At 32.7% G+C, this 144,179-nt stretch overlaps 13 protein-coding genes, 1 long non-coding RNA gene and 1 pseudogene across 24 annotated transcripts in view; 6 read left to right on the plus strand and 9 right to left on the minus strand.

The window, feature by feature from the left end:
- Positions 1 to 11,482: 11,482 nt before the first annotated feature.
- On the minus strand, positions 11,483 to 13,605 carry LOC144553121 (CLIP-associated protein-like). Its single transcript, XM_078301211.1, has 6 exons — positions 13,274 to 13,605; positions 12,722 to 12,978; positions 12,410 to 12,511; positions 12,134 to 12,202; positions 11,967 to 12,035; positions 11,483 to 11,625 (listed from the first exon to the last, which is right to left on the minus strand). The coding sequence occupies exons 2-6, from the start codon at positions 12,797 to 12,799 to the stop codon at positions 11,515 to 11,517; spliced, it is 429 nt and encodes a 142-aa protein (XP_078157337.1). The 5' UTR covers positions 12,800 to 12,978; positions 13,274 to 13,605; the 3' UTR covers positions 11,483 to 11,514.
- Positions 13,606 to 15,555: 1,950 nt separating this feature from the next.
- Positions 15,556 to 16,083, minus strand: LOC144552518 (polcalcin Jun o 2-like). The gene has a single exon (XM_078300485.1). It carries the CDS (start codon positions 16,081 to 16,083, stop codon positions 15,556 to 15,558), a length of 528 nt encoding a protein of 175 aa, XP_078156611.1.
- A 430-nt stretch (positions 16,084 to 16,513) lies between these two features.
- On the minus strand, positions 16,514 to 19,553 carry SCO2 (protein disulfide isomerase). The gene is made up of 3 exons (XM_078300751.1): positions 19,028 to 19,553; positions 17,598 to 17,724; positions 16,514 to 16,690 (listed from the first exon to the last, which is right to left on the minus strand). The coding sequence occupies exons 1-3, from the start codon at positions 19,433 to 19,435 to the stop codon at positions 16,617 to 16,619; spliced, it is 609 nt and encodes a 202-aa protein (XP_078156877.1). The 5' UTR covers positions 19,436 to 19,553; the 3' UTR covers positions 16,514 to 16,616.
- A 2,352-nt stretch (positions 19,554 to 21,905) lies between these two features.
- LOC144552592 (receptor-like protein kinase At3g21340) lies at positions 21,906 to 24,911 on the minus strand. The gene is made up of 9 exons (XM_078300573.1): positions 24,667 to 24,911; positions 24,033 to 24,573; positions 23,346 to 23,809; positions 22,836 to 22,971; positions 22,663 to 22,734; positions 22,509 to 22,577; positions 22,340 to 22,411; positions 22,183 to 22,254; positions 21,906 to 22,088 (listed from the first exon to the last, which is right to left on the minus strand). Exons 1-9 carry the CDS (start codon positions 24,743 to 24,745, stop codon positions 22,070 to 22,072), a joined length of 1,524 nt encoding a protein of 507 aa, XP_078156699.1. The 5' UTR covers positions 24,746 to 24,911; the 3' UTR covers positions 21,906 to 22,069.
- Positions 24,744 to 34,094, plus strand: LOC144552520 (galactoside 2-alpha-L-fucosyltransferase pseudogene; annotated as a pseudogene).
- Positions 34,095 to 37,548: 3,454 nt separating this feature from the next.
- Positions 37,549 to 46,648, plus strand: LOC144553393 (galactoside 2-alpha-L-fucosyltransferase-like). The gene is made up of 2 exons (XM_078301534.1): positions 37,549 to 37,806; positions 45,040 to 46,648. The coding sequence occupies exons 1-2, from the start codon at positions 37,644 to 37,646 to the stop codon at positions 46,491 to 46,493; spliced, it is 1,617 nt and encodes a 538-aa protein (XP_078157660.1). The 5' UTR covers positions 37,549 to 37,643; the 3' UTR covers positions 46,494 to 46,648.
- Positions 46,649 to 47,024: 376 nt separating this feature from the next.
- On the plus strand, positions 47,025 to 49,210 carry LOC144552762 (galactoside 2-alpha-L-fucosyltransferase-like). Its single transcript, XM_078300755.1, has 2 exons — positions 47,025 to 47,403; positions 47,604 to 49,210. Exons 1-2 carry the CDS (start codon positions 47,217 to 47,219, stop codon positions 49,037 to 49,039), a joined length of 1,623 nt encoding a protein of 540 aa, XP_078156881.1. The 5' UTR covers positions 47,025 to 47,216; the 3' UTR covers positions 49,040 to 49,210.
- Positions 49,211 to 49,285: 75 nt separating this feature from the next.
- Positions 49,286 to 52,195, minus strand: LOC144552761 (protein WEAK CHLOROPLAST MOVEMENT UNDER BLUE LIGHT 1-like). Its single transcript, XM_078300754.1, has 2 exons — positions 51,842 to 52,195; positions 49,286 to 51,175 (listed from the first exon to the last, which is right to left on the minus strand). Exons 1-2 carry the CDS (start codon positions 52,193 to 52,195, stop codon positions 49,436 to 49,438), a joined length of 2,094 nt encoding a protein of 697 aa, XP_078156880.1. The 3' UTR covers positions 49,286 to 49,435.
- Positions 52,196 to 64,150: 11,955 nt separating this feature from the next.
- Positions 64,151 to 66,470, plus strand: LOC144553533 (uncharacterized). Its single transcript, XM_078301738.1, has 3 exons — positions 64,151 to 64,300; positions 64,424 to 65,726; positions 65,848 to 66,470. The coding sequence occupies exons 1-2, from the start codon at positions 64,298 to 64,300 to the stop codon at positions 65,711 to 65,713; spliced, it is 1,293 nt and encodes a 430-aa protein (XP_078157864.1). The 5' UTR covers positions 64,151 to 64,297; the 3' UTR covers positions 65,714 to 65,726; positions 65,848 to 66,470.
- A 3,090-nt stretch (positions 66,471 to 69,560) lies between these two features.
- LOC144552766 (ethylene-responsive transcription factor ERF109-like) lies at positions 69,561 to 70,667 on the minus strand. The gene has a single exon (XM_078300756.1). It carries the CDS (start codon positions 70,584 to 70,586, stop codon positions 69,897 to 69,899), a length of 690 nt encoding a protein of 229 aa, XP_078156882.1. The 5' UTR covers positions 70,587 to 70,667; the 3' UTR covers positions 69,561 to 69,896.
- Positions 70,668 to 72,720: 2,053 nt separating this feature from the next.
- LOC144552767 (ethylene-responsive transcription factor ERF109-like) lies at positions 72,721 to 73,621 on the minus strand. Its single transcript, XM_078300757.1, has one exon. It carries the CDS (start codon positions 73,505 to 73,507, stop codon positions 72,824 to 72,826), a length of 684 nt encoding a protein of 227 aa, XP_078156883.1. The 5' UTR covers positions 73,508 to 73,621; the 3' UTR covers positions 72,721 to 72,823.
- Positions 73,622 to 80,049: 6,428 nt separating this feature from the next.
- LOC144552770 (uncharacterized) lies at positions 80,050 to 83,647 on the plus strand. 11 transcript variants are annotated; one of them, XR_013511230.1, is made up of 7 exons: positions 80,050 to 80,531; positions 80,779 to 80,992; positions 81,366 to 81,415; positions 81,890 to 81,953; positions 82,180 to 82,273; positions 82,687 to 83,296; positions 83,414 to 83,647. It is a non-coding gene; the product is annotated as an uncharacterized LOC144552770 (long non-coding RNA). The 11 variants fall into 11 exon arrangements; XR_013511231.1 differs by adding an exon at positions 81,527 to 81,630 and having other exon boundaries at positions 81,890 to 83,296; XR_013511233.1 differs by having other exon boundaries at positions 81,890 to 83,109; positions 83,236 to 83,296.
- A 1,777-nt stretch (positions 83,648 to 85,424) lies between these two features.
- On the minus strand, positions 85,425 to 88,212 carry LOC144552769 (alpha-amylase isozyme 3C-like). The gene is made up of 5 exons (XM_078300760.1): positions 87,581 to 88,212; positions 87,202 to 87,334; positions 86,687 to 87,026; positions 86,119 to 86,584; positions 85,425 to 86,034 (listed from the first exon to the last, which is right to left on the minus strand). Exons 1-5 carry the CDS (start codon positions 87,671 to 87,673, stop codon positions 85,759 to 85,761), a joined length of 1,308 nt encoding a protein of 435 aa, XP_078156886.1. The 5' UTR covers positions 87,674 to 88,212; the 3' UTR covers positions 85,425 to 85,758.
- A 12,492-nt stretch (positions 88,213 to 100,704) lies between these two features.
- Positions 100,705 to 105,184, minus strand: LOC144552768 (abscisic acid 8'-hydroxylase 3-like). Its single transcript, XM_078300758.1, has 9 exons — positions 104,877 to 105,184; positions 104,447 to 104,765; positions 104,201 to 104,353; positions 103,825 to 104,076; positions 103,623 to 103,712; positions 103,160 to 103,238; positions 102,299 to 102,405; positions 101,460 to 101,578; positions 100,705 to 101,038 (listed from the first exon to the last, which is right to left on the minus strand). The coding sequence occupies exons 1-9, from the start codon at positions 105,074 to 105,076 to the stop codon at positions 100,876 to 100,878; spliced, it is 1,482 nt and encodes a 493-aa protein (XP_078156884.1). The 5' UTR covers positions 105,077 to 105,184; the 3' UTR covers positions 100,705 to 100,875.
- Positions 105,185 to 142,813: 37,629 nt separating this feature from the next.
- Positions 142,814 to 144,179, plus strand: part of LOC144552771 (alpha-amylase isozyme 3B-like) — a 2,505-nt gene continuing 1,139 nt past the window's right edge. Inside the window, exons 1-3 of the mRNA XM_078300761.1 lie at positions 142,814 to 143,204; positions 143,484 to 143,616; positions 143,828 to 144,167. Of these exons, the coding sequence (XP_078156887.1) occupies positions 142,935 to 143,204; positions 143,484 to 143,616; positions 143,828 to 144,167 (743 nt within the window). The 5' untranslated portion in view covers positions 142,814 to 142,934. The remainder of the gene's footprint in view (positions 143,205 to 143,483; positions 143,617 to 143,827; positions 144,168 to 144,179) is intronic.

Consider the following 144,179-nt stretch of genomic DNA (forward strand, 5'->3'; position numbering starts at 1 on the left):
AGCAGCCCCTGTTTTATCCTCAAAAAAGAGATAAAGAGAAGGGAGGGGAAGAGTAGTTTTGCATGATCTATCATGCATGTTATACTTCATTCTTATTATAAGTAATTGCTAAATTATATGAATGATGTTTGTGATATTTTGTTGTATATTGTTAAAAGCAGAACATATCAACAACAACAAAAATAGCTTCATCTTCCTTTTTCATAAAAAAAATTGATAAAAATGTCTTTAGTAATTGTAATTATTAGTTTTTTTTTATCTACAATGAGATCTCAGTGAAAATTAAATATCCTAAAACCCATAAAAATTAAATTACTCATTATGACATTGAGTTAATTTTTTGCTAAGTTCAAAAGACCAAATATTTGCTTAGCCAATTCTCAAATAATATGAAAAATTAGCAAAATATCTTTCAAAGATTGATAAACAACTATACATGACAAAATGGGTGATTCAAATTAAGCTTAATTGACACTCTTCTTTTAGTCCCAACAAACTCTCAAGTATATCCGATATACATGTCTAAGAAAATTAGGATAATCTTTAAATATAATTCAGCCAGTATGTCATATAAATCGATGTTTTAAGAACAGTACTTATTAGAAAGAAATACATTACTTAGTTTAAATAATTCAAATATTAATTTAGTTTATGTGGTTAAGAAATTTTATTAATTAATTTTTTTTGTTTATTAATACAAAATTATTAAATTTAGATTTAATTTTACTTATATTAGTAATATATATTTTATAATAATAAATTATTTTTATAATCTATTGTATTATATATCCATAATTTTTTAATACTAATTATAAAAATATGAAATCGTTAATAGAAAATTCTATTTGTAGTTTGTATTCAAACTTATTTATGCATTGTTTTATATTTTTGTTGCTGGTTATATTTAATGTTTTTACTGAAAACATTGAGATTCAATTCTCATGATATATTTGGTAGTACTCTGTCACAAAAATTCATCTTACGCCCAACTTTTGTTAAAAAAATAAAAATGATATATGACAAAATAGGATATTATATAAAAAAAAACATATGAATAAATAGATATAACTGTTCTTGTGTTTACTTCAAATCAGTGAATGCCACGTTATATGCTAATTATCTCTTTTCAATTATGTGTCAAAATTCAAAATTGTGTTTGAAGTTGCAAATTTCATACAGGAGGGATAACATAAATTGTCATTTATGAGGCAGGTTTAGTATATCACAACATGTTCTTGTGCCTTCAATTTTGCTTTTTGAAATCAGGAAAAATTGAATAAAAATAAAAAATAAAAATAAATCAGAGTAAGGAATAGAGAGAAGAAAAATTGGAGTGCTGAACTGTCATAAGCCCATAACTGAATAGTAGGATAAGCAGTTTGTGCAAAAGACGAATAATTTATATCATTGCAATTGCTGATGTGTCGAGCACTGAGGAAGGCATAGTCTTAATTTATTTATTTTTTATTTTTTTTGGGGGGGGGGGGGGGGGGGGGGGGGGGGGTATTTGAATAGCAATATATCTACCACTTTTACCAGCTTCTTTTGTATCGCCTGTTATTTGTATCTCTATGTGTACTCTGTTTTGAGTAAATGAATTTGAATGAAACAGATAATATAATTGATTCTATCTATTGTCTTTCAAATTAAATTGTACCCATTTCTTCAATCAGATTGATCCAAACACAATTGATATCCTAACATGCATTTTCTTCAATCAGATTGATCCAAACACAATTGATATCCTAACATGCATATGTTGATGTAGACAACACTGTCCTCTTCTAAATTCTTTGATATATACACTTAGTAATTAATAATTATATTAGACCATATAATGTATATTATAAGTATAGAAAAAGTACATTTTACAAAACGTATCATATTCAAAGTTTTTATATGAGATGGTATATATTATGTTTTTAGAACTACATAAATATACATGAATTGTGTCACACAGAGTTTTCAATTTTGCATTCATGCAATATGGTTTAACTATAATAAACCCTAGATTATTCTATTGTTCTTTCATTCATTCCTTAATAATGAGCCAAAAAAGAGAGTGGTTGCAAAACTACTACAAAGAAACAGAAGAAAAGATTAGGGGCAGCTAACAGTGATATACAAAAGTTATCATTGAACTTTCTTATATATAGATAGTGAATATGAGGGGGAGAAACATAAATTTCAAAGATGAACCCTTACTGGGGGGCTTGACTGCTTAATATGCACAGTTATTAATTAAGTCTATGTCCTCATCACTAGCTATAATTAAGTTACATTTGAGTCCATATAGTTTTATTGCTATACTAATTAAAATTATTCCACTAACCTTGGAGGAATATGAAAAGTTCCACAATCAAATTAAAGTTTCATCTACTTGAGTGGGAACTAAAGTTAAAGTTCTTGCTTTTGTGGAATTACCTTTATGCTACTGGCTCAAGACCAGAGAACTGAATTATAGTATGTTCATCTCGTATCCAAATCTGCTGAAATCTCTATCCCTATTTCAGCTGATCCCAATTCGTTCATCTCAAGTTCTCATGCCCTGCCACTAGTTACTACTGAACTAATCATCTCGAATTACTGTGTGATCATCAATGTTGATCTAATTTTTTTCTTCTGAAACCAGAGATGTATGCTTGTTCTTGGTGATATATATCGATCATTATTTTCAGAACCTAAAGCTAGGTTTGATGTGTAATTTGTACAGTAAAGCACCTGGATCTTCTTCAAATAATTATGGAAAACAACACGCTATGAAAAAAAAGAGAAGCATATTTGGCTTTCAAGGAAAAATAGGAAAAGAAAGGCACCTCATGAAAGAAATATGCTTTAAGTGTCTATTGTACTATTTTGGAAGAATATTGGACCCCAAATTAGTTAGCTAAAGATAAGAAATCCACCTGAAAAATACCATGCAATTGGAATTATTCTTGAATATATGCAGATATATTTCACTCACCACATATTGTTTGTGATTTTATTCCCTTTCTCACATTTTCATGAGATCATAAATAGTGGCTTCCTGAGTTCCTATCCATTTAAAAAAATAGGGACATTTTTTCATCCTATTTGAAGCAACTTGAATACATTTATTTTGGCAAATTTGATGACGTGTATGACATTAGTTACGGATCATGTACAAGCTGGAATTTTTCGAATTTACCAGCACGAAAACGGAGTTCAGACTTCAGAACAGAGGAAGAAGAGGAGCTGATTTGTGCAACATAATTGATATTTTTTGTTAGTAAATTCATTGCGCAAGTACTCACATAAATTAGCAGTATTAAACTTTTTAAGGTTCAGAATTTGTTGTAATTTTTGTATGTTCCAATCAAACATGTACCCAATTTTGTCAGCATCAAACTATCTAGCTTGTTGGAAACTTGGATAAGCTTCTTGTATCAGATTTATGAAATTAAGATAAGATGGAATAATGCTGCGCAGGAGGAATCAAGGTATATATAGCACACTCTAGTATTGACAAGAGGAATTATATCAGGGGCAGGATATCTGCTGCCCCATGTGCACATCCATTCGTCTCCTCCAAGTAGATTACTGCCCCAATTTTTTAAAGGCCAGCACGCCAAAGGAAAAAATCCATATCTAAATGATTAGCTTCTCCACAAAAATAAAAAATACTAATAGTTAGAATTCTGTTTGATGTACGCATAATTGTCTTCGAAGGTTTAATTTATGTGTAATATTTTAGAAAATTACATGCTCTGCTGCAGGGAAATTTTATAGGATGGTTCATACTGTTGTAATTGAATGGTTATATTAATTTTATAATTAATGTTTTACAAAATTAAGGGAACAAAGATAAAAAATATTTCTGTTATAAGTTAATACTTTCTTACTAAAAATTAACAACTAGTCTTCAATACAGAACAAACATCTTTCAAAAAAAAAAAAAATAATAATAATAATAATAGAAGTAAAATAAACATGTTGTAGCAAGTATTGTTAAAAAAATTACTATTTAAGCTAAGTTCTTGCCTGCGTTTGCCATGCACATTTAGAAATAACCAGACAGTAAGACAGAAATGGGACTTCAAGTAACTTAACTGGTGTACATTATACATAGCTCAAAATTTTACAGCCACTAATATATATACCTTATACAACAAGCTCCACCTAGCTGGTGACCTCTCCTATAAATAGCAAACTTATCATCATTTCTTCTCATACCAACCGAAACATATATCTCAACTAATCCAAGCTCTTGTAAAATACCAACTAGAGTTTACCATGTTGTTACTGTCAGGACACTACCCTCGGGATATCAATACTAACCAAGGAAACAATCGTTTCAAGAAGATGACAAGAGAGCAATTTGAGAAGTGGCTCGACTCTGTTGATTCAAACCATGACGGTTACATAACCCGAAACGAGCTCTATGCTGCACTGGCCTCACTAGGATTGCATTTTAAAACTTGGAAGACGTGGCGAGCCATGAAAAGGTGCGACAGGAACCATAACCATGCCATAGACCCAGGGTTCGAGAGGAAGAAGCTGATCGATTATGCACAGAAATGCTGGGGTATTATAGTCACAAATTAATTACCAAGTTAGCTGGTGCGAGAGTTATATTAGATGTTTAATATACATATACAAGTAAACCTATGCATGTTTAGTTTTGTGTGGTTTTATGTTAGTGTCACTTCTATGTTATCTGGCCTGTAAATAGTAGCAAGAAGCAAATATTTATGAGCTTCTTGTTTGCATATGTGGACATGTTTTTGTAAGGGTCACTTAACAAATTAATATAATAAGAAGCGTGCATTAATTTAGTTATTAAAAATCTTGCCTTACAGTCTTCAGTTTTCTATTTAAAAATTTATTTTTTATTTTCTGCTAATTACTATGAGTTAGTAATTTAGTGTATAGTCATGTAAATTTGTTAGTTCTCCTATGCTTATCCAGCTACTGAACTGAGTTCTCCAATAAAAGTTTCTGTCTCAATCTTCTAAAGCCAGACAGATGGGCTGCTGAATTATATATGGAATCTGATACTATTTCAAAGTTCCCAAGTAATTATAATTGAGATTCTGACTTTACGTGAGGTTGAAGCAGGAGCTGAGCAAGAATATATGATAGCATAGATATTTTTTTAATAAAATGTAAATTTATAATTATTTGAAAAATAATTATTTTTTTTTTTTCTGCAAAATATAATAACATTTTTTTTAACTCAATTGATTGTCAAGAACTAGCCTCTGATTTTGTGCATGGTAGAGTGCAATAATAATATGAAGAACCAGATCAACCATAAAATATTTCCCTCACATTTATACCATAATCTCAATTATCTTGCATAATCTTCTCTTTTATGATATAGTATCTATTCTAAAAGAATAATTATATGAATCTCTCCACTCTCATCCCTCCATCATCCCCCATCTTTTAAATCTCCATTTATGTGGAATTTTGCGAATGTCGTTCACATTTTTCATGATCTATGTAAAATTTTGCGAATCTAAAATCACGAACATATTCTACGAAATTTTATCTTTCAAATGAGATCCATGATGACATACTTTCGGGCTCATCATCACACAAGTATTTATACCTCATCGTGCAAGTATTTATACATATACTTGTAAGTATTTATCCCCAATCGTGTTTAACTTTTATAAACTAACTTAACTAACTAGTTTAATTAAATTTATTCAAAACACTGTGGTCTTGGAAGATAATAAATTAATACTTGCAAACTAAGATATTAATACTTGCATGTCTAACTTGATATGACTATATGGGAGGACCACTCAAACTACATGAGAAGAATAATCATACACGTTTTTAGTTTTTTTTTTTTTCAATGTCGTCCACATTTCTCACGATCTATGATAAATTTTGCGAATCTAAAACCACGAACGTATTCTACGCAATTTTATCTTTCAAATAAGATTCATGATGATATACTTTCGGGCTCATCGTCACACAAGTATTTATACCTCATCTTGCAAGTATTTATACCTATACTTGTAAGTATTTATCCCCAATCGTGGACCCCGCATCTCCGCATCAACCTTTCCCAATCGTCCATACGTCAACTTTTCTCTAACAAAAATAATTGACCACATAGGTATAAAAATACTTCAGTGCATAAGTATAAATACTTGTAATATTTGATATTAATACTTTTAAATGTCAGCAGTGTCATATGTGTAAAATACTAGGTATAAATACTTAAATGACGAGGTATAAATACTTGCGTGATAACGAGCTCGAAAGTATGTCATCATGGATCTCATTTAAAAGATAAAATTGCGTAGAAGACGTTCGTGGTTTTAGATTCGCAAAATTCCTTATAGATCATGAGAAATGTGAATGAGATTGAACAAATAAAATTGGGAGAATAATGGGAGATAAGAGTGGAAGGACAATTATCATGCCCGATTCTAAAAACAAGAGAAAAAGTGAAAAAAAAAGTAATATTTTGCCTTTACTTAAATAAGTAATTAATTTATTAAAAAAGGTTTCTTCTGAAAGCCAAAGCATCGTCAACTAAATTGAAGACAAATATAACTTACAATTCATATAAGAAGACAATAAAAATTTGCAAAAGATGCTCAAAAATTAAAGTAGAAAAGAAAAAGGAAATATATTCAATTATGAGTTATATATTGGGATTATTATTGGTATATTTATTGAAATATTCTAAATTACTTAACTCCACATCAAAACACTTAAATCTCTTATTTCCTCATTTTAAATTAATTACAATATATAGTTCCATATTTTTTTCATCAAAACACTCAAATCTCTTATTTTTTTTCACTTGAAATTAAAATATTTTCCTATTTAGTTTTACCAATTGCCATACAAATATTGTGATCAGCACCACAACCATCATCATTCATCCACATGAATTGTATGGACCACTCTATATATGTCTATGATGAGCTCCAAGTTACTCTTTGCTGCCTATTCAGTGCAGAATCTTCTCTATATATATGTATAAAGGGCTTGCAGTATTGTACTAAACTAGTGAGGCGTATGCCTTGGACTTCGTCAACACATGCATTTGGGCTTCGTAAAAATGGTTTTGATCGATAAACAACAATTCGTACACGACCAACACCTACATTACAAAAGCTACAGCACACACTACGTACCTACCCGATGAGGCAATAGTCATTCACTTAATTCCTCTTTTTTGATAGTTTGCTATGATTAGATTTTATTCTAACTGCTGGTTGTTCCAGCATCTTGATTTACTGGACAAATTTAGGAGTTTATCTGCCTTTTTTTATGTTTTTGTCAGGTTTTTTTTTTTTAAGAAAATTAAGGATCTAGTCCTCATTTTATTGATTGAAGCTAAGTTACATAAGATTTGTTACAAGGTCTAACCCTAGAAAATAAAGAAAAAGCTCAAGATGAGGAGCTTACAAAAATATGAAACAGGGTAGATTAAACCTAGTGAAGTGACCTCAAAGTCAAGTCCAAGAAAGGAAAATAGAAATAATATATAGAAAATGTGAAAAGATGGAAAAATGGTAACAGGCTGTAAACCCCTGTGAGGCTTGTGGTTATATATACTAGTAGCTAGTTAATTCAAATAGCCACATAAATAATTTTAATTCGGCTGGGAGCTATTCTGTCCCTGCGATACCGCATGGATACTTGCCCCGTACATAGATTGATTTTTATGTAGCAGATTTTTAACAACTTTTAGGCTGCATGTTCCTGTAATTTTTGTTTCGTGGGCCACGTCAATGGCGTGCTTTCGAGCAATTTAATCAGAATCCGATTTAATCCGACTCAGATTATAATTAATGGGATCTTTAATGTTTGTGTGGATTTTGATCGGACAATTAATCCGGGTTCAAATTCAAACTTTGAGTTATCTAAGAGAGCTTTAAGTCAATTTTGTTATAATTAATGATATTATTGATTATACGGTGTAATCTTCTACACAAGGTCTTCATAATTACGACTGATAATTAATTGTCAGCTTGACTAATTAAAGACTTGTAGGTGAGTTCCAACTTCCAACTCGACAAGACGATGTTTAATTATCTTCTAACTTGTAAAGAATTTTTTTTTTTTTGTTAATAAAATTTCTAGTAGGAAAAATATCAACCCTTTAAAAAGTAAAAAAAAATTATGAAAGCAGAGGTGTACAAGGATAGATACTTACGTATTCACTTTAGTATCAATCACAAAAAATGGGCCAAAATTAAATAAAGAGAAATTTTCTAGTACCCCAAGCCATCATATCCCATTCAGTTCTCAAACTAGTTCAACTGAAATTTTTCTAATTTTGAATAAATAATAACTGCCGATAATTTTCAGTTTTGATTGATGAATAACAGTTTAACTAGTTTCCTATTATAGTTAAAAGTGTCAAAAGTGTCAGCTATAAAAAATAAAAAAAATTAACTTATATTTGAGGTTTAAATTTTTCAATGTAGTAGATTAAATGGTACAAATCATAGGTTTAAATGCTTAAGAATTGAAAGTGTTCATGGGTATTACTTTAAAAAAAGCGACGACTTAAAAATAACTCAAAAATATTTCTTCATGGATCTCATTTGAAAGAAAAAATTTAGTATAAAACATTCGTATTTTTATATTTGCAAAATTCATCACAAATTGTTGGTAAAATTGACGAGAATGATCAGACGAAAGAAAAAATAAGAGTGGGTAAAAGAAAGTTTTCTTTTTGACTTGAAGACAAAAGTAGTTGGGAGTTAAAAATTATCCCGATTTAGAATTTAAATACTTGTAGATAGAGTTTTAAAAGCTTGCGAGTAGCATTGTGAATGCTTATAGACAGAGCTTTAAATACTTGAATATGAACATTGAAAATAAAAATTAGACATTAAGTAGTTGGAAGACTCGTTTAGAGATTTTGTTTGGGATATAATTATCATTCTCCTAAAATAAATATTATAGTGGTCACAGATTTCACTTAGGCTTCAATTTTCGAAAGGGGCATACAAAAAATTACCATGCTTACATACCATAGTTATTTCTAAAATCTCAAAATGCTTTTTAGGCATTTTTATTTTGCATACCATAGTTACAACTCCATATAATTCATTATCTAATGTAATCAAATGAGGTCATGACCTTTATTTTTCCTCAAAAAAAAAAATTAACAAATGTAAATCTGTTGATTTCATCTTAATTACATGTATTATCATTTTGATAGTCATCCGTGAGGGAAATAAATTATCAAAATTTAATCCGTCGATTTTATTAGCCCTTGATAAATATAGAAATAAATTTAATATGATATAATTCACGATATATATGATATATTAATTAATTTTTTTAATTTATAATATAAATATAAAAATTGTTATTTGAGATTGAATTATTTTTATACCAATTTAGCACTAAGACCATGAGCATCAAATCCCCCCTCAATAAAAAAAATTTGAAGTACATCAACCATAGATAATTAACAAGAAAATTTTGTAACAATATGCCATTCTCAGGCCAAAACACATAAAGCAACACTAACATACAACCACGCAAACTGAGAACCAACTCTTGATCTAGTGATTAAAGATAATGTCCTTGGAACACATGTTAAAAATCCAGATAGAGGTCCCCTGTAGTTGATAGTATGCACGAATCTTTATCTCAAAGATAAAGACTCAACCTCCAACTATTACTAGAAAACATACAACCACATAATCTAAACATACATAGGTTTACTTGTACATATATAACATCTAATATAGCTCCACCAGCTACCTTGCTAACTAATATGTGACTATAATACCCCAGCGTTTCTGAGCATAATCAATCAGCTTCTTCCTCTCCATCCCTGGGTCTATGACGTGGTTATGGTTCCGGTCGCACTTTTTGATGGCTCTCCATGACTTCCATGTTTTGAAATGCAATCCTAGTGTGGCCAGTGCAGCATAGAGCTCGTTCCGGCTTATGTAGCCATCACGGTTTGAATCTACAGTGTCTAACCACTGCTCCAATTGCTCTCTCGTCATCTTTTTTAAACGATTGTTTCCCGGGATATGTTTAGTATTGTTATACCTAGCTAATGTTGGAGGGTAGTAGTGTCCCGGGTCATTTACTGATATGACCATTGTAAACTCTAGTTGGCACTTGTCAGAGCTTGGAAGAGTTTAGATATTTCTGACTGTTACAGAGAGAAACAGTGATATAATTTATAGAATAGGTCACTAGCTAGTTAGGCACTGCTAATGGTATAATTAATGTACAGTAGTGGTAGTGATAATGAGTTTGATTGCTTTATGCAAGTTAGTTGAAGTCCCATTACTATCTTGTTATATTTTAGTGTGACCAATCATTAGTACCAATATTATTAGTAAACTTTATTTATATCTATAAGTTGATGTGTGTATTATACGATAATAATCACTTACATCCTTCCTTTTCCTTTTTTATGGGAGAATCTAATCAATCAGATACATATTTTATCCTCAGCAAAACAGCTGGTAAGGTTCGGCGGTTGGGCCGGTGTGGGGGCTGGAATCTGTCATCTGATAATTAATTCCTTGTGCCTAATGCTCAGGCTGTTCTATTCTTTCTACCCATGGATTCCAGCTTCTGGACAGCAATATTCCATCCTATCTTAGTTACCAAAATCTGACACAGGATGAAATTATGGCTGATATAAAAACTTTCATGGCTTGGTTGCATGGTACACCTATGTTGGTATACTTATGTACTTAAAGCATGAAATAGCCTGATATCCTCAAATGCCTCAAACAGGAATTACTAATATTGCATGTTCAATTGCCAGGCACTTGACAGCCATCTTTGTCTCCAGCTCAACAAAAGTTTCTCCAAACAAAAATCCCAATTCTTGTTCTACAATTAATTATTGTATGTCCTTGGAATACAGCATAGAAGGAAAAACCGGCCGTTCCGGACCGGAATCGGACTGTACCGATTCGATTTCAGATCGAGTTATACGGTTAGTGATTTTTTCGTCCAATTCACTACAGCAGAAATACTCTTCTGCGACCGGCCAAATGGGTCGCAGAAGGGTGAAGCGCCGGTCCCAGATGACCAAAATGGGTTGCAGATGACCCGGTCGCAGTTGCTCCGTCACTGATGATAGCACTGCTGACGTCACCGGTCTCTGAAGGGTATGGCGCCGGTCGCAAATGACCCCTTCAGCGACCGACTAGATCAGTGACGGATGTGACATGCTGACGTGGCTAAAGACCTATCAGAGACCGACTAGACGGTCACAGAAGGGTTCCAAATGGGTCGCAAAAGGTTTTTTTCTTTTTTCTTTTTCCCAATTGATACAAAATGTACCAAACAAATTTAATATTAAACCCATTCTGTTCATATATTTTTCTCCAGCCTCAATTGATACGAAACGTAATTCACAAGCATTTAACATCAAATAACAATTCCCATATAACATTCGACATTTATAGTCACTAGAATAAATGAAACTAAAACCAACACATCAAATTTCAATTTATTTTATTATGATTATTCCAACAAATGACATTAAATAGCACTGGAATAAATATATTTTGACCCATAACATTATATTATACAAACACAAATAAAATAAGGTGCCCAAAAATTTTTGTGAAGGGAAGGTACGAAGGATAGTAATTGAGTCATCAAGTCCTCTTGGGAAAATCGACATATAATCTGAAAAATCATATAAAAATATTTAATGAACAATGATGGTAGAGCATAGAAGTAAGAGCACTAACAATAACAGCTACTAGTTTGCCAGCAATTTGATCAAGCTGTTATATTGTATTTTTGTTGGCCCTTATTTTGTTCATATTTTCCCTTTATTTCATTTCATGACCAATTGAAGTAAGGTAAGCTAATTTAAGTTAAAAACAACATGTCACAACATAAGAGAAATAAATACATCCAAGACATTAACAGCTTCTAAAATTGCTGTGGTTTATACAATATTGCATGAAATATCATAGAATGAAATAGAAGTTTCTTATTTATACAATATTGCTGTGGTTTACCTTAGCCAAGCTATTTGTGCAGACAATAAGAAGCTTCTCATCCTCACATACCAATAATGGCCTTATAGCCTACAATAATATAAAAGAAAATATAAAAAAAATATTAGAGATATTGAAAGATCTAAAAAACTAGAAAATAAAATAAAAAACCTGTCAAATTTTCATACCGCAAGGCATCTCAATGGTTCGTATTGTGATATCACCACGTTTAAGCATCTCTGAGCCTGATTTACAATCTACACACACAAAAAAAAAGATATGCATAAGAAATGGAATTAGATCAACAAAAAAAATGTATCAGAAATACCCGAACCATCTACTGATATAGAGCTGATTAATTTATTATCTTTAATTATTAACTTTTTCTTGGTTTTTCGAATACCAAAATATATATGGTACTATAATAGTCAGTTAAGTACTTAGTAATCCTAAATTAAACTAACCTTAAACCACACCGAGTTCCCTTTGTGTTTTGAAATTTCAACGAGTTGATGGATTGCTTCTAGCTTGGTCAAATTTGAGTTCCTACTATTCCCAGTGCACACCTGCAGCACAAATTATAAAGAATTTTAATTAAAGATTTTCTTGTTGAAGTGTCTTGCAACAAGCAAAATATTAACATAACATTCCAACAATAACTGGATTTTTTCTCTGTCCCTTACCCAATAACTGGGGTGTATACTGGTACAAATGATCAGGCTCTGCTGCCATGGTACAGAGATACTATTATTCAATAGATAATATACTTAACATACCTGGTTAAGGATTTGATTAATACTCGTTTCTTCATCTGACTGGTAACAATTCGCTGCATATATATCCTGATTTCTCATGCATGGGACTTGAGAGTTGAGACACTTGCAAATTTCTGAAACTTCCCTTTAAGCCAGTCATAATTTTCTGGCATGTGAGAACTCGATCTAGACCCAAAATCCACTGATCTGAACTTAAGTTTAGGATGCAAATTGAATGCCGGCTCGATCACACCATAACGGTCCATGGAAGAACACCTCTAAAACAAAATTAGACACCAACAAAAGGTCAGAGAGAATCGGAATCCAGAGAAAATCAATTAGAGACAAACAAGTAGAAAAAGCAATGAAATGCTATTGGGTGAAAAGGGGACCCTGTAAAGAAGCAAAGTCAATTTTCAAATGCATATCATTATCATTAATAACACCATTTTATTTCTATTTCAGTTTATTCGCGTGAATAAATATCCTCAAATCTACCTCAAACATCACACCAAAGTCTCATCTCTCAAGTAAAGAAGTACGATAAAAATGGTAAATAAAGAAGACACATACACAAATAAGCAACACGAGGCTTCTCTGATTCGATCTCAGCTGCCACACGAAGGATCGGTGCAATACTACTCAACGTCGGAGGTACAACCTTGTTATCAAAGACCTCCATGGAGAAGGTCGCCATGGCTGCGCACTTCTAGAAGGCCGCCTCGTCAGCGCCTATGGGCACGACAGTGGACCAGGCGTCGGAGCTGCTGACGAGGACGCATTATCAGCTCCTCTCGTTCGACCAATGCTCTCTCGTCGGAGGAGAGAAGTTTAAGCGAGAGAGAAACGGGAGAAGTGAAACAAGGGCGCAGTTTTTTTTTTGGCTAACCCTAGAGGCGGAGGCGACACGGGAGTAGACAGAGATTTCAAGGGGTAACCTTCTGCGACCGGGTCAAATGGGTCCCAGAAGGTTAAGGCGCCGGTCCCAGAAGGGTTCGTCTCCGATGCTTTCATTTATTTATTTTTTTTGGTTTTTTTAGAGGTTTTCTGGGACCGGCGACTGGATCAGTCCCAAAAAGCGGTCACAGATAGGGGTGAGTAAATCGCTCATAACTCGTGAGCCGCTCATAACTCGCTCATTAAAAGCTCGCCTAAACTCGCTCATTTATCCGCTCATTTAAACTCGCTCATTAACAACTCGCTCATTTACTTAATGAGCGAGTATGAGCATGACCCAACTCGCTCATAACTCGCTCATTAAAAATTTGCCACATCTAATCCCTGTCACATTTAATCCTATGTAATTATGTGTAACATCAACCTTGCCTCGTTAAGATTGATAGATAGTGAACATAGTTTCATATTTAATCATGTGTAATATAATGAGCACAATGTAACATTTAATCCTGTGTAATATACTAATATTCATAGTTTCATATTCTTTTTTTTTTGTAAATCGGCAGAACCAAAACCTCCGCCTAAAGCCCAAAACAAATAATAGTCATAACAATTCATTTAAATGAATTATGACAATTGGTTGGATTTTGTTATGATGACTTTTAACAAATTTTGTTATGCGTGGGCATACTATATAATTTTGTTTTGAGTCATAAGTCATAACTCGTGAGCCGCTCATAACTCGCTCATTAAAAGTTCGCTCATTTACAACTCGCTCATTTATCCGCTCATTTAAACTCGCTCATTAACAACTCGCTCATTTACTTAATGAGCGAGCATGAGCATACCCTAACTCGCTCATGCTCGCTCATTAATCACCCCTAGTCACAGATAACTAGTTTTGCTGTAGTGATTTAGGCCGGAACGGTCTAATTCCAGTCTAATTTCGGCCGGAACGGTCTATTCCAGTCAGATTTCGGCTGAAATGATCTAATACCACTGAAACGGTCGAAACACACATTTAACACACTCCAAAAAAAATTCCTTTGGCGTGAATCAAACCTGTTATCTCTTGATTAAGATGCTCATACAAATACCACCATATTCACTGTTCTTTCTAAAAACCTAACTACATGTATATATAACTGTTATAACTACAATCAAACATTTGTTTACAGCAAACTGTACTACAGACAAACCATATTCACTTTTTTATTATAGTTATAATTGTAGTACATGTTTGATTGTAACCATTTTCATACACTGTGAACTGATTCTAACTACATATGTTTATATAATTGTTATAATTGTTTGATTGTAACCATATTCACTTTTATTAGTGAATGATTTGATTGTAATCATATGTTTAAATAGAAATTACTGACAAATTATTTTTCATCAATTTTTTCTATTTTTTTAGTATAAAACAAACTTCTGCCAAAATAGTCTGAGTTTCCAATCCGATTCTGATCCGATTCTGACCGATTCCGATTCCACAGTCAAAAGAATTATCCTGATTCCGATTCCGATATTTCCTTCTATGGAATACAGAATTTCGTAAGAAATATTTCAATATATATATTATTTCCTTTGTCATAAGATTTTAAACATACTTCAATTTTTAAGCTCTGTTTTTTAATTTAACTTATAAAGATGATTTTGATTTTCCAAAATAATGTGTTTGTGTATTTTCATTTTCATTTTCATTAGGTAGACATAATGTATGGGAGCAAGAGAAATGGACTTATTATGACATCTTGCACATGATCTGAGATTTCACCAATTTAGTGTAATTAATGCATGCATACCATGGTCACTAAAGATCAGCATTTAATATTCCGACACTCATATTTCTCTTATTGCTTAAAATGCAAATTACAGAACTGACCATCAGATAAACACATTTACCAGGCAAATTTATAAAGCCCCTTCCCATTCACTGAACACATTCACAACTTTCACTTCTTTGCTGGCCGGGTCATCATCCCTATAAAATCATCCATATCGACGTGTTGTTTCTGATTCCTGTCGACTTCCTTCAACATCTTCTCACAGTCCATCAGATCAATCGACTCACCGAGCATACTAAAGGTACGCTTCATATCACGAGCGCTTATTTTCCCGTCTTTGTCCTTGTCAAACACCGAAAATGCATGCCTTATCTCACGGATCATCACCCCGTCCTTGTGCACGTCTAAGAAGCATTCGAGATCAATGGATTCATCTTTCTTCGAACCTACATGCTTGATCATATGTACTGCCTCTTCTGCTGCGTTTGCCACACCTAGCTTCGTCAGCAGTTCTTTGAGTTGCGTCACCTTTATCTTGTTATCTGGTCCTGCAATTTTGGAGAACACCCACTCCATCTCCTTGCGGTCAGGTTCATAGAGTGGCTCACCGATCAAGTCTGAGAGTTGCCGTTCTCTACTGGGTCTCAGCTTTGACGTTAGATTGTGCTTGAAACTTAGAATGCTCAATTGAGACATCTTTACGTTGTTATTTTTTTCCTTTTCAGCTCTTAGAGGATGTGTTTTTATGATACTAGCTTACAATTTCAGCATAGAACAACATATAAAGCGACACAAGTGCTTTACTTTTTGGATTATGATTTCAAGATAGATTCTTAATGGAGAGAACAGGAATACTCCGAAGAATCTCAAATTGCTTTAATTGAATACAACACAAAAAGTACCAAGAAGAAAAAAAGGGAAAGATAATGGGGGTAACATTCATAAAGAAGCAAAGGAATCTCTAGTGTGGTTCACAAGTTTGAAAAAACTTTCCTTGAACCTCTCTGTTTCCATCATTTTTTATATCAAAGTATATATTAGAAGACAAAAAGAATTAATACAAATGATATAAAAGAAAATTGCTCAGAAAGTATAATTCTTTATAAATGACGAATAAGTTATCAAGCTATCGGAAGTAGCAGCCTTGTCTTGGTCAAAAAAAGGATTTGTGGAATTGTTTTTTCTCTTGTGAGGTTAATAAAACCTATGCAACAAAGTTGATTGACATATTAAGGTGGCTTCTCATCATCTATATCTTGCATTAAATTTATATCCTTGCGCACCGTGATTTTATTGACATAGCCTAAACATGGACAAGTAAAAAGGAAGGTCAAGGAAATAATTATAGTTTTGCAGAAACATAAAGAAGAAAATGTCAAAGTCCAAATAGCATTTAAAAGAGAACAGTTCTATTCTCTCCATACACAGGAGGTGTGGTTCAAATGTACCAAGTTAAAATAATAAACGCACAAGTGTATTTGCTTAACCATCAGATATTAATCATTTTCAACAAGCACAATTAATCCTAAGAAGCATATTTCACTTGAAGCCCCAAAAGGAAACCTCGTGTCCTTATAATGTACCAACAAATACAAGGACTACTTTTATCACAATCTCCATTAAATAACAACAAATACAAGGACTACTTTTATTACACCACCAGATCTCCATTAAATTTGTAACCGGACTGAATATTGCTTCAGTACCTTAACATAATCCAGACTATAAATATCCCAAGACCTTGCAATTTTAACATCACCATTCATTTCTAAAATGGTCTTTTGGTACCTCAATTTAATGCAGTTTTATAAAATGTACTTGGCAAGAAAATTTTATATTTTTTGGATTTTTTTACTTTTTTTTTAGGTAGGTACAAAATCACTGTTCTTCAGAACATTCTGGATCATCCAAAAAACACTGATTTTGTACCTATATAAAAAAAAAGTAAAACAATTTCCAAAATATAAAATTTGGTCTCAAAGCACATATTAATATGGATATCATGTAGAGTGGTTCAGATCAACTGTTGGACTTTAAAAATGGAGATAATGATGGCAGGCATGATTGGGGCATTTTAACCCTGTGCAATTAAAAAAATAAAGCTTCACAGGTAGGTAACTAATAAGCTATCCAGTACAATAACATCTTAGAAGATTAAAAGAAGGGAACACAACAAACAGAAAGGGGAGAGAGAGAGAGAGAGAACACACCTATACCCATACAAGGTATGCACTTGCAAATGGTCTCTTTACCCTTTTTTCTATAGTAACTAACCAGACCTGTCCCTTGGCAACTCCTACATTTCCCTGTCCATTCATATGCTACCTCTCTGCAATCCTTCAAAAACAAAAAAAAAGTACACAAGTTAAAATAGATCTAATGGAGAAACAGAGCGTCACTACAAAAGCAGATTGATATTTGTTCACTTCTGATATTTTAGGCATGAGATAATTGAGTAGGATTGAGAAGAAAAAAAAAATAATAAGATATTTGTTCACTTCTGACATTTGAGGCATACAATATTTGAAACTTATTGAGTAGGATTGTAGATGTAAGGTACAAATACCATCCATTTTTTATAATAATAATTAAATAATAATAATTTATGAGTGAGGCTATGGTCTATGCATAGCGTGGATTGGTCCATACTATGGATCAATATCTTCGTTTTCAAAGTCCAAACAGTCGATCTAAACCGTTCAACATGAGCTCCATATGAAAATGTGCATGCAGACTAAATTTTATATTTTTCAGAATATTTTTTTTTTACTATTATTTTAGATAGGTAAAAAACCACTACTTTTGATTGGTCTAAAATCTTTAGATCAAGTGATTTTCAACATATCTAAAATAACAGTAAAAAATCTACAAAATGCAAATTTTTATCTACAACTATATTTTCATATGGAGATCATGTTGAACGGTTCGGATCGACTATTTGAACTTTAAAATGAACACATTGATCCATAGTACAGACCAATATGCGCTACGCATAATACCGTAGCCTCACTCATAATTTATTATGTTTTCCAACCTCAATAGAGAAGCCTACTATCGATATAACCTTCCTTTATGGCAAAATTGGGTGTATTTACAAATTAGCCATCCTGGGGCAATTCTGAGAAATAAATCTACCACCTTCTTTTTTATCAAACCCCTCTAAAATAGACTCCAAAGCTCACTCTCAGATAAATTTGAGAAAAGCCCATAATTAATTCCAGTATTTGGACAGCACGAATAATTATGGGACTAAACAGTACCAGAGGAATTGATTTACAGCTTGAGTTTTCCACTTCTGCCAAGCAAATTCTGAATTCAGATATATCATTACAACAGTAAAATTGGTATTTGAATCAAAATCCTGATGCTAAACCATGGAGGATATTTTGGAAAGATTTAGAGTGCTATATCATTTAACATTTAGCAAAGGCGTGCTGCATTGTAATTTTTGCTCCAACTGACATATTCAAATCAAAGAAAACTTATCTTTTGTTCCAAGATTTGGACGCATTTGAAGCTCTAACTGAATTCCATTTCTTCAGTGAAGTCACAATTGATTGATAACATTATTAATACATCAATACCTAAATTCAGTAAAGCACGAGCTACAATTTACTAGAAAGCTCATAGACACACATACCTCGATCTCAGGGTCACACCTGAGCCGCCGATCAATCTCCTCAGGCGTGCAAGGTGTCGAATCAGGGATCGTCATGGGGAGGGGAAGCGGTTCTGAGTCATCCACGAGATAGCTCTCCTTATCCTTCGACCACCACCACCACTTATTCCGCGTATTCCTCTTCTTATTCTTCCCTTCTTCCTTATCCTCCTCCTTGGCGTTCACGCGCACCCCGGGATCCCTGGCGGAGATCCGACCGTCGGCTTCGGGGCCCGGACGGAACCACCCCGGTGATGACGCGGCGTCGGAGGCCTCTGCGGCGGCGCGGAGGCGATGGAGGGGAAAACGCGATGGAAGGGGAAGGAAGGACGGAGGTAGTGTTGGTTTAGGGACGATGGAAAGGAGAGAAGGAAGGGGTGATGGATTCATTGCAGGGGAAGAATTGTAGAGGAGGAGGTCATGGCCTCTGTCCGACTCGACTGGTCGGAGAAGAGAGAACCCGCAGAAATGGGAAGGGCCGAGAGCTGAAACGAGATAACGCAGTCATAGACGGTAAACTGGAAGTGTCCAGTGAAACAAAAGATCCTCTATTTTGAATCTCTGTGACATCTATATTGATTTCTCATGCAGTGAGTGGCTATCAACTTCTATAAATGCATTGCTACAGGAAAGGTTTTCAAGAAAAGGCCACAGAGATACTAGACTCATGTGAAAGGATTCCTTGGCTAGGCGAGTGGGACTTGGTCACTTGGACGCCTGGGACATGTTTTTAGTTTTTTTACATAATCACGCCTTTCCGGATTCATTGCGGCCATCTGTCAGATGATCTATATGCGGTTTTCTCATGTTTAGGCCTGTTCTACGTGTTACTGTTTACGTAGGGAAAAAAAAAATCAGTCTTTTCAGTTCCTATTTCTATTCCTATTTTCAACCAGGGGCGGAACTCAACTTTAAGTATAGGAGGGTTAACGGACTAAACATCATATACTCAAAAAATATTACAATAAAAATCAAAATCTATAAAATACAAAATAATATGATTCTTCACTATTTGATTTTATAAAACTTACAATAATTAACAAACAACAGTAAATGACATGTTTAACAAAATAAAAAAAATAGTATATTCAAACATCATATTTTTTATACTAATTTAATTTAGACCTATGCTTTTCTAAAAGATTAAATTCGGCAATAATATCATCTAAGCTATTATTATTAACTATTTCTTTCTCGATATAAACAAACATGTAATCTGTAAAAAAAATTCTAACTTCAAAAATTAATTTACTACTTTCGAAATATATAGAATAATTATTGATGGAACACTAATTTTATCTTTCTTATTTTGAATTTTTTTCTAACATGAAAGCTAATTTGTTGCTTTCTTAATTCTCTTGTCATTGCTTTCTATTTTTACAACTTGTTTTTTAGCTCATCTAAATTTACAATACTTTTTTTTCGGTAACCGTGTATATGTTGTCTTTTCTCTATTCTAGTTTGTACCTTTTTATACTATAATATTAAACAACTCTTAAAAGTTTTCAAATGAGTCTAATTGGTCACGGATCACATGAAACTATACCAAAATAGTTTATGTTACTTTTACACATGAACCCTTGAAATTTTCTGTATCATCATAGAGAAGGCTGAGGCATACAAAATATAAATTTTAGTAAATTTTCTAAGTACTTGTTAAAAAAATTTAAAATATTGGAGTTTACTCAGCCACCTTACTACTTTCCACCCCTGTTCCCAACAGGAACGTCGAACAGGCCCTTACATTTTCTCTCATAGTCACAAAGACCAGCCAAACGATGAATTTCAATTTTTTACAAGGTTTCAAGTAGCAATTATCACCACATTGCTTTTAATGTCGGAAAAAACTATACCACAGCTATTGTGAAGCTATAGCTAATTATTTAGATCTCTAATAAAAGGAGAACAATTGATAGCAGTATAACGTTTAAGATCCAAAAAACCTATAACACAGCTATGTTGCACTTATAGATATCTATTTAGAACTCTAATTACTTTTTTACACTTTAATAGCAACGAGAGTACGTATTTTGTTTCATTATGTTAATTTTGAAGAATAAAATAAATTAAAAATGTGAACTAACTCAATCCAATATTATGTGGTGATTTTTTTGACCAAGTGGCACAATTGGAAAAAAAAAACTTTTAATATAAAATGAGCAATCCAATTCTTTATTTGGCCCAAAATAAATCATAAATATATTTATATATATATTTTTAAATAAATTATAAAAATATATTTTGAGGTTCAAAATTGTAAAATTATGTCTTCTTTTAAAATATTTCTTCCATCTCACTATATTTTATGATTTAGTTTCTAAGTGAACTCAAGAACATATCCGAGAGATTTTTTTTCTTTTATTGTTTTTTTTCTTCTACATATTGTCAATTTCATGTTGTTTTTACAGGAGCAGAGCTAATAATTAAGATGATATGGGGCCCATGGAGGTCAATTGGCTCTCCTTTTTTTATATGTAATTGTTTATATAATTTATAATAATGTTTTAAATATTATAAAAATTGACTCTCAATTGTAGCATAAATTTTTTATATTATTAATTTTATTTATATTTGACTCTCATAATTTAAAGTTATTGCTCTGCCTTGTTGTTTCACCATTAAGTCCTTGTAGTTCTTACAATAGTTATAAACACCTCATGATAGTAATTAAGCAATTTTGTAATTTCCTCTGTATATAAATCAATCCCTAAGGCTACGTGCTTTCAACCAAAAATAAGATCCCTTCTTTTAAACACTCGGATTCTTAGTCCAAAATGAATTAAAGAATATTAGCATGCATGTCACGCTGGCAGACAAACTATTCTCCAATTCTCACGTCTCAAAAAGCAAAAAAAAAAAACAAAAAAAACAAAAAAAAACAAAAAACAAAAAACAAAAACACCTACAAACATTGACATATACATAGGTATAAAATTAACAGGCGTATAAGATCTGGACATCCATAAAGCATTTGGAAGGGTACTACCGTACTTTTCTTCTCAGCTCATTTAGTAGATATTTTAATTAATTTTGCGGTGATGCTCTGCAAAAGAAACCAGTATGTATTGTTACAACTTACAACTGAGTTGATATGCTTTCAATAAGTCATGCAAAATAATAAAAAATAAAAGACTCACTGAAGTAGAAGACCGGTTTTGTTTTTGAGATTGTCTGGTATGGTGCTTTCAAGATTGTTGTTTTGAAGGTATCTGACAAAAGCAAATTTTGAAAGTTAGAAATTATAAGATTGAATAAATACATTATTGAAGACAATTTATGAAAATCTCTACTTACATTTCTTGTAATTTTGGGAGGGTTCCAAGCGATTGCGGTATCGATCCAGTGAGGTTGTTGTTCTCCAAGTGCCTCCAATTTAAATTGACAAAACCAAATGTTATTATTAATTGTCAATATATAGTTTTATATGAAATATTTAAGCAAAAAAAATTCAATTTTAGCTTACAAGAAAACCAACTGTCTGAGAGTTCCCATTTCTGGAATTGTACCAGTAATGTGATTCCCACCAAGCCAACTACACAAATCAATTAATTTTTATAATTTTTAGTTTACCATGTGCATAATTTGCAACAATATGAGCAATGGTTAGAGAAGCATACATGTTCTTAATTCCGGTCAAATTGCCGATGTTCTCTGAAAGTGATCCTCCTAAGCCGAAGTTCGTCAAGTTCCTAGTGAATACAAGAATATTTCTTAGCATTTAGATGAATAACTTGCATTAATTTTCCATTTCCTAACAAACATTATTTTCTTCATGCTATGAGCAGCTTACAGTGAGATGACACGTGCAAGTTGACTTCCGGAGCAGGTGAGCCCGGTCCATGAATTCCCTGCTGGTAGACATGGATCCCCAGTCCAATCCGAAGGTGTTTTATCGAATGCTTTAGCCAATGTCGTCATGCCAATCACTGCAATAAAACAATTTCACAGCAGTTATATAACTGAGAGATTAATTTGCCAGAAGAAACTTATACTTCAATTCTCAGTCTCAGAAAAAATTTGTAACCAAGTTTTATATATTTACCCTTTGTCTGTCTTGTTCTGGAAAATAAGCACAAAACTTAGTTTCAGTTACTTGATTTTTGTTCAATGTCATATAATTGAGGTGCAACAGGGAATAATAGAATAGCACCAAAAAACAGGGCACTACAGAATTTTTTTTTTTTTTAAGTTGCTCCAATCCTATTTTATACTTTTCTTAAACCAAACAACAAGCTGGTTTTGAAATCCATGATAATCAGTATTATTTAAATTTTTCTTACTATACCAATCTCTAGCTTACCATCTCTTGGATGTGTTCTTTGACCAAATGGTAAAACCATGAGCAACTCGGCAGCATTTATAATCGGTCCGATAGGAGAATTAACATCCGGCACCAGTGTAATCGTTGTCAGACCTGACAGCGGCCAGCTCGCACTATACACCATTGTCCCTCCAGCGGAGACTTTCAGTCCCTTATAAAACATCTCTCCATTTATCAGAACATCAAAAACTCTCCAGCTGAAGAGCGACGGGGTGCGGTCATCTTGAAAGTAAAGCGCCATGTAGTAGTTAGCCGGTGGAAGAGGCATTGATGGCCACTGGATGGTCAAGTTCTCTACCCGACTGGTGGTGAGGCCGGTTGAGAAGATTGCATCCGGTGGAAGGTTCCAGAACTCGGCAGAGGTCGTGTTGGATTTGCTTGTGGCTAGCGAATTCTTGTCCTGGTACGCCTCCCAGTACCGGTTGAACTTGTCATCTGGATAACTAGTTATATAAATCACATATTATTTTTTTCTCATGATGCACTAGTATTTTTGTACTTATTTATGATTAGGTTTCGTTTCCCAATTAAAAACACCACCAATATTTGGTCACAAGAAAGCAATTATATGTAAATTGAGAAATTCTGTCTTTGCAAGGGGTTTAATCAATGCTCAGATACAAGCAACTATATAATTCAACAAATTTAAGTTTCATGAAATATTACCCGACCATTGGACCTTCATAACCAAACCGATGCCGGGCAATCGTACTGAGAGCGTTCGTCGATAAATCGGTTGCATTGTACACTGAGTCCTCCAGTTGCACCAATTCAAGAGCCGATATAAATGGACTTGATGTCGTGTTCTCATTCCTTGCCAAGCACACACTTAAGGTCCTACCTGTGGCCCCCACTATGACCTCGTAGTACGATGCCATGTCCTTCGCATAATCGTCTTTTGTGTCGACCAAGGTCCATTTCATACCCTCCACTATTTGATCAAACACCGGCGGCACATCCCCACCGTCAAATCCTCCATAGTAATATGTTGTCCTTATCAGGTAATTGGCACCTTTGGTGACAGGAACCATGTAGCAATATTTTCTTGATGACATGTCGGGAAAATACCGAAGTGTAGCTAGCATCGGCATGAGATCAGGAAATTTTATTGTCGATGCATTGCCGACATTTATGAAGTCTCCGTCTGGTATCCATGTTACATCGTTGTAAGTCTTGTCTTCGGTTGAACCACAGTTTATCAGATAGCCTATATCAAAATTCAAGGTGAGAAAGATGATAACATTGTAAAATTGGAAGAAATTAAATTATGTTTATGTCATTTATTTTTGCTCGATTTTACCTTGTGGAGGGGAAAGGGAGGCATGGATATGCAAAGGGAAACCCAAAACAAAAATTATGAGAACAGATAAAGGCACCATGATGCTAAATGAATGGAGAAATGGGGTCAAAGAAGGTACATTTGGGGCAAAATACAGAGAAGCTAAAGGAAACAGAGAAGAGGAGAGGGAAACTGATATAACGAGTTTAGAACAGTATATGGCCGGCTTAGCACTTTTCTTAGTATAAAAAAATGGATTTTTTTTATTTTATAGTTAAATGTTTTATGATTGTTTAAGAGAGAGAAGTTGGGCTGCCTGTTTGGATCAGATACCTTTCTTTCAGCTCCCTTGACTACAAGTATTTTTTTATGACATTAGTTATGTAGCTATCAATGTAGCGGGTCATTCTGTTGTACATTAAAATATCTGGACTAGCTTTGACAGAAGTTAAATAAAAGATACAAATAAATAATATTCTAAAATAACATTCATATAGATCTTGATACCAATGTGTTTTTAATAATATACAAATGATAAAACATGTTGGTGTTAAGAAATGATAAATATTATGCAACAAATAATTTTTAATTTTCCTTTTATTCCTCTGTTTATAATCATTCTCTAATACTTTGAACAACAAAATCACAATTAAATTTTGAGCATTGTTCTTGTGTACCTGGTAACAGTTAATTATTAAGGCAACATAGATATAGAGAACGAAATGAAAAATAAATTGATACTCTACTAAATTGATTTAAATGTATAATATATAAAGATTTGCATCTATTCAAAAAAAATTATAACCACTATTTTATATTATTATCAATTGCGTGCTCCGTCTGTCTCCGGGTTACGTATTATATAATTAAATGGAAATGACACGTAGATTTGAATTTGATCCAGCATGACCCGCTACATATTTTGTAATTACCCTGTCACCACAGAGGATAAGCATCTCCCTGACGTGTTGACCATTTATTCTTTTCTTGCATACCTCTTTAACTTTTGTAGTCACCATTTTTCATATTAAAATATCTTCACAATAATTTCTTTTTTATTTTTCCTTTTGAACGTGCTTGGATGAAACCATCCAGCTCAGAAGCTCAATTACAGAAGAACAAATATATTATGTTAGGAGTACAAAATCAAATGTATCATTTGGTAGGTTGAGCTGAGTTATCCAAAAAAAAAAAAAATTATGTTTGGTAGGTAAAATTGGATTTCTTAGTATAATTTTTGTTGTGAATTTGGGGGACCAATTGTGGATTTGGTTCAATTATGTAAAATTCAAAGGCGATTAATGTTATCAGCTGAAATTTCTTCTTTTAGAATTTTGGATGCAATAATTTTATTTTTAAGATTTAAGAGTTCCTCTTCTTTTCTTTTATTTTTTAAATAACTACTATATGTTATGGGAATCACTTTCATTGATTTTTCCAAAATTAATTAGGCTATATTGTTGTCAGAATTATTTAACTAGCCCAATTTGTTGTCTTGAAATTCATAAGCTCTCTTCCTTTTACAGGCTTTGGTTACCTAAAAACTATTGATTTTTTTTAGATATAATTGGGCCCAATAATATTGGGCCAACTTGGGACGAAGTTTATATTGTAAATTTCAATGGGCCTAATTCCAGATTGATCAGCTCTGTTTTTCTCTGTTTCATTGTTTTTTTCTTTTCTTGTTTTGCTTGCGTAGCTTAATGTCATGAATGGTTCAATTCATCTTCATTTTTTTTTAAATTGTATTTATATTTGATCATTATTTTATTATGAAAATTTTATATGATTGACTTTTTAATGTGTGTTTGACCCCACAGTTCCAAAGTATAGTTCCATCTCCGCATGTCTCATAATACTAAGTACAGGAATAGCAAATAAATCCAGAAGTTCACAAACATATTTAGAAAAAAATAATAATAATAAAAATAATAAATAATAAATATATATATATATATATATATATATATATATAGAGGTGGGCTACGGTGAGTTGCGAAGTAAAACACATTTCTACTTCACGCCGTATTTTTATTTTGAAAGTCCAAACGACCGATCCGAACCGTTAGATGTTTAATCCATATTGAAATGTGCTTGGAGACCAAATTTTATATTTTTTGGAATTTTTTTACTATTTATTAAGCATTTTTGAAAATTGCTGTTTTGCTGTGAACAGTAAAAAACAGTAAAATTTTCTGGACCATCAGATCAGCGACTTTCAAAATTGCTTAATAAATAGTAAAAAAATTCCAAAAAATGTAAAATTTGGTCTCCAAGCACATTTCAATATGGAGAACAAGTTGAACGGTTCGGATCGACGTTTTGAACTTAAAAATCATAAAATATGAGCGTGAAGTACAATAGTCGCTTTACTTCGCAACTCACCGTAGCCCATCTCATATATATATATATATAGAGAGAGAGAGAGAGAGATAGATGGGCTACGGTGAGTTGCAAAGTAAAACGCGTTTCTATTTCACGCCGTATTTTTATTTTGAAAGTCCAAATGACCGATCCGAACCATTAGATGTTTAATCCATATTGAAATGTGCTTGGAGACCAAATTTTACATTTTTTGGAATTTTTGAAAATTGATGTTTTGCTGTGAACAGTCAAAACAGTAAAATTTTCTGGACCATCAGATCAGCGACATTCAAAATTGCTTAATAAATAGTAAACAAATTCCAAAAAATGTAAAATTTGGTCTCCAAACACATTTCAATATGGAGAACAAGATGAACGGTTCGGATCGGTTGTTTGGAATTTAAAATCGCAAAATACGAGCGTGAAGTAAAATAGTCGCTTTACTTCGCAACTCACCGTAGCCCATCTCTCTCTCTCTCTCTCTCTCTCTCTCTCTCTATCTCTATATAGTATGGCTAAATTGCTACCGGTAGCACTTCGACCTAAGTGCTTACGGGGTCATATCTTCGTATTTGATGTTTAAACAATAAATTCAAACCGTTAGATGTTCAATCTATATTAAAATGTGCTTGGAGACCAAATTTTACATTTTTTGAAATTTTTTTACTATTTATTAAGATGGTTTGAAACTGCTGTTTTTTAATGGTGCTAAATTTTAATAAAAACAGCAATTTTCAAACCATTTTAATAAATAGTAAAAACAATCCAAAAAATGTAAAATTTGGTCTCCAAGCACATTTTAATATAGATTGAACATCTAACGGTTTGGATTTGTTGTTTGAACATCAAATACTAAGATATAACCCTTTAAGCACTTAGGTCGAAGTGCTACCGGTAGCAATTTAGCATTCTCTATATGTATAGAGAGAGAGAGAGATGGGCTACGGTGAGTTGCAAAGTAAAGCGACTATTTTACTTCACACTCATATTTTGTTATTTGAAAATCCAAATGACCGATCCGAACCGCTCAACATGATCTCCATATTGAAATGTGCTTGGATACCAAATTTTATATTTTTTGGAACTTTTTTTACTATTTATTAAGCAATTTTAAAAATCGCTGATCCGATAGTCCAGAAATTTTTACTGTTTTTACTGTTCATAGAAAAACAGCAATTTCAAAATTGCTTAATAAATAGTAAAAAAATTCCAAAAAATGTAAAATTTGGTCTCCAAGAACATTTCAATATGGAGATCGTGTTGAGCAGTTCGAATCGGTTGTTTGGACTTTCAAATCGCAAAATATAAGCGTGAAACATGTACATTTGGTCTCCAAGCACATTTTTTGAAATTTTTTTACTATTTATTAAGCTAGTTTGAAAACCGTTGTTTTCAGTAAATTTCTGCAGCATTGAAATCAGCAGTTTTCAAACCAGCTTAATTAATAGTAAAAAAATTCTAAAAAATGTAAAATTTGGTCTCCAATTATATTATAATATAGATTAAACATCTAACTGTTTGGATTTGTTGTTTGAACATCACAAAATAAAAAAAAGGGGCAGCAGCACCTTGGGCAAAAATGCTGCCGGCAGCAAATTAGCCCCTATATATATATATATATAGGGTCCAGCTACGGTGATTGCAAAGTAAAGCGACTATTTTACTTCACGCTCATATTTTGTAATTTTTAAGTTTAAAACGTCGATCCGAACCGCTCAACATGATCTCTATATTGAAATGTGCTTGGAGACCAAATTTTACATTTTTGAAATTTTTTTACTATTTATTAAGTCACTTTGAAAATCGCCGATCAAGCGGTCCAGAAATTTTTACTGTTTTTACTGTTCACCCATATTTTCATATTTTCAAAGTTGCTTAATAAATAGTAAAAAAAATTTCAAAAAATGTAAAATTTAGTTTCCAAGCATATTTTATTATAGATTAAACATCTAATGATTTGGATCAGCTATTTGAACTTTGAAAATGAAGATATTGAGTGAAATAAAAACGTGTTTTACTTCGCAACTCACCATAGCCTTACTCTCTCTCTCTCTCTCTATATATATATATATATATATATATATATATATATATATATATATATATACACACACAATAGCTTAATTTACGTCTCATATACGGATCATGTTCAAACAAAAGAAAAAATTCCCTTTTTAAAAGTGTTAAATATTCGTGTTGACTACGATAACAAAAATAAAATAAAAAATACATATAATAGCAATTTCTTACAAAAAGGATTTTTTTTTTTTTTTTTTTTTTAAGAGCTTGGCAGCTTTCAAGGTGGTTTGTTATTCAAACAGCTTCTCCGGAAATTTTAGTCAGATTAATTTAAAATGGTGTTTTCACTTTTGCATTACGTCTTGTGCATGCATGTGAATTCATGTGCTCTTGCACAAAATTCAAAGTCAACGAAATTATTACCGGAAGGTGAATTTGATTTCCAAATTCAGGCTTCCAGCCAGATTGAATTCTTGTTTTATTTAGCGTTAATATTATTGTCTCAAAAAAAATTGGTGAAGCAAATACTTATTTATATTGAATTAATTTGATAATTTTGACAATCGTCAAATATTAAATTTAAATTTAAAATCTAGCAATTAAAATATAATTTATAATGTGCCTATATGTATTAATTAATCCTTAGAATCCATGACAAAATTTATTAAAGCTCATATTTAACGATTTAATATAGAATATAAAATAATATTCAAATTGCATGGAATTTGAGACAACTAATTTATATATGGTGTTAGCTATACGATTTTTTTCATAAAAAAAATTGGGTTGATAGGAAAATAATAAAATACTATAAATTGATAAATGAGGAGAGATTCCTCAACAATACTTATTTTTGACAATATTGACAATTTATTGCTGAAATAAAATTCGAATAAATTTAAACTCAAAATGTCAATTTGTAGGTATGTTATTGGAGATATAGATAATCTAATAATAAAATTTCATACAAAGAAGTATTGTTTGATGTTGCATAAGGACTGTCAATTTCATATCGTGGAAATTTCATATCTCAAATTAGGGCTGGGCAAAAGAGCTTGAACTCGTAACTCGCTCATTTGCAACTCGCTTTAACTCACTCATTTACAACTCGAGTTGGTCAACTCGTTTAATAAATAAACTGAGTTCAAGTTGGCCCCAACTCGCTCATTTATAACTCGAGTTATATAAAGTTACATAGTATTGGTCACAATAAATATCAAAATAATCAAACCCGAATCTCTAGACTGTTATTTGTGCTTTGAGATTTGTGCAAAATATGTTTGAACTTGTGTTGTAATACTATCACTGGTTAAACGAGTTGTGAACCAACTCGAGTTGATAACGAGCTGAGTTCGAGTTAGCTCTACAACTCGTTATTATCATCTCAACCCGAGTTGGCTCACTCGTTTATTAAACGAGCCGAGTTCGAGTTGGGAGTAACTCGCTCAAACTCAGCTCATTTACAGCCCTATCTTAGATTAAAGCATATTACTTTCAATTAATTTTACTATCAAACTAAAAAAAATTAATTTGATTTTGTATCCATTTTATTATGTTATGTTGATTTTTTTAGTACCTTTTTAAAGGAAGACCTTTTCTTTTACATTTTAGAATAAGAGAAGATCATGTCTTAGTCGTAAACTTGCTAACAAGCATAAGTAGCAATCCAGCAAGCGGCAGTTTGATTTTGATTTTCTTTATTTATTTTATTCAATGAAACACCAATTCTATTTTAACCTGGAGACAATTTCCTTCTAAATATTTTCTATAAACTATGACCTAAAACTGATATTTATATATCAACCCATTTAATAAAAAAAGAATGCAAATTGCTTCATAGTCAAACTCTTTAGTCTTTATACATTTAAACAAACGAGCTACTTGCTTAATTGTGGGTCTACTTGCGCAATTTTTCACTTTTGAAGCAAAGGTGAAGATAAGAGATGGCACAAGTCAATTCCTCCTAATTGAGTTGCCAATTTTAATTTTAAGATCAATCTCTTGAATCATTAGGCACAATTGTGCTTCTATTATGAAGCGCCAAAAGAAGTTTAGTAATTATATTGCCTCAAGGCCTCTGCAATTTCTTCTGGGTCTGTTCATAACTTTGTTTCTAGTTTGGGTATCTTTGAAAAATCGACCTACTTCGTCGAATGCTTGGATTCCAAGAGTTCCTGTTCGAAGAGGTAAACGCACTCAAGCAGCTGGTACTTGTTTCATTAATTTTCTTACTTTGTTTTAGCTGATGTACTTTTTTATACATGAAAAAAAAACACAGTTTGAAAATGTATATAGTAAGAAAAATTATACGAAAATATTAATTCCATGCAGCTTTTATACTAAACAGACTTGTTTAATTGGGAGGTTTCTTTTTCTTTTTTCTTTTTTTTAATGGGGGGTAATGGAATTCGTATCCTCTGAGATATCTCATATTTTGCGTGACTTTTTGGAAAATCTCAACCGTTCAAATAAGTTCTGCACGAATCTCAAAGTTCAAATAATATTGGCCCCTGGGCTATCCCCGAATAGGCACCCGACATGTCGGTCGCACAAAATATATATGAGATATCTCAGAGGATACACACCCGGGGGGGCGGGTCGACATTTGATGCCGGATAGGACCGTTCGATCTTCGTTAAAATTCGTATGGTAGGGTTTAGGTCCGCATGAATCTAAGTCCCCCTACATATAAACCAATCCACAAACGTGAATTTCAATACGAATCAGACGGTTCAGATCGGTTATCGCACCGAATTTGGTCCGATGCCCATCTCCCCTTATTTTGAAGAGGTTCATCGATCCCTACTTGATACATGATACTTAAATTCTAATCTAACGGTCCTTGTTTAACCATACTCAGGTTTGCGCCTTGTTGGTAATTTGTAGTACCAATCAAAACCGTTAATTGAGAAGTTAATATAAGTGTCAGTAGTTGATTAACTTTTGAACTACACTGCAAAATCTTAATAAGCAAACTTCAGTTTGGCAAAATCTTTACAATTATCCATCTAAGTCTTGCTAATTCCTCTCCATAGTAGGGGTGTCAATGGCACCCTTCACAATTATTAGTCCCGATCCGTACTGTATCCGATAAGATTGGTACGGGTAAGATTTTTTTTTTCATAAATTTATTGGGTACATAAAGATTATTTTTGTTATTTAAGCGAGTAAGGGTACGGGTAAAGCATATTTTGTACCTATTGCCCAATTGGATAATTATAAAAGAAAATTATATATATTAATAAGTATTGAAAAACGTACTTTAATTGGTTTACTTGTGCTTACCATGATCAGAATTTTTTTCAATAAAGTACGATACATGTGTGAAATGAATGTATATGTTTTAATGTTTAATGTAATAAATAATAAAAGTAATTATTATATTAGTATTACCCGCCATTACCGTTTCGTTATCCAACAATCATAACGAGTAAAGGTAAGATACATGTAAGATAATTTGTAGTGGATAAAGGTAAGGTATGGATAAAAACAATTTGTAACGGATACTGGTATGCATGAAAATGTTTTCATCCGACCCTTACCGTAACTGTTGGCACCCCTACTCCATAGCATCTCATCTCCATTTTTTTCTTTTCTTTTGGCAATCTATTGTAGGCTCAGCAGAACGTTCAACAACAGCAACTGTATCCAATGACCGACTTCTGGGCGGATTACTGTTGCCTGATTTCGATGAACAATCCTGCTTGAGTCGGTACCAATCCATGCTATACCGCAAAGCCTCACCATACATACCATCCTCTTACTTGATCTCGAAATTACGAGCATACGAAGAACTTCACAAAAAATGTGGCCCAAATACCCCACATTTCCAGAAATCGCTACAACAACTAAAATCAAACCATAGCACCGATCAGCTTGAGTGCAACTATGTGCTTTGGAGTCCAATTGCTGGAATTGGCAACCGAATGATTACGCTCGTCTCCACATTTCTCTATGCTCTGTTAACCAACCGAGTCATGTTGATCAACCAAGCATCTGATATAAGCGATCTATTTTGCGAGCCGTTTCCTGGTTCAACTTGGAATATACCTCCTGATTTTCCAATAAAAAAGTTGGATGGATATAATATACATTCTCAGAATAGTTACGGTTACATGGTCTCACATAATTTGATCAGTGATGACCCTAATTCTCCTCCGTCGGCTCTACCTCCATTCGTGTATGTGCACTTGCAGTATAATTACGCTGAAAAGGATTTGCACACACGTTTCTTTTGCGAAAGTGATCAAGAAGTGATTAACAAGATCAATTGGGTTTTGTTGAAATCTGACAATTATTTTGTCCCTGGACTGTTCATGATACCAAAATATGAGCAAGAATTGCAGCGGATGTTTCCTTTAAAGGAGACGGTATTTCATCACCTCGGGCGGTACCTCCTCCACCCGAGCAACTCAGTTTGGGGCATGGTTATGAGGTACCACAACTCTTACTTGGCCAAAACAAAGGAGAGAATTGGCATACAAGCAAGAATCTTTCATTGGGCCCCAATTTCAATTGATGAGTTATATAAACAAATTCTTGCATGCACACAACAAGAGTTGATACTACCAGAAATAAATCCTAAACAATCTTTGGTACCAAATGAAGCAACAACAAGCGCAGTTCTCGTGGCCTCTTTACATGGGGATTTTTACGAGAGATTAAAAGACATGTATTATACACACACAACAACCACTGGCGAGATCATCAGTGTATACCAACCAAGCCATGAAGAGAAGCAACAATTTGAACAGCAGTTGCACAGTCAAAAGGCATTAGCCGAAATTTGGCTGCTGAGTTTCTCAGATGTGTTGGTGACAAGCGCAGGATCGACATTCGGTTATGTTAGTTACAGTCTGGCTGGCATCAAGCCCTGGTTTCTGGTGAGCTCGAAGGACCAGAAGGCTCCGGATCCTCCGTGCCACCGAGCTGTTACAATCGATCTATGTTTCCACTCGCCGCCTAATTTAAATTGCAAAACTAGGAGCAAAGCTGATACAGGAAAGCTAGTGCGGCATGTGAAGCATTGTGAAGACTATCAAAACGGTGTTAAGTTGTTTGATTAAAGTATCTTTTGAAACCATTTTCTCTCTCTCTCTCTTCATTTGTTTTATCCTTTAATTTAGCAATCCCATGCGAGAAATGGGTTGTCCGAATATTTAGCATGTAATGATCTTAATATAGACGGTGTTGAATTGAGGAAGTTTCACGTGCATAGAATGAATGATGAACTTTGGATGTTGTAAATTTATTTTTTCTGTTTATCTCAGCTGGTAGCTTCCATCATGATTTTCTAAAAAAATGATCTTAATTTAGTTTCAATTTCCCTTTCATTTTTAGAGAAGTACTTAATTCCTTATTAAGTAAAATGTTAGAGTACTTATGTTGGGTCATATATCCAACGTTGAGCTAATATAATTATGAATTGTATATTGTTATGTATCATGATTATCTAACTAAAGTGATCTAATATGGATTAAGGATATTTGATAATATATGTATTCATTAGGGTGTAGTCGATAAATGTGTAGAAAATTCAGATAAAATTCACATTCATTGATGGATTGATCGTGAAATTTGCAATTATGTCTAAATTTAGAGGATTCTCCAAGGCACAAGATGCAACAACATACACAACTCAGTTTTCTAAACAGCAACTATTTTAGACAGAATTTGAATATCTTCTCTTCTTCTTCTACCATCAAAGATTAGAGAGGAGAAATTTATTAGAAAACTTGGAAGGGATTTCTCAAAGGCATGTCTTGCTTTCTTGGAATACTTCATCCACGACCATACGACATAAAGACGAGAAGGGTTTTTTGCAATTGAAGACTTATCTCGTGCTCACGGAGACGGTTGTTGCTCTAGCAAGGTTTTGGATATTTCATGACAAACGGAATAAAATAAGATATTATGTTCCGCACTTATAATTTATGTTTTGAATCTCTTTGATATAGGACGGTCCTTAGATTAAGGTGAGAAATTGTTTCTCATTCTCCGGAATGTAAGTATTTAATTCTAGATGAGATGTAATTGTTTGATCTCTAAATGAGACATAATTGTTTGACCTTTATTATATAATTCTTCAACAACTTAACCTTTGGCGCTCTACCAGATTAGGTTTCAAGTCCCAATATTAATAATAGATCTTGCACATGACATGAGCAGTTTGTTAAGTAGGTGGTATATGTTATGGTCAAAATTTGCAAAAAAAGAATTGTGTACAATATCATACAAGGCCCAAGGCGCACACAAACACACACCAATTATCACTGTTATTACCAGCCCATATCTGTTAGGTCCTTTCCTCTCTCCTGATGAAGCCTATTTCTTAACTAAATGAAAATGGTTCAATGTTAATTATCGGCCCATATCTGTGAATTCGGATCACCCCAGCTACCAGACTCAAGCAAATTGGAAACGGACGGTCCGGAATTATTCTTTTAACTTGGCACGAATCTTAAAGCACAAATAATAATGGTCCCTGCGCCATACCTGGAAAGATTCAGATTCCATATCCGTTAGGTCCTTTCCTCTCTACCTCGCGCCAATTTTAAATTTTTGAATAATAAAATTTTAAAAATTTATATATCAAAATAAAATTATTGTATGTGGTCAATATTTTGTATTCTATATTAAATACAAAAAAAAATTATTTTATTTTTATATAAATCATTAAGTCGTAACATCAACGTTTAGAAATTATCTATATTAATGTATTTTTGTAAACTCTTGATAACAATCAAAATAAAGTTTAAATATCATAATAATTTACACGTGATTAGAGAAAATGATAGGTCATGTCTAATCAATTTGCTTTAAAATTTTGATGACTTAATATTTTAAGAATAAAGACATAATAAAGTGATTTTTTTTTAAGTAAAGTTGAGATCAAGCCGCTCAATTAGTTTAATTTCTCCATTCAGATTTCGATCAAAACTACAATTTCTCATTCAGAAAGTATTATCTTTGCAATTATATCAAAATCATAATAATAAATTGATATTTGAATTGTCCTCAAACTAAATATAGTATTGTAACCCCCAATTTAGTTAGGCATTATGGATGGAGGAATGTTAATCCAACTACTGTTTATGACTAGAAAATTATTATGTAGCTGGTGATGGCATCTCGATAAGTTGATACTAATGAATCAAATAATCGTTGCATCGAGATCAAATTTATTATGATCGAGACATGTGGATAGCAAATTTCTTCGGATCCTTGTCTGCGGATCCAGTCCAATATATCGTCCCAATTTTTAAGTCTCTTATATATGCTTGGTTTTTGTTATCGGGTTTGAAATTGAGATCCGACCCATCTATTTTATATTTCCCAGCTACCACTAAGTAGACTTGATCCGTGATCCATCCATGCCTACATCATATAGATATTATTTTTAAAACTATATGACGTAGGTATTATTGAAAAGTCTTTATATCTACATCAATTAGTCCGAATCTTTATTTGTTAAATCATTTTTAGATACGTCTAAATTAGATATTGTGACATTTCAGTAACAACATATTTTAAAAGAGAGAGAGAGAGATTTCAATAACAACAATAAGAGACTGGTTTACCTATGAAAAAAATATTAAAAAAAATTACAAAAAATATAAAAGTTGTTCTTAATTAGTATATTTTATCATGTTGAATAATACCGATTAATAGTTTAGACTTTGAAAATAAAAATGTATATCTATAAACAGACCTATGTGAGCATGGCTAAGTACCATAACCTCAATATAATAAGAGGAGGGATCGGATGACACCCTTTTTTGGTGACATCGGATGACACCGTGCATTTTCAAAGTCCAAACAGTCGATCCAAACCGTTCAACTTGATGGATATGTTAAAATGTGCTTGCGGATCAAATTTTACATTTTTTTGAATTTTTTTACTATTTATTAAGATGGGTACAAAAATTCAACGGTCTGAATATAGCGATTTTGTTAAATACTTAATAAATAGTAAAAAAATTCTAAAAAATGTAAAATTTGATCTGCAAGCACATCTTAATATATCCATTATGTTGAACGTTTGGATCAACTGTTTAGACTTTGAAAACTTTGAAAATGCACAATGTTATCCGATGTCACCAAAAAAGTAGTACTAATAATAATAATAATAAAGCAAATTGCATTCGGATATATAGTAACAAATACGTACATAACGGTATGTAAAAAGTAGGTAAGGAAAAAAAAAGGAAGATTGAAATATAATCAATATCTCTTGTTATAATTTCCTTAACGGCGTCTCTAGTATCTTTGAAATATAACCCCCTGTTGTGTATTCAAAGACGTCTCTTTGAAATTTAACACCTTGTACATAGAATAAATTGCATTTTGAAAACTAAAGATTGACATTACACCTCATTTCAGCTGGAAAATATTACCGGTTAAACCGCGCGACAAATTTGTCTTAAGAAAACAACATAATCAAATATTTCTAGAATCACACAACACGTGGTTAATATAATAAATAAATCCGGTCATTGAATGTTAGTTATCAAATCTTAGTGCATGATAACACTATTAAGCTTTCTTCCATACAAAACCTTATTTTTAATTTTATTAAAGGGCAACAGAGAGACAACCGAAGAGGGAGGTTTGAGATGAAGAAGAGATGGAGCTTCATGGCCATGATCAGGCCTTTGTTTGTAGTTCTTCTTGTAACCGCCATGGTGTGTTTGGTTTTGCGCTTCTCGAATCCGCAATCGACTCCTCCAGCAAGAGCTTCATCTCAAACAGAAACTGATGGATATAAACATGAAGGAGGTAATTAGTTTATTGTTTATTTTGATAATATTAAAAGTGGTTTGTATAGTTTTTGTTGTTTTCTTCTTTTTATGAGTACACTTGTGATATATATGCAAGATACATAAATTGAGAGAATATATATCCATCTATATATATATTATCTCAACCGGTCCACACCCCACCCTTTCTCTCACTTCAAATATATTAGCAAATTCGTTTTGTTCCTCATTTTTAATTTTAAATAACATTTAAATATAAACTTCTTTCTTTCTCCAATTCTACAAAGCATAAATATGAACAAGAGTAAATATGAAGGGTGTAAAGGTGTGAACTTTAAGCCTAAATATGAAATTGTTAGTAAGAAGGAAGAGAAAATATGCAGAAATAGAGAGCTACATGAAGTTAGAAAGACACTATAATCCCGGCCGGTTCAAATAAATTTCAAAAATATATATCTAGTTTTATACTTTTTCATAAAAAAGAACTAAATTTAAGATTAAAAAATTAAATTATGCCTCATCTTGAAATTCACTTTTTCTGAAAATTAATGTGTTTGATCTATTTTTATTAGGGATGCAAATGGATCGGATAGTGGTAAAACCATATCTGTATCAATTTTTAAATTTCGGATACGGAAATGGACACGGATCATATATTAAACGGAAATAAATCGGATATCCATTTTTAATACTATTATTTATCACAAAAAAACTATAAATATTATTAAAAAAATACTAATGTTCATAATATTTTTTAATTATAACGATAAATAACATAAATTTTTCCATAATATATACATTAAACTATATGATATACGGATAATTTAAATTTAAAACCATGCATATATGTATTCGTATCCGCAAGATATTTGGATATTGGATATCCGTATCTAATTTTTGAATACGGATTCGGATACGGACGAATAATATATCCGATCCATTTGCACCCCTAATTTTTATGTTTGTCGGAAAAGAAAGTTATAAAAATATACTTTTTATTGAAAGTAATTATGAAATTATCCGTTTGCATTATTGTTACTCAATTAGTGGTAAGAAACAGCGTCGTTCTCCATCATTGTCATTATGCATGTTATTCTCCAACTTTTAAATTTTATTTTGAATGGTTGACTTTTAATTACTTCTTGCATATTACAATTTGCATCGGTTTGCTCCTAACCGTCCTTGGAATTTGACGGTTCAAACTAGGAATATTTTTTATAGGCATTTTGTTTTATTATTAATTAATAGGATTCACTTGTCATGCATTGAATAATGAGGAGGGTTCAAATGCCTCCATTTTTTGTGCCTTCATCATACCTCCATTTTTTAAAACTTTAATAACTCAAGATTTAAAACTTAAAAGTCAAAATAAAACCGTTAGATGTGATCTATGTTATTTTCTCTATGTGCTCATAAAAAATTATCACATTTCAATTTTGTTTTTATGTGAATCAATAAGTTCAAAAATCAACGTCTAGAAATCATCCAAATTTGTGCATTTTTTACAAGCTCTTGATGACAATCAAAATAAAATTGAAATGTCATAATTTTTTACATGTGCATAGATAAAATGATGTAGATCATATCCAACGGTTTTATTTTGATTTTTAAGTTTTAAATTTTGAATTATTAAAGTTTTAAAAAATGGAGGCATGATGGAGGCACAAAAAATGGAGGCATTTGAACCCTCTTGAATAATAGCAACATGCCATTTGCTCATTGTATATAGGTTTTTTTTATTTTGGGTCATTATTCCGGATACGCATTTGCTGTTATTGTTGTGCATGAATGATGAGTATTTTTGATATACGGAATTGTGTTTGGATTATACTTTTTTTGTCTTTAAATTTATTATCCTTAATACTCAAAGAAAGGTTTGTTGCAAGCGCACAACTAATCAATGTAGTACTTAGGATGTTGAATCACAGAGAGTATGGTAAATACTTAGCTTAAACTTTAACAATTAATTTCAGAAAATAAAACAAAGTAAAGTGCAAATAAAGTAAATTGGAGGGTTTTTGCTCTAATGATCCTCGACTTGAGTTCAATACCCGGAAGAAAGGAGTTTTAAACAATAAATGAAAGTAAAATAAAGAAAAGAAAGGTTGGGTTGTTTTCAAGTTTATGAGATCTAGGGGTATTCGGTCTACAATTCATTGATAATTCTATCTATTCGATATTTGTTTAAATTCATGTATGATTTGATGAGGTTTCTAACCTAATATATCATTAAAGGTCACCTTCATGAATTAATAACGTGCCTAAGTAATTCGGATTTCACAGTTACGTCCTTCACCCTAGCTACCTAGATCATAAGCTCTTGTTAGCCTCTCCTCTCCTCGAATATTGGTACTTCACGATTAAGTCCATCATATCAATATCCAATTCAATTTGAGATGTCCTAATTAGGGTTTGATTTCACAGTTACGTCCTTCACCAAGTCTCTAACCCTAATTTCTGTAGTTCTGGCTTAGATTATAAATTGGTTAGATCCTAATCCAAACCTACGGTATTTGCATTCATAATTTGGTATTCTCCTCTCGTCCTAACTACTATGGTTCTTTCGAATCCAAGGCGGGACTACATCGATTTCAAATACCAACTATGTAGTTAACACAAATAATAAATCACAGAAATTAACAATTAAATCCCATAAAACAATCATAATAAAAACAAATATCCGAATAAAATAGAATTAAACAAGTTCATGCATTGACCTAAACGCCTAGAGAGAGATCTACTCTCTCTTGGAGAGATTCATTACAAAAATTGATAAAAATAAGAAGAAATAGAATAAAGAAATGATTACACCCTTTATCAAATTAAAAACCTCAATCTTGCCAAAATCTTTGAAAGATCTTCTCCTTCTCCTTCCTAGAAAAGCTTATAGAACTCTAAAAATTGTTGCAGATTTATCACTGTATTTTATGGAAATAGACATGCACCAAACCGTATAATTCTGGCCTTACACATTATAACTTATTTATTAGATCAATTTCAAAACTACAAATATATTTTTACACATTATAACCTCTAGTAATGGATTTACACATTGTTTTATGCATCCTAGACCTTTTTTTTCTTAATTCTGGACTCAAATTTGAAGTGATTAAATCATCAAAACTCGCATTTATAATCCAATATAACCTAATACCTGTATAATTATTTATTATATCAATTTTGAAAATATAAATATATTTTTGCGTAGCATAACTTATAGTAAAGCATTTACAGTTTGTTGTATGCATAGTAATATAATTTGTGATTAATTTGCGTTTAATTCACGTTTAATTCATTTTTGTATATTTCCTAACCGACCACCAAATAAAACGCAAAAAAACGTATAATACGTTTTATTCGCGAATAAAACATTAATTACGAATTATTTCCAAAAAAATTTGAATTTGGTTTTTTTTTTCCACTTCCTTGTGGTACCGAATCATTCCCGAATTATACCTGAATTATTCTTGAATACAAATTTTTAACCCCATTGAACCAAACCCGAGCTATTCATTTGTCACTATGATACATCCTAGATTGTTTTTATTAAATCTAAACTCATTTTATGTGACTAAGTAATTAAAACGGACAATTCTATACCTCAAATATGTCCTAATTATTGTACAAATATTTATTAGTCTTACATTGAAAAAATTTATAGTAAATATTTGAAACCTTTTTGATAACTTGAGATCCTCTCATTAAAAGAAGAGCAGGGAAACTGTCTTGATATGTTGTAGATCAATGTCAAATTATGAGAACTAATTTCTTGAAAGCTTTACATTATGACTTGCAATTTAATTATTTAAAAATAAAAAGAAGAAGTTTGTGTTTATCTTTAGTCCTTTAAGCTTAGTATAACAATATCTTTTTTTAAATAACAAAATCAGGTTATAAATAAAGTTGGAAGGCTAAATTTTTATTTTTCTATCTAAAAGAAAAAATCAGGTTAGTGCAAAATAAAAAGTGATATTAATCATATATAACCTTTCCCGAGACCGAGATGGTGCCTATCCGAATTTGGATCCTCTGATGTAATTCAAATTTTGAGTTTGAATTCGGACTATTTGATCAGAACTCGGATCAATCTAATTCAAATTAAAATTCACTGTGTTCTTTTAATATTTGTGTGTATTCTAATCGTACGATTCAAATTCAAAGATACAATTTGACTTATAGTTCATGTTTAATTGTGGCATAAGTCATAAGTACCTTGTTCCACACTTATATTGTCAAATATGAATAAGTTTGATGGAATAGCACAAAACAAAAATTTATTTATACCATCATAAGTTAACCAATCTAGAAAGATAGATTAACTTATTCCACATTGTTGTTGTTACCATCATTATTTTATTCTTATTATTATTTGTCGATCATCATTGTCATTATTTATTAGTATTATTATTATTATTATTATTGGGTCTTCTTAAGTTCACCAAGTTCTTTGGTGAACTCAAATGACGCGTTTACGTTTGAAAATTTTAAACATTCGAATTAATTTAGTATAAAGTCAAGTGGTCAAAAAACTTGCAAAAAATGAATGCATTAAAATTAATTCATTAACCTTCTAATTTTGACCGATTGACTTTATACGAAATTAATTTGAATGTTTAAATTTTTCACATGTAGATGCAGCACTCGTAAAGGTAGAAGGGTTTCAACGGTTCGAATTTGTCATTTAAAACCGATTTGACAGAATTTAGAGTTGAGTTCAACAAAGTACCTGGTGAACTTAAGAACACCCTAATTCTACTCTTATTATTACTACTACTATTACAATTATTATTATTATTGCTGCTGCTGCTGCCGCCTAGTGTTACTGATATTGTTATATGAGATATTATTTATGAAGGTATTGTGAAAACAAAGTTGATAGAAAAATTAAAATAATCTGTAGTGTCATCTATATTGTTTCTATGTTGTGTTCTAAAATATATAATCTTATTATTTTAATTCTAAAAACAGTCACTCATAATTTTGCTGTGCCTGCACATTAGTATGTCACTTATGTTTAAAATATGAACTTAATTTTTTTTTTTCATCCAACTAGTTTCAAAAATGGGTATATAGACCAAACCAACATATATATTTTTTTAATTTTAAATTATTTTGTAATTAAATAACTTACTAATTGTTATCAAATACAAAAGAAAACAAATATGAGAATTAAAAGATTCAACTTATTTTACATAATTTTAAACCACAACTAAATAAATAATTTAACAGTTGTAACTTTAACCCGCAATCAAACAATCAAACGTGTGCATAAGAAAAATAAATTCCAACCTACAATGAATTTGCCTGGACAACCATGCTACAATATCATACTGGATTGGATTCCCTGTGACAGATTCATCAATGTCGAGTGTGTTGTCACCCAAAAAAGCTCTTCTTCGCACTTTCGCACACAAGTTCGCAAAAAGATTCGTGAATTTTATGACTTGTTGTCAAATATGAATAAGATTCGTGAATTTTACAAATTTTACGTTTTATTCGCGTAAAGTTCATAAAAATTTATTGTGCCATGATTTTGAAATCTGAAGAAATTTTAAAATTGTGAGGTATTCACATCTTTTTAGAGTAGCTGGACCATCACGTGTTATAGTGCCCCAAAACTTTTTCAACCTCCTAGAATCCTCTCAAATTTAAAAAGAATTCATTGCATGGTTAATGAAGATCTGAATGGTTGGATCTAAAATTAATGGTTTAGATCTTTCTAAATCTAAAAAATAGAAGAGGAACTTTAAGTGTAAGTATCTCTTACTAGACAGAGTTAGTGGATTTAAAGTTTAAACTCAATCTTCTCTGTCTCTTTGTGTACGGAACCAGATCACCTGCCTCTCGAGGGCAGAAAATTACTGTACCTAAAGTCACTATCGAGTGGGTCTGGAATGAGTTTTAATATTTAAATATTTGATATAGTTTTGTCTCGAGTTCACTCCGGACCCACCCAGTAGTGACTTTAGGGACAGGAATTTCTGCCCTCCAAGGGGCAGGAGATTCGGTTCCTTTGTGTACATAAAAATTTGTGTTCCAGTTGTTATCTAAGTGTCAAAATTTCTCTGATTTAGAACTTAGTTTTATGACTTTATTCTGTTGAATTATTCTCAAATTATTTCTGAATCACGATTTTTTAACTCGGTTGAACCGAATCTAGACAATTCATTTGTCAATGTGCTTTCGTAGTAGCATAAAGTCAATACACGGATGGTTTCATTATTTCTTAGCATAAAGTCAGTACACGAATGTAGTTCTCACTTGTGTTGTAAAAAGTGTCCATTTAGGCTGATTAATTGATTGATTAGTCGTTGACGGTAACCAAACTGTTATGAATTTTTCTAACTAATCAATCAATTATTCTCAATTAGAAAAATTATTCTCAATTATTTTTGATTAATTGCTTGACGACACCATGTCCCTCAGACGACCTCATACGGTGATTTACAACATTGGTTCTCACTTCTCTCAATGAACGCAGATTCCTTTTTTGGATTTTCGCTGTGGTATTATCTGTATAAAACAGTGCTGCAAAGCATACTCTAATTCATTTAGCCATCAAATGTTACTTGTTACACAAAAATTAACATAGACCAAGTGGCGACGATAAAACTATAAAAAAGTTACCTTCTGTGCATCATTAAATGTAAATCCTGTCCGAACTTGGAACATCCAACGGTTCTGAACTTGAGTTGGTTTCCTAGTGCTTCTAGTCATAATTGAACCCATTTTATGTGCATCATTAGTAGATTTCGGTCAGACCCTCTCCATTTCCAAATGTTTGCTCAAACAAGCCCAATTAAAGGCCCATCTCAGACTGGCTTTATAATTATAATTCAGTAAATTGGAGAAAAGACTGGTGTAGATTATTTACCGGTGCATTCTATTTGCTGCACACAAGGCGCTCGATGAAATGTCTGATTGACTATCCTCTCTCTTTTATCAATACCCAACACAAGATGCTCGATGAAATCATGAAATGTCTAAATGACTGCTTGGTATCGTACATTAATGCATGTATTATGTACAACAACAAAAAGTATTTTATCTGGTTACATTTGCATTCCATTGACAGTAAACCTGAAGATACCATAAAATAGGTACAGGATATTAACTAAATTTTGAAGATGTTTAGGTTCATAGACTGATCTGGGTTTGGTTAACCGGCTTACATGCCCCCAAGTTAATTTTAATGTTAATTTCTTTATGTACTTTGCTTATATATTAATCCCTTATTTTTCTATAATTGCAGTGTCAAATCAGTCTACAACATCAAGATCAGAAGACATGTTGCTTGGCGGCCTTCTTTCTCCCGATTTTGACGAGCATTCGTGCGTAAGCCGTTACCAGTCCGTGTTATACCGCAAGACCTCTCCCCACAACCCATCACCATACCTTGTCTCAAAACTAAGAAACTATGAAGTGCTCCATAAGCGATGCGGACCGAACACTCTGCTCTATAACAAATCTGTTGAGCAGCTAAGAACAAAGCATAGTACAGATCAATTAGAGTGTAATTATGTAATTTGGTCGCCGCTTGGAGGTCTAGGTAATAGAATGCTAACCCTAGCCTCCACTTTTCTCTATGCTCTCCTTACCGACAAAGTCTTGTTGGTTGATCATGTTACCGACTTTGTCGACCTATTTTGCCAACCATTTCCCGGTTCATCTTGGGTCCTACCTTCTAATTTTCCAATTGAAAGTTTAGATAGCTACGATGTTCATTCAGAATTGAGTTATGGTTATTTGATAAAAAATAATTTGATATCTGAAGACCCAAAAACTCAGTCCAAAATGCTACCGAGTTTTGTTTATGTTCATCTTGAGAGTAGTTACATTTGGGATGTGCATGACCAGTTTTTCTTTTGTGATGACAGTCATTTTGTGCTTGGTAAGATTAACTGGTTGCTAGTGAGATCTGACAACTATTTCTTGCCGGGTTTGTTCATGCTCTCTACATTTGAGAAGGAACTATCGCAAATGTTTCCTTCAAGAGAGACCGTTTTTCATCATCTAAGCCGGTATTTGTTCCACCCCGGCAACTCGGTTTGGGAACTGGCTATGAAATATTACCAATCTTATGTTGCAACGGCTAACCAAGTGGTGGGGATTCAAATTAGGGATTTCCCTTGGTCACTCATGTCAAAGGAGGACCGATTCAATCAGATCATGGATTGCACATTAAAGGAAAATATATTGCCACATGTTACGCAGCACAGCCGTAAAACTACTTATTTGAATACAGATGAAATGGGTTCAAAGGCTATTTTAGTTATTTCACTGTACAGAGACTATTATGATAGGATGAAGAGCTACTATGATAGCTCTACTCATGTCAGCCAGCATGTAACTGTATATCAACCAAGTCATGAAGAAGCACAACAACTGAAGAATGAATCACATAATGAGAAAGCTCTGGCAGAGATAGTTCTGTTGAGCTTCTCTGATGTGCTGGTAACAAGCGCATGGTCGACTTTCGGCTATGTTAGTTATAATCTTGCTGGAATCAAACCATGGATATTGCTCAGTTCAAAGGTGTCAAACAAAGTTCACCCGCCATGTCGTCGAGTAATGACAATTGATCCATGTTTTCATACGCCACCAAGCATCAATTGCAAGACAAAGAGTAGATCCAAAACAAAGCTGACTGGTGCACATATACGGCAATGCGAAGATGTCGAGGAGGGCATTAAATTAGTCGACTAGCTTGGGTTATTTTTTATCATTTTACCTCTATTATTTTCTTTTTCTTTTTTTATTATTCTTTGTTAATTTAGAGCTGTATTTAGTATCTGATGCACGAAATATTCCATAGGGCATTGTACAAATTCAATTTCTAGATGAAGATATTTTATTCTATATTTTTGTGTATTATTTTTTTTTTTTTCGGCTAGAATCCCGTAGGCAATATTTTGTAGAGTTACGTGTGCTATTTAATAACAAAAATACTGAAGAACATTTTTTTTATTATACTTTACAGTTGATAGTCAATGGCCCAAGTTTAAGAGGAAGCCCAAAAATAAGTCCACAATTTAGCTCGTTCAAGTCCAATAGAAAGCCCAATAATTTATTGGCTAAAACTATATATTGAGAAAACTTTCAATGTTACTTTAGTTCAACAAAGCACAAGAATAAAAATAATAATAATAATAATAATAGTAAAGAATGCAAAATTGTGAAAACTATAAATTATGAAGTGATCAGGTCAACGACTTAACCTAGAAGTGAGATTGATAAAGTGGTTTCTTTGGATATAATCAAAGGTAAAAAAAGTCTAACTTGGAAGTAGGCTCTGCACATGGAGAAATAACTAACTTTGCTTAACAAAGCTGTTATGTGTTGACTAAAAGTAGGCTGCCTGAGATATCACCATCAATAATTTTTCCACTAACTCAAGCTGAGAATCTAAAGAGATAATCAAGTAGTTCAATGGCCACTAACCAAATTTGTACAAAAAAAGCATCATATGACCAGCTCTCTGCTCTTGGAGAAATGAGGCCACTGTTGGTCCTTGTGATTTGTTTAATTATTCTTCCTGTCATGCTTCTTCTCTCGGGACACCGCTCGATGTCGTCGGTTGTTTGGTTACAGGGCATTAGTGTTACCATACATGAAGGTAATCATTTTTCTAATATTAGTTGAAATTTATTGCTCTTGGCAGGAAAAAAATTCAATCTGATGCTCTCTTTTTTTTTTACAATCAAGCCAAACCGTGTGTTATTTTCTAAATAAAAATAAATGGAAAATTTAGATAATTATGATATTAATATTGAATTTTGTTCTAATATAATTTTAATATGTACCTTTTTGTAACAGAGGAATCAATAACACCTGATGAACAAAGGGACAAGTTCATAGGTGGCTTGCTTTCTCCTAGATTTGACGAGGAGTCGTGCCTGAGCCGCTATCAATCTGCACTTCTCCGTAAGGCTTCACCTCACTTGCCATCATCTTATCTCATTTCAAAACTACGCAAATACGAAGAACTCCACAAAAAATGCGGCGCAAACACAGCTCTGTACCACAAGTCAATAGTCCAACTAAACTCAGGAGAGAGCATGGAACTAATGGACTGCAACTACTTGGTATGGTCTCCATTTAATGGTCTAGGTAACCGAATGTTAACAATTGCATCGGCCTTCCTTTATGCAGTACTCACAAATCGGGTTTTACTAATACACCAAACTGAAGACATGGTAGATCTATTTTGCAATCCGTTTCCAGATTCCTCCTGGATCCTGCCGGGAAATTTTCCGATTAAAAACTTGACCAAGCTCAAACAAGGCTCTGAAATTAGCTACGGTAATATGCTGAAAAATAAAAAGATAAATAGTTCAGACTCGTCGGCCTTATTGCCAGCTTATGTGTATCTCCATTTAGAGCATGATTACCAACATTTAGACAAACTTTTCTTTTGTGAAGAACACCAAGTGGTCCTTCAGAAAATAAACTGGTTGGTGCTGCAATCTGACATTTACTTTGTACCGGGATTGTTCCTGGTACCACAATTCGAAGATGAACTGCGATGGATGTTTCCTGCAAAGGAGACGGTATTCCACCACATCGGAAGGTATCTTTTCCATCCTACCAACACAGTGTGGGGTTTGATCACCAGATACCACACGGCGTACCTCGCAAGATCTGACGAGAAGATCGGAGTCCAAGTCAGGGTTTTTTCGCGGCATCCTATAACACCAGAGAACTATTTGCAACAAATCCTCATGTGCTCTCGACAGGCGAACCTGTTGCCAGAAATAAGCATGAATGGTGCATTAAATCTAACTAAAAGTAAAATGAAATCAAAGGCGGTGCTGATAACTTCTCTCTCCTCTGAGTACTCTGAGAAACTGAAATCAATGTACTACGAGCATAGCACTGTGACAGGGGAGACAGTTACCATCAACCAACCAACCCATGAATCACAACAACAAACGGAGAATCAATACCACAACCAAAAAGCACTTGCAGAGATGTTTCTGCTAAGCTATTGTGATGTGTTAATCACTAGTGGGTGGTCAACATTTGGTTACATAGGCCAAGCTCTGGCGGGTTTGAAACCGTGGATCCTGTTGACACCAAGGGATCAGAAACCCGCCGATCCGCCATGCACACGAGCTGTGTCAATGGAGCCATGCTTTCAAGTACCACCGACGTATGATTGCAAAGCAAAGAAGAATGCCGATTTGGGGACACTTGTACAGCATCTGACACATTGCGAGGATGTAGAACGAGGCATAAAGCTAGTAGGCTAGGCTCAATTATGATTTTTTTTCTGATTATATGTGATAGTAATTTGTCATTGGCCGGATCCAACTTGCATTCATGTAACCTCACAACTTTTTGAATAATTCTTTTATCCATAAAATGATTTCTAATGTTTAATTTATTTTTTTCATTAAAAAGAGGGCCTGTTGGTGCTTTTCTCGTATGAACAGAAAGGATGTAAAATAGTTATGCACTAAAGGAAGAAACAAAATTCACAACATAACTCGCAATCCTTCCAAGAAAAATTCTATACCTGATAGAAGCTTATTATTTATTTACTCTTCACTATTTAACAAATCCTGAACTGATTATCATACACAGGAAAAAAAGAGAGTTAACAATACCAAAAAAATAAAAGGTTACAAATGAGAAAGGTCTATGTTTCAGGTCCTTAGGGTTTGAACCTTCTTTCTTGCCAAGAACATGATCAAGCGTGGAAAGAACGACCTCCTCACCTTTGACTCACCAGGTGAATTTCTCGATATATAAGTCCTAGGACTCACTGGTTGGCACGTCGCACCTGAAATAACTCGGGGACTGTTAGCTTCAAGACCCACCTCCAAATTTGTAATCTCGGCCAATCCTATCGGCATTCCATCAACGGTTTTTCTTTTCTGTTCGTTCTCTTCTCTCCATGTTCTCAATTCTTGTTCAATTGCCAATTTTGCCTCTTGCGCCATCTCGGCCTTCTCTAAGGCCAGTTTTAGAGCCTTCTTCCTCTCCTCAATTTCTTTCTTTGCTCCCTCAAGCTCCTGTAAGCTACATGATTCAGACTCTTTCGCCTCCTGAATTCGATCGATTGCTATTATGACGCGTTTATTGGCCAAATCTTCTGCTTCCCTAGCCCTTTTACTTAGAGAATGGTATTCTTCGGCATGAAGTGTAACGAGATCTTCACTTTCTTCAGATTCTTTCAAAGAATCAAGAGCTGAAGCAGCAAGTTCTTGAGAAGACTTGGTCGCTTCGATTTCCTTTAACACGGCTAGTAATTTCATTTCCATGGCATTTGCTGCGGCCTTCGTTTCCTCTGTTTCCTCCTTAACCTTTTCCAGCTCTTCACGTGCCAGGCTGGCGGCTGACTTGGCATGCTCGGCTTCTTCTGATGCTTGTTGTAGCTTGGCTGTTAGGTCATGTGGCTCGTCTCTTGCCTCCTTTTCTGATATGACCTTGGATAACGCTTCATTTACCTTGTTTAACTCTTCTTCAAGGGAAGAAACAGAGAGAGATGCCAGAGATTTCTTTTTTCGGCCTTCTTCAAGTGCTTCCTTCTCTTTTTGAAGATCTATTTTCAAAGAAGCGGCTGCAACTCTCAAGCATTTCACTTCATCATTTGTCTTCTCCAAAGTGTTCTTTACCTCTTCAAGTTCTTTGGACATTTCCTCCGCACTTGCCGGCAATTCTTGGTTCAATTTTGCCTCCATATAGGTAAAAAACTCAGCTCTCAAACTCACCAACAAATCAGAAGCCGCTTCTAGCTTCGACTCAAGTTCCTTAGTTCGAGTTACCTGCTCACTGAGTTCACGCAACTGCACTTCCCCTTGTTCAATCTCTTTCACCATGGCAAGCTTCTCTTTTTCCCAATCCAGAGCCGCATTTATCCTCACTTCCTCTGCTTCTACATGAGTTGTATGAGATGAATCAAGCAATCCCCTGAGTGTAAGGAGCTCCAAGGTCAACTCCTCCACATTTCGCTCAATCTCTTTTGATTTAAAGTTTTCCTCCTCAGCTCTCTTTACCGCTACATTTCTCTCTTCAATCAATGAGATGTATTCCTTCTGAAGTGATTCCAACTCACTCTTCACTGACACTAATTCTTCGACAGCACCAGAATGCCTTCCTCGCTCGACTTCAAGCTGTGTTTTGGTCGCAGTGCTCTCCAAGTAGGCCACGCCTTCCTTCACCTCTTTCATTCGAAGTTGTGCCAGTTCTGAGTCCTGTTTTGCTTGATTCTCCTCAGTTTGCGCCTTTTCGAGGCCATGTTTGAGATCTTCTATGAGTCGTCTTTTGGCCGCAAGTTCATTTACGACTATCGTTTTGGATTCTTCGGCCACAGCTGATTTTGTTTTGTACTCGGGTATTTTTACTTGTGCCTTCTCAAGCTCAACTTTTACACGCTTGCGCCTCTGTAAAATTAATGCCGAGAAATGTCAATAGCATAATAAGAAGTACAAACTGAAAGGCTGAACCTCTATAGAGTGTTTATTTTTCTCTCTATTTTCTTTTTTTTCTGTTGCTAGTAAGATACTCGAGTATTTATCGGCATTGAAAGATTTCATTCACACAACTAATTAAGTTTTTCTGCACTAAGCCTGGATTTAGACCGGATATTAGCTAACTGCAGCACATAATATAGATTTTTTTTTTGTTCCGGAGCAATTCGAGTTACTCAAGATAGAAGCTTATTTGTACAACCTCCATAATACCTAATTTCATGCTCAAGATAGAAGCTTATTTGTACAAACAACATATTCTGAGTTACTCCAATGTGTACAGAACTGTGGTTTTATCAAGATACTAGCATATTTAAATTAACTCAGTCCAAATATCAATATTTGACTCAAATCCCCCAAAAATCATGGTTAGTAATTTTGTTTTCTTGATTTTCTTTCCTTCTGTTACTATACCAATAAAGGTAATGCAAAAGAAATATAAACCAGATAGAATCCAAAGGAAAGCATTTGCAATTCCAAATAATACAACTATGAAGCAATCAATTTTAAGCTGTCAGATATGTTAGTTGAAAAACATAACTCATGTAAAACTAAAGAAAAAGAGTTACAAATGCTTACCTCTTTCCAATCCAAAATTCCTCCAAACTTACTCACGGCATCCTTAACCGAATCGAAGGGTGCCGTAGTATCAATAACAGGCGCAATATATTTTCCCTTTTCACCTTCTTCAAAAATTTCGCCTCCATTGTTGTGCATGATTTCATCTTCTTGATTCAATGGGGCATGCGTATCAGAGATGAGATTGTCATCCTTTTGATCAGGGTTTTCATGGATATTGTCAATTGGAGAATCTGATTTTAATTCTACTGGCACTGATGAACTACTGATTGCTTCCGTATCGGTGCTCTGGTTGTCATTTGGAATTTCTGGGGACAATTTGGGTGAATTTGTCAAATCGTCGGTTCCTTCCATTCTGTTTCAATCAAAACTTCATTTCAAAAATTCTTTCAATCAAAATTTACAGAGAAAGATAATTTCTTTCCTTGAATTAATGAAAACATAAGAATAATTTGAAAGAAAACCATGAACAATAATGCAACCCATCAGAAGTTCTCAAGAATTCCAAAAAAACTTTCTCTAAAAGAGAAAAAGAAAGAGGATAACTTTTTCTCTAAATCTGTAGAGCAACGAAATTAAACAATACTTTTACATAAAGACAAAGAATAAGCATCTTCTTTCCGCTATTAGAACCAAAATCAATACAATATCTCTCTAACCATCTGTCAAGAATCTAATTTCATACTTTAAATTGAGAAATAAATAAGGCATTAAAAAACTTACTTGAGAAATTTTAATTTTTTTTCTCTCCTTTTCTTTTCCCCTTCCCGTCTAAAATTTACGGGGGAAAGGAAGAGAGTGAGACGGGAACTGGAAAAATGGAGGGAGAGAAGAGGCACGTGCTAGTCACGTGCTTGTAAAACAGGGCTCATACACTGTCACCATCAAAAAATTCCTGGTTTATCTCCTGTCCGTTCGAATTCTATCTTTGTCCCATTTTTGATGCCCTCACAAAATACAAGTTCTTTTCGTGTCTTTTTTATTGTCGCACACTTGCAAAAAAAAATTTGTTTGAATTTAATTGTGTGGTACGATGTAGAGACGCCAGGACAGTTCGATTGGTATTTGAGGTGAGAAAAGCACACGTGTCAAGTATAGGTATAGCGAATATTTTATCAGCATAGCAATGGTTCTCAAAAGAGCATCGGATGTTGTCTGGTTAGCTTTACTTTTACCCAAAATAATAAATTTGATATTTTTTTTTAGAGTGATGCTTCTATGGACATAAGGACCTATTTGTAAAATGAACATATTTTTATTTTCAGAATTCAAACAGTTGATCCAAACCGTTCATCTTGTTCTCCATATTAATATGTGCTTGGAGACCAAATTTTACATTTTTCTGAATTGTTTTACTATTTATTAAGATGGGTACAAAAATATCAAATTCAGACCATTGAATTTTGTACCCATCTTAATAAATAGTAAAAAAATTCAGAAAAATGTAAAATTTGGTCTCCAAGCACATATTAATATGGAGAACAAGATGAACGGTTCGGATCGACTGTTTGAACTTTTAAAAAAAAAATATGTTCATTTTACAAATAGGTCCTTATGTCCATAGAAGCCTTTGCCTTTTTTTAAAATTCGTCATTTAAATATATTATGAACATAATTTTAAATAATTTATTGATTTTATGATATAAAAATAACTCAAATGGTTTTTTTACAAAATAAAAGGAATTGCATAACTTCAATGATATGGAATAGATTATGTGTTAAATTTGGAAATAATTTGAAAAGGTATTAAAAAACGAGTAGGGTTCAAATTCCTCATGTTTTTATGGCTCAGCATGCCTCATATTATTTTTCTCTGATTTTAAAGTTCAAACAGTCGATACAAACTGCTTAAATATGATCTCCATATTAAAATGTACTTTGAGACAAAAGTTTATATTTTTGGGGAATTTATAACTATGTTTTGGACAAGAACACGACCACAATTTTTAAATAAAAATAGTGATTTTGTACCTATCTAAAAAGTAATAAAAGCTTTACAAAAAAAAAAAAAATATATATATATATATATATATATATATATATATATAATTTGTTAAGCATATTTAATATGGAGCATGTTCAGTGGTTCGGATCAACTATTTAAACTTTAAAAACATAAATAAAGAATGTGAGGAAAGATGAGGCATGAAAAATCTAAGTAATTGGCTCTCTTCTTAAAAAAGAATCATACAAATATCATTTAAATACAATTTTAGTGCTGCTAGAGCAACCCAAAAAATAGCACATAATCAAGTCATAGTTGCATACGGCTAGAGGAATTCATGCCATCTGAGCCTCTGAGGTAGCAGAAGTTGTCAAAACTTAAAACGGATTGAATTTAATTCACCATTTATCATTAGATGACATTTATTACAACTGGAAGGCTGCTGGGCCTATAATTAGCTTTATTGGGCCGTTGTAACTAATATGGTCAAGAAAGAATATTTGTTGAAATAGTGACATGCGATCTTTAGTTATCAGCCCTTCCTTTTATTATAATTGTTTTTTACCAGCAACCCGTTTCATAAAATGACCCACCTCTGGACAGCCTCTGTGCCCCTTTGATATGTTGTTAAACCAGTACCCCCAGTCAAATTCAAAAGAAAAAAATTATATCAAATAGTTCCTGTTGCACGGCAACTGACATATAATTTTGTATAAAATTATACAATAGATATTTTGTGCCAGTGTGAATTTTGGTAAACAACCAGTGCTCAGTTCCCACAATTGACACTACAATGTTTTAGAAAAGAAAACAACAACTGGAATAATACTCTTATAATTGCTAATTACTGATAAATGTCACATGAACTGTAAAAAATTAAAAATGCAAAGATTCCTCAGTTTTACAGGTGTACCACTGGATTATATATATTTCCAATCCCCTGTGTCACTCTAAAGCAAAGAAAAATAAATATTTAATTGTGTTCTTATTTAACTTCTACTACCCGGCTCGGAGAGTTGTTCAGCAGAGAGAGGTCCGAGACATGGAGCGCAAGCGTCAAATTCATCTTGCACGTTACTTTCTTGTACAATTGAATCACATATCAAGTACCTTAACGCTTCTAGCTGCGGTTCACACAGAAATTCACCAGCTAGCTGATTCACGACATTGTCCATGCTCGGCCTAAAACTAGGAACAAGGTGCAAACAACACAATGCAACTCTCACTAATCTCTCTTGTTGTTCGGTCTCAAACATGCCATCTAATCTTCGATCAACCATGTTCACGTAACAGTCGCTGGTGCATGTACACAAAACCCAAATTAAGAAACCAAAACATCTAAAGCATCTCTGTCATTGTTCTTTTCATTCCACACTCTCAACTGAGTCTGATTTGACGGTCTAGATCTAACAGAAATATTATTATTTTTCTTTTAAGGACCTTAAGGTGATATGAATTCATATTGGGGGGGCCGAGAGAATGAAATTAGCTGGGGTATTGTAGGAATTTATATCAACTAAGGTAACAGAATATTTCTGTTTAGCTGTGGACCGTCCGATGAGGTCCACAGAATATTGGAGGGGCCTTGCATAGTTGCATTTCTGTTTAGCTGGTTCAAATTCTGATCGAACGGTTTGGATCTAAACAGGAATATTATGTTACCTAAGAGAATAAGATTCGTCCTGCGGTCGTTGTCAAATTCATTTTTGTTTTTTTTTTAAATGGAGACCAGCGAGCGAGACGCATTCGGCAAAGAACTTCTAGAAGAAAATAATAGAAATAAAACGGATTGGGTCCATTGGGAAGGAGTCCGCATCGTCTTCATTTAACTCAAAAGTCAAAAGAGCATTTTTGAGTTAATAGATATCGGTCGTCCGATTGTAAACGGAGCCCATCCAGTCCCCACCTAAAACATAGGAGTCTTTAATATTAGTGCAGATTTAAATCACACGAATCTTAAAGTTGATCAGATGGTTCAGATGTATTAACTCAAAAGATTCTCTTTTGAGTTAATGCAGAGGATACGAATTCATTGGGAAGATGGGGACCACTTGTAAGAGAGAGAATCATCCTCACATCCTCAACTGAAATCGTTAGAGTGACAACGGTCAGTGGGACCCAGAGTGGTGATCTCCAGTACTGGATAGGAGAAAAGACCGAGTATAATAGAATTAATTAGAAGGGGAGGAAACAGAGAAGATGGAATTTAGACGACAACTAACCAAGCTGAAGATTATTTTTTCTTCGTTATTTCTTTATTAAATAGTTCTATTGTTCATTGTAACCAATTAGCAATTAATTGTCTAATTAGCGAGGGACTATAAATACTATGAAACTTGTAGAAACTGAATGTTGTTAAATAAAAGTTCCTAAATTCTTTTGCAAATTGTAAAAATTCTTTAACATTGCTTGATATATATATATTTTTTTTAAAAGGCTAATGTCCATTTCATATTACTCAAATATTGAAATTACATCATTCAATTTTGTTCAGCAGAGACTGGACTCTGTGATTGCAGTCTATCAGTACTATTAACCAACCAAAACATAGCATAAAGACATACAGAATCCAAATGTTGGTAACAGCCAGTTAATAAATGGTTGAAGCTAACTAGTTCTAAATAGCAAAAATGTTGTTGATGTGTTTTCTTCATGTGGAACTAAGGTATGTCAGCTCCGAGCTGACACTCCAGGCTCTTCAGGCAACTGGTACACTACCATCTCTAGTGGCATGAAGTGGTCCAATGGAATAGCATTTTCTATAATAGGGAGCCATCTGTCAACTGCATTTTTTATTTTCTTCCTTATATTTCTTACCCAATAGAGACAAAGATTTGATTAGTAAAATCATTGATCTAGCTGTTTTAATGGTACAATTAGTAAAGCACATTTCATTTCTATGTCTTCATATACTCCAACAAACAACACAACACTAAGTATAATAAAAAAAAATCAGAATTTTCAGTGTGTGAGAGAGTGTGTGCATAAGTGACTATATCTTCCCAAGTAGTCCAATCTTGCATCACCTGTTGACTCTTCCCTAACCAGAACCAAGCCTGCTGTGCAAATGTACATTGGAGAAAGAGATGATCAATTGTTTAAAAATCTAGACATAATTGGCAAATTTGATTACTATTCCAACCTTTAGATGCAAGATTGTCTTTAGTAAGAATTGTTTTATGTGAAACAAGTCACATGAACGCATTTATTTTTGGTGGTACTAATAAATTCCACCAGAGCACGACACTTTTTGGTTGTATTCCTATAAAGTTTAGAATTTTATAAATGGCTTGAGTTGAAAACTTCCCTGAGACTTCACGCCTCCATTCAATTTTATCATATGATATTGTAAAAGTAGTGCCGATGATGTGTAGAATTTTTGTCCATTCCATGTAATCTACTTCTATCAGTGTCACTCTAAATTTCACCCTTTGCCTTTGATAATTTACTACATCTGCTAATAAGATGTTTTTGTTGACACATTTAACAAACAACTGATAATATCTAGTAGCAAAAGTACAATTATGATACCACAAGTCTGTTCAAAATCTAACTTGAGAGTTAGACCTCTAGTTCATATGATACACAAATATTCCCTATGTTATTAAGTTTGGTCAATGCAGTCCACAAGGATGAATAAGTATTTGAGTTATGTAAGACATTTATGTATGATAAGAGTTTTTCAAGTACTAAAATATACATTTTTTTTTTTAATTTTCACCACCTAACGTTATACGGAAACGATAAATATCTCTATTATTTTATTAATATATTGGATGAGTTATGCACTACCACCGCTAACACAGAAGAGGTGTAGAATTTTTTTTGGTAATTTGTGTTTTCTAAAATAGTTTGGGAAGCGAAAAAATTGTATTTACAATAGAGTAAATTAATGAAAGTATTAAATATTATTTAGTGAGTGCAGTTTATTTAATTAGAAATTTTATGGGTCTAAGAAAATTACAGTGTAAGAGAATAATAAACTAGTGAGTAATCAACAATTTATAGTAATGCACTAATTAATAATTTTTTCTGTGTTATAGGTGGAGCCACACATGGAGTAAGGGGAGCAAAATGCCACACTACTTTTTTTTTTCACAGATATAGTTTTATTTGCATAATTTTTTGGGAGTCTGACTATAGATGATATTTCAGCACAAGTACTATATCAATTTTCAAAACATATATAATATGCTTTATGTCATAGATGATATTTCAGCACAAGTACTACCAACTTTCAAAACATATATAATATGCTTTAAATGAATAAATTCAAACTGTTTCAATCAATTTATTTCACAAGCGATATATTTACATATATATAATTTTCGATGGCATTTATTATTAAGTCAAGCAGTCAGAGAATAATGAAAAATAAATGTATCAAAATGAACTTGTAAACTATTATTTTTGATAAATAAATTTATAAATTTTGAATATAAACGTATTACTTTTGTGAATTAGATCATAGTTTGATTTCATCGTTAAAGTCTAACCGATACATTTTTAAGCGAGCTGACACTTAAATTGAAATATTATAAATTTATCCTTCATTCTAAATTTTTCTCCAAAATATCCATCTATATTTTATTTAGAAAGCATATAAAAATATAGCTTAATATGTAAATTAAGCATAAAAATCATGCTTAGTGTTAAAGTTTTGAGTCTTTTGACGCAAACTCCCACGTGTATTGGCTCCCCTAGTGTCCGAAATTTTTAAAAATACCGTTTTATTAAAATTAATAAACCAAAACACCAAATTGGACTGAAATTATTAAATTTCTCATGGCCGCTGCCAGGGGAAGCGGCCAGCTAGAACCGGGCCGCTGCGAGGGGAAGTGGGCACTTATTTGGGCCGCTTCTGGGCCCAGCGGCCACATTGATTTTGCCTTCTTTTTTTTTTCTTTTTTGGAAAAAAGAAATTTTTTTTGTATTAAAATATTAGAAATGTTGAATATATTTCTTTGAAAATAGATGAAATACAATATAATTTGATTTATTAGAAAGACTGCAACAAATAACCCGGATCAATATTTTTCAGATCGGATTTTTCGCGACTGTAAGAAAAATTAATATATTTCTTTATGTGTTATTGGAAAAAAATAAAAATAATTAGATTCTGAGTTATTGATCCCGGTTCAAAAGTCACTTCTAGGTAATCCAGAAAATATTGTGACCTTTCTAGTACATTTAATTTATAAAAAGTTGTATCTATTTTGATAATTCTTTTTGAAAAACAATAATTAAATAAATTAAAGATTTTGATTTTTTTCAAAAATAGATACAACTTTTTATAAATTAAATGTACTAGAAGGATCACAATATTTTCTGGATTACCTAGAAGTGACTTTTGAACCGGGATCAATAACTCAGAATCTAAGTATTTTTATTATTTTCCAATAACACATAAATAAATATATTAATTTTTCTTACAGCAGCGAAAAATCCGGCCTGAAAAATATTGATCCGGGTTATTTGTTGTAGTCTTTCTAATAAATCAAATTATATTGTATTTCATCTATTTTCAAAGAAATATATTCAACATTTCTAATATTTTAATACAAAAAAAAATTCTGTTTTCCAAAAAAAAAAAAAAAAAAAAAGCAAAATCAATGTGGCCGCTAGCCCCCAAAGCGGCCCAAATAAGTGTCTGCTTCCCCCCGAAGCGGCCCGGTTCCAAGTGCCCGCTTTCCCGGGAAGCGGCCATGCGAAAAATATAATTTCCAGCCGAAATTGGTGTTTTGGTTTAATAATTTTTAAAAAATGGTATTTTTAAAAATTTCGGCCCCAGTGTGCTCCAGCTCTGTCCTTATCCTCAAAAGAAATTAACAGCGAAAGATGTTGACCGTCTGACCTTCTTATTAAATTAATTTTTTACTAGTATCGTACCCGTGCGTTGCAACGGAAATATATTACAAGGTTGAATAGAATACAAAGAAATATTTTTTTTTTAAATTCACACAAAATTAAAAAAAAATATATTTAAATGAAAATAAAAGACACAAATTAAAAAAAAAACCCAAATAATAAATAACAATAAAAGAAAAAAAACAAATGAAAAAAAATATTAAATATAACATAAAAAAAAATCTTGAAGTATCATTGCGATTTAATATCTAATTTTCTCGCCTCAAATAAAACATGTCATTAAATGATTTAGAGGAGAAATGACATGTAAAGAAACAAAAATGAGAAAGATATGATTAAATAATTCAAATAAGGATTTTCTCTACATATATATTATTGATGGAAATTATTTTAACAATGAAAATTTCTCTACACAAAAGTTCTAAATATTTTTCATTTTCTCTCCAGATTGGAAATGTATTATTGTTTTCATCAGCACAAGATATGCTATTCATCTATTCACAAAGATACAATAGCTCTAAAATTTTTTTGGAAATATATGATTGTTTCCATTTTTATTGTCGAAACTATAGATGAAGATGAGAAATGAAATGGAGGAAACAGAGAAATAAGGAAATAATTTACTTGCAGGAATTGAAGATAGTTGTAAAGAGAAATAAGGAAACATATCGCTATGAATTCATTCAATTTTAATTGTGACAAATCATGTAGCAGTCTGTGTGATGAGTACATTTTAACTAAATTTAAACTTCTACACATAAAATAAATGTATTTAATCAAAAGAAGACATATTATGTGATTGGAGGGCTGATATTTAATTCGAAATTTCATATTTCAATCTCAGTCGTTGATCCGAATCAGAACAACTACGTGCATAATATAAGAATGGAGATATACCCTTACAGACTTCTCTAATTTTTTATATACCCCTCAACACTTAAATTTATCTAATATACCTCTTAACTCTTCAAATTCTTTCTTTTTTATCCAGTAAATGCAATAACTTTAGCATTAACTATAGTTAAATCTCTAGTTAAAATAATAAAAGACTAACATATCCTTTCCAATTTTTTATTTATTTTTAATGATAGAATTTGATCGGTGTCGTCCTTATTTTCTCATTCTCTTATTCGCTCTTTCTTTCATTTTGGCTCTGCCCTTTTTTTTTGTTCTGTATTAATCTTTATTTATATATATAGAGGTAGGCTATCTACTTTGTAAATTAAAGTGAGTGTTTTTAATTCTCGCTCATATATATAGTTTCAAAGTTTAAATAGTCAATCTGAACTTCTCAACATGTTCTTCATATTGAAATGTGCTTGGAGACCAAATTTTACATTTTTTTTTTGAAGATTTTTAACTCTTTTTTTTTAGAATTTTAGAAAATCAGTGTTCTTCATTAAATAAAAAATAATAAAAATTTAGAAAAACACTGATTTTTAAAACACCTACTTTAATTTGCAAAGCATGGTAGCCTACCTCCTCTCTCTCTCTATATATATAGTAACTATATGCAATGTACATGCATTTTTGTACATTGGACTATAAATTACCGGATTTAAAGTTTAAATAATCGATCCAAACTGGTCATCTTGTTCTCCATATTAATATATGTTTGGAGACCAAATTTTACATTTTTTTGAAACTTTTTACTATTTTTTTTAGATTTATTGAAAATCGTTGTTTTTCAGACAAATCTAGACCATAAAAAAACAGTGATTTTCAATAAATCTAAAAAATAGTAAAAAAAATTCAAAAAAAAATATAAAATTTGGTCTCCAAATACGTATTAATCTGAAGAATAATATGAACGGTTTGAATCGGTTATTTCAGTTCAAATAGAAAGAAGTGGGTCATTCAAAACAATCCAAGTAAAGAAAAAATACATCTTTTTTCTTGACATACTAAAACTTGTATTATACGCTGACAAGACTCATAGAATACAAGCGTTCAAAACTTGTGACAATCGGCTTCGCTTCACCTTGGAGACTCCGCTCCATCATTTCTCCACAAGATAATTAGAGATTTTAAAGCTGACGTTTTGAGAGTCGTCCGTCCGCTCTGCTTCTCCGCCTCGCCCCACCACCTCTGCCTCTCCCCTCGTCCGCCCGGTTCATTTCGACTCACTCCATTCGAGCAGATGACTCCGTCGCTATTCAATACTCCGTCTCACGTTTTGAGCAGATGCTTCCGTCCAACAGATCTAGCCACCGCTCGTCAGTCCATCTCGCCTTACTCCAACCAAGCAAGTGTTTTCATTTAACAAATCTGGTCATTGCTTTTCGATCCGCTTCGACTCTCCAGGTTCGACTGAGGGGGTTGTAAATTCGCTCCGTCCACCGTAGTATCTAATATTACTATATATGAATAAGGTACGTTTTATTCTTCCTCCTGTCCTCTCCTTTTGCCTCTTTTCACTGTTTTGGTTTCCTGTGATGTGACTGTCCTGGTCCAGTCGACTCAGCTTCTGGTCTGGCTTGATTCAATGCCTCTTCGGCTGAGTGGTGACTGTCCTGATTCAGTTCACTGTCTGGTTTGATTCAGTGCATCCTCGGTTGAAGTAGTAACTGTCCTGGTCCGGTCTGTGGAATATGATACTATCTTTGTGTAATAAAAATATTTATGCTGGAATAAATTTGTAATTTGCTCTGATGTTAAATGAAATCGTCAGGACTTACAACCAAAAAAAAAAAAACTTGTATTATAATCTCTACTCCAAACATAATTGCTTTTGTATCTTGTATTATTCAAGGAAATTCTAGATGGAAAACAACGGGAAAGTAAATCCTACAAGTGGTCCACATCAGCCAAGGCACTTAACCAAATACCCACTTTCATGCATATATATTTTTTTAACCCAACCATTTCCCAACGTTTTGGCAAGAAGCATTAATTAAAAGAGAATGAACCTTCGTTAAATAATTAAGAAACATGGGATTACATAAAAACATGTGCAATATGCTACAATAGTGAAATTTAATAGAATAGGACTAGGGTTATCTTAAGTTTGTTAAGTTTTTTTGAACTCAATTATAAAACATATTTAATTAGTTTCAAATAACAAATTTGAACCATTTAAATCCATCTACCTTATGAAATTATGTGTTTATATACAAAAAAAATAGTTTTAAATTTAATTTTATATAGAGTCTAGTGGTAATAAAAACATTCTAAAAATGAATGCATTAAAATTAATTTGTAAGTCTTCTAATTTTGACTGCTTGACTTTATACTAAATTAATTTGAAAATTTAAAATTTTCACATATAGGATACATTATTCACAAGGTAGATAAGTTTTAACAGCTCAAATTCGTCATTTAAAGTCGATCCAATAGATTTTGAGGCTGAGTTCACCAATGAACTATGAACAAGTTCCTCCCAAAACTAAAAATATAACTTCAATTCATTTGATGTTTTTTGCTTGTGTCATGCGTCAATCTCTTTTGCACTTCTGAAACAATAAGAGAGCTAGTGCCTTACAGGGTCCAAATCTCGTAAAGTAATTCAATTTTTTAGTTTAGATCCGAACCGTCTAATTCGAATCCAGATCAATCTGGTCCGAAATAGAGCGCACGTACCTCTTTAATTTAATGGTTTGGATCTGAACTAAAAAATTAGGTTACTTTAGGAATTCTGAACTCGTGTATTATTTGTAAAGTCTAAGATGAGGAATGCATCATGCATTTGCTGAAATGCATGGGATGAGGAATACTAGGTCACAATTGTCAATTTAATTTTTTATTATTATTAAATAGTATTTTTAAGTGATTAAATCAAATAACTGTGGATTTAATGCAACGATACATGTTTCGTCCCTCTGCGGAAAGGTCATTGGTTTAATTAACAATGATAGCATGTAAAAGATGCTGGGTAGATCAGGATCTTTTAATTCAAAAAAAGTGATTAAATCAATAGATGAGTATATTAATCAAATAATAAAATTTAGATGGAAAAAATAATTAATTTTTAAATTTAAATATAAATTATCTGAATCATATATTTACGATGGATATATATCTAAATGTCTCTTCTAAATATTATTCTGAATACAAAAGCGCTAATAAGTTTTCAACGAGGACGTCACTCAAATCAAAATATAATTTATATGGAAAAAATATAGATATATATATTGGAGTTGGCGAAAGGAAAGAGCCATAATGAAATAATAAATAAGTGTGTGGAGTTTTTATTCAAAGGGTTTTGGATAAAATCTCATCCAAAGTCAGTTGTAAATCGTTCGATCTGTATTGAAATTTAAATGAATGGTTTAGATTTACAGAGCCATTTTAAGTTGTTAAGTTTTAAATATGTTGGTGCAAATCTTAAAACAAGTCAAATAGTAAGGCCCGGATTTGGATGAGATTATATCAAAATCCCTTTGGACAAAATCCAATTCGTAAATAAGTTGAAGAAAAATTGAGAAACTATATTGAAAATTTGTGTAGCATAAATTTGTAATTGATACGACATTCTGGAGCTGTTCAACGTGGATTGAGGATTTAAAGTTTAGGGTTTTAGGTTTAGGATTTAAAACAAGCTATCTATTATCTTCCAAATCATACCTACTTAACAATTGAGAGATACTATTTCAACTGAGGCGAGGAATTCGGTGTGAGCGACTGAGCGATTTCTCCTTCCTACGATGGTCTGAGCTAGCTAAGCTACTTCTAATTTCTTTCAATTTCATTCGTTCCCTTAATTTATTTGATTGTGTCAGAGTATTTGATTTATTTTCTTAATTTAATGGAAACCCTTGTATGCTACGAAGACCGACCAGAAATGGTGCCAAAAGGGGAATCAGACAGAAGAGGAGCGGGACTGGGCCAACCTTCCCGAGGGAATAGTGGCGCAGATCGGCGAAATCTTCCTGGCCCACGATTTGCTCCCATACATCTCTCTGCGCGGTGTGTGTCACCGCTGGAGGCAGGCCACAAAGAATCCGGTAAACACCGATAGGCGCTTCCGTCCCTTCAACTGGATTTTGATCGATCCAGTCACCAATTTGTGCCATTCTCAATCTGTACTTGCTGAACCGTTTGTTTTTTATCAAAGCCAATGCCTCTTCCTCAATGTCGCAAGCGGCAAGCGCATCCAGGCCGACATCCCTGAGTTGCACAGCCACTGCATCCGTGCTTGCGTCGATGGCCTTCTTCTCTTAACTAAGATTGGTATCGCTGACGCCCCAACCCGGCTATTGAATCCGTTCACCGGTGCCATGACAGATTACCCAGCCTTGTCCACGCTGCACTCTGAGATTGAGTTGCCACTATCCATATGCTTTGCTTCCCCTACTGCATCAATCCTTGTGATTCTCGCCGGACGTTATGCGGCGTATGCGGTTCCCGGGTTGAAAGAGTGGGAACCCATTGCCAACCGCAACCCTCTTTGGAATTGCCACAGGGCAGCACATGCTTACTTTCAAAGTTACACTTATGTCTTTTCTTTTACAAAAACTGGTAGTCCCTTTGAACCTTGTCTGAAACGATTTAAGGTTGATGATGCAAATCCTGATCATGTTGATTTGCGGGTGGAGTGCCTAGGGATTTCCCAGAAAGATTTGGCGTGGCACTTACAGGGCATAGTATCTGTGGTGGAGTCTGATGGGGAACTGCTATTTCTTAGTCGGAGGCACATATGGGGCGTAGCATCCTTGGTAGAGTCTGATGGGGAACTGCTATTTCTTAGTCGATTGCGCGGTCGCGGGGATATGAACTTCTCTTTCTTTCAGGTATTTAGGGTTGTCATTGAGGAAGGTGTCAATGGTGAGGTAAAGGCTCACCTGGTTCCCTTAAACAACATCGGTAAGCGTGCTATATTAATCAACAAAGTGTTTGGAAGCTTCTCTGTCTCTACTGATGTATTCCCTTGCGTTAAGCCGAACTCAATATATTGCTACCGTGGTGATTCACTAAATATTTACCATCTGGGAGGTATCTGCTGCAAATCCCTGGACCCAAACATAGCTCCACCTGGTTACTGCTATTGGCCAGATGGTAATAGTCAATTCATCGGAGAAAACATTTCTGTCTTTTGCGGCCTTCCAATCTCCAAGGGGTAGCCGTCACATACTGGTATTCTTATGTTTACTAATTTTCTTCCGCTCTTGCTAAATCTCTTGCTCTTGTCTTGATTTTTCAGTTTAGTCTGTAGCCCTGTGCTCTTCTTTTCTAATTCACTCATTTGCTTTTGCAGGGGCTGGGGTTGCTAACTGACTTTTGCTCTTTCTTACATGCATGCTGGTTTATTTTCTGTGTCTGAGAAAACTGTGGCTTTGCTTTAGTTGGTCTGGCGACTTGGATATGCCAGTTATGCTTTTTGATTGTGAATTGCGTATACTTGAGGTTTTTGAAGGGGATACATGAAATTCCCCCTTATCTATTTTAGCCATTATATTTGTTATCCAACTTGAGTTACTTCTTTGGGAATTACTTTACGTGATGTCAGTTAGTAGGGAAGACTTCTAGGTATAGGCTTGATGACTGAGTTAAATCATATTAGAATTCTCTATTGTCTGGTGCTATGTATGAGCACTAGTGTTAATTTTTTTTGGAAGTACAGGTTATTAGTCTTTGTTGAAGTCTTGATGTAATTTAACATTAGTTTCTGAGTGAGTCTATGGTAATATGCATATCACGGGTTGTTACCGTGCTACGGCTCTATATTCAAGTTTTTAAATCCTAACGGTCGATCCAAACCATTCATCTTGTTCTCCATATTAATATGTGTTTGGAGACCAAATTTTACATTTTTTGAAATTTTTTTACTATTTTTTTAGATATTTAGAAAATCACTTGATCTGAAAATTCTGGACCATCCAAAAACAGTGATTTTCAATAAATCTAAAAAAATAGTAAAAAAATTTCAAAAAATGTAAAATTTGGTCTCCAAACACATATTAATATGGAAAACAAGATGAACGGTTCGGATCGACTGTTAGGATTTGAAAACTCGAATATAGAGCCGTAGCACGGTGCCAAATCGTGATATGCATATTACCATAGACTCACTCTTAGTTTCTTAATGAAACGGGCAACAACCTTTTTTCCAAAAACTAAATCTGTTGTCTATCTTATGTTTGTCTTTCTTGCATGTGTAGTGCAATCCTGCTTTCTTCGCATTTGTGCCAGTATACAGGGAATCCTTTCCATTTTTTTTGTCTGCCTCATGCCTGTGGATATGCTGAGTTATACTCTTTTGTAGCAGCCATGATACTACTGATTTATGTCTTTCTTAATTGCATATGTGTGATATGCTCTTCTTTGAATTTATTTCTTTGGTAATTTATTTCAGTAGCACAAAGAGTTGTATCAGTACAAAAGAATCTACATCCAACCCTTTATCAGCCTGTACCGGTAGGAAGTTGCTCCTGCCCAGAAAGAAAATTGTTCATCTCCCTTGTGAGTTGATACCTGATGATATTTTGTAAGATAGAAGTATTTAGTATTTTATTTTTAGTTGAATGTCTTCATTGTTTCCCTAAAAAAAAAAAGTTTATTCTAGCTAAAAAATATTGATTGATGTTTTTAGTAACAATTGTACCAAAAACTTTATTCCAAGTTTCCAATTGCAGTGGGAGTGTGGGACAGATATACCTGTGCAAATTGCAGTCGACAGTATTTCTTTTTTTGTTCAGTGAAACTTTTTTCTTAATTATAAGAAAATATTTTATAATAGTACTCCCCAAGAAGTCGTCATCCGAGAGTACATACTGGTACGTACCAGTGACAATAATAGTAACAGTAGCTGCCATTTAGTTTGGTTGGAATAGATGCTGCTGCAATTGATGAAGCATATACAACGAATAACATAAAAGAGGAGTTTGGAAATTCAAAGCAGTTCTGCACCTGAGAAAGTTTACATGCTCACTGGTACCAAAGTTTTGTGGCATATCAGACAGCATGAGGTTGGAAGCCACCTTTAATCAAATCTCTAGCACCTGATAAACCTCATGAAAAATATCGCATGTGGTTGGGATTCAATTTCAATCTATTTCGGGACTTTACCGCCTCCTGTCTCTAAGACTCGAACTGTCAGAGCAGCCCCACAAATCACAATCAATCTGAAATTAAGAAATAATGAAAAAGAGAAGAAATAATGAAACTCATGAGATCAAGTAATTACCATGTATGATTGCATTAAATTCTGTCAATTTGAACTTGGTACGTGCTGATCTAATTTAATCTAAAACTTGTCAGCCTCCCTCTGTTATATGGAGAAGAAATGTATCTTTCTAATTGTTTCTTAGAATATTGGGTGAGCCAAAAAATTGTACTCTGTACTCTGACTCAATTTGTGCGGTGACACGAGAAATACTTGAGCCAAAAATTATTGTAAAGATAACATTCATGATCTACCTTGTGGTATATATATAAATGTTGAAAATATGTACTTTATTAAGTTAAATGGTTAAGAACTGACTTACGAGTAATCAATAATTTATAATAACACGAATGATTTTCTCTATGTATCACAGGTGGAGTTACATGGAGTTCGGGGAGAAAAAAATATCACAATCAATTTTTTTTCTTACAAATAGGCTTTCATTTATATACTTTTATCATAAAAACTATTAAAATATATTAAGATTCACAAGATTAAAACCTTGCGCTTGATTATACGAATTTTTTTTTTCAAAAGATTCTTCTATTGTTATATATTTTTTTCAAATAAAGAATTTTATTTGTGTGCTATCAATAGTATAACTACGTGATACACTATCGTCTAAAAAAACGTATCAAGTTTTAAATAACGAATTTTAAATTATTAAAACTGATTTATTTCACAAGTTATGTATTTACGTATAAATTTTTTAAAATTATAAATTATTTAACATCAACTCAAATAATTAAAAAATAAAAATTATAAATAACTTTATAAATTATTGTTTCAAGTTTATATCCGATAACCAAACTTCATTATAATTAAAAATATACTTATTTAATATTATGTATAATTCCAAAGTTGTGACGCAAGCTGTTGTGTATGTTTGGTCCGCCTGTCTGAAATTTTTTTTTAGAAACCAGCAATAAAAAAAATAGATTTTATCAAACTAACTTGATTGTTTTATTTTTTTTATAAAAATTATAAGAACCAAGATATCATTTCGGTTCTCTTTTTCTTTTCTTTTTTGACTAAATTGCTATTTTAGTCTCAGCTGTTTTCGCAAAATTACATTGAAAAATTATGAAAATAATTCAAACCGAATTGTCATTTCGGCTCCCAAAAAATTTTTGGACCGAAATAGTATATCAACTCTTATGATTTTTGAAAAAAAAAAAGATAATCATCTTAGTTTCATAAAAAAAAAAAATTAATTATGGTTTAAAAAAAAAAATCGCCAGTCTTCTCCAGCTATTTACTCTTCTTGAATATTCCATCGCCGCCGCGTAAGCTCTTTTCACCTTCCAGCCTTCCAGGTGCTGTATGAGTTTTTGTTTGTCAGGTGTTGCTGCTCTAGAATATTCCACCTAGAACTCTTCAACGTATTGTCCTTTGTATCTTGTATTATTCTAGAAAATTCTAGAAGAAAACAAAGAGAAAGTAAATTCTACAAGCGGTCCCCTGTCCACATCAGCCAAGGAATCTTGCCAGATATTCCCTCGGTACCTTTTTACTTCTTTGTTAAGGATGCGTTCTGATGAATTCAGGAATAACTCGGAATAACAGTTATTTTTGAGTTCGAAGTAGTTATTAATTCAATATTTCATAGAAATAACAGAATAGCAACTAATTCAAGTTATTCCTTTGTTGAAAATAATATTTTTTTTTTTCATTCAAATGTGCTGTGTTGAGAATATCTCGTCAGGAATAGCAGTTATTTTTAAATTAACACTATTCCTATGTCATCCAAATGCACCCTAAAAGAAACTTTCATTCATATTTTTTTTCTTCTAATCGACAGAATGAATCTTCGTTAAGTAACTAATAAACATAGGACTACCCAAAAACATGTGCAATATGTTACATATATAAATAAATAAAAACCTTAACTAATCCTTTACAAGCTGCTTGCTCATGAGCACATCCAAAAATCTTCTTTCATGTAAAAGAACAAAAAAATATTCACCAATTAATTAATTGAATCCGGGGTTACACAAAAACAAATCCCCTTGTAATATAATCTGTATATGTACAAAAAATAAATGAATAATCAAAGAATAAAAAATAGCTTTCTCAATCCTAACTACAAAAAATATCTTTCTTACTTTTTCTTCTTCATTTAATTTCCAATTTTGCCCTCTTTACCAGTTGAACTCTTCTCCATCAAGTTCTAACAAATCTTGCAATCCATCCCACATCTCTGTTGTCTCCTGTTGCATTTCTTGATCCCCTGTACCAACCCATTTCTGTTGCTGCTCCTGCTGTTGCGGTCCCGCTGTCAGATACGAACCCGACTCTAACTCTATGCCGTGATTCACATTCTGCAATCCGGTATCCTGCGAAGGTTTCTCTTCTGGGAATGGAAAATTCAGCTTGGCTCGGGCCCCTCGGAACTCAATTGCTGCCGTGTCGTATGCTCTAGCAGCTTCCTCAGCAGTCTGAAATGTTCCCAGCCATTTTCTCACAGCGCGATGCGGGTCCCGGATCTCAGCGGCCCATTTCCCCCACGGCCGCTGCCTAACTCCTCTGTACTTATTCTTCTTTATCTTCTTTATCTTTTTTCCTTTCTGATTGATTGAATCAGTACTAGTTCCAGCTGCCGGTGTTGCCGATACATCTCCATCCTCATTTGATGTGAAAAATTCGCAACCGAGGCATCCGTCAATTCCACACTGATGGCAAACCGGAAACGACGGCAATTCCGGTGGAGGTGTGGTGTAATTGGAGACTACATGGAGTAGAGCAGAGATGATGATCGAGTTCTCTTTCTCCTGAGAAAGCCGGCGAGGTACCACAACTGGAGTTCTTTTCGAGTTTGGGTCAGCGATCATGGCGGGTTCTCTTTAGCTTCTCCTTAGTTTGGTTTCTGAGAGCTGACAAGTTTGAGTTCAGTGTGTGTGTTGTGTACCTGTGTGGAGTTGAATCTTGATGTGTTTGTCAAAGGAAGAGAAAGTAAGTGCGCGTATATATATGGGAGGCGCAAGTGAAAAGACACGGAGTTAACGTCGGTCGTTAGTTTTCTTAGTTAGTGTTATGGGTCCATTGGACCGACCTCATGGGATATTTTATATTTATGGTACAGATTAAAAGTGCTGGAAATATGTAACCTTAATTAAGTTGGTTAAGAATTTGACGGATATTAAGTGAAAATTTTGTATTTATTAATATCGAAAATAAATGAAAGTATTAAGTACAATTTAGTGAATATATATTTAGGAATTTTATATTTGTCTAAGAAAATTACAAGTATTTTGTTTGTGCATTGCAACGGATATTTTATGAAAGAACAAAAAAAAATTCTCATAGAAAATGATATGTTTTTACAAAATAATAAGTTAATAAAAAAATAATTATTTAACAATATATATATAAATTTTGAATTTATAAATTTAAATTTTGTAAATAAACACATTATTTGTGAAATAAATTGGTTTAAACAATTTAAACTCGTTATTTAAAATCTGTCGGATAGGTTTTGAAGCCGGCGACATTGGATATGAAATGTTATAAATATATGTCCCAAAATATTCTTCGATTTAAAAAAAAAAATGTAACTTAATATTTAAACTAATTATAAAAATTCATGCTTAATTATAAAAAAAAAATGAATTATTGCTCCGTCAGTCTGCCTGTGCTTACCCTGAAAAAAACAGCTAGAGATCGATGTTGACCGTCTGAGCTTCATATAATATCTATATTACTCGTTACTTTTGACCCAATCTCAGACTTTTTATTTTTGTGGAAATCAATCTGTGCCTCATTTCTGCTGCGCCGCGTAGTCTCAGGTCAGGTGTTATTATATGTGCTTTTGTTTGTTTGTCAAGTGTCGCTGCTCTACAATATCCCCATTAAAATTATCTTCGTCATTTATAAATTGAGGAGGGTTTAATGTTTTTATTTTTATTTTTGGTGGGTTCACTATATATTTTTTTTAAATTTTTTAATATTAAAAGTTTTGAAACTTATATTTCAAAATAAAATTTAAATGTGATCTATATTATTTTATTTACATGCACAAAATAATTTATTATTTTTCATTTTTGTTTTCTATATGAATCAATAAGTTGAATAATCAACGCTTAGATTTTATCCAAATCAAAGTATTCTTTTGCAAATTTTTAATATCGATTAAAACAAAGTCGCAATGTCTTAATCTTTTATATCTGCATAGATAAAATGATATAGATTAAATCTAATGATTTTATTTTAATATTTGAGTTTTAAATTTTAAGCTATCAACATTTAAAAAATTGAGGCACAATAGAGGCACAAAAAGTGGAGGCGAATTCTCCTGTTATTGATTTACCATTTTTGATGAATACAAAATAATTTGATACTTTAAATTAGAAATTATGGTCATAATTTGAATGAGTTCTGGATTAATTTTTTTTCTTTTATATATAGAAATAGAAAAAGTGCTCAAGTATTTTAATGGAATATATCTGTCAATAGAAATAGAAAGAAATGGGTCATTCCAGACAGTTCAGGTGAAATAAAAAAAAATACATTTTTTTTTGACAGACTAAAACATGGATTATACATTATTTTTTATATTTGAAGTATTCTAGATCATTCTAGAAGGAAAACAAAGAGAGTAAATCCAACAAGCGGTCCACTGGCCACATCAGCGAAGGAACTTAGCAGATATTCTCTCCGTACCTTTTTGCTTTTTTTTATTGAAAGAATCTTTCATGTGTTATTTTTTTTAAACCTCCCAATTCCCAACGTTTTTTTGTCAAGAATTAAGCATTAAAAAATCCTGAGAATGAATCTTTATTTAATTAATAAACACAGGATTACCCATAAAAAACATGTGTAATATGTTACATATTTAACATAACAAGTCTCAACTAAAAAGAACAAAAAGTTAACAAAAACCAAAAAATTCTGACAATTGAATCCGGGGTCACACAAAAACAAAACCCCTTGTAATATACTCTATCTAAGTAAAAAAAAATCAAGTAATAAATTAATCAAAGAATAAATAGCTTTCAGCTAATTAATTTGTCAATCCTAGCTACAAAAAATATCTTTCTTCCTCTTCATGTAATTTCCCATTTTGCCCTCTCTACCAGTTGAACTCTTCTCCATCAAGAGCTAACAAATCTTGCAATCCATCCCACATCTCTGCTGTCTCTTGTTGCATTTCTTGATCCCCTGTACCAACCCATTTCTGCTGCAACTCCTGTTGTTGCGGTCCCACTGTCAGATACAAACCCGACTCTATGCCGTGATTCACATTCATCAATCCGATATCCTGCGAAGGTTTTTCTTCTGGGAATGGAAAATTCAGCTTGGCGCGGGCCCCTCGGAACTCAATTGCTGCCGTGTCGTACGCTCTAGCAGCTTCCTCAGCAGTCTCAAATGTTCCCAGCCATTTTCTCACAGCGCGATGCGGGTCCCGGATTTCAGCGGCCCATTTCCCCCACGGCCGCTGCCTAACTCCTCTGTACTTATTCTTCTTTATTTTCTTTATCTTTTTTCCTTTCTGATTGATTGACTGAGTACCAGTTCCAGCTGCCATTGGTGCCGACAAATCTCCATCCTCACTTGATGTGAAGAAGTCGCATCCGAGGCATCCGTCAATTCGGCACTGATGGCAAACCAGAAATGGCGGCAGTTCCGGTGGTGGTGTGGTGTAATTGGAGACTACATGGATTAGAGTCGAGATGATGATCGAGTTCTCTTTCTGATGAGATAGCCGGCGAGGTACCATAGCTGGAGTTCGGTTCGAGTTCGGGTCAGCGATCATGGCGGATTCTCTTTTGCTTCTCCTTAGTTTGGTTTCTGAGAGCTGACAAGTTTGAGCTCAGTGTGAGTTGTGTGCGGTTGAATTTTGATTTGTTTGTCAAAGGAAGAGAAAGTAAGAGCGCGTCTATATATGGGAGGTGATTGTGGAAGAACACGGAGTTAACGTCGGTCGTTAGTTTTCTTAGTTTGAAGTATAATGGGCCCATTGAACCGACCTCATGGGATACTTTCATTGTTTATGAAACGAGATTGGGTTGATTTTCCGCGTGGGACACGTGCTGAATTTGGAATCCCGTTTAACTTTTAATCGACGCACGACCGATGCACGTGAGATGACGTAATTGCTTTTGTCACAGAGCTGATGCGGTGGTTTTGAATATTGGTATTGTGCCCTTTGACTGCGGCAATATATGACATGTGGAACCCACATGAATGACTGGGACCAGACATTTGGCTTAAAAAAAATGCTCCGATGTGCCCTGCTGTTTGCTTTGAGGCAAACAATTTTTGTTTTTAAAATTCTAAAGCATATTTGCTCCGAATATTTTAATTTTCAAGCCAATCTGATGTGAAATCGACAGACAATATGGTACAAGAAATAAAAAATTGAAATGTGAAACGTGAAACCCTTCACCAATTTATATTAAAACAATGCGATCCATTCCTATTTTACCTGGCATCACTAATTGGGGCGTATATAACTATAAGCAATGAGCTCATCATTGCAACGATTGTAATGATGTCATGATGATACAAAAATGTCATAAATAAAGTTTTACTCGTTAAATTTTTGGAAAAAATATTTTACAATGAAAATTAATTACGAGAATTTAACGAAAATTTATTGAAAATATGTAACTAAAATTATAAAAGTGTTTTTATATCATTTAAATAAACTAATTAATTATCACATTTTATCTAATTAAACATTCTTTTCGTAACCGGTTACATACAAAAAGAAGTGTATGTTTTTCAATCTATTACTATTTGTTTTAAAATTACAGCAAGTTTTATATATAAGCTATTCAAATCATAGAAAAAAAAATAATCTTAATTTTTAGCCAATCACATCTTACAACAAACAACCGTACAATTTATATTAAAACGATGCGATCCATTCCTATTTTTAGGTGAAATCGTCAAACTTGTTGTGTTATATAAACCAATAAAGGAGGTCATCATTGGAATATGCTAGCATGCTATGCATAGCATAGAGCCCCTCCATGCAACGCCTTGGATTTTGACTTTTCAAAATCCTAACGGTCGATCCGAACCGTTCATCTTGTTCTCCATATTAATATGTGTTTGGAAACCAAATTTTACATTTTTTGAAATTTTTTTACTATTTCTTTAGATTTATTGAAAATCGCTGTTTTTTTATGGTCCAGATTTGCTGAAAACAGCGATTTTCAATAAATCTAAAGAAATAGTAAACAAAATTCAAAAAATGTAAAATTTGGTCCTCAAACACATATTAATATGGAGAACAAGATGAACGGTTCGGATCGACCGTTAGGATTTTGAAAAGTCAAAATCCAAGGCGTTGCATGGAGGGGCTCTATGTTATGCATAGCATGCTAGCATATTCCGTCATCATTTTAATAATTGCAATGATTATAAAAAGGGAGCTGCTAATAGTACTCGCACTACAGTACCCACACTATATCCGCAGGGGGATTACCGAAAATTAAATGTGAAAATATAACTTCTTGTGAGGATCGCAAAAGCTGCACAATTCGATTTTTTTTTCTAAAGTGTTAATACCTATAAATGGAAGTATTTATACTTATGTACGGAAGTATTTATATCTATGATGTGAACAATTATTTATTGCGTGAATTCTTAAAGCACGAAGATAACAATACCCGCGCTACAATACCCGGGGACCGCAAAAACTTCACAATTTGAATTTTTTTTCTAAATTATTAATATCTATGTAATTTTATCTTTCAAATGAGATCCATGATGACGTACTTTCAAACTCATCGTCGCGCAAGTGTTTATACCTCGCCGTACAAGTATTTATATCTAAACTTGCTAGTATTATTTTTTTACATATAACACTAAAAATATTAATATCTAAATATTAAAAGTATTTATACCTATGAGGTCAACTATGTTTGTTAGAGGAAGATTGACGCAGGAATTATTGAGGAACTCAAAAAGATATTATCATAATAAGTTACGCATCAAAGTATTAATATTTTACTTTTTTTAAGTGCTAATATCTTATCTTTTAAGTATTTATATCTACAAAGATATAAATATTTAAGTATTTTTTACATATGACACTGAAAGTATTAATATCTAAGTATTGAAAGTATTTATATCTATGCACTGAAGTATTTATTTTTATGATGTCAACTATTTTTGTTAGAGAAAGGTTGACGCGGAATTAGTGCCGAGACATTGAACCATACAATTAGTGGGGACCATAGAGAAAGGGTGCTGCTTGGATTTTAGAATAATAATTAGTTGAGACTATATAATATATTTTTAGAATAATCATTATTAGACACAATATAATTAGTGGGGACCATAATACATTATTCCTTCAAGTGCAGGTACCGTACGGGTATTGTAGCGCGGGTACTGAAATAATTATTCTTATAAAAAATTGTCACAGATAAAATGTATTGTTTATTTGAAATAAAATATTGACATTACGAAAATTTACGCTAAATTTAATAGAAAATGTTAAAGTTAAATTACTGAAAGTATATTTTATCATTTAAATAAACTAATTATCACATATGATCTAACTATATTTTGCAAAACGCTTAATTACAGTGACAGGTGGGACCCGCAGAATGAAGTCCAATATTAACAGAGCATTCTAGAACAAAGCAGCATGATCTTGAAAACGATACAGAAAAGTCATCACAGTCGTAGATAATGAATGGTCATATGGATGAACTTGAATAAAATAAATATTCAAATGGACAGCTTGCTTCGTTGTGTGCGCGGAACTGCCACGGAATGGATAAGACAGAAAGACCCGCATTGAATTCCTGCTGGTTTTCACATTCTTTGATGGTTCGGTGCGGAGTCGCTTTACAGTTTGCACATGCGCCGCGGTTTACCAAGTCCGGAAGGAATCAATTCCGGATTTCGTCAGCGTTACAACGGAAAGGCGTGAAGTTTCACACAAGTGTGTGCTTTCTTTATCGGCTAAGTGTTAGCTTTAGTTGTCTGATGGCAATAGGTATTTATTATTAATAAATATTATGTACATTTTTTTGTTTGCATACTTAATTATGTCGATTTTGTAACATCGCTTACTCGTGTTAATTTTAGATTAGATAGCTCAAACCATGTTAGATTAGATATTTCTACCGATGTCGATCTCTATCCAACGGCGGATTTTGTAAGAGAGTATGGAGTCAATTGACTTCATTAATTTTTAAAATTTGTGGTTGACTTTTATTAATTTTCAAAATTTGTGTGCATATACATGATTTTATATATAATTTAGAGTAAAATACTATGAATACTGTAAAATTGACTCCCATAATTCACATAAAACTTTTATAAGATTAACCCTTATATTTTGAAAGTCTGACTCTGCCCTTGTGTCTATCGGTAAGCAAATTTGAAACAAATGAATTAAATTTGAGCGGGATTTTGAATTTTGGATTTTTTTTTTAATTTAAGAGCAGCCTAACTTGTATGTAATTTTTTTTTTCTGAGATACAAATTTTATGGATTTTTATCCGTAGCAATTAGAAAATAAATAAATTAAAACTTATGATAGCAAATTAGCAAAATCTCGAAATATAATAAATGTCGTCATTCAGCCAAAGAGAAATGATGTCATTAACAACATTTCGCCATAAAAAAACATAATATTATTGACGACATTTCACATTAAATTAAAACAAAAATATTACTGAGAAAAACTGAAGTAAAATATATTTTTTATACTAACGTAAACAATGTTATTGTCAACGTTTCATTCCTAGATAAACATTGTCAATAATATAAAATAATGTTTTTTTTAATTAAACAAACAAAGAAAAACTGTAAGTAAAATATTATTTTTGTTGAGATAATATGATGTCATTAACATATTTCCCTCTCGCTATCAACTATATAAAGAAAAGAGTGAGTCTATGGTACTATGCATATTACGATTTGGCACCGTGCTACGGCTCTATATTCGAGTTTTCAAATCCTAACAGTCGATCCAAACTGTTCATCTTGTTCTCCATATTAATATGTGTTTGGAGACCAAATTTTTTTACTTTTTTTTTAGATTTATTGAAAATCACTGTTTTTGGATGGTCCAGAATTTTCAGATCAAGTGATTTTCTAAATATCTAAAAAAATAGTAAAAAAATTTCAAAAAATGTAAAATTTGGTCTCCAAACACATATTAATATGGAGAACAAGATGAACGGTTCGGATCGACTGTTAAGATTTGAAAACTCGAATATAGAGCCTGAGCACGGTAACAACCCGTGATATGCATAGTACCATAGACTCACTCTAAAGAAAATGTATTCCTGAAGCAAACATTACTTACAAAAAAAATGAAATAAAAAGTGTTTGTGTGCTCAGATAAAAGTTTTGAATAATTATAACAATCCCCTCAACCTTGTCCCCCCATTTAACCCCGCACTCTCTCTCCAAATTAACTCCCTTAATTGCCTTTTATCCCCGCATTAATTCCTCTAAGAATTTCCATTTATCCCCACATTAATTACTGCCCTTTAATAACAATCCCCGCATTAATTAACAATCCCCACATTAATTATACTGTCCTCTAATAACAATCCACGCATTAACTATACTATCCTTTAATAACAATTCCCGCTAATAAATATTAATCTGTTTATTGATGTTCAAGAAAGTATTTATCATTGTTCTGACAAGTATTTATCCTTATGTCTGAGAAGTATTTATCATTGTCTCTGACATGATAATACTTTGATTTGATTAAAAATTACTTATTGACAAGTTCAAGAACAAAGTTCAAGAAAGTATTTATCGTTGTTCTGACAAGTATTTACGATTATATATGGGAAGTATTTATCATTGTCACAGATGTTTTACTGTAAGTTGCAATTATGTCTGAGAAGTATTTATCCGTGTAACATATAGTATTTATCCATATATCATAAAGTATTTATCCTTATGTCTGAGAAGTATTTATCATTGATATTGTACTAAAAGTTGCAATTATGTCTGATAAGTATTTATCCATGTAACATATAGTATTTATCAATGTATCATAAAGTATTTATCCTTATGTCTCAGAAGTATTTATCATTGGGTGAGGGGATTGTTTATTTAATGGTCCCCAGTTTTGCGGGGACAATCCAGAAAAAAAAGGAAAATTTGTGCGGGGATAAATGACAAGTATTTATGAGGGGATTGCTTATTTAATGGTCCTCAGTTGTGCGGGGACGATTAAAAAAAAAAGAAAATTTTGTGCGGGGACAACTCATGGGTTGATTTATTCTTTCCTAAATAGAGATCATTGCATAGGGATTAATACTTTGCGAATTCAAAATAAATACTTTGATGCTTCAAGTTAAATACTAACAATTTCTGCGGAGCATTAATGACTGGGCGGCCCCCCCATGATATTTTTGGCAGTTTGTGCGGGATTTTTTGCGGGGATAGACCTGCGGGGATTGTTATTAGGGTCCAAAAGTTTTATCATAAAACGATGTCATTGACAACGTTTCACTACTAAATATATCCTATTAGTAATATAAAACAGCTTGTGACTATAAAGGCAAATATTTTTTAGAAAATTTAAGTTAAACATAATTTCTTTGTTAAAACAAAATATTTGTCAATGACAATATTTCACTTTTTATAGAAACACTGTCATTGATCTAAACAGAAAAACGCTTTCAACGAAAATTTGCTAATTGATTGTTAGAGTTATGTTTTTTTTTTAAATAATATAAAAAAATCAGGAAAATTTAATGTTGCAAATTTAAATTTTCTTTAAACCAAGCTGGTAAAGAATTTGATTCTGACCGGAAATTTACATGGCAAGATAATAGGAAACGGATAGTTTTGAAATTCGTGAGAATTTGTAAAAAAACAAACGGTTCAGCTTCAAATTAACTCAAATTTAGTGTTGTAAAACAATTGCAACGTGATTAAAATGCTCACGAATTGATTTGTGATGGAACATAAATTAATTAAATAAACCAGAGACCTGGAATAACAGTTTAGCAAATGCAAAACAAATTAATTAAATTTTATATTTGTTACTCTTCATCTCAAATCTATGGGCTATGGCCTCATATATGGTATCAACATAACCAGATATGTTGGTATGATTCTTAGAAGCCCAAAATCATCTCTGCTTTACCTTCTTTTTACAAATTCTAACAATCCAGTTAACAACCCAAATAAATTGTTAAAAGTTAGTTAAGACGAATAACCGTTTGAGAGCTTGTCATCTTTGGAATAACATTAGTAATTATTTATTCCGTTTAGACTGCTGATACACAAGTTTAGAATTTGAATTATAAAAAGAGAAAAGGTAATGTCTCCCGTCTAACTTCACGCGTTGTGGATAAGTTTTGGATAAGGTTTTAACGGTTCGCAATTTCTCATTCTCCGATCTCTCTTCATTTAAAATTTCCTCGTCCCGACCAAATCGCTTTCATTCTCCGGCGATCGCCTCCGTCCCGATCAAATCGCGCTTCTCTCTATCACTTGTAAGCTCCTCCGACGGCCTCCCTCCTAACAGCCTCCTCTCCGACAGGTCTTCAAACCTTAGACTTGCTAGTCTCCGAACCTTTGACGAGTTTGATTCGACCACAGAAGGTGAAAATCACTGATCCTACCGAGCTCACGGATTATCGCCTGAGAAAGAGAAATGAGTATGAGGATGTGATTAAAAGGATCAGATGAATTCTCGGTTTGGGTGAAGTACGTGCAATGGGAGGAGAGCCGGAAGGATTTTGCCAAATCAAGGTCGGTATGAGAAAGAGCGCCAGAGGAGATCTGTGAATCAAACTCATATGAAAATATTTTTAAGATGACACTCACAGCAGGTAGATTTCTTCCCTGTAATTGAGAAAAATTAACTTCATTAACTGTATTATGGTAGTGGATCTAAGTGAATGTTGGAATTTTGATGATATGATATGAATTTGTATTTGAAATTGTAGACTGGTTCAATTTTAGTTTTATATAGTGTTTATTACAAAGCAAACTCCAATTTCAATTCAATTTGTACAAAATTTTAATATCATCGTAATTCTAAAATTTGATCTGTTATAGATTTGAGAATGGTTTTAGGTTGAAGCCAAAGCTTGAGGCACAAGGCATGAGTTGGAGAAGGGTTCATGCAACCGTACTGGTACTCATATTTATATTCATAGTATCAGTAAGTATATTGTTGCCACCTCCACCTTTAGCGAGTACACCGTCATTCATGTTGGCTGTGTTGCCAAGATCAACCCTGAAGCCCCGCTCGACAAAGTTTGTATTCTTAGTTGTGGCATTTTGACTAGTAAGTATCTGATTTAGCTCTAAACTATTTTGATTTCCATTATTGATGGTTTGTGGATATGCATGAAATGGATATTGGGGATACCTGGATGCCATTAATAAGCAGTAAGGTGTTATTATTATTATTTTATTATATTTTAGATTAAAATGATCTGATTTCTATTTTGTTTTCTCATATTTTTTTGTCTTGGTGCTACTCTTAATGTTGCAAAATCACTAAAGGGTTCTACTCTTTTATGATAGAAAAAGATATTGATACGAGCTGACAACAGCCAGTAAAATAATAAATATGCGCAATACTTCAATTTTACCTTCTAGTGCAGTCTATTATGCTTGATGAGAGAAAGCTAAGTAACTAATTACTTTACTGGCAGGTGATTAGAGAGTCAGGTGCTAACCAGGTAGGGAAGAGGCAACACTTCGGGTAACTTTTGTTCTTTCTTTTGTTTTTGCTTTATGTAAACTTTTTTGTTCAAGGACCTCACATGATCGTCCTTCATTGTATCCTTAATTACTGCCTTATTTGACAATGCAGAGTTGTCAAATGTACCGGGGCTGGTCATAAATAGCCATTCATTTTCTCCAATTATTTTTCTCAAACTGATTTCACCGGCACTGACAAGACTGATATGCACTAGGGTTGGTGAAATGACAATTTTATATGATAGAAGTTTCTTTTGTTTGTTTGAAAAAAAAATGAAACTTTTGTTTTTAATATTTTGCGCGGTTTACAGAATAGACCATTAGAAGTAGCATATAGTTGTTAAAGAAATGAGGGAGGGGCAGAGTAGTCATTCTGTTGAAAGAAATTGGGCAAGGAATATAACCCTTGTTAAAATACAATATCAAGCTCCTATATTTTTTATTGACACATACTGTTGTGTTTATGTTATTTCAGGAGAAGGAATTAAGTGAGATCAAAGATTGGAAATCTACTGTGTCAGAGATAATACCCTACTCAGGTGCAAATACTGCTCTCATCAGGTGCTATTGCCTCAGATTCTTTGATAATTTGACTATGACTATTTACTTTTGCAGATATAATATAGAACTTTTATAGAACTTTTGTTGTTAATTTGATTCTGAGGAATGTTAAATTTGTTTGGCCAACCTGTACATTCGACCAAACGATTGGCTGCTTGGTCGTGACTGTAATGTTTTCATTTTTTTTATTTACTTACTGAGCAGTTGGCCCCTTGCATTTTTGGGGATGTTTATCCCAGTCCCTCAAACTCCCTTGAAAGATTTGATTCACAGATGCTGACCTGAAAGAAAAAAAAAGGTACATGACCTTTATGTATGTCAGGTGAACATTAATAAAAATTATTTGATCATTTATGCTGGAGTTATCGATAAACCTAGTTTATATGAATGTTAGCTAAACAAAAATCATATAAAGAACTAAATTAAAGCAGGAAGAAAGGGTATTTGGTGGGGTTGAAGGCCTGTACAGGTTTCTTATATCAGTCCTCACCCTAGTCAGGGCTGGAGAACATATGCATTACTGTGTTTGGTACCTACTTTAGGGAGATAATGCTGCGGCAGTACTACTAACTGTTAGTTTTGTGCTTTCTGTGTTACATGTCTGCCACTGTACTGGTACAAGGGCACAGAAAATAACACTGATGGCAATATGTTTTCCTAAAAGAAATAGATGCCACTAATCAAAATTTATAAATTCAATTTTCTTATCAGCTACTGGACAATGTGATGAAGCAGGGAATTCCTATTTGGTCTAGAAAATTTGTATAATTTAAACAAGAAAGAAAGAAAGACATACTGATGATATGAAGGTTTCAAGGTACTAACCAAAGTAGTGTTATCTTAGCATAACTTTGTTTTCTGGATTTCCAATCTTTCCCTCTGCTACTGGACCTGACTCCACAATGGTAGTAATTGGTTCCCGCAAAGGTGCAATATTTCCTACATCCTATTGCATGATATTCCTAAATCTGTACAAGGCTCACCATAATCCAATTTGACAGAATTGACGCTTAATTGTTTGATTTAGTTTTCCTCCTAATTTTAATTTGACTATATTACCTTGATCTTTGTAAATCAATGCCAAACAAGTCTGGAAACCGAAATGAAGAATGCTACGGATATTTCGCCCAATTGGTATTGAACTATCATGTACTCATGAATTGCCTGCTGCATGCTGGTTCCTGCTGGTCTCTGATCTGGCAGAACAAAACTGCAATTCACATTTGTAAAACCTTTTTGTGATTTTCTTCTTGATTGCAGGCTTAGCGGGGGCCACATCTGACATTCACTGTTATGATGTCATATCTAATAAATGGACCAGGTAAATGTGACATAATTTTTTTGTTAACCTTTTCTGTTCTGTCGGTAAATTTGAATAAAATGATCAAATAAATGGTTAGACCTCAAATCAATGGTTTTTACAGAATTTATGCATTAGTTTTGCAGAATTCATGCATTATGGAAACCATTGGATTTTGTAAAATCAATGGGGCAAGAGCAAAAGTATACGGTGTTTTCGGATTGCCGGTTGTTATTCGAAGCAATGCTAAATGATAAGTAGTGTTATGTTAGACTTTTTTATGTTTGCTTTGATTTGTAATAAATGTTATGTTTGGTGGAAAATATGTATATTTTTTATTTGCAATTCATTTTGTTTATGTTGTTATGTCTACCGTATATAGAGTATCACATTATAGAATTCAATATAATTAGAAGTAGTATAGTATCTAGATGCAAGATAAAAAACATAATTGAAAAAATTAAAATTTGAAAATTTTTAACGGTCTACAGTATTTAATAAAACTGTCTACACAGTCATGTGATAAAGTTTACATAATTCAAAACAATTGAAAGTAGCATCTAGATGTAAATTTAAAAAAAAAATTTGGAACTTTTTTTTTACAGTATTAAATGAAATTGTCTACATAGTAATGTGATCAGGTTTACAGAATTCAAAACAATTGAAAATAGCATCTAGATGCAAATTTTAAAAAAATAAAATTTGAATTTTTTTTTTACAGTATTCAACGAAATTGTCTATGGGGTAATGTGATCAGGTTTACAGAATTTAAAACAATTGAAAATAGCATTTAGATACAAATTTAAAAATATAAAATAAAATTTTGAAAAAAAATTAAAATTTGAATTTTTTTTTTTACAGGTTTATAGGATTCAACAAAACTATCTCTAGAGTTATGTGATAGTGTTTATAGAATTCAACATAATTGAAAGTCGCATCTAAAAGAAGATTTGAAAAAAAGTTTGAAAAAAAATTTGTAAAAAAAATTGAAAAAAAATTCAAATTTATTTTTACATATATCTGTTTACATAATTTGAAAATTTTCAAAAAATAAAAGTTTGAAAAAAAATTAAAATTTGAAATTTGTTTACTGATTTACAGTATTCAACGATATTGTCTACAGAGTTATGTGATTAGGTTTACAGAATTCAAAACAATTGAAAGTAGCATTTAGATGCAAATTTAAAAAAATAAAATTTTGAAAAAAAATTAAAATTTGCATTTTTTTTACCGTTTACAGGATTCAACGAAACTATTTACAGAGTTATGTGATAAGGTTTACAAAATTTAAAATAATTGAAAGTAGCATCTAGAAGGATATTTGAAAAAAAAAGTTGAAAAAAAAGTTTTGAAAAAAAATTGAAAAAAAAATTGGGAAAAAAAATTGGAAAAAAAATTGGAAAAAAAAATTTGAAAAAAAAACTCGAATTTTTTTTACATATTTCTTTTTACAAAATTTTAAAGTAGTCATGGTTAGTTTTTAATTTTGAAAAACTGTTAGCGATCTTCTAGATGTGATTCTGGTCAAAGGTATAAAAGTGGTTACAGTCAAAGCAGTTAAAGTGGTTTAAGTAGTGGTTAAAGTGGAAGTTATTGGAGACCACACAGAAATGAGAATTTTATGTTGACAGAATTCGTTGAATTAGTTTACAGGATTTAGTATTGAAGTTTACAGAATTTATTATTGGAGTTTACAGGTTTAGTTGAAAATATCCGGAGATTTTTGAGAGATTGGAGTTGGAGGATTGTTAGCTGCTTTTTTTTAAAAGGTTTTATTTCAGTAATTTTGGATACTTTTTGTGCACTCAGAATTTCACTTACTTTTGAAATTTTTTTTCATAATTTTAAATTTACGAGGACAAAAATTGGAATTAACAAGCAATAATCATGTACTATATTTAATGGAAAAAATTAGAGACCAAATAATCACACATTTGCCATGGTTCGTTGAGCCTACTCCACGAAAAAGCCACAAACTGACAAACTTCATTATTAATTAGAAGAGAGAAAATTTTAAGCGTAAAAGCAATCATTCAATAAATTCTATACCTGAATTAAAAGACAAGTAAATGTATCTGTAATTAAGCTGCATGATTTGGTCACTAGAACTCTGAATCATGATTAGTGAAATTTCCTCCCCTGTTATGACTTTGTTTGTTTGTTTTTGTTTTTTTTAAGTTTATTTCCTTTTATCACTTTTTAAATTTCTTTTTTCGGTTTTTTCAATCTTCTTATTTGTATTTACTTTATCTACAATAAGGTAAAACAGACAACTTGTGTCATGATCAATGGAAATTGGAAGCTGGACTTCCATTTTTTCTTGTAAAAAAGAATGCAGTATAAAATTTCTCATACAATACATGATAATTTAGCCACTTATTCATATATAATAAAATACTGAACAATAACAATCGTTCAAATTTGCAAGCATAAATTAAGAAATGCTTGCCAAAACAATTTGTAAAAAATGCAGCACTTCCACCTTAGAGATGCCATGTATGAACTTGTGTCTTCTTCTCCCAGACACAGTAATCATTGCCATGCGCGGCAACCACGAAATCAGAAGGAATTAGGTTGCCAACATCCATTCTCGATCCGATCTTCATAATAACCTTCTCGTCTATCTCTGCTACGTAGAGATCCCCATCGGCAACAAGGATGCTTAGCGAGCTACCCGGATGGATGCCGTTTCGTGATCGGACAGCTGCCAGTTCGGATATCGGTTCCTTAAGCCCCCAGTCAAACAAATGATCATAAAACTGCAGATAAGAAAAAAACGTTCTATTAAGTTGCAAAATGTTTGTATAAATTAATATACAAATTTGTGATAAAAGTGCACTTACAATGCAAGGGATTCCAGGGTGAGTCAAGATATAAGCATAGCCTTGCATGACTTTGTCAGACGGGAAAGGCCACATGCTCTGCGTAGACCCGGTGTCATGGTTGTCAACAAACGTTACTGACTTCTCCGGCAACCAACCGAGCATGCCGGGAGGCTTACCATTTCCATCCCGCATCCGCCATAGCTCTCCTTGCACCGCCGCCTGGAGCACCCCCTTTGTAGTAAAATCAAATGCTGTTGCGGGACCACCGACAGTCTGGGCCCAGTTCACCAGCTCTTGCCTGTCCTGGTCTTGGTTGGTTGACGGTTTGCCATCACCGTTGTACGAAAGTGAACTCCATATCTCTGCTACCACAAAGCTTGGGGTGGTGTTTTCAACATAAATCTTGGCAACATTTGCTGAGTATCCCTTGGCAAAGTCTAGACGCCATCCATCGAACCCAATCTCTGTTTTTAGCCAGTTCAACCTATGACATGCCAATTGAACATTAGTTTTTAAATGGCAACAAGTTTTGCATTTGGATCAATTTCAAATAAAATGGAATCATGTGACATGTTATTTTAATTACCAATCAGAAAGCTCGTGTTGGACACGCGTGTTGAGGTGATCAATGTCAGGAGCTCCAGCAAAGTCCCCTCCGGTATCAGCATTGCCAGTGCCGTCAGAGTACTGGGTGTCATCACGGCAAATCATATGTGGGCCCCAGTCAAGGCGGTCATCAGGCGTGCCACCTTCAAAGATGCAGTAAATGCCTCGGCTGTCTTTGTAGTCGGCACATCGATGGTTGATCACGATATCTGCAACACATTGTATATTCTTGGCATGGAAGGCGCTGATTAGCTCCTTCAGCTCTGCCTCAGAGCCGTATTTTGAGGCGTCGATGTCGTATAGCCTTCCTGGCATGTAACCTATGAAGAACAGGGTCGCTCATAATTAAAATCTCAAAAGTTATTAGTTTCCTAGATATATCAAATTTTGTTCAAGACTTATTAATTTAGCTTGTTTTACTTCAGTATTAATTGTACTACTACCATTTTTTGTGCCTTTTTCTCAATCAGTCAAGATGCAGAGTTAACTACTCACCTTGCGGAGAAACGGAGTGGCTCGGTGGAGGAAGCCAGACATGGGTAACACCGGCATTGGCTATATCATCGACTTGGCCCTTGAGAGAATTGTACCAACCTCCTTGCTTCCTCCATGACTCCCAGTTAAACCCCTGCATGGCCGTCGGCCCGCCGATTTAGCCTCTCGTCAGTCACAACCAATACACAAAAATATGAAAGAAGAAACTTACAGCATGTATGCATGACAGCCAAAATTCACAGAACATATATATGTTGTTTGCATGTATATATATAGTGTAATATTGTGCATGTTGATCTTATATATACGAAGTATTTATTATGAACTGTAATATAGTGTAATATTGTATGATGCAGTAGTGCTTTTTTGTATAATATACCTGGAAAAGGATCTCAGCTTGAACTAAACTCGAAGGTAGTACTGATAGTAAGATTACCAATACAAGAGAAGGAGAGACAAAATACTTATCCATCTCTTTTCCTTTTGATATCTCTCTCAAAAAGGAAGAAAAATATAGCAAGTAAATATACACTTGTTATAACGATTTTGGTGAGATGACATGAACATGCGAAGCCAAGTATATATAGGCAAATTCATGGTTTGGAAAATCGGCCGAGTCGGAACGGAATCGGCCGGAGACGATCCGATTTTTCCCGAGTTAACTCGGCTATGTAAGTTATATACAGAAAATTGATAAAATTGAAGCGAAATCGAAAAAAATGACCGAATTTTCACTCATTCTCTTCTTTCTAGAGCAAAAATACATTGTTTCGGTGATTCAATCGGGCCAATTTTGGATTTTTTTTCAATGACAGTAGAAACGATTTGGGGAAATCGCGTCTCAGAACAAATAAGAAGAAAGGTTAAATCCTTGAAAATATTGTATAGACTTGATGTATGAATGTTGTACTGTTTTATTTTGAAAATATAATATGGTTTACAGTAGACCATGTCCGGTCAGATTATAAAAATGGAGGAGCGGAATCAGCGGATGCCGAATGTCAAAATGTCAAAATGCTATTTTATTTGTTTGCAATGGTGCATGTAAATTGTTGACAATAGTAATTTTATTTATTTATTTATTTTATAAATTAAGTTTTTATTTTATTTTATTTTGACTTAAGCAAAATAAAATATTTCTTTGAAGATAAATTAATGAATACAAAATAAATATGAAAATTTAAAAGTTAAAATCAAACATTTTATTTGTCTTTTGTGAATTTATTAAGCTTTTTTTATTATTTTATGGAAGTCTATTTAATTTTTTAAATTAGATAAATATTAATTTTATATGTAATACAATGTAAATTTGATTGTTAACCTTCCAAATTTAATTATTAGGTGTTGGAGTGGGTTATTTGATAAATTTAGTACAAAGCGTGCTTCTATCAAAAAAATTCGAGTGTCCGATCCGATTCCGACCGATTCATCCGATTCCGATTCAACAGTCAAATGAGCGATTCCAATTCCGATTCTGATTTCGAGAACCAAGAGGTGGGCTAGTTTGTGTGCTAAATAGCTCCATCCTTCCATGCAAATTAAATAATAAAGTAGGGACCCATAAACATTTAGTTGGAATGCGAGCTGATAAGGCAGAAATCCGGTTATATCCAACTGAATTAAAGAGGTCAAGATAGATAAGCAATAGCAGCGCTCCAATTGTACACACTACACAGTTTTGGTGCTGTCACCATCAAAGCTTGAAAAGTGTAAAGTCATTTCTTTTTCCCGTCTTTCGCTACTTTCTCCTGCCTCAAGCAAAACTATTTCTTTTATTCGTTTATTTGTAACGGATTCTGTCAATTTATAATTTAACAGTGAAATACATAAGACGCATGCTCGATTTAAGTATTTCTATGGAAAGAGTTAGGCTGGGTTGCTATGGATAGCATAGTGGCCTTTATGCTACGGCTCAATATTCGAGTTTTCAAAATTCAAACGGTCGATCCGAACAGTTCATCTTATTCTCCATATTAATATTTGCTTGGAGACCAAATTTTACATTTTTCTGAATTTTTTTACTATTTATTAAGTATTTTACAAAATTGTTGATCCAACGGTGGCTGCACAAAACAGTAAAACCGTTGGATTAGCGATTTTCAAAGTGGCTTAATAAATAGTAAAAAAATTCAGAAAATTATAAAATTTGGTCTCCAAGCAGATATTAATATGGAGAATAAGATGAACGGTTCGGATCGACCGTTTGGATTTTGAAAACTCGAATATTGAGCCGTAGCATAGAGGTCACTATGCTATCCATAGCACCCCAGCCTAACTCCTATGGAAAAAAAAAATATATATATATAGGACTTGGCTACGGTGCTATGGGTAGCTAAGAGGCCTCCCGTCTTACGGCTCAATATTTGACTTTTCAAAATCTAACGGTCGATCTGAACTGTTCATCTTGTTCTCCATATTAATATGTGATTGGAGACCAAATTTTACATTTTTTGGAAATTTTTTACTATTTTTTTAGATTTATTGAAAATCACTGTTTTTCAAACAAATCTGGACCATAAAAAACAGCGATATTCAATAAATCTAAAAAAATAGTAAAAAATTTCCAAAAAATGTAAAATTTGGTCTCCAAACACATATTAATATGGAGAACAAGATGAACGGTTTGGATCGACCGTTAGGATTTTGAAAAGTCGAATATTGAGCCGTAGCACGGGAGGCCTCTTAGCTACCCATAGCATATTAGCAAAAATCCTATATATATATATATATATATATAGAGGTTGGCTAAGATCAAAGTGGTAGTTCCTAAGCTTTGGTGCTATCAATTCGTATTTTAATTTTTAAAGTTTAAAACGTCGATCCGAACCGTTCAAGTTGTTCTCCATATTAAATTGTGCTTGGACACAAAATTTTACATTTTTCTGAATTTTTTTACTATTTATTAAGCCACTTTGAAAACAGCTGATCCAACGGTGGCTTCTAATTTTACTGTTTTGTTAAGCAACCGTTGGATCAGCGATTTTCAAAGTGGCTTAATAAATAGTAAAAAAATTCAGAAAAATGTAAAATTTGGTCTCCAAGCACAATTTAATATGGAGAACAATTTGAACGGTTCGGATCGACGTTTTGAACTTTAAAAATTGAAAAACGAATTGGTAGCACCAAAGCTCAAGAACGACCACTTTGATCTTAGCCAACCTCTATATATATATATATAGAGGTAGGCTAATATACAATCGATTGTTCCTGAGGTCCCGTACAACCAAGTCATTTTCCAATTTTTAAAGTCCAAATGATCGATCCAAACCGTTCATCTTGTTCTCCATATTAATATGTGCTTGGAGACCAAATTTTATATTTTTCTGAATTTTTTTACTATTTATTAAGCCAATTTGAAAATCGCTGATCCAACGGTGGCTTATGATTTTATTGTTTTGTTAAGTCACCGTTAGATCAGCGGTTTTCAAAGTGGCTTAATAAATAGTAAAAAAATTCAGAAAAATATAAAATTTGGTCTCCAAGCACATATTAATATGGAGAACAAGATGAACGGTTTGGATCGATCATTTGAACTTTAAAAATCAAAAAATGACTTGGTTGTACGGGACCTTAGAAACAATCGATTGTATATTAGCCTACCTCTATATATATATATATATATAGAGTTAGGCTGGGGTGCTATGGATAGCATAGTGGCCTCTATGCTACGACTCAATATTCGAGTTTTCAAAATCCAAACGGTCGATTCGAACCGTTCATCTTATTCTCCATATTAATATCTGCTTGGAGACCAAATTTTATAATTTTCTGAATTTTTTTACTATTTATTAAGCCACTTTGAAAATCGCTAATCCAATGGTTTTACTGTTTTGTGCAGCCACCGTTGGATCAACAATTTTGTAAAATACTTAATAAATAGTAAAAAAATTCCGAAAAATGTAAAATTTGGTCTCCAAGCAGATATTAATATGGAGAATAAGATGAACGGTTCGGATCGACCGTTTGGATTTTGAAAACTCGAATATTGAGCCGTAGCACGGGAAGCCACTATGCTATCCATAGCACCCCAGCCTAACTCATATATATGAGGAGGGTTCCAATGCCTCATTTTTTTTTATATCTCATCATATCTCATATTTTATATCTTCATTTTTTTCATATTCAAAGTCTAAATTGTTGATCCGAACCGTTCAACATAATATTCATACTAAAATATGGTTAGGGATCAAATTTTATAATTTTTGAAATTTTTTTACTATTTTTTAAGATGGGTAGAAAATCACTGTTTTTTCAACGGTTCAAAAACAGTGATTTTGTACCTATCTTAAAAAATAGCAAAAAAATTCCAAAAAATATAAAATTTCATTTCCATGCATATTTTAGTATAAATATTTTGTTGAACGGTTTGGATCTACAATTTGGACTTTGAAAACGAAAATATAAAATATGAGGTATGATGAGGTATGAAAAAAATGAGGCATTGGAACCCTCCTCTATATATATATTCTGTTCCTTCATCGGAAATTTCATCGCCAGGCTTCTCTTTGGTCTTTCTATTTGATGATGCATTCTTTCTCGGGTGAAAATGGACCAGATATTATGCGTTCGTATCCTCATCCGTACTCGAATTTATGCAGATTTGAATATCTGAATTTTTGGATACGGATAGTTTGGATATGGATACAAATACGGATTGGTTTATGCAGATACAATTTCAAAAAATAAATAAATTGTGCATATACGAATACAAATACGCATATGGTTTAACTTTTAGAAGTGGATGCAGATACAAATACAGATAATTGTTCGCATCCTTATGTTTTAATTTTTCAAATAACTATATATTTACTTTTTTTAATATTAGTATGTATTAATTTTTCATATATCTGTTTATTATATAACTATGTATATATGTTTAGAGAAAATAATGTTGTTGTATTTTATTTTTTATTTTAATTAAAAATACATCATGTTGGTGATTATTAAACACATATATTTTAAATATACGAATATCCATTTAATATTTGATCCGTATTTACATTAGAAAAATAAAAACGGTCCGTATTCGATCTGTTTACATCCCCGATCCAACAGCTCTGTCTCTGTTGCTTGCTTCATTGGTGAGGCCGCATCGTCTGCATTAACTCCAAAGAGAATCTTTTTAGTTAATGCATATGAATCGTCTGATTGTAAACGGAGCCCATCTGGTCCATGTATATAACATAGGGGGTCTTTAATATTTGTGTGGATCTAATTCGCAGGAATCTTAAAGTTGATCGGACGATTCAGATGTATTAACTCAAAAGATTCCTTTTTGAGTTAATGCAGAGGATACGAATTCTTCATTGGTGAGGTCAAGCCTTTGGCCTTATGTTTCTTGCTCGATCTTGGAATTCCACCTTGTTTGATACAAGTATAATATAATAAAGGAAGTCAGATTGTGCAGAATCCTTGTACTTTCATTTATCACAAATGCCTGGCCTGATGCCAACACCAACATTTACTGAATCCAGTAGGCCCAAATAATCCAGCCCATTAGGCCCAAAATAATTTCAAATTCTCAAAACCGTTTACAAGAAATTGGTAAGTACGGAGACTTCAGTTCATCCAAAAATTATTTCACTATATAGGAATGTCTTCTAATGGGCATAATTTGCATACACTGAGGTGCAGATATTTGCGTTTTACCATTAAAAGAAAAATGGATGCAATGTAATATATAAAACAAGTAGGCTATAGATAGAAAGCAGGTCAATTAAAACACAGTTGAGTAATCTAGCCTAATTTTTTTTTTAACAATTTAGATTTGGCTTAATGCAGCGCAAAGTAATATGTAGCACTGTTTAGACTATAGTCCATGCGCTGAATGAAGCCAAAATCACTCTGTTAAACTCTTTACCCAAAATATCTCTGCTGCATTTTAAACAGGGGAAGTTAGAAGTTAGAACCTTATATCCATACAAAACCACAAGTATCTTATAATATCATGGTTAAATATGCTCCAACTGCATTAACCGGTGACATGGTAGATTGGTAGTAGTCATCACACGTGACACTACAAGAATGAGACAGTATCCGCGAAGATAAAAAGTAACTATAAAGGTGTTTTTTCTATATCAGGTCAAGCATGAAGCACATCTTCCATCACTTTCCAGAAATATCCCATTTTCGTCGGGTCCTTCGACATTGGGTCAAGCATGCCAGAAACATCTCATTTTCATCACACATCTTCCATCACTTTCCAGGACACTGCTACATGAAGCACTCCTTGATTGTCTGGTCCCAGTTCACGAGCTCCGGCATATAATCGGGGTCTAAATTTATTAATTTGATGGTATCGTAGCAGTACAAATGGGAACTCAATATCTCTGCCATTACCAACTTGAACTGCTATTTGAGCATATCTATCAGCAATAATGGCTACTTCAACCTAGAACTAGAACAGTGAATTGAAACTGAAAATTGTAGGATTATCGGCTTCATTGCGGACTTAAACAAACATTGTCTTTGATAATTATCAATGACAGAGTTTGTTCTGGGCACAAGTGAAAAGGTGGTCGATGGGACAATGTCGGAGCAGCAGCATTTTCGCATCCAGTGACAGCACTGACAGGATTGCCTGTGTCATCACAAGTAAAGGGTATTATTGCAACAGATCATTGCCGGGCCCAGATGAGACGAGCGGTAGGCGTAACACACTCAAAGATGCAATAGATGCCTCTTCTATACATGATATAACATGTCTGTGGCCTACCAATTGGTGAAATATAATTGATTGAAAAAACATGACAGGAAGATCATGTTTTACTTCTGATCATCTGAAGCTGTGGTTCACAGCCTCACAGTTGTTGCAAGACATTCAGAAAATTATATTAAATGACTTCCATATTTTTGCAATTATTTTCCTAAAGCAATGTTCTTCAGTTTTGAATTACTTAATTTGTTCTCTTCACTGGAAGCATGCCCATAATTATTGTGTCATATATATATTTAATGGTTTCTCTAATATCTTAATTACACAACAATTCTCAAATCTCCACAAGGACATAATATATGATGTGTTAATTATTTAATCTAATAAAATGTCCTTGTGCAGATTTGAGAATTGTTGTGTAAATAAGATGTTAGAGAAACCATTAATTATAATTTCAGACCAACATATCCACTATTAAATTCCTATTTTATAATTCAGATTTATTACTTTTTTCATTTGTTGTTGGTCTGAAATTAATTTTTGGTTCTCAATAAATCAAATCTACTTTGATTGAAGTTACTTTTTAGTACTTGTATTGTATGGGCCTCTGTAAAGTAATGAATTCTCTCTCTGATCTCCACACCAAGATTTCCTGGCTCCACCTGGTGAGTGATGGATACCACTCAAACAGCACTTCATCTAACACAATTGTTTTTATTATTGAACACATTATATTGCGAGGCTATGGTACTATGCATAGCGCGGATTGTCAGTGCTATAAATCATATTTGTGTTTTCAAAGTCAGTTAATCTGAACCACTCAATATTAGTGCTCTGAACCACTCAATATCAGTGTCGTTCCTGAACATTTTGAGGCTCGGGGTGAGAGAAAATTTTGAGTCCTTTATACATATAAATTTTTTATCAGACAAGCTAATACATTTCCATAAATACTTCAGCACCATATACCTTAAGTCATTTTTACATTTTCAAAATCTAAACAGTCGATCCGAACCGTTTAATATGATATTCATATTAAAACGTGCTTGTAGACCAGATTTACATTTTTTGGAACTCTTTTACTATTGTTTAAGATAGGTAGAAAATCCATTGATTCAGAAGATTTTGAACCATAAAAACAATGATTTTCTACCTACCTTAAAAAATAGTAAAAAAATTCTAAAAAATGTAAAAATTTGGTCTTCAAGCGCGTTTTAATATGAATATCATGTAAGTATTGAAGTACTTATGGAAGCGATTAGCCGGTCTGATTTTTTATTGATATGTCAATAGATCATATATAATTATAGAAAATTTGAGCTCTTTATATATACAAAATTTGGGCCATAATATTTTATTTATTTGTAATATATACAAATTAATTTTATGTATATATATATATACAAATTTTTTTTTGGGCCCCTTGGATCTTGGAGCCCAGGACGTTCGCCCTGGCTGCCCAGTACTAAGGCCAGCCTTGTTCAACATGAACTCCATATAAAAATGTACTTGTAGGTCAAATTTTACATTTGTTTAGATTTTATTTACTAGATTTTTTTAGATAGATTGAAAATCAATTGATCTAAAAATAATAATAAAAAAAATTAAAAAAAAATGTAAAATTTAATCTAAAAAGTACATTTTCATATGAAGGTGATATTAAACTATATTAAACTGTTCATATTCACTATTTAAACTTAAAAAATAAAAAGTATCCGCGGTATGGAGAATACCATAATCTCACTCACCATTATATAAGCGACATTATGATAAAATGTCACTTTACTTTGAAAAGAAATTACCAACCAAACAAGTGAATGGAATGGGAATAGGGGATCAGAGATTTGACCAGTGAAAAAAGTACCCAAAAAACAAGGTGCGACAACTGGTACAAAATCTAACCAATAGGATTTAAACAGAGCAATAAAAGCCCAAAACATGTCTGGCCCCACAAGTCAAGGGGATCATGGGCCCACTATACCATGTTTCTAATATACGGTCCCTTGGCTAACCTAGTTCATTCGACACATCGATAACACCAAATTCTAATAAAGGCCCAATGATGAGAAATTATACCTTGTCATGATGGTACTAAGGTCCGAATCTAACACTTGTCAAATTATGGTCATGTTAGACCCCGATTTGATTCGGGTTTGTTTCTCGTTCAACCTGCCATAAAAATGGACCCGCATGCCTGTACGATCCAGCATTGTTTGTGCAGTGAAATATCACCAAAGTTGTTTCCATTATAGCCTTTGGTGGTACCGTACGCTGTCCATTATATCAAAGAAGAAGGAAGAAAAACAAGGCTGCTCATGAGCCGAGTTGTGGATAATTTGGATTCAACTCGTGAACTTCTGAGCCGAGTTGAAAATTTTAATTTGGAATCAACTCGCGAGTAACTCGAGTCGAGGCGAGGCGAGTCGACTCGTAACTCATAATGTAATATATAGTGAGACAATTTTATTTAATTATAACAAAAAAAATATTATATAGTTTATCAAAATAATACATAATTAAAGGAGTAGAACTAGGGTCTTCTTAAGTTCATCAAGTCCCTTGGTGAACTCAAGTCTAAAACCTGTCAAATCAGCTTCAAATGATGAATTTGAACCATTGAAATCCGCCCACCTTACGAGAGATGCATCTACATGTGAAAATTTTAAACATTCGAATTAATTTATTATAAAGTTAATCGGTCAAAATTAGGAGGTTAATAAATTAATTTTAATGCATTCATTTTTTGCTGATTTTTTTTATAAATATCCAAAATAATAATTAAATTTTAAAAACAACCAAAGTTGCATAGGATTTCAAAATCTACCGAAACTGCAAATTTTTTTTGCGCTAATTCAGTCTAAAACCGCAAAAAAAAATTGTGGTTCTGGAATTCTAAAACAACAATTTAAAAAAAAAACACAAATTTTTTTTGCAGTTTTGGAATTCCAAAACAGCAGTTAAAAAAAACGGAATTTTTTTTTGCGGTTTCAATTTTTTTTCATTTTTTTTATTTAAGTAGAAATATTTATAATTTATTTATTTTTTATATTGAAATATTAGAAATATTTAATATATTTCTTTGAAAATAGATGAAATACTGTATAATTTAATTTATTAGAAAAACTGCTACAAATAACCCGGATCAACATTTTTCATGCCGGATTTTTTGCGGCTATAAGAAAAATTAATATATTTCTTTATGTGTTATTGAAAAAAAAAATGTTTAGATTGTCAGTTATTGATTCCGGTTGAAAAGTTGCTTCTAAGTAAATACATAAAATATTGTCATCATTCTAGTATATTTAATCTAAAAATTTGTATCAATTTTTGAATAAAAACAAAAAAAATTTAAGTTATTTAATGATTGTTATTAAAAAGAATTCTCAAAATAGATACAATTTTTTATAAATTAAATGTACTAGAAGGATCACAATATTTTTTGTATTACCTAGAAGTGACTTTTAAACCGGGATCAATAACTCAGAATCTAAGTATTTTTATTTTCTTCAAATAACTCATAAATAAATATATTAATTTTTCTTACCACCACAAAAAATCTGGCATGAAAAATGTTGATCCGAATTATTTGTAGCAGTCTTTCTAATAAATCAAATTATATAGTATTCCATCTATTTTCAAAGAAATATATTAAATATTTATAATATTTCAATAAAATAAATAAATTTTTTTGCAGTTTTAGACTGAATTACCACAAAAAATTTGCGGTTTAGATAGATTTTGAAATCCTGCGCCACTTTGGTAATTTTTTTTTATTTTTTTTGGATATTTATAAAAAAATTCTCATTTTTTTAATGTTTTTTTTACCGCTTGACTTTATACTAAATTAATTTGAATGTTTAAAGTTTTCATATGTAGACGCATCACTCGTAAGGTAGACAGGTTTTAACGGTTCGGATTCGTCATTTAAAACCGATTTGATACGTTTTAGACTTGAGTTCACCAAGGGGCTTTGTGAACTTAAGAACACCCTAGTTCTACTCTAATTAAAGACATAACATAATGAGACAATAGCCAATACATAATTGAAAATTACGAAAATACTAAAATAGTACATAATTAAAAATTATCAAACAGATATGGTTTAGTCGTTTAAGAAGCGGCGATTTTTTTTTTGTTTCAAGCAGCAATACAGTAGATCGTGGGAAACATGTATAATGTTTGGGGATGAAAAAATTAGGAATATTTCGATTAGAGTTTGATGCGAGTCCAACCGAGTTAATTCCAAAACGAGTTGGGGGTAACTTGGATTCGACTTATAAATCAACCGAGTGAGTAAACTCAAGTCAGTTTTGACTCGAACCAGTTTCAACTCGAGTTATTAGCGAGTTGAATCCGAATTGATTCCGAACTGAGGATCGAGTGGTCAACTTTTTGTGCAACCCGGCCTAACAATAGGTACAAATTCATGAAGCGGCTTTTGTTATCATTTTGAACAACTGGAAATAAATCTGCTGTTATTCCGATACCAACGGTTAATCTTCGTTGAGATTTGCACATGAAAAAATTTCTTCATTGAGAAATTTGAACGGTTGGAATCGAAATAACAGCTGATTTATTTCCTGTACACACTAGTGGAAAATCTGGAATCAGGATCGGTTATATATGCATATTAGTATCGGAATACAACCGATCCTGATGAAGGCGATACTGATACTACAATAATCTGGATCGGTTAAATAACCGATCCAAATAGAAACTATCAGGATCGGTTTTTTATAAAAAACCGATCCTGATACTATTTTTTTTTTTTTTCAAAGTTGGCTCTGCAAAAAAAATATATGTATATAGTATCAAGATCGGTTGTTTATAAACAACCGATCCTGATACTATTTTTTTTTTTTTTTTGCAGAACCATCTTTGAAAAAAAACAGTATTAGGATCGGTTGTTTCAAAAAACATAGATCATAATTTATCTAAGCACAGAGATATATATATCAATTTACCCAAAAACATATATCATATCCATTTATTCACACAATCGGGCTTGCTTCCATTTGTCATTTCATTGAAGAAAAATTGCAATATTATTCTTTTAGGATTTATGGTACCCAAAGAATTGAAACCGGATTGATTTGATAAAACAGAATACCATCCCATGTAATTTCAATCCAAAACTAAACTAGCCGAATTGATTTAAATGAAACCGAATTGATTTGAAACCGAATTGAATTGATTTGATAATTTGAAATTACTTAAACTAGCAAAACTAATCTAGCAAATTTACCTAAACTGAGAGGCGAGCGGACTGAGAGGAGAGGGCCGAGCACCAAGCACCGAGCACCGAGCGAGTGAGTGGATTTATTGCACCGAGCACACTTGCGTTGAGCACCGAGCACTCTTTTTATTGAGCCGATCGGACTGAGAGGAGACGGCAAGACGGAGGGAGAGGAGGAGACTTGCGGCTAGAGGAGACAAGGAGTTGAGAGAGTTGTAATTTTGAATAATGGAGAGACGCAAGGAGAGAAGGGATGAGCGCGGAAAAATAAAAACTTAAAATGGACTATCTGGATCGGTTTTTTGAAACAACCGATCCTAATACTATTTTTTTTCAAAGATGGTTCTGCAAAAAAAAAAAAAAAAAAATAGTATCAGGATCGGTTGTTTATAAACAACCGATCCTGATACTATTTTTTTTTTTCAAAGTTGGTTCTGTAAAAAAAAAAAAAAAAAAAAAAAAAAAAAAATAGTATCAGGATCGGTTCTAAGCTAAGAACCGATCCTAATTATCAAGTATTAGGATCGGTTCTTAGCTTAGAACCGATCCAATTAGTTCATGTGCTGTGTTTTCATTAGCTTTTAGTATCGGTTTTATTAATAAAACCGATCCAGATAGGTATTAGTATCGGTTGGTTCATACAACCAATCCAAATAGGCCGATCCTGATTTCAGTTTTTCCACTAGTGACAACTACAACACGTGATAATGTGTGCCACCTTTCAATTACATTGGTCATATAACTTTTGAGTTCGTATCCCCTCAGGTACCTGAGGTACAATTCAAGACATGGACGGTCCAGATTAAATCCAGCTGGGCCAAACTCAATCCGGAGCTAATTGGGACCAGTGTTGTAAAAAACGTCCGTTTAGGCCGATTAGTCGTTGGCAGTTACTAAACTATCATGAATTTTTCTGACTAATTGGCTGATTATTTCCGATTATGACCTGTTATTCCTGATTATTTCCGATTAATAGTTTGGTGATACCCTGTCCATCCGACAACCGCATACCGTTATTTACAACACCGATTGAGACTGTAGGTGGTCTGCTTTGAGATTTATGCCACATGAAAAGAACGGTCCAGATTTCTGACTTGCACCTCAGGTACCTGGGGTGATACGGATTCATAACTTTTAGCATGTAACAAAGGCGCTTTTATTTACTTCTCTGTATATATATATATTTATGATTGATGATGAACTAATGCAGGTAAAACAATTTTTTTTTTTTTTTTGAAAGTCAGGTACTACAATTACAGAAATTGCGTAGGCTTAAGACTTTTCACTGTAGCGCTATCCTCCAAATTATTCATTTTTAGCATTTTCTCAAATGAATAGATGAATAATTAAATAGATTTCTATCTTTTTATTTTTTGAATTATTCGCAAATTATTCACAGAATTGATTTTCTTTCTTAATGTTTCGGGATTTTGATATATTTATATTACAAGTCAATATAATATTATCTATATTCCTTCTAAAATAATAAATGACTGTATATAATATGTCTATTTCTAATGATAAACTTTCTAAATAAATATATAACCATTTGACTAAATGAATATAATTTACAGGAGCATTGCTTGAATGTTAATACTTAACAGTGACAAAATTAACAAAAACAAGCTCATATATATTTAGGTGCAACTAGATAAAATTCAGTTGCATATTAATTAATTGGTAAGAGGGAGATGCTTACAATTTGCATTCCTCAAAACTAGAGAAAGATTAATATATTAGTTACTACCAACAAACCAATTTTCTTCTTCAAATCTAACCATAATTAATTAAGATTTCTCCCTAAGTAACAAGTTATATCATTGACATTTTTATTGCTACTATTGCTACTCTCTGTTGAAATTCTCCATAATTTTACAGGAAGTCCTTGCTTAGGCACTGGAAATGGGCTATATTCTACTTCATTGCTGGATCCAATGACCTCAAACCTACATCAAGTTCAACAAAATAAGTTAGAAATTATGAAATAAAAAAATAATAATATTTTTCACTATAATATTAAGGTAAAAATGAAATGAAATATATATAGTTTCTATACATGATGCTAATATAAAATTCTTCAAAAAGGAAAAACAACCTACAGCCGGGTCAATTTTCCCTTTCTATAGGCACTTAGGCTGGTACCCTTATGGAATGATCATATGGAATTTTGGATGGAGAAGGCTCCAAATGGAGCAGCAAATTTTTTTAGTTTCACATAGGACCACATGAAAAGAGAATATTTGCGTATCCATCATTGTATCTTGCTGGATTTTGTTCCGAAAGTCATATTTGGTTTTGGATTCTGGGGCTCACACACACACACACACACACACACACACACACACACACTTTCATACAATGACTCACCTATAATTGGTAACTAAGTGGTGAATCAGGATCAGTATCTCTATCCTGGCAAGCTCGTTACCAGGACAAGCATGCACACCGTTGCCAAATGGCATGAATGTGTTCGGTTTCGGCGCCACCTGTAAATAGAAAAATGCAAAAAAAAAAATCAATTATCTTCACAAGTCAAGTTTTCTACAATGTGTCTTCTTTCTCGAACGATCACACGTTGATTGAGAAAACCAATTTTGTATTTATCAAAGTGATTATGTGTTGTTTTGTTGTCTGGAAACTAGGCAGAGCTGTTGCTATCTAGAACTTAGAGATGAGTCAAGGGTACTTGGCTCTTATTTACTATTATTGTCAAGTACACAATTCAACTTAAATTAACTGTTTCCAAACTTAGATACTGACACGTGTTCGGCTATATATTTTAGTGCATGTTGAATTAATATTGTTATATACTTTCTGATAATTTATGTTGTTTATCATGCTTCTTGGTGATGTATTTTTGGTCAACAATAACGGAAGTTCAATTTTTACAAAATTTCACCCCATTTAACCCAAGTAAAACCATCTGGTAAAATAAAAATAATCAATGTGTGCATTAAGTATTGTGTTGGTTCCAGAAAATCTGTAATAAAAGCTGGGGGTCAAACTGAAAACAACACTTCACTGTTAATGCACAGACCTCAAATTGTTTTCATCTTATACGATTGGCCTGACACTAGAAAACTACAGAAGAACCGGATTATACCAGAAGAAATTGTGGATTAAATGGGGTGAAAGCAACAATTGCTTAAAAAGGGAACCAGACATGACGAAGAGGGAACAGTGACCTATAAATTTGAAACACACACCTTGAATCTAGAAGGGTCGAACTTCTCAGGATCTTTAAAGAACTCGGAGTTGTGATGCATATTCCTGAAAAGTGGCATTACCTTCCATCCCTTGGGGATAAGATATCCTGCGTCATACCCATAATCACATTAAATTTTTAGCAACAATATTATATTAATTGTTTTCAACTTTTACATATAATAACATTATCTAGGTCCACATATTGGAAGTATGGGTCCGGATCCCCTAAAAAGTAACCCAACTTTTGAGTTTTGGATTGAGACTGTTCGATTCGAATCTGTCGTTTGAGATTACCTCAGGATTCAGATACATTGTTCGAATGAATTATTACAGATTCAAATCGAACGGTCCCGATCTAAAATTTAACTTTTGAGTTATTTCACTGGATCTGAACTCCATATTGGAGCTAAATATAAATTGACTCCTACTTGGACTGCTTTTATATTTTGCACTTTTTGGACACGTGGAGGTGTTTTGGAGAACCAAATCAAGTACAAGATAATGTTAGGATTCAAAAAAAAAAAAGTACAAGATAATGTTTTCAATAAAGAAATATAAGAAGTAGGAGGTATAATCAACACTTCTTTCTCTGTCAACATGTGCTATATTATGTAAATAAGCATTTATATATGAAGTTACCAACAACTCAAATTTTTAATTTTTTTAGTTGTTGAAAAATTTGTATATAAATTTACCTTATATAGAATAAATCTTGTTGAATAAAGATGTTCATGTAATAATAGTTTTCAATGCATGTAAGTACGGTTTGAGATAAAATAGGTGACAATTTGGGTCCTTGTAGCAATTATTGTAAAGAGATTGGTACCAATGCGAACTGAGTGTTATATGACATTCCGTACCTTTATACTCCACGTCAGCAACTGCTTCCCTAAACGTAAATGAAATGATACTTGCCATCCTTAAGCTCTCGGATATAACCTAATTTTACACAAGCATGCAAATTAATGAAAAAAAGGTGTAAGAGCAAAAAGAAAGAAGGAATTATCACAATCACTTTTTATACCCATGCAATCATTGGCACAAAGGAAACAGAAATGCAACCTACAATTATATATATTTGTTCTTCTTTTATATATTATTTCGTTACATCTCACTTTCATATGTATTTTGTTAAATTGGAGTTCTTGTTTTAAATAGCAATTCTTTGCTCAGTGGAGAAGGAAAAATGTGACTATCCAATATGTCATAATTGCTAATTACTAATGGATTGGGGCTTACATATACTATTGGTGACACTTAATTAATTTAATAGTACATATATAATATATGATAAAAAAAAATGAGAAAGTAATAATTGCTTACCCTATTTGTAACAGTCATACTTCTAGTCTGGCCCCATGTCAAAGATTTCTTTCCACACTCATTAGCCTTGTAGATTTCCATTTGCTCAGCCTACACAAAAGTAAGAAAGTTGTTAATATAATAATATCCAATGATCATTTAATTTAATTTAGTACCAATTAATTTATGTCAAAGGAGACAACTGTTATTAATTCATTCACACCTTTACAAGTGCTAGTACTTCAGGATAATCATGGAGGTACTTGAGAATCCATGTAAGTACACTTGCAGTGGTATCTTGTGCAGCAAATAACAAACCTATCACATTATCTGCAATTTGTTGATCAGTGAGTTTGCATCCATTCTCTTCATTTGTACTATCCATCAAACATCCCAAAATATCATTTCTTGACTCTCCTTTTTGCCTTCTCTCTTCCATTATCTCACTCAAAATGCAATTCAACCTTTTCCTTGCCTATATAAATAAAAAAGGAAAAAAAAAATATATTTTTTTAGTGTAATTAATTTTCACCACAATGCAATAAATATTTAAAGAGAAAAAAAAAACAATGTTTTTTTTTTAAAAAAAAATTTCTTACTTGGATTGCTTTACGGTACAGTGTTCCCGGAAAATTGATTGCAAAAGAATTGTAACCTCTGTCTACAATGCAATAGTTGTGCTTTAATTCCTTCTTGTAGTGATCATCTACATGTCGGCCCAAAATGATAAGAATGGCGACGTCGAAAGTTAACTATATCACAGTGTACAAATTAAAACGCGTTAAGAAAAATATTTAAATTTGATAAGTTAAAAAATGTAAGGCGGTAAATGCAGATAAACATACCCTTTTCATTACATGGTAAGTGGTCTCCACTTGTCCATCCCACATATTCAGAATAGGTTTCACGATCATCTCGATATCTGGCAACATGGCACGCAGCGGGTCGAGGCTTAATGCAACTTGAACAAGTTTTCTTATCTTAAGATGATAATCTCCTTGGTGGAAGAACAACGCCGACGGTCCGATCATGCGTTCTTTGCTTTTGGGGAACGTCGATTTGAAAAGATGCGCATGAGTCACTAAAACGAATCGAGCCGCCTCCGGGCTAGCCAACATGACACAAGGGCAACCCAAGATATGCGTCTTGAAGACTTCGCCATACCTGCGGTTACAACAAAAGAAGCATTGTCAGCGTCAGCCGATGATCGATCATTTGTTATGGTTACGTACGGTGCATGCACTATGAGTTTTTGAAAGAAGATTAATATCAAACCTTTTTATTTTTGAGCTGAAGAAGAGATTTGGATTCTGAGAGTAAAGTTGAAGGGTTTCTCCTAAGTAAGGCCAACCCATGGAACCAGGTGGAAGTTGGGGATGATTATTTTTTACTCTTCTGTTGTTTTGTTTCATGAAGAGAATGGAAAAAAGGAAGAAGAAAAGGAGACTGCATATTAGGCTACAACTAATCTCCATCAATATTTCTCTACAAAATTTCAACGGGAAACAAATTGCTATATTGCTTGCTTGGATGAGCGCGATGAGATCGAATTGAAAAGAGGAAAGATGTTAGAGAGACGATGGGTCATGCTTTGGCATGCATTGGTAGGGTATTTATAGAGAGAGAAAGGGGCTTGGGAATTAAGACCGGAAGAGAGAGAGAAGGCTAAAGGAATAGGTGGATAAGGACATACCACACATTTTTGGCAGCTGAGTATATCAATATAATTAATGCTATAATTAATTTGTTTTGAGTAGTGTTCTAATTTTTTTTTTTATATAATTACCGCCAACAGATATATTAATACTAAAAGAATTTTTTAAAAAGGTTTACAAGCAAAATAACTAGCTTACAAACTAACAAACAGGTTTATATGCTAGCTTACAAAAATTGCCGCCAGCAGAGCATAGTATTCGCTCGCATGCTTATCTATTTTATCTATTTACTATCACTACGTAGGACATATTAGATAGAGAATATTCATTAATTTGGAAAACTTTATATTTTGCTTAGAGAAAATATTATTCTTGCACTTAACATGTAAATTATTTATATCTTCAATTATTAGTTTTAATATCTAGTTTATAAAGTATTTGTAATTTTTTTAAATAATTATAGAAATATGCAAGTCAACCACTTAGTCAACAAGTAAAATATTATAATATTTTTAACTCTTTATATCTATTAAGGGGTGTGTGTGTGTGTGTATAATTTAATATAAAAAAAAACACATATAAAGTGTAAGTAAAAAAGACTGGATCACAGGAATGGTCCAGCCGACCTTCCTCTCCATTTTATATTAAAATGGAGATGTTTTTAGCTGGCAGGCCTTACCGAGTACATTATATAGTACGACCGGGGTCTAATGGAATTCGTATCATCTGAGATATCTCATATTTTGCGTGACTTTCCGGAAAATCTCAGCCGTTCAAATATGTTCTGCACGACTCAAAGCTCAAATAATACTGGCCCCTGCGGTATCCCCGAATAGGCACCGGACACGTCGGTCACGCAAAATATGAGATATCTCAGAGGATACGCGCGCGGTCTAATCTAATGTCAAACGATATAAATTATCTCTACATAAGCAATGCACGTGCAAAAAGATTAATATAATGTCACATGACTATATCATTCGTAATGAAAAAAATAAAAACAATACATGAATAGTTTTATTTTGAAATGACGATGGAAATTAAAGAACAGTTCTTATTATTTATATCATCAGTTATCTAGTTTCAATATATGAACCTTTTATAAAAAAAAGAATAAAAAATAAAAAAAATACTTATATGATATGAAAATAATTTGTTTGAGCATCACAAGAAATTAAAAGAGTTTTTAACTCATTTTGGGCATCGGTACAGAACTTTGAATATATATATTCAAAATCTGAATAGTTCCCTGGATCAAAAGAGTTCATAGTATATATACTTTTTCTGGCTCTCTTGTGGAATTAAGATCTCTGATCGGATCTCAATGTATAATTCTGAATTATTTTTTAATTATATATACTCGAATTATTCTCGAATCACAAATTTTTCCGAACCATTAAGTTGTCACCATATTCACAGATTCACGAATTATTCGCGAATTATTCGTTTTTTTGGTGATGGTGAACTGAACATCAAATTATTTGGTCGATCAAACTTTGACCGAATAATTCGCAAATTTTATGTTTTTGCCCCGATATTTTCTTAATATTATTATTATTATTATTATTATTATTATTTGCACTCCATTGTGAAACAAAGATATTCCGTCCGGATAATTTCAATTTTTTTTAAAATTATATCTGTACTATTTTCAGAATAATTAATTTCTCACTGTGATGTCACTATGTTATTCCAGAACGATAACAGCGGATCTTGTTTCTAAAAGTTACAGGCGGTTCATGCAAAATTAAAGCAATAGTGGAGCGCTGACAGCATCCGGTCAATAATAAGAAATATGTTTTATGGTTTTTCATGTTGCGGGTTAATTTGAAAGTACTAAAGATTAACTGCACAGAAACTACTTGCAATAATATACAGAGAATCAATCCAAGAAATATTTAATGGTAACGTAAAAAACTGAGTCCAATCAACGGAGAACACCAATGTGGAGAGTGGACAGCATCCGGTCAATAATAAGAAATATTATCATATTTTTATGGTTTTTCATGTTGCGGGTTAATTTCAAAGTACTTATGATTTACTGCACAGAAACTACTTCCAATAATATACAGAGAATCAATCCAAGAAATATTTAGTGGGAAACGTAAACCAATGGAGTCCAATCAACGGAGAACACCAATGCCCACTTCGATGTCATGGCATATGATTCTTTGTGGCATGGACAAAGTATCTCTCTCTGTAAGACTGCAACCGAATGAACCCAGCAGCAATATTTTTATTTGGTACAATTTATTCTGTAAAGTTTTGGCCGCAAATCCGATTAGGCGCTTGTAATACTTGCTAATTAATAAAAGAGGAGGTATCCGCTCACAATCTTTTTTGATGATACTGAATTATATTTTATATTTTTAAAGTTCAAACAGTTGATACAAGCCGTTCAACATGATGAATATATTAAAATGTGCTTGTAGCTGAAATTTTGCATTTTTAAATTTTTTTTACTATTTATTAATATAATTACAAAAATTTAATGATCTGAAAACAACAATATTGTAAAATACTTAATAAATAGTAAACAAATTCAAATAAATGTAAAATTTGATCTGCAAGCACATTTTAATATATCCATTATCTTGAACGGTTTGAATCAACTATTTGAACTTTGAAAACTTTAAAAATGTAAGGTGTAATTATGTATCACCAAAAAAGGATGTAAGTGGATACCTCCTCTTAAAAAAAAACAAATATACCAGCTGATAAATGTATATATTTATTATGATAACGTTCTTAATAAAAATATTAATTTTCCAAATTTTATTTTTATTCTATCAATTATTTTGTTTGTATTGGAGATCTATTTTTAATATAACTAGCTGTAATATATGGATCATCATCAAATGCAAATTCAAAAAATAAAATGAATCCCTTTTCAAGATGCATATATATGTGAATACATAAAGACCAACGTTTTTGTATGCTTAATTAGTTTGTTGAGATTAGTTATGTCTAATTAAAAGTAGCGATACTTAATATACATTTGTAATTTCGTTATAGAATTAAGTGTGGTTAAATAGTAATCATATATATTAAAATTGATACTGATGAGTTCTCAACTATGAGTGTCGGTTCTAATTGAGGAACCAACATATATATAGATGTATTGACTCATCAATGTCGGTTCCTCAATTACAACCGATACTGATATTTGAGATCTCATTATTGAACCAAAATTGATAACAATCTATGAGTGAAAAGTTCCTTATTTAGAAACTATTACTGATATATTCACATTATTTACGAGTTTACCACTGCTGATTATCAAGGATGGTTCTTATAATTGATCTACCAATATCAAAGTTCTAAATAGGAATTATAGCGCTATAGCTTTTAAGGTCCGAGAAAGCTATAGTGCAGCTATAGCACAACCATAGCTACTATTTATAATTATTATAAAAAAAAGGTTAATAGCGTTATAGCTTTTGATATCCGAAAAAGCTATAGCTAGCTATATATTTAGAACCCTGACCAATATTGATAGTCTTTTGTATTAGTGACCTTAGCCTACCTTAAAAAATGGGGGAAAAAAAAACAGAAAGAATTTTCTGATTTCGTTTAAACAAGATGACAACGAAGAAATATTAGCAAATCCATGTTTTAGGTACGGTAGCTAATTAAAGACAATAGCCACACCTTGATTCAATTGCATTTATCAATCACTTTTCAACCAAAAAGAGATGTTTGGCTTAATCCAGGTACTTGACCCAATTGGTCGGTTTCCATTAGACATTATTTGAGATTTTTTGAACATCTCCTACTATAAATACATAATTAGCGTATAAATAATTAGCAAATTTATTGTCATTAAGAAAAATTTAGTTGTCTCCAGAAGCCACCTTAAACGGGGACCTATAATTAGAGCTCTATACTTGCCCGGATTGTCAAGCAAACTAAAAAACGACCAGACGAGAAGAATTCGTGTCGTTACGAATCAGAAACAAATTGATTGAAAAATTATTGCCAAAAATTAAATAGTAACAATTGCACCGACTAGAATAGTTTTAGTAAAAAATGTATGGTATAAGAGAATTGTAGGGGTCGTGGGCCCGTGGTGTCGGTGCCGGACAGCGCTACAAGTTGGAGTTGGTAATAATAGTACGGTGTTTTTTTTTATTGGTCTCAATCAGTTCTTTTTCACGGTACGGCTCTAGAATTATCTGGGCTGTATATCTAGTACTGTTTGAGGTTGTATTAATTTCTTCAAACAAATTAGCACTAGTTTAGTGCGTACGGAATGCTTTGTTTGCCATACAATGGATTTTAATAAGAACCTTGAGTTGTCTTTTTAAAAGATTAGATAGATCTTGTTGATAGCGACCTTGTTAAAAGTATGTTTTAATGTTCATCTATATTAGAGTATTAACAATACCCTTAACGGGTATACCCTACCCTACCCGCCCGTGCCCGCCGCCCGGGGTACCCGTGCACGAGCCCGGGTATGGGTCGGGTACTCGGGTACGCGGGTAAGGGCAAAAACCGGACCGGACCCGGTTTTTTTTATCAATACCCGACCATACCCTACCCTACTATACCCGTACCCGACTACCCGAGTATCCGTACCCGTATACCCGACAACTGTTCATGCCATTTCAAAATTCAAAATTTGTATTTTTTTCCCCACAAAAAAATCAGAAAAAACCCAGAAAAAACCAGAAAAAAACCAACAAAAAAACAAAAACAAAAAAAACCAGAAAAAAAAACAGCAAAAAAAAAAAAAAAAAATACTCGTACCCGCCCTACCCGTACCCGTACCCGCCTTACCTGTCAAGGGTACACGGGTAAGGGTATAGGACGGATAGGGTATGGTTTTTGAAAATTATACCAGCCATACCCGTACCCGTATACCCTTGTACCCGAGTATACCCGTACCCGAGACGTACCCGTACCCGTCCCGGGTATACCCGGGGTACCCATACCCGCCCGAGTATAAATACACTAATCTATATATAGAGTTCAGTTTCTTCTTTTACTTAAATAAAACAAAAAATATGAATATTTAATTCTGAATAATCATAAATAATGAATGTGATTGGTTTGGGAATTTTCAAACATTAAAAAAAAAGTACATGATTTTAATTTGAATGAATTGATGTTATTATGCCCAAATTTTTATTTGTAGAATTTTAAAATAATAAATTTTTTTGAGAAATCAAACGATCCTTTTTTTGGCTCCAAAGACAGAAGTTTCCAAGTCAAACCATAAAAATTATTTAAATCTCTTCATGAGCTTTCCGGATTGTGATCAAAATAAGAAATCAAACTTTTCTATCAAAATAGCGTCTATTTGAAGTTTGAATTATCATTTGTATAACTTTTTGTTATGTTTCTTTGACCTACAATTTTTCCTTATAAAAATAAATTTGTTGTTAACAAATTATTAAGTGATCTAAAAAAGAAGAAGTATATTTCTCTTTCTGTTTTCATTTTGATGAATCATATTAATTCATAATACTTTATTTATTTATTTAGCATATTACTTGATATTTCTATTTTTAATTTAATTTTGAACAATTATCAACAACAAATAATATTGTATATAATTATGAACGAATATTAGTACGTATAACAACAAATAATACATAAATTTTTACATTAAAAAAACAAAAAACAAATCAGGGTTTCCCCTGACGGAAATAAATATGCTATGATTTTAAAAGAATTGCAGGAGCCTGTGATCCCAAATCCACCCCTTTATTTTTTTGAATGCACAAATCTCGAAAACACTCATATTTTATGCACGAATCTCCAAACATATAAATGGATGGATTTAGAATAACAGGGTCCTGTTATTTCAAAATATCAGAGCAGAATTTTATCCCTGGTGACATGCAGACTAGCTAGTTCTGGAGACCGAATCGTCTGTCCCCCGGGGGGCAGGAAATTCTTTCCCCCAGAGTCACTGCGGGTGGGTCCTCATTTAAAAACAGTAATAGTAGTTAAATTCTTTAACAGTAACCGGTCCTACCCCACAGTGACTCTGGAGGCAGGAATTTCCTGCACCTCGAGGGTAGAAAATCCGGTTCCCTAGTTCTGAGCTATCTCAGCTGACAATTTGTGCCACTCACAAGTTTGAAGATTCTGAAAAATGCCATCTATTTTCTTTTTTAATTTTCCAGATAAAATCTGGGGTTATTACGTATGTGTTGTAGATTATTTACAAATAAAACATTTGTTTTACAATTTATGCTACAAGAAAGTTTCTTTGCATTAATTGAATGCTATCCGACGGCGGGTAGCGTCGTCTAGATTCTGTTTTATATATTTGAATCTGTATTTTTAAAGTGTTCGGTTTGAATATCAATTCATATACTTATTATTTTTAAACCAGATCAGTTTAGATTAAAATACCGCATTTAATAATAGACATTTCAAATATGGTATTTCGGTTCTGAGTAGATATATATGTAACTGTAACTTGCTTGTGAATTATTAGATCCAGTCCGAATTGAAGCGGGTACATATCACACATATGACGGCCTTTTATTCTTATATTCTTATATATAATTATAATTTGTTAAACATCTCACACAATATATTAATATAATATAAATTTAAAATCGCTCCGAAATTTAAATATACTATTATTCTTATTCATAATAATACAATTTAATATATTATATTATATTATATAGCAAACTAAAAATAAAATCTAAATTAATTTATACTCATGGTTTAAAAAAAATATTGGAATTAGAGATTTAAATTTTTAGTTTTTTTTTAATTTTGGAAGAAAGATACAATTTTTGGAAAGCAAAATATTGAAGATGTTTATTAATATATTTTCTAACATATGCTATGATATTATGTTAAATATGTGTTTTCTAAAAAATGTTATATTTGGTTGTCATTAGTTACATATAAATAATTGCATTTGCGTTGTTTCGGATATTTATATGGGTATTGAGTCTGATTCAGTTGTAGTAGTTTGGATAAATATATGAAACCCATACCTTATCCATTCTAATATCGGTTTCGATTTTGGATCCAGATCATATATAAGTATTAATTTTTTAACAATATTTATAATTTTACCGGTTATATTTTTACACCATATCCTATTCAAATTAACAAGATTCAGATCAAATTAACAAGATCCGGATCACATCTGATTTAATATTGGAGTAAAAGTAACAATTACATGCATGCGTGATACAATTGAAGCCAGGGGCGGAACCAGAATTTGAGTATAGAGGGGGCTAAATAATATCATTAACTTTTTTAGTAAAAAAAATGCATAATACAATATAACACAAGATAAGAAAATTCTTCACTATTTGACTTTACAAAATGATACAATAAATAACTAACACTAACAAAGTGTCATATCTATCAAAATCAAACTAAAAACATAATATTCATATTTTTTTATTATAAATTCTGCGATATCATTTCCTAAAAGATCAAATGCAGAATAATCTCATAATCTTATTAGCTAGTTCTTTCTTAATATAAACAAGCATGTAGTCTTTGAGAAACTCATCACCCATCTTATTTCGAAGTCCAGTTTTAACAAGCCTGGCATGATTGAAAAAGTTCGTTATATAGTAGCAATTGAAACGAAAAAAGTAGCAGTAAGTCGAAGCAACCTATCAATTTTATAAGATCTAAGGATCGGTGCTATAATTTATAATTTGAATATCTTCTTTAATTTGGGAATTAGTGTATTTAGAAATTGTCTATTTCAGAAAGACAAATACTTAGTCGAGTCGGTGCTATAAAGGATTTTTATTATTATTTTTTTTTCTTTTCGAACGCTACGAAATAGAAATATATAATCTATTTTTGTAATCACTAATCAGAAGACCCAGGCGTGACTGGCCCAAATAGAGATATATATGATTTTGTCTTCTAAATTTTACGTTGAAGCCCTATAACTTTGTATATTATTATTGGGGCCTTGGGGGCTTGTACTTGTAAAATAAATCATATAATATTGTTTTTATATATACTTAGTAATATAAAATTTCAAAGGTTGGGGTGGCTTAGCACCCCCCAGCTATACTTATGATTCGCCACTGATTGAAGCGGCCTTTTTTTTTAATACCAAAAAAAAAAGAAATTATAAAAATAACCTCTGATTTTTTTTTTATATAGGCCCCGACCGCTGGGCTGTGGGGCAGACGAAAATTCAAGCGAGTCGCCTCATGCCCGGGCGGTCCACCCCTGCGTGTTTTTTGTTCGCACAGAATATATGCTACAAAGTTTCAGTATAGCAAGCTATACCTTTTAAACCTTTGTTATACTCTGTCAAATCAGATAGCAAGTGCACTATCCTATCGATGAGTATGCTCAGGTATCGATCCACAGGGACGGAAGAAAATGACCGGACTCGTCTTAAAATTACTTGAGATTCTAGAAGTGAGAAAAATTGGTTTGATTTAATCCTAACAATTCTGCTGATTTATGACAAGTTTAAAAGACAATAAAAAGAATTAAAGTTGTTTTCAAATGATAAAAAGGCGTTTCCAGGGTTCAGATTTCATTTCTGTTCAGCCCCGAGGCATACGGCCCGTATGGGAATCCATACGGCCCGTAGGGGACCCCGAGTTAATGCTGCAGCTACTGTTTTCTGTGTTGATACTAATGTTTAGGGTTTCTATCGACCAGATCTAGATACCTAACCTCAACTTTCGCATTTTGGCCTAGTACCCGATTACCGGACTCAAATACTTCCCTCTTAGATGCGTTAAACCTCAACTTTCGCATTTTGGCCTAATTTATCTAAGTTACTTGTTGGTTTACTAAAAGTATCCAAGGACTTTCGCCTCAAGGAAAGTTTCACCTTTCGGGTACTCCTTGGTTTAACCCTACTTCATATACTTTATTCGGTTGGATTAAATGTCATAGACTTGGCTCCTAACACTTAGATGTGCGCATTCATCTAACGGGATGACTAATCAATTCAAGCAAGCACAAATAAAGCAATCAAAATACTACTCAACAAAGTAAAAACAAAAGCATTCAACACAAAATCCAAGTAGCATGCAAACAAAACCAAACTAGAAACTACATCTTAACCCTAGAAACAAAGTAAATTAGCTACTCATGTTCATAAGATAACACAAATAACAGAAAATAAAAGAGTTCATGACAAAACAGTGGAGAAATCTGAAGATCCGTTGCAAACTCGCGTTTTTCACTTCTCTTCTTCTTCTCCTCCTCTTGTCTTTTGCTCCAAGAAAGCTTGTCCAAGTTCCAGTGGTGAATTCCCCTTTTTTTGGTGAGGAAATATCTCATTTAATGCCCTGGATCGCGTGTGCAGAGGCTTCCTTTTCGGCCTCCTTGATTTCAGCTGATTTCAGATCCTGCTGGATTTTTCCGATTTAGTTTTTTTAATTTTGGAAGAAAGATACAATTTTTGGAAAGCAAAATATTGAAGATGTTTATTAATATATTTTCTAACATATGCTATGATATTATGTTAAATATGTGTTTTCTAAAAGATGTTATATTTGGTTGTCATTAATTACATATAAATAATTGCATTTGCGTTGTTTCAGATATTTATATGGGTATTGAGTCTGATTCAGTTGTAGTAGTTTGGATAAATATATGAAACCCATACCTTATCCATTCTAATATCGGTTTCGATTTTGGATCCAGATCATATATAAGTATTAATTTTTTAACAATATTTATAATTTTACCGGTTATATTTTTACACCATATCCTATTCAAATTAACAAGATTCAGATCAAATTAACAAGATCCAGATCACATCTGATTTAATATTGGAGTAAAAGTAACAATTACATGCATGTGTGATACAATTGAAGCCAGGGGCGGAACCAGAATTTGAGTATAGAGGAGGCTAAATAATATCATTAACTTTTTTAGTAAAAAAAATGCATAATACAATATAACACAAGATAAGAAAATTCTTCACTATTTGACTTTACAAAATGATACAATAAATAACTAACACTAACAAAGTGTCATATCTATCAAAATCAAACTAAAAACATAATATTCATATTTTTTTATTATAAATTCCGCGATATGATTTCCTAAAAGATCAAATGCAGAATAATCTCATAATCTTATTAGCTAGTTCTTTCTTAATATAAACAAGTATGTAGTCTTTGAGAAACTCATCACCCATCTTATTTCGAAGTCCAGTTTTAACAAGCCTGGCATGATTGAAAAAGTTCGTTATATAGTAGCAATTGAAACGAAAAAAGTAGCAGTAAGTCGAAGCAACCTATCAATTTTATAAGATCTAAGGATCGGTGCTATAATTTATAATTTGAATATCTTCTTTAATTTGGGAATTAGTGTATTTAGAAATTGTCTATTTCAGAAAGACAAATACTTAGTCGAGTCGGTGCTATAAAGGATTTTTTTTTTTTTTTTTTTCTTTTCGAACGCTACGAAATAGAAATATATAATCTATTTTTGTAATCACTAATCAGAAGACCCAGGCGTGACTGGTCCAAATAGAGATATATCTGATTTTGTCTTCTAAATTTTACGTTAAAGCCCTATAACTTTGTATATTATTATTGGGGCCTTGGGGGCTTGTACTTGTAAAATAAATCATATAATATTGTTTTTATATATACTTAGTAATATAAAATTTCAAAGGTTGGGGTGGCTTAGCACCCCTAGCTATACTTATGATTCGCCACTGATTGAACGGCCTTTTTTTTTAATACCCAAAAAAAAGAAATTATAAAAATAACCTCTGATTTTTTTTTTATATATGCCCCGACCGCTGGGCTGTGGGGCAGACGAAAATTCAAGCGAGTCGCCTCATGCCCGGGCGGTCCACCCCTACGTTTTTTTTTTTTTTAAAACGTCCCACCTCTATTTACATATATACATATACATTTACACATATACATTTATACATATACATATACACATATACATTTATACATTTTCAAATCATCTTAATAAATAGTAAAAAAATTAAAAAAAAACAAAAAAAAACTTGGTTTTCAAGCACATTTTAATATAGATTAAACATCTAATAGTTTGGATCTGCTATTTGAACTTCAAAACTAGAGATATGAGCGCGAATTAAAACGCCCCATTTAATTCACAAAGTAGCGTAGCCTTACTCTACATGTATATATATGTATATAATATATACATATATTATAAATAAATGAGTTTATAAAAAAAAATTGTATATATGTATATGTATATGTATATGTATATGTGTATATGTATATGTGTATATGTATATGTATATGTATATGTATATATGTATATGTATATGTATATATTTATATGTATATGTATATATGTATATGTATATGTAGGCTGTGGCTAATTTGCTGCCGGCAACATTTCTGCCGGCGGTGCTGCCGCTGTTTTTTATTTATTTTGTGATATCCAAACAACAAATCCAAACCGTTAGATATTTAATCTATACTATAATCTACTTGGAGACCAAATTTTATATTTTTTGGAATTTTTTTACTATATATTAAGCTGGTTTGAAAACCGCTGATTTCAATGCTGCAGAAATTTACTGAAATCAGCAGTTTTCAAACCAGCTTAATAAATAGTAAAAAAATTCCAAAAAATGTAAAATTTGGTCTCCAAGTATATTATAATATAGATTAAACATCTAACGGTTTGGATTTGTTGTTTGGAGATCAAAAAAATAAAAAAGGGCGGCAGCACCTCCGGCTAAAATGCTGCCGGCAGCAAATTAGCCGGACCCTGTATATGTATATGTCTATGTATAAATGTATATGTGTAAATGTATATGTATATGTATATATGTATAGAGATGGACTATGGTACATTGCAATGCATAGGCACCCTTGTGCATTGAACCATAAATCATCGATTCAAAGTCCAAATGACCGATCCAAATCGTTCATCTTGTTCTCCATATTAATATGTGCTTGGAGACCAAGTTTTACATTTTTTGGAATTTTTTTACTATTTTTTTAGATTTATTGAAAATTTGCAAATCCGGGTGAACAGTAAAAATAGTAAAAATTTCTGGACCAGTGGATCGGCAATTTTCAAAGTGGCTTAATAAATAGTAAAAAAAATTCCAAAAAATGTAAAATTTGGTCTCCAAGCACATATTAATATGGAGAACAAGATGAACGGTTTGGATCGATCATTTGAATTTTGAATTGGTGATTTATGGTCCAATGCACAAGGGTGCCTATGCATTGCAATGCACCATAGCCCATCTCATATGTATATGTATATATGTATATGTGTATATGTATATATGTATATGTATATGTATATAAAGAATTACGACATCACTTCATAAATATATCAAATGTTTTATTTTTTGGCAGACACTCTAAACAACTTTTTATTCACAAAATTATTTAAATCAAAATACTAAGATCTTTAAAAAAAAAAAACTCCACAGACCACCCAAAGGGGGGGCGTTTAAAAAAAAACATGCAGGGGTGGACCGCCCAGAGGTGGGGCGGGTTGGTATAGGGTTGGACCGCCCAGGCATGAGGTAGCTCGCTTGAATTTTCGCTCGCCCCACAGCCCAACGGTCGGGGCATATATATAAAAAAAAAATCAGAGGTTATTTTTTATAATTTTTTTTTGGGTATTAAAAAAAAGGTTGCAATTGAAGTTGTAACGAGTTGTAACAGATAATTAGATTGTGTTCCAAAAAACAAACATGTAAAGGGAAGTAAGAGAATAAAGTAAACAATTAATCTCCTGTTGAAAATAAATAGAATAAGTGTTGAAAATAATAAATAGGATTAGATAGGATTAGGGACTCGATTAGCCTCAGCGGACCCTTTTTTAGGGTATAATCATCATAGGCTAAATTAAGGCAATAAAGGGAGCAACTAATTATAAAGTTACTCAACCTTTTTTCCTTTACAAAAAAGTTACCGTTACTTTTCTTTCCAACAGTCATTTTTCACTTTTGACCATATAAATACCCATTGTAACAACTCAGCCAATTATTAATATACATAATTTTTCTCTCAATTCTACTATCTCAGAATTCCTGAAAAACATCATGGTATCAGAGCAGGATTAAAATTCCGACTCAAGAATCAGCAACAACACAAGCAGCTGTAAAACAATACCAGTAACAGCACCAGTAGCTGTAAACCGAAAATCACAATGTCACAAAGTCACGAGAAACTCACAGGGGTAATGCTAGATGGCAGAAATTACCATGTGTGGGCAAGGCAAGTAATTTTCTCCTTAAGTGGCCGAGAAAAGAGTGAGCATATAGATCCTGAGAACAAGGCTCCTAAACAATCAAATTCCCCAACTGAACCCGAAAAGAGAGCACTAGCAAGATGAAAAGTGAGCGATCATACTGTCATCACTTGGTTACTGGCAACAATGGAACCGAAGGTATCTGAGTTGCTCTCGTTTAAAGATACGGCATTAGAGATATGGCAAAGAGCCGAACAATTGTATGGCCATAGGAAAAATTACTCACACATTTATCAAATCCAACGTGATTACCAACAAGCAAAACAGCAACAAGGACAACCAACAATGGAATTATACAGTTACCTTCAAAAGAAGAAAGATGAACTTAGGGTATATCGACCCCCCACAACTGATCTCGCTGAAATTCAAAAGCGAGAAGAGCAAGATGACATTTTTCAGTTTTTAGCAAGCCTCGATTCCACATATGAGGCCGTGAGATCTCAGATACTGTTACTAGCCGAGTTACCAACCCCAGATGAGGTGGCACCCATGGTTGACAGGGAAGAAACGCGGAGGGCTGTCATGGTGGTACAATCTCCCGAAAAAACTGAAACCAAGGCATTCTCAGTAACGGCGAGGCCTAACCCTAGCTACAGGCCGGAGGTGAGAGGAGACCAAGCTGGTGTAAAGTGCGATCACTGTAGGAGAGAGGGGCATCGCAAGGACCAGTGCTGGTTCCTCCATCCTCACCTCCGACCCAAATGGCACAAGAGAGGCGGAGCCGGTGATCGAAAGGGAGAGAAAGGCGGCTGGGAACGACCCAGAGGCGAAATTGAAAAGAGGGGTTTTTTTGCGGAAGGAGAAGGGGGCGCTAGATCTGAGCCGTCCGCTACTATAAACGCTGGGGCCTCCTCATCAACAATTTCGCTGGATCCCATGAGGCAGCTTCTCCAACAGCTTACCGTGTTGCTAGACCAAAAACAGGAAAATCAGAAGACATCTGGTATGATTTGTATTGCAAATTTATCTTGTTTTTTAAATAATTCTAGATGGATATTGGATTCGGGTGCTACTGATCATATGACCGGAAATAGAAATTTATTAACCTCTTTTAGGAAATACGAAACCAACAAATTTGTCACTGTGGCAAACGGTGATAAAATGGAAATTATTGGAGAAGGTTCAATAATTATTTTCTCAAAAATAATTCCAAATGTCTTGTATTTAAAAAATTGCTCATCCAATTTATTATCCATTAGTAAAATCACAAATGAGTTGAATTGTGAACTCATATTTTTGACAAAAAATGTGATTTTTCAGGATCGGATAACCAAGATTATGATTGGTGAAGGATTTCTAGAAAATGGGCTTTATTATTTGAATGAAGAAAAATTCAATCTCAATACTACCAAAAAGGAAGAATTAAGCGTACTTTGGCATAGAAGAATTGGGCATCCTTCCGACAAGATTTTAAAGAATATTTTTAATTTTTCAAAAATGGATAATAGCAATTGTGAAACTTGTAAGCTAGGAAAGCATACTAGATTGCCTTTTAAATTATCAAGTTGTAAAAGCGGGAAACCATTTGATTTAGTCCACTCGGATGTATGGGGACCCGCTCCGATTAACTCTTATAATGGATACAAATATTTTGTCATATTTATTGATGATTTCTCTAAAATAACTTGGTTATATTTATTAAAAGATAAAAGTGAAGTGTTCTCACAATTCTTAGATTTTTATAAATTCATAGAAAATCAATATGAAGCAAAACTTAAGATTTTTAGATCCGATAATGGAACGGAATTTGTAAATCAAAATTTTTCAAAATTCTTTAAAGAAAAAGGAATTTCACATCAAACAACATGCGTTTACACACCTCAACAAAATGGTGTTTCCGAGAGAAAAAATAGACATTTACTTGAAATGACTAGAGTACTCTTATTTCAAAATAATGTTCCAAAAACTTATTGGTCAGATGCCGTTCTTACCGCTACATATTTAATAAATAGATTGCCAAGTGTTAACTTAGAATACAAAAGCCCATTAGAAATTCTTTACCAAAGAAAACTTAATATTGAGCATTTAAAATTTTTTGGTTGTACATGCTATGTACATAAAAATAATAAACAAGACAAGTTGGATCACACTTCAATCAAGACTATTTTTTTGGGTTATTCATCACAAAAAAAGGGATACAAATGCTATGACCCTAAGAACAAAAAATTATACATTTCAAGAGATGTAACTTTCATAGAAAATGAGTCATATTACAAAGAAAAAATACATGAGGAGCCTATTATAGAGTCTTTGGAAAATAATATTTTACCCCAATCCAATCCAGTGATAGAAGAGGTAAGACCAATTGAATTTGGAACCACAACCACAAATGAAAATGAAAATGAAAGTGAAAGTGAAAATGAGGAGGAATTAGAAGAAATTTCATCAAGTGAAGAAGGTCAAAATATAGAAGAAACACCTTTGAGAAGGTCCGTCCGAACAAAGAATCCTCCAACAAGGCTAAGAGATTTTGTAACATACAAGGTACAATACCCTATACAAAATTTTATTTCGTATGGTAATGTCTCCTCCAACCATAAAGCCTTCTTGACCTCAATTGGAAAAGAACAAGAACCAAATGATTATCTTGAAGCCATTAATAATCCGGTTTGGATCAAAGCTATGAAAGAAGAGCTAAAAGCTCTTGAAAAAAATGAAACATGGGTAATCGTACAATTACCACAAAATAAAAAACCCGTAGGGTGTAAATGGGTATATAAAATTAAATATAATAGTAATGGTACCATAGAACGGTACAAGGCTCGCTTGGTGGCCAAAGGATACACACAAACGTACGGTATAGATTACTATGAGACGTTTGCACCCGTTGCCAAAATGAATACCGTACAAATTTTATTCTCAATTGCGGTAAATCAAAATTGGAAACTATACCAAATGGATGTCAAGAATGCCTTTCTTCAAGGAACTCTTGAAGAAGAGGTATACATGAATTTACCACCCGGCCATGGAAAAGGAGATGATAAGAGCTTGGTTTGCAAGTTAAACAAGTCAATTTATGGATTAAAACAATCTCCAAGGGCATGGTATGGAAAACTAAGCTCCTATTTAATTTCTTGTAATTTTAAGATGAGTAATGCCGATCATTCCTTATTTGTTAAAATTATAGGTACTAACACTACTATTGTACTAGTATATGTTGACGACCTTATAATCACCGGAAATAATCAAGAAGAAATTAAAAGAATAAAATTGCAATTAAAAGAAAAATTTGACATCAAAGATTTAGGTTATTTAAAATATTTTTTGGGAATAGAAATAGCATATTCAATTCAAGGGCTATTTATCTCGCAAAGGAAATACACCTTAGATTTGTTAGAAGAAACCGGTAAATTGGGTAGTAAACCGGCCTCCATACCAATAGATGGCAAATACAAACTAAATACCGAGGATGGTGAACCATTAGAAGACATAAACCAATTCCAACGACTTGTAGGAAAATTAATTTATCTTACGGTAACTCGTCCGGATATTTCATATTCTGTAAGTCAAATTAGCAAATTCATGCATAATCCAAGGACACCACACTTAGAGGCCATTGATAGAATATTAAAATATTTAAAAGGAACCCCCGGCAAGGGAATTTTTATGAAATGCAATAATTCTAATGAAGTGTGTGGCTATTCCGATGCAGATTGGGCCGGAAGCTTCGATAGAAAATCGACAACCGGTTTTTGCACCTTTGTATTCGAAAATTTAGTCACATGGAAAAGCAAGAAGCAAAATGTGGTGGCAAGATCAAGTGCCGAAGCGGAATATCGTGCCATGGCATCTACCGCAAGTGAATTAACATGGATCAAACAATTACTTTCGGATATTGGGATTCAAGCTCAATTGCCAATGCAAATGTTTTGTGACAATCAATCGGCTCGGCATATTGCATCCAACCCGGTGTTTCATGAGAGAACTAAACACATTGAAGTTGATTGCCATTTTATTAGAGAGAAGATTCAATCAAAAGAAATTGAGACTCCATTTGTAAGAAGTGGAGACCAATTAGCGGATGTCTTTACAAAGGGTTTAGATCCTAAACCATTTCAACAAAATATAGACAACTTAGGGTTAATTGATATTTATACGCCTAACTTGAGGGGGGGTGTTGAAAATAAATAGAATAAGTGTTGAAAATAATAAATAGGATTAGATAGGATTAGGGACTCGATTAGCCTCAGCGGACCCTTTTTTAGGGTATAATCATCATAGGCTAAATTAAGGCAATAAAGGGAGCAACTAATTATAAAGTTACTCAACCTTTTTTCCTTTACAAAAAAGTTACCGTTACTTTTCTTTCCAACAGTCATTTTTCACTTTTGACCATATAAATACCCATTGTAACAACTCAGCCAATTATTAATATACATAATTTTTCTCTCAATTCTACTATCTCAGAATTCCTGAAAAACATCATCTCCTCTACACTCTGATTTAGAGATTACAAAATTAAAAAATTTATATATAAAGTTCACCTCCTCTTCCTTTCTATTTTCTCGTCTACCTCTTAATAATTAATGTTCTAAAACAAATAAACATGATCCGATCAAATCTAGTCACTTTACTCACCTCCCCTCTCCTACCCTCGATACCCTTAAACTTTTTATAAAGGTTCACGTGTGAGTGCCAAACACATACGTATGCATCGAGCATCGTGATTTATATCTTATCCTTGCTGTAGATCTAAATCTGTTGCTATTATTTTTTCGTGAATGTTAACCCTACTATCCATGCTCTTCATTGCACATAAATTTATCATTTTTATAAAAAAAAATACATATTTAAAATTTTCTTGATATAATTAAGTGTGACTAGTCATATTACGTTTGATCACGTTATGTGTGACCACATTATATAATATGGTTATCGTCTATCTTTATAATCATGCTACGTGACTAATATTTTTTTTATCACATATCATAACATAACATGATTAAATCACAACAAATTAATTATGACATCACGTTACGTTTTTTCTTCTGCTATGACGTGCTGGTTTGAAATCTCTTGAACAACTTTTTTTGAAAATCTTCGCAGAAGCTGCGAAGTCGTGAGAGAGAATCGAACTCTCGACTTTTGAGTACAATAACTCTATAACTTATTCCTAACTAATTGTACTACCTCCCCTTAATCTTGAACAACTTAAATAGTCAAATAATGGTCAAAATTCAGGCTTTCCACCTCTCCGCCTGAGCTCAAGGCCCACTTTCAGTATGGACAAAAATATATACTAGGAAGGTCCATGCTTTTAGTTGATCCATTGATGGTACCAATGACGTGTCAAATATTAGAGCCGTATACATATCACTATATCAGCTCTCACAAAGTCATAACAATAATTTGAAACGACATAAATTTGAAGAAAAACTATATATACCTAGAAAGCTAGAACTAAGACCTATCATCAGAATGGTCCAGAATGGTCATATATCCAATAAAAAATTCATATAATTACGCCGAAATTAATCCTAGTAGGGATGACGACTGCCATTAGAATATAACTATTTGAGCTACAAATGAATTATTCAGATTCAGTTCAAAGAGATTAAAAATTTGTGATTCGAGAATAATTCGGGTATAATTTAGAAATGATTCAGAATTATCCGGACTAGAGATCTCAGTCATACAAGATAGCAAAAATATATATATATATATATATATTATGGAAAAAATTCGCAAATAATTCATAAAATTCGGGAACACTTCATAAAATTCACGAATGTTTTGGATTTGATTCGGTCAAAGTTTGTTCAACCGAATAATTCGGCGTTTGGTTAGGCATCACCAAAAAACGAATTATTCACGAATTATTCGCATTCACGAATCTTGTGACTATGCATATTACAAAATAAAAATCCGAACCCAAATTGAAGAACAAATTCATTCCTAGAAGCTAAACACTGTCAATTCTGAAAAAAAAAGGTGACAATTTTAACATTCATTAATATGAAAATAAGGAATAAGATATATTGATTGTCATTTTTTTTTTACAACTATGGCATTAAAATTTATCAAAATAAATTACTGAAATTATAGATGTAAATAAGTTTCGTCAATTAGATAGTCTTCTTCTTAAATTAGTTCAATTTGAAAATTGAATCGATAATGTTTATGAGTTCTGAAAAATGGGATTTATTTATAAAATATATGCATGTGATATAAATTATAAAATAAATTACTCCAAGAATCTGTCACTATAACTAGCTTGCAAGAGTAAAAGTACTTTTTACTATTGGTATTGTCACATCTTAATAGCAATATTCTTGAGAATAATAATTTATGTCGGCTTATCTTTGATAATAGTCAATTTTTATCCGGATAGTAAGAGATTCTTGTAGTTAAATTTAGCTTTGTGAAGTATAATAATTTTGACATGAGGAGGGTTCAAATGCATCCAAATTTTTGTGCATCCAAATGCACTCAATCTTTCAAGTTATTTTTCTCCGTTTTCAAAGTCCGAATAGTCAATCCGAGCTGTTAGATGCGATATATATATTAAGATGTGTTTGGAAACCAAATTTTACATTTTTTTGGATTTTTTTTACTATTTATTAAACCACTTTGAAAATCGCTGATCCAATGGTCCAAAAAATGTAAAATCAGCGATTTTCAAAGTGGCTTAATAAATAGTAAACAAATTCTAAAAAAAAATGTAAAATTTGGTCTCCAAGCACATCTTAATATATAGATCGTATCTAACGGTTTGGATTGACTATTCGGACTTTGAAAACGGAGAAAAAAGATTTAAAAGATATGATAAATTTGGGTACACAAAAATTTGGGTGCATTTGAATCCTCCTCTTTTGACATTGGATGTCAATAAATTGGGTAGGCTCTAATGTGAAGATAGATTTTGAATCATCGGAAACTAGTAATTTCTCATCAATCTATCAAAACAGTATTTTTTTTAAAACATATAATTAAAAGTTGATAATTTACAAGTACATTTTAATATAGATCAATGAAGATCAAGATAAATTAACATTCAGTTTGGATTGATTGTTTGGACCTTCAAAACGTAGATTTTGCAACATAATTAGCTTTACAAATAGATTAAAATGGAATATACACCCACTAAAAAGAGCAAACACCGGACTGGTGCATGATTTTTACACAATACGGATTGGGTGTTAAGTAAATTGTATTCTTGTTTATTTTATTCGCATTGTATGTATTCGTAAGATGGATATTAAATTATTAATAAAAAAAGTTCGTCAACTTAATTAGTACTTAACAGATAAGGTATGAATAATAATAAAATTTTGTTATCTAATTAGATAATGATAGATATAAGAGCTATTTGTACTTGTTATACATACTAATTTGTAAATATAAAATTATATATGATTTTTATTATTATGATTAGAATAATTTATATAACATTTGATATAATATATTTATCAGTAACTTATGACAAAATTAATTTATTCAATATTTTGTATAGTTTTTAATTAATAATTTATGACAAAATTTATTTATACAATTTTTTTTATATTTTAATTTAATAAACAATCAGTATTATTTAAAATTACGGCATCAATAATTATATACAATTTTTATATTTTATGAGTGTACTATACATATTTTAATATACTTATTTGTTTATATTTTACATTTTCTGGTTAAATGATATAAACTTATCAATTTATGCGATAATTATTAGCTATCCAAAATTGTCCTTTTTAACTTGGCACGAATCTCAAGGCACAAGTAATTCTACTAGCTAGGCAAGGCATATATGCGCAGCCAGAGCCAGGTAATAATTAAGAGGCCTTGAGATGGATCTCTGTCTTACATGAGACCCCTACATGTAGGGTATTAATGGTCGGGCGGGTACGGGTACCTCGGGTATACCCGGGACGGGTACGGGTAGAACGGGTACAAGGGTATTCGGGTAAGGGTATGGTCGGGTATATTTTTGAAAAATCATACCCTATCCGTCCTATACCCGTACCCGTGTACCCTTGACGGGTAGGGCGGGTACGGGTACGGATATTTTTTTTTTTTTTTTTTTTTGCTGTTTTTTTCTGGTTTTTTTGTTTTTGTTTTTTTGTTGGTTTTTTTCTGGTTTTTTTCTGATTTTTTTGGGGGGAAAAATACAAATTTTGAATTTTGAAATGACATGAACAGTGGTCGGGTATACGGGTACGGGTACTCGGGTACGGGTTTAGTCGGGTACGGGTATAGTTGGGTAGGGTATGGTCGGGTATTGATCAAAAAAACCGGATCCGGTCCAGTTTTTGCCCTTACCCACGTACCCGAGTACCAGACCCATACCCGAGCTCGGGCACGGGCGGGTAGGGTAGGGTATACCCGTTAAGGGTATTGTTAATACTCTACCTACATGTGGGGTCTTGTATGTGTGAGTATATTTATTTTAGTGTGTCCTCGACCGTATCCGTATTATAATAAAATTAAATATTAAAGATCTAGGATTTATTTCACTGGTTATATATAGAGTTCGGGATTTACAATTTAATAAGCTGGATAGTCTAGCTAGATTTCGTCAATACTCAATATATAATGAATCTTCTGGCCTGGGGTTTGTGATCCGTTACACCACTGTCAATATTTTGAAAGGTATCACAAGATCCAAAAGAAAAGATAGGATTCCTTCGTAGGCGATTCTATCATGAAATGGGGAATGAATAAAAGCAATGAATTCATATATATTAATATATTTTCGTACATATATAATTCATTCGTGGCTGGTTGGGACTTGGAATTGTTGAGAATTCTAAAATGGAGCATCACGATCTTACATTATTCGTCATTTGACTCGAACTTCGATCGTATTTAATTATTTCGGTTCATGGTTTATAAAGTGAAAAAAAATTACATTTTTACAGGAAAAGGTAAAAAGAAGAGAATAATAGAAAGTTCTGTAACGCAAGAAGCCACGTAGAACATATATACCAAATTTGCCTCAACGTCTCTATTTCGATCCTTATCAAAATGCCACTTAAAGAAACTAATCAATGGCCATGCATATTTCATTCTTATCATCAGCTGACAAATCAAACTAATCAAGACGTTGCATGGAGGGGCTCTATACTATGCATAACATGCTAGCATATTCCTATATATATATATATATATATATATATATATATATATATTGTTTAGCATAGCATGTATATATGCAATGCATGCATGGCTATATATAAAACATATACAACACAGAAAAGCTTAAATATTCCTGTATATAAGCTAATTAATAAGCAGAAGCGATATTCAAAGTATCTTTTAATTAATCATGCATGATATCGTATCTCGATCAGTACCAACAAGGAATATCTCAGCCACATTTTTGACACCATGTTGTCGTAGAAACATCACCGAAAGAGAAATTATGTGTGGCATATATATCTATGTCGTCTCTTTCTGTTCAAGATAAGATACGTACAATAATTTGGTTGATGCATGTATGGATAGAGCTAAACATTTCAATATCCACCTGCGCGCAGAGAACATACCATGAATCTTTGAAAAACAGGAATTTGCTCAAAGATCGATCGGAATATTTTTCAGAAAGTGATCATGAAATTAAAGTACTATATCTATTTCTATCGGCATGCAGCACTAATTATATGCATTTCAAAAGTTCTCCACTAGTCGATACTACGTACTTCAAAATTTCAATTGTTGATTCGATCCATATATTAAAATTTTGCAAGGAACAAAATATATTATATAATTTGTTGAGATTTGTTTATTAGTTCTTCAATAGGGACCAATATATATATTGGAAAACATAAATATTAATATAGATATTTCCTTAGTATCTGTGAAAATAGAAAGGTTCCAAAAAAAATCAAATTTGATTTTGTACAATATTTCGATATGGAAATCGAATTGAATGGCTTAAATTAATATGATATTTGAATCTGATGAAACAGATCTAGAGATTTGAAACCGTAACACCAGTGGGTAGGTGCCATGCATATATAGTTTATAGCCTCACCCATATTTTGAACAAGTAGATATAAAAAAAAAATTGTAACAGACTTCATGCAATTTGAAGTTTCTTTTTATTAATCTCAATAAATTGCATACATACATACGTTTACAAAAAATATTTGTAAAAAGTATGTATAGCACTTTTTAAAAAAAAAAGATAATAATAACACTTCTGAGATGCAATGAAGTATAGATATATAATTAATTGGGTACATGAATAATTTCTCCATTTAGAAAACATGTACATTGGATTTTCTTTATTTTTTATTTGTATATATATATATATGCATTTAAATTATATGCTCAAGGGACCATATGTCCACATAAGGTACCCTCCAACAATTTCAAGAGCAACTGTGGCCAACTTATAATCACCCAAGTGCTTGGAAGAGAATTTTTGTAATATTTTGTTCCATGGATATATATAATCAGATAAGTGGACCTGTAAAGGCTACAAGCTTTAATTTAAGGTGTGAAAGATGGCGGCTAATAATTGGATTTTGGAGATACGGTCCCCTTTTAATGTAGAGATATGGGTTCATTGTGACGTCTTGTGACTCCTGTCTTGATTTAAAGACCAATTTAGACTATCTTTGAAATATACTTTCTTTAATTGGTTGTCATATACTATATTTTTTTTTTCCTTTTAGAGAAAAAAAATCTTTAAAACTCAATATCAAAATAAAATTATTAGATTTAATATGTATCATTTTCTCTATGCACACATAAAAGATTATAATATTTTGAGTTTATTTTGATTGGTATAAAAAACTTGTAAAAATACATTGATATGGATGAATTCCGGACAATGAATTTTCAACTTATTGATATATGTAAAAATAAAACCGAAAAGTGCAATAATTTTTTATGTACGTGGTGAAAATAATATAAATCGATGAGCCAAAAGTTTTATTTTGCTATCTAAGTTTCGTTATTAGAAAATTAAAAAGTGAAGACATGATGCATGCACAAAAAAAATAAAGGCATTAAAACCCTCTCAATATATAATTAGTTACAAACTAATTAAAAAAAAAATACTTATTACAACCCGTCACATGCATGTCTTGTACAGTATATATAATTGAATCTAAATAATCGTAAGTTTACATGGAGGATGTAATTTGCTTGATAACAATATATTGTTTTAATTATTCCTTGGTGTACTTAATTAGAAATATACTTTGTATATACTCTCACTTTGGAAATAAAAAATTATGTTATATATATACTCTTTTAATTTTGGAGATGAAATGTAGCCATCTAATGTAACCATGTAGTTAGGCCAGAGATGGAGCATGTACCATGATTATTGGGTCATATTAATTAGCTCTCTCACTTGAGAGATGGATTAAATGCCAAGAGTTACGGTTGTGCCAACAAAGAGCTTGGTTAAGATTTAGTCATGGTATATAATTGGTAATGATCTTTACTTAATTTATGGCGATATCAGTAAATTAAACTCATTGTCATAGTATATATATTGATATGGGAGCATGCATGCATGCATGCTTTGAGGACTGTGGATTCAGATTTATAAGATTTGAGACATGATATATATAATAATAGGATTTTATCTTTCATCTAGTGCATATTTTCTACCATAAATCAATGGATCTTGAATGATTTGTTATTAACCGTAAGATCGTTTAGGTCTCCGTTGGATGTGATTAATTATATTTTATCTGCATGGATATAAATTGAGTATCATTTATAAGTAAAAGTTACTAATAATATATATATTAGTAGGCTGAGATTGCCTCATTCAATTGAAATGAGAAAAATGCCTCTAGTACTTGTATATAAATTGAGCAGAAATGAGAGATGGGAATTGGTTGCTTGGATCAAGTGCCGCCATGAATTTTTCCCCACATGCAACTCATGAGCCATATAATTAATTAGTAGCTGAATTGGATAAAGTACACGCAACAGACGCTTAATTAATTAGTTTTCAATTAGACCCATACTTATACACTGTACATTGATAGATATATATACTACTATAAATAGTTTAGTAAATTATCAATCGATGGCCATGTGATAAATTTGGTGGATATATATTGCTAAGGAAAATAGTAGATTCTAATTGGAGGACCATGAAGACAAAAGAAGGTTAAATTAATTGAACAATAATGCTTAATTACTTGTATAACCATTAGTTTACAGCCAATTATATCATTTGGACATAAATTGTGAATGAATGTGAAGTTTAGTATGATGATATGTTTATTTAGGGGTCGAAAATATTGTTTGATACAATTAGTATACATCTAGGATACCGGATACGAGATACATACAATGATATGATTGGTTTTAAGGAGATATATACAATGTTTTGAAGTTATTGTTTATAGACATTGATGTCTCGATCTAGACTGGTTTCAACTAGTTTATTCTTAATTTCTAGCCTAATTTTAAATCTCCTTCTTTCGTTATAAATAAAACTGGCTACGGGATTCGCTTGGATTTAACCATGAAATCTTCTTTTACACCATTTACTTGTCAAAATAGATTTGACATGCATCCTAGAGTCTAGAAAGAATATTAGAGAGAGAAAAGTAGAATTACGGTGAGCTAACTTCAAAATAGTTTGAATTGTGTTCAAATGACAAATTTAAACTGTTGAAATTAATTGATCTACTTTGAATTAATTTAGTATAAGGACAAATAGTTAAAAAAAAGTTTATACGTTAATTTTAATGTATTCATATTTCATTATTTTTCGAGCACTCGACTTTATACTAAATTAATTTGAAAATTTATACATTTTGCATGCAAATGTATCACTTGTGAAATAGATAAATTTAAACGATTTGAATTTGTTGTTTAAAATAAATCTAATAAGACATGAAAGTTAAGTTCACCAAAAATTTGGTGAGGTTAATTAGAACATCCTAATTAATTAGACTCTATACTTGTCATATATGTTCCATCAAGGTAGGTGAGAACAGATAATTGCTATACGAGAGAATCAATATTGGGGCTCATAAGTTATGAATTAATGTTATATATATATATATAGAGATAGGCTAATATCAAAACGTTTGCACCAACCCTCCCGTGCAACCGAGTGAGTTTCCGATTTTTAAAGTCGAAATGATAAATCTGAACCGTTAGATGTGTTCTACATATTAAAATCTACTTGGAGACCAAATTTTACATTTTTTGAAATTTTTTTACTATTTATTAAGCCACTTTGAAAATCGCTGATCCAACGGTGGCTGTTTGGAACAGTAAAATCAGAAGCCACCGTTGGATCAGCGATTTTCAAAGTGGCTTAATAAATAGTAAAAAAATTCCAAAAAATGTAAAATTTGGTCTCCAAGTAGATTTTAATAAGTAGAACACATCTAACGGTTCAGATTTATCATTTCGACTTTAAAAATCAGAAACTCACTCGGTTGCACGGGAGGGTTGGTGCAAACGTTTTGATATTAGCCACTCTCTCTCTCTCTCTCTCTCTCTCTCTCTCTCTATATATATATATATATATAGAGGTTGGCTAAGATCAAAGTGGTAGTTCCTGAGCTTTGGTGCTACCAATTCGTTTTTTAATTTTCAAAGTTCAAAACGTCGATCCGAACCGTTCAAGTTGTTCTCCATATTAAATTGTGCTTGGAGACCAAATTTTACATTTTTCTGAATTTTTTTACTATTTATTAAGCCACTTTGAAAACAGCCGATCCAATGGTAGCTTCTGATTTTATTGTTTTGTTAAGTCACCGTTGGATCAGCGATTTTCAAAGTGGCTTAATAAATAGTAAAAAAATTCAGAAAAATGTAAAATTTGGTCTCCAAGCACAATTTAATATGGAGAACAACTTGAACGGTTCGGATCAACGTTTTGAACTTTAAAAATTGAAAAACGAATTGGTAGCACCAAAGCTCAGGAACTACCACTTTGATCTTAGCCAACCTCTATATATATATATATATATATATATATATAGAGAGAGAGAGAGAGAGAGAGAGAGAGTAAGGATACGCTACTTCGTGAATTAAATGAGTTATTTTAATTCGCGCTCATATCTCTAGTTTCGAAGTTCAAATAGTCGATTCAAACCGTTAGATGTTTAATCTATATTAAAATGTGCTTGGAGACAAAATTTTACATTTTTTTTAAATTTTTTTACTATTTATCAAGATGGTTTGAAAATCGCTGTTTTTTAATGGTGCAGAATTTTAATAAAAACAGTAATTTTCAAACCATCTTAATAAATAGTAAAAAAAATTCAAAAAATATAAAATTTGGTCTCCAAACACATTTTAATATAGATTAAACATCTAACGGTTTGGATCGGCTATTTGGATTTCGAAATTAGAGATATGAGCGCGAATTAAAACACCCCCATTAATTCACGAAGTAGCGTAGCCTTACTCTCTATATATATATATATGCTCGTTAAAACATTGATATATTAGCATGGAAATCTTGTTTTCACTGCGGTTCAAATTGAAGTATATCAAATGTGAAATCAATTACATGCATAACTAAAGAAGGCTAATCTGCTGTGGTCAATATGAACTAGATTTAATTTCTCCAAATTCCATATAGTACAATCAAAATATGATCTAATTCTTTCGGTCTAAATCACAAAGAACAAAAAGTTTTAATTTGGACATGCAATATATATATATATATATATATATCATTTATTTTTATAAATAGTACTCCTGAGATTGACCTTCAAAAATGAGTCCCCAACCAGGCAGCCTCTGCCAAAAAAAATGAGTCCCCAACCTATATAAGAAAAAAAGACAGTACAAATATATATATAGACCTTCGACCTCGGAATTATAGGGTGTAGTGCTAAATTTGATTGAGACTTTTGGCATTTTTGAACGTCTATTTCACTAGTACATTCAATTATATGTGAAATGAAAAGGATATAGTTGATCTGCAATAGTAGAATACATCTATAAATTAATGTGCTTTATTATTGTAAGATGACTCTTCTGGGGAAGGGTTATAAAGATTGTTTTCAATGGTTTTTTTAAGTAATTAATTTTTTTTGGAAGATGCTTTTTTAATTTCATTGATGGGATAGGATCACAATTCACATATATACCCACATTTTAATTGTAATTTGATGATATATATATGAGGAGGGTTAAAATGCACCCTCTCTTTTGTGCTCCTAACGTGCACCTTCCTCTTATATTTTCATTTTCAAAGTTCAAATAGTTGATTCGAACCTTCCAACGTGTTCTCCATATTAAAATGTGCTTGGAGACCAAATTTTACATTTTTTGAAATTTGTTTACTATTGTTTCAGAATTTTTGAAAATCATCACTTTGCTGAATTTTTTATTATTGTTTAGCTTAATAAAAAATTCTGAAAAAATAGTAAAAAATTTCCAAAAAATATAAAATTTGGTTTCCAAGCACATTTTAATATAAAGAACACGTTGGAATGTTCGAATCAACTATTTGAACTTTGAAAATGAAAATATGAGGTGAGGGTGCACGTTAGGAGCACAAAATTAAGGAATGGTGCATTTTAACCCTCCTCTATATATAGATATCAATTAATTAACTTCAATATAGATGCATGTTTGTGATAATTTCTAAATTGAATTCTGACATTAGTAGTGCAATGTGCAAACGGAGTATAATTATCTTATTGATTAATTAAACAAATTAAAATTAGTAATATGTTGGGAGTAGAATATATGTATTTTAATCGTTTTAGCCTGTCATCACAAACATGTTGTGCAATTGGGATACATTATTGGTCTAAGTGATGGCATAGTGGTTTGAATTCAAAACTGCCTAGCAATGCATGCAGAACGAGATATACATATGACCAATCATACGCATAATAATTAAACATCAACTCAGTTTCGAATCTGGACTACACGTGCATGTGTTAAATTAAGCCGCAAATATTTCAGCTGGTTCAAAAAGGCTCCAAAGACAGGTCGATCAAATGGAATTACAAATTCCATACTACTTTCCAAGCACAAGCGTGCTTCCACCAAAGCAACAATGATATATGATCATTCGTATCTTTCCAAGATTTGTACCAAGATCTCTTTAGCTATGCTAGTGGACTAATTATTTGGCTATAGCTATAGTATGGGGTAGCTGGCATTGATGTGCTATGATATGAATCCATCTTGGTTTCGTTTTCATATTTTTAGAAACTAAAAAGAAATTATAGGCAACAAATTTTTTCACAAGTGTTACATAATAGCCATACAGTGTGTGGAAAATTAATGGTTCGATCTCATTGACCTGTCCCTAATGAGTTGCCGGGTCATGAAAGCGAGAGAAGGAAGGAGATGAGAGGTTTGCAAATTTGATAGTTCTTACTATAGCACTGAATTAATCGTTTAGTCCCATTAATTTTTGAATTTTCAGTGGACTTAGCACGGTGCAACCAGAACTATAATCCTTCAATTCCAACAATAGTTCAGTTTCAAGAATACTCCTCTGAGACCGAATGATCAATAGTTCATCAGTCTCATCTATATTATAAAATAAAATGTAGGCTACTGCCTAAATGACCTTTAGATGTCCAAGCGCATGAATGTAGGTCACAACACGTGTCCATTTTGTTTTTTTTTTGAGATTGTCCTTGGACTTTTATTACATTCGGATATGTAGTAAAGTAGCTCTACTTTATGTCAATTATTAGGGGTCTTCCCTCGTTTATATAATGGCGATTGACACTGCATGAAAAAGAACCCACAAGAGAGAGCACACCAAATGCTTCAGGGACTAATTTTGATTGGTGTACATGTGTGTCTACCTCATCAATCATGCATGTTCAGTCTTCAGTGACCTCTATCAAGGATTTATTTTTATGAATGGCCTGCCTATTCTATATTACTCAAATTTTACATTATTTCGAAATAAATGAATTAATTAAAGAATCAGGACATGATCAACTAGTCCTTGGAAATCAAATCTCTTTATGAAATCATATATATCAGACATATATCCTCACAGTTAAATTTCTCTATGAAATCCAGTTCGCCATGTGTTGTAAAAGTGCAATTGCTACAGTGATATATATGGTACTGGCGTGCCCCCACTGACAGTGAAATTTTATGATCGGTTGATTTCAAAGGGACTAACATTTGATTGGTGCATTTCAAATCGAGACAGCCTACCTCCAGTGCAATGCAGGCGCCTGTTCCTTCACAAGATCTAGATTGCGCAATTTAATTTAAAAATATATATGCTGGATTTCATGTATGATTAAAGATAACGTCACTGCAATTATCACGAGTAATAAATTGTGCGGCAAAGAAGAACTTGTTGTGGAATCATAAAGGCCAAATAATTATGCCTTATCTAGAGATCAAATAATTACATCTCATCTAGGGGTCAAACACTTATACTCCGGGGAAGGAGAAACAGTTCTCCACCTTAACCTAAGGACCGTCTTATACTAAAGAGACCCAAAACATAAATCATATGTACGGAACATAATACTTGATTCCATGTCGTTTGTCATAAAATAACCAAAGCCTTGTAGAGCAAGCCATCTCCGGGAGCACGAAACAAGTCTTCAATGGCAATAAGTTCTTCTCGCCTTTTGTTGTCGGGTTGAGGAATAAGTCTTCCAAGACAACAATGTGTGGTCCTTGAGAAGAAGAAGAGAAGGCATACAGAACTGTATTTTTCTTAAGAGAAAAATATATGTTAAGTTTCTGTGATTTTCTTGGTTACCTTGTGTCTTGGAGACCAATCCTTATATATAATAACCTTTATGGTTATCTGCCAAATTGAAAAAGGTATTTTGTGATGTGCATCAAAAACCGTGCTAGCGCATCAAAATTTGTGCGACTGCATCGATATCCGTGCGGACAGCACAACCCTCCATAAAGGTAGATTTCTGACCTCATAAAAGATATTTTTCTGAATTGCAAATTTATAAATCAGTCTATCAATGATTTGATATTTGCCTAAATTGTTCTACACATTTATGGGCCACATCCTAATGAATATATTAATTGTCTATTACCTTATTTGATCATTTTAATTGACAATCATATATGACAGTAAACAATCCATAATTAGATTACATATATGTTCAATGTTGGCATTAAATCCAACGAGGTTGGCAATAAATCAAAAGATCTCTCACTTGAGCAATATGTCATAACTTTTTAATTATGCATTGTGTTCCTTATGTGTGCACATTTCTTTACTGTCTTCCTTATATATTCCCAAAATAATTCGGTCCATCAACTATACCAGTAAAGGACTAAAGCGGCATTCGTCGCATTAATTCACAACTAAACCCTCAATAATCACATCACTAATACAGCTGAATGACATGAATCATGATGTGGATGTGTAGCATGGAAATTACATGCAATTGTGATCTTCACATGTCTATTTCTAACTTGGTCTCCCACTTAAATCTTGAAATTGAATTTCATAAATTAACTGAATATTCAAACATAAACGATAAACAAAATTTCGAAACTTCATAATATATATAACACTTGTTACATGTCACAAGTTACATATCCAAAATTACAATGAAAAATAGAACATTAAATTTCAAATAACAGACTCCCACTAAAACTGAATATTCTCGATAGAGATATACCCATATGAGCAACATACTCTTCAAACTTAGCCGGTGTCAATCTCTTAGTAAGAGGATATTTTAACATAGAGTCTGTTCCTACATGTTCTATTTTCAATTCACCATTCTATACTCTTTCCTTTATTTTAGCATTCTTTCATTAACTGAATAATACTTAAGGCACTCATTGAGACTAGATTTGTCTCTTTTCCCTATTGAGATTTATTTTCTGGTTACTGTTTTGCTTGTCATATTTAAGGAGAACCTTATTGATATAATTCCTTTGGAATAAACTTAGAATACTTTTGGATCTCATCCTTAGTATTTTCATCCCTAGGCTAAATGATGGATCACTAAAATTTTTCATCTCTGAATTCTTTATTAGAAAGTTCTTAGTTACTTGCAACATATTTATATCAATATTGACAATCCACATATAAAACCAGAAATACAAACTCACTCCCATAGAACTTAAGGTATACAAAATCATTCAATAAATTTATCTCAAAACCAAACGAGATAATCTCACTATGATTTTATAATACCATTATTGAGACATTTTCTTTAGTGAGTGAGTCTATGGTACTATGCATATTATGATTTGGCACCGTGCTATGGCTCTATATTCGAGTTTTCAAATCCTAACGGTCGATTCGAACCATTCATCTTGTTCTCCATATTAATATGTGTTTGGAGACCAAATTTTACATTTTTAAAATTTTTTTACTATTTTTTAGATATTTAGAAAATCACTTGATCTGAAAATTCTGGACCATCCAAAAACAGTGATTTTCAATAAATTTAAAAAAATAGTAAAAAAATTAAAAAAAATGTAAAATTTGGTCTCCAAACACATATTAATATGGAGAACAAGATGAACGGTTCAGATCGACCGTTAGGATTTGAAAACTCGAATATAGAGCCGTAGCACGGTGCCAAATCGTAATATGCATAGTACCATAGACTCACTCTTCTTTAGTTCATAGATGGATTTCTATAGACTTTGCGTCTCTTGACACATAGGTTTCTAGTTGCACCATATAGATTGTTTCATTAATGTCACAATTTAGAAACGCTGTCTTAATATCCATCTACTAAACCTCCAAATTAAAATGCGTACCAATGCCAATATGATCTTTAAAGAGACTTTCAAAAATAGAGTATTGATTATTCAAATAACATATCAATCAATATGCCTTCCTTTGGGCCGACAATATTGATTATATGTAAACATAATAATCATCACTATACTCTATGTGCACATAATTTTAACAATTATTAACCTTCCTTTTGGCCGGTTAATGCTTGCATTAATTAAATAAAATTAAATAAAAAGTCTCTTAAATCTTTAGCGATAAGACGAGTTTTATATTTTTTTTATTAGCACTTTTGAATTTTCTTGAGGGCTTCCAGTATTGTCTGAAACAATCTGGCCTACAACAACATCTTCCAAAACTTGGTGCGGTCCTGAGTGGCCTGCACCCGTCTCTGGATTTTCATTTTGTGCTGTTTCATCTTGAGTTTGAGTTTCAATAATGATTTCGTTCGTAATGGTGTTTTGAGTAAAACTCGGATCTATATCCACAAAACTCGCAATACCTAATGAAGTATTTGCATATTCCTTTTCAAAATTAATTATTTTCTCACCCCCCCCCCCCCACAAACTCAACATTCTCCAAAAATTTTGCATTTCCTGTCTCAAATATATTATGCTCTGTAGAATTATAAAATTTATAACCCCTTAAGAGCTCATTAATGCCTCTTCATGAACCTCTTCATTATCATAAGACACATGCGATTAGACCTGTTTCACTTTTCCTTTTCCTTCTTTTGATCAGAAGTACTTGTATCCGTAATAGTGGGACAAGTTTCTCTAAACGCAAGGTCCAGATCCATAACACCGAGAACTATTACTATGTTCTCATGTCAAAATTTGAAGTTGGTTCCATTCAACATAAAAAAATGGTGTATATGCCTTTAACAATGCTAAGTGAAAAATTGCCATAAAAAATCACAAAGAACAATACGAATAAAAAATCTGAATTTATAAATTACATTAAAAAAAAGATCCAACTTACTCAAAATATATGAGATGATTTTCCCTTTTGTTACTATACACACGAATTTCACAACCAGGTAAATTCCCAGGTAAGTCAGGGATCCCTAAGGATACACTTCGAATTTCAACTTGCTTAAACAGAACTTTCCTCGACATTGTTATATTCTTAGTATCGTAATTTACCTTAAAAAATCATCACATTTTATGAGACTTTAAAAAAAACCATCTTAAAAACAAAGTATCGGTTTCCATTAAGCGGCTACCTTTGGATAACGGGTCAATTTCTTATAATACTTTGGCGCAATAATAAAATACTGATAGTCTAGAACATACCGAACAACATGCCTTCCTTTGGGCTGACAATGTTGACATATGTGTAAAATTTTTTGTCATCACTATACTTTATTATCACTCACTTGTACAAATAATTTTTGTAATCATTACCTTCCTTTGGGTCGATAATGATTACATCCATTAATTGCACCTTAACTTTCTTTTGTAAAATGAATTTAAATTAATCTTGTAAAAAGAAGTACCTTTGGGTACAATTAGGACTCAATTAATTCAATTCAAGATACATACAATTTTAATGCCTTTATAAGAATTATAATTTACACTTTAGCCATAAAACAAAATTGCAATTAAATAAATAAATATAATTGCATCATAATAACTGCAACTTTAATGTAAGAAATTATTCCATAATTTTCTAGAGAGTTCTGTGGCCTCCATGAATTTTAATGCGATCTGCCAATTTAAAAAATGTATTTTGTGCGTTTGCATCAAAAACTGTGCTTTTGCATCAAAATCCGTGCTGCCGAATCTGTTTTTTGAGTACCTGTCAAACTACATTTATTATACTGAAAATGACTCATGATCAAGGGAGATTTCATAATTTTGGAAGCACCTTAAGTAACCTTTGAAATTTAGAAATTTAATTCTAAATCTGTATATTTTGTTTTAGGAAATTTATCAAAAATAAATTTCACCAAAAAACTAAAAGAAAATCCATAACTGTCTATTAAAATTTGCCAATAAAGGCTATGCGGAATTTTGCGTAGCCTCTTTGATCCCACACGTAGGGTTGTACAAAATCTGCTAGGACCGAATTTTGATTAAAAATTTGCGATTTCAATTGGAAATCTTCTAGCAAATTTTAACCAACTTAATAACATAAAAATAGGCAATTATGGCTACAAACTTTTACTAGTTTTGTGCTCTCCAAACAAAAATTTTCAGATTTAAAACAATCAAGAAAAATCAAACAAAAAAATGACAAAAAAATAATAAATAATTTCTTATTCTCTCTAGATCCTAAAAGACTTAATTCTTCGGCATAGGAAGGCTCTGGTACCACTTGTTGGGGAATCATAAAGGCCAAACAATTACGCCTTATCTAGAGATCAAACAATTACATCTCATCTAGGGATCAAACACTTACACCACGGGGAAGGAGAAACAATTTCCCACCTTAATTTAAGGACTGTCCTATACCAAAGAGACCCAAAACATAAATCATAAGTATGGAACATAATACCTGATTCCATGTCGTTTGTCATGGAATAACCAAAGCCTTGTAGAGCAAGCCGTCTCCATGAGCACGAGACAAGTCTTCAATGGCAAGAAGTCCTTTTCGCCTTTTGTCGTCGGGTCGAGGAATAAGTTTTCCAAAACAGCAAGGTGTGGCCCTTGAGAAATCCTCTCCAAATTTTCCTAATGGATTTCTCCTCTCTATTCTTTGATAGTAAAAGAAGAAGAGAAGACACATAGAACTGTATTTTTCTTAAGAGAAAAATATATGTTAAGTTTCTGTGCTTTTCTTGGTTACCTTGTGTCTTGGGAACCAATCCTTATATATAATAACCTTTATGGTTATCTGCAAAATTGAAAAAGGTATTTTGAGCTGTGCATCAAAAACCGTGCTAGCGCATCAAAAGATATGCGACTGCATCGATATCCATGCGGATAGCACAACCCTCCATAAAGGCAGATTTCTGACCTTATGAAAGGTATTTTTCTGAATTGCAAATTTCTAAATCAGTCCACCAATGATTTAATATTTGCCTAAATAGTTCTACACATTTATGGATCACGTCCTAATAAATATATTAATTGTCTATTACCTTATTTGATCACTTTAATTGACAATCATATATGACAGTAAACAATCCATAATTAGATTACATGTATCCTCAATTTTGACATTAAATCCAACGAGGTTGGTAATAAATCCAACATAACTTACTGACACCATTTTCTTGCCGAGGCTCTGGTGTTTGTAAGAGAACAGGAGGAATTGAGTCTCTGTTGCTGACTGGATAGAACATATAAATTTTGATTTTGTAATGTGAATCTACCTTGTATTGTATCTGTTGTAAATTAAACGTTTTATTCAAATTTCTCTACTGGCCGACAAATACATGAAAATTCTTTTCCAATATCAAAGCCAGACCCAATAAAGGTTAGGAGAACATTCAGCGCATCAATTTGTAAATGTAATAGTTCTTCAAATTATCAGAAAAAGATGGGCCGGGTTCAGCACCTATAAAGGCCCATAAAATAAAGTCTAATATGTCAAACAATTAGTGGTGCTGTTGGAGCGGTAAGACGGGCCGGATCGTACCTATTGGGCCGACTGGTGGGGAAGACATCGCGAGGTTTAATGAAATTGTAACGCCACCCGATCCGACTTTCAACTGAGCTGTGGGACAGGGCTTGTCAGGAAGAAGCGACAGGCCTCGATTGGCTACTCGCTATTCGCCAAACAACGGATAATTAATGTCCAATCCGTTTGCTCTTATCGCAATTGCTCTCATTCGTCCGTTGGTGGATAACTGTAAACCAAGTGGTCTTATCCGGTTCGTTTGACCGTTGACTCATTGATTTTCCTTGGAAAGGGTGCTATGACGTGGCATCACACCCAAAGCCAATATACCATTCTGTAATAAAATTTCTGTTTAATGTAAAAAAAATATATTATTGTCAAAATCATTAACTAAATTACAACAAAGGCGGAACTTAGAAAATTTAACTCTAATTATTAGAATACAAGCATATATATTTAGTAAAAATTCAATTAAATTTCAATATATGTTATAATTTTTTTTTTAATTATGGAGATGTATAAGTATTTTTGGATTAATTAAGTGCAGATCCGTCCCTGATTGTAATCTTAATTAGATTGAAGGTGTGTAACATACAAATTTATACAAATTTTTTCAATTTACTAATCAGCCCGCACTTTTGTACGTGTACCGATTCGTTTAGGTTAATTTGCACTTCATTTAGATTAAATTGAATAAGTATACTTTCTTTATATAAATGTAAACATAGTGTTATGGAATAAATGAATAGATATGTATATATATAAGTAAAATAAAACACTGTTATTGAGTTTTAAATTGTCTAATGTAATATAATAAAGAAATAAATGTTCAGCTTGTCAGTAGATGTTGGTAGTAACAGGCATATTGATATATCTGAAAAAAAAAAATCAAGAAATTAACAAAGAAATGTTCAACTAATAATTATTCCAAAAAAAGAATAGCCAACTAATTTCCACTCATGAGATCAAGCATAATTAAAGAGGCATTGATTCATGTGGACATTACATTAATTATGTCCATCATTGGAAAATTTATCTTTTTAATTAGTCATTATTAACAAATATAATCCAATGTTGCATCTTTTTTTTTCCTTTCGCCTACCACTAAGTCTAAGGCCTTACTTCTAGAGTGCAATGCACAGTTACCTACACGGCTCCTTTATCTCCTTTCGGCTATCCAATAAGCCGTTGTTTCTAACATCCATTATTAATTTATTACAGTGGACAGTTAATGAAAGCCCTTATTTCAGCCTTATCCGCTCACTTTCCAACTGAAAATGTCATGGGGTTTTGCAATATTTAATGCTTTTAAGGATAGCGATTGAAGAACATGTCAGATTTAGCTCACAAACTAGCTCACCTTCATGCCTATATATACAACCACACATGTTGCATGCCAATTCACCAAACACAATAAACTCATCCCACTGTATAATTTCTTCTGGTTTGAAGATCAGAAATCAAAACAAGAAAGGGATGGAGAAGTTTTTAGTCACTATTTCCCTGATGTTGGTAGCTTTACTATCTGTAGGTTTCAATTTAGCTCAAGCTGACCATCAGATCCTTTTCCAGGTATAAAATTGAAAAAAATAATGAAACAGTACCTGCTCTTTAATTACTTGAGTAAACATATTTTACTTTCTCAGTAATAGTTCTACTTTGTTCATTGCCTTTTTTCTTGAATATGAATATTTTTTTAAAGTATTATGGTATAAGATTTTATATGCACTACTACTACTTAGATGCAAACAAGATATATATGTTGAAGTTGGTGCTTAATTAATTGCATCTTTATGCATGATATACATGCACACTAATTCTTATAATGAGAGGTTATATTTTCTTTGTTAGGGTTTCAACTGGGAGTCATGGAGGAAGCAAGGAGGATGGTACAACTTCCTAAAGGGCCAAGTCGATGACATTGCCAGTAGCGGTGTCACGCACGTTTGGCTTCCACCACCTTCACATTCTGTTTCGCCGCAAGGTTAATAACTACTAATTATCACTGCTAGAAGTACATAAGATAATTTGTTTTTTTTTTTGGAGTAACTATATATATATGATAAATGGTTAATTTGCACAATGTTGCTAATTACTAGATTTGACAAAATAAAGGAGCAAGAACCACTTAGTTTATCAACGAACTGTTTTTTTTGTCATGAACAACTTGTAATATCCACAACCCTATTTAATAGGTTACATGCCAGGACGGCTGTATGACCTAAACTCCTCAAAATATGGCACCGAGGCAGAGCTGAAGGCACTGATCAGTGCCTTCCATGCAAAGGGCATACAATGTGTGGCTGACATTGTGATCAACCACCGTTGCGCTGACTACAAGGACAGCCGAGGCATCTACTGTATTTTTGAAGGTGGCACATCTGACGCACGCCTTGACTGGGGCCCGGATATGATCTGTCGTGATGACACCCAGTACTCAGATGGCACTGGTAATCCTGATACAGGAGCTGATTTTGGAGCTGCTCCTGATATTGACCATCTTAACTCTCGGGTCCAGCACGAGCTCTCCGATTGGTAATTTAAAAT

The sequence above is a fragment of the Carex rostrata genome, chromosome 4 (assembly GCF_964058835.1).
Source record: "Carex rostrata chromosome 4, lpCarRost1.2, whole genome shotgun sequence".
Classification (NCBI taxonomy): Eukaryota; Viridiplantae; Streptophyta; class Magnoliopsida; order Poales; family Cyperaceae; genus Carex; species Carex rostrata.

What these genes read in the sequence shown, in the direction of transcription:
- LOC144553121 (XM_078301211.1), bottom strand. Translation starts at nt 12,799, where the DNA reads ATGAGAAATCAGGATATATATGCAGCGAATTGTTACCAGTCAGATGAA. An exon ending in TTAATCAAATCCTTAACCAG is followed by an intron (nt 12,512 to 12,721) that starts GTATGTTAAGTA and finishes TTTGTGCTGCAG; the next exon opens with GTGTGCACTGGGAATAGTAG. An exon ending in GGAACTCGGTGTGGTTTAAG is followed by an intron (nt 12,203 to 12,409) that starts GTTAGTTTAATT and finishes TTGTGTGTGTAG; the next exon opens with ATTGTAAATCAGGCTCAGAG.
- LOC144552518 (XM_078300485.1), bottom strand. Translation starts at nt 16,083, where the DNA reads ATGTCTCAATTGAGCATTCTAAGTTTCAAGCACAATCTAACGTCAAAG.
- SCO2 (XM_078300751.1), bottom strand. Translation starts at nt 19,435, where the DNA reads ATGAATCCATCACCCCTTCCTTCTCTCCTTTCCATCGTCCCTAAACCA. An exon ending in GGTGTGACCCTGAGATCGAG is followed by an intron (nt 17,725 to 19,027) that starts GTATGTGTGTCT and finishes TTGTTTTTGAAG; the next exon opens with GATTGCAGAGAGGTAGCATA. An exon ending in CATACCTTGTATGGGTATAG is followed by an intron (nt 16,691 to 17,597) that starts GTGTGTTCTCTC and finishes GTCCATGTTTAG; the next exon opens with GCTATGTCAATAAAATCACG.
- LOC144552592 (XM_078300573.1), bottom strand. Translation starts at nt 24,745, where the DNA reads ATGGTGCCTTTATCTGTTCTCATAATTTTTGTTTTGGGTTTCCCTTTG. An exon ending in AAGAACACATCCAAGAGATG is followed by an intron (nt 22,972 to 23,345) that starts GTAAGCTAGAGA and finishes GTTTTATTGCAG; the next exon opens with TGATTGGCATGACGACATTG. An exon ending in CTCAGACAGTTGGTTTTCTT is followed by an intron (nt 22,412 to 22,508) that starts GTAAGCTAAAAT and finishes TTTAAATTGGAG; the next exon opens with GCACTTGGAGAACAACAACC.
- LOC144553393 (XM_078301534.1), top strand. Translation starts at nt 37,644, where the DNA reads ATGAAGAAGAGATGGAGCTTCATGGCCATGATCAGGCCTTTGTTTGTA. An exon ending in TGGATATAAACATGAAGGAG is followed by an intron (nt 37,807 to 45,039) that starts GTAATTAGTTTA and finishes CTATAATTGCAG; the next exon opens with TGTCAAATCAGTCTACAACA.
- LOC144552762 (XM_078300755.1), top strand. Translation starts at nt 47,217, where the DNA reads ATGGCCACTAACCAAATTTGTACAAAAAAAGCATCATATGACCAGCTC. An exon ending in TAGTGTTACCATACATGAAG is followed by an intron (nt 47,404 to 47,603) that starts GTAATCATTTTT and finishes TTTTTGTAACAG; the next exon opens with AGGAATCAATAACACCTGAT.
- LOC144552761 (XM_078300754.1), bottom strand. Translation starts at nt 52,195, where the DNA reads ATGGAAGGAACCGACGATTTGACAAATTCACCCAAATTGTCCCCAGAA. An exon ending in GAATTTTGGATTGGAAAGAG is followed by an intron (nt 51,176 to 51,841) that starts GTAAGCATTTGT and finishes TTAATTTTACAG; the next exon opens with AGGCGCAAGCGTGTAAAAGT.
- LOC144552766 (XM_078300756.1), bottom strand. Translation starts at nt 70,586, where the DNA reads ATGATCGCTGACCCAAACTCGAAAAGAACTCCAGTTGTGGTACCTCGC.
- LOC144552767 (XM_078300757.1), bottom strand. Translation starts at nt 73,507, where the DNA reads ATGATCGCTGACCCGAACTCGAACCGAACTCCAGCTATGGTACCTCGC.
- LOC144552769 (XM_078300760.1), bottom strand. Translation starts at nt 87,673, where the DNA reads ATGGATAAGTATTTTGTCTCTCCTTCTCTTGTATTGGTAATCTTACTA. An exon ending in CAACACGAGCTTTCTGATTG is followed by an intron (nt 86,585 to 86,686) that starts GTAATTAAAATA and finishes GGCATGTCATAG; the next exon opens with GTTGAACTGGCTAAAAACAG. An exon ending in ACCCTGGAATCCCTTGCATT is followed by an intron (nt 86,035 to 86,118) that starts GTAAGTGCACTT and finishes TCTTATCTGCAG; the next exon opens with TTTTATGATCATTTGTTTGA.
- LOC144552768 (XM_078300758.1), bottom strand. Translation starts at nt 105,076, where the DNA reads ATGGAGATTAGTTGTAGCCTAATATGCAGTCTCCTTTTCTTCTTCCTT. An exon ending in TGCTGACGTGGAGTATAAAG is followed by an intron (nt 102,406 to 103,159) that starts GTACGGAATGTC and finishes GGTATGACGCAG; the next exon opens with GATATCTTATCCCCAAGGGA. An exon ending in CACTTAGTTACCAATTATAG is followed by an intron (nt 101,039 to 101,459) that starts GTGAGTCATTGT and finishes AACTTGATGTAG; the next exon opens with GTTTGAGGTCATTGGATCCA.